Source organism: Psammomys obesus, unplaced genomic scaffold, assembly GCF_907164565.1.
Source record: "Psammomys obesus unplaced genomic scaffold, mPsaObe1.curated_primary_1811, whole genome shotgun sequence".
Taxonomy (NCBI): domain Eukaryota; kingdom Metazoa; phylum Chordata; class Mammalia; order Rodentia; family Muridae; genus Psammomys; species Psammomys obesus.
The window spans coordinates 19,284,792-19,394,829 of record NW_026585797.1 but is presented as its reverse complement, the minus strand read 5'-3'; the positions used below and the strand labels follow the sequence as shown (position 1 = coordinate 19,394,829).

The following is a 110,038-nucleotide window of genomic DNA, read 5'->3' as shown; positions in this document are numbered from 1 at the left end:
GTGTGTGTGTGTGTGTGTGTGTGTGTGTGTGTGTGTGTGTGTGTGTGTGTTAAGAATGTTACTTCTTTGCACTCTCACACTTGTCTACACTGCAGTAGGATTGCATTCACTTCCCTCTGCCTCCTCTACTACCCCTCCCACTCCGGCTCACTGCTTTCTTCTTCCCCTCCTGACTTCCATGGCCCTCAGGTCTTTTGTCAGGCCTCAGGCAGGCAGGGGCCCTGAGTGTGCTATGATTGCAAGGCCTGTGCTGTGTCCTGCACGTGGCCAGGTGGGCTCCTCCAATGCTGGTCCCACGTCCTTCCACCTCATCTTCCACGGTGTCCCTTGACCCTCAGAGGTCAACTTTGACACCAGGAGGTGTCAACTTTGGAGCCAAGATTAGTGAAAAAATTTCAAGGTTAAAAAGAAAAAAAAATCCCTGGTGTGTTGGCTTTCTAAGGTATCTGGGGACACTGGATATAAGCATTTCCCCCTAAAAGCGACATTTCACTACAAGTGAAGGAACTGAGTTAGAGAGGAGGTTCTGCCATGATCTAATCAGTGTCCTGACCATCCAGGACATCCGCCACCATCTGTCTGAGGTTCACATAGTGCTCAGTGGTGAAAACTAATTCTATATGAAGACCTACTGATGAAAAGATTTTTTTTTTCCGTTTTGACCACATCAGTAGATATTAATACATGAACTACTCGTTTACACCTAAGGACAGAATGTACTTGTGAAAATGCTTATGAGCAGAATTCATGGAGTATGGTTGCCTAAAAACCTGCTTATTGGCAATACCTTGTAATTATCGAGTATGGAAACAAAACTGAGGGAACCGTGACGTTTATTCTTCTTAATATTTGTATGCTTTCCCAAGTACTTGAGCCCCTTCACTGACACTGGCAACTGTACTCTGCAAACGCACCTTCCCAGGGCTTCTTTCCTCTGGGCATTGCTCGGCTCCCTCTTTTTCCTTCTTCTCACTGTAGCATTGACCCAAGGCTGGTGGGAGCATTCACTTGCAGCCTGAGAGCTCTACTGCCTAGAACATTCCTCTGACACACAAATAAACCAATCATCGCCCTTGGAAGCTTGCAATGGTGTCTCAGACAAAGCACAGCCATTTTCTTCACCACCGTGCTCTTCAAGCCTTCATTCCCATCTGAAGCTTAATCAGCATAACTTATTGCCCACATTTCTACTGGATTTCCGGCCTCCATCAGAATTGCCTACTCAGACACAGCCATCTTAACTTTCTTTTAACCCATTCCTTCTGGTTTTTCTAATTTGCTTCCATAGCTTTATAGCAAAGTCACCTCCACAACATCAGGCGTGTAGCTATAGTCAACGGTGTCACGTGTAGGCAGCCATTTCTTTTATTATTTAGTACCCCATCCGATATCAAAACGCCTGAGTTGATAATCTTAACAAGGACTGGATGTTAATTTTGGCTCATTATTTTAGAGGTCCTGGTGCATGGCCAGGTGGATCATTGCTTTTGGGTTTATGGCAAGGCAATATACCAAGGGAATGTGAAACAGAGCAAAACTGCTCTCCTCATTAGAGTCAGAACACAAAAATGAGTAATGGTTGGGTCATACCTCAAAGGAAGGAAGGCCTGCTTTGCTGCTCTATGGCAGTACCTCTCACTGGGCCCCACCTCATCAAGGTCATCGTTGCCTCCCAACAGTGCCACATTAAAAAACAAACCTTCAACAATGGTCCTTTAAGGACACCCCAGAGGAAGTGAACATCTGTCGCTCTCTGCTTTCTGACTTCAAATGCAATGTGACCAGTTGCTTCAAGTTCCTCCCACATGGATGGATCAGACCCTTGAACTGTGAATTTTCTTCATGAAGTTGCCTTTTGTCAGAGTATTTTATCACAGCAACGGAAGAGAAACTAGAACAGCACTTATCAAAATACATCCCCCCAAAATCTAATCTCACAGTTTCTTCTACCCAAAGGGCCCAAAGTTCAGTGACACACAGGAACCGGTCACGAAAAGAAACTACATGGCTGTATGGAGGTTGATGGCTCATAAATGGTTCCTCCCCTGAAAAGCTTCCTAACCACTGAACTTCCATTTTGTCATCCATAAAATTAGGCCAATAATAGCTTACCCCTCCAGTTATTTTTGTGTGTGTGAGTTCTAAATTGTATGCAATATATTAAGCATTTAGTAAAATTCCTGGTATATTAAAAGTATTCAATGCATATTAAATTAGTAACAATTTCTATTACTCCAAGTATTCATACTTTGAATATCTGTAATTAAAATAAAGACCAACCATTTCAGTGCTTCAGAGCCAATGCTTCTCAGGTTGAATTCTCCTTGGCACGATAGGTCATGCTGTGGGAAAAGGCACATTAGAAAGTGTTAGTAGCGGCAAAGTGAGTCGAGTCGAGACACATAAACACTCTAGCAGAATAAAGATCTAAACCCCTGCCGAACTCAGAATAGCCCCTCCCTGTGTGTCTTTTATACTTTGGCCCAGGATAAAAAGAAAACGCAGTCACGTTCTGCAACATGAAGCATCATGTAACAGATGCATGATGGTGGTCCTCAGATTGTGACGGACCTGAGAAACTCCTGTGATGAAACACGGTGATGAATGATGTGATGAATCATGTATGATCGTGGTGATTCTGGTGACATTATAGTGATGCCAGTCACTGCACAGTGTAGTACGTACAGGGAGGTATGGTTACATAATCCCATCTCATGACAGTAAACATCTGTGTGCCAGGCTGCATATTTACTATACCGTATAGTTAACTTGTCATAAACATCCGGCTGACAACAGCGCCCTCCCTTTTGTTTGTGAAGTCTGAGCTGCGTCAAGAGGCCGCATTCACTGATGAGTCTGGGGTTGTGTAAATCCACTCTTTGACGTCCACACAAGGATTCAATGGCCTAGTGACTCTTTTTTTTTTTTTCCAGCGCATGTTATCACTGCTAAGGGACTAACAGGAACTGCAAGTGACACACAGAAATATTTAATCTTCTTGAACATCAGATTTTTTTTTTCACACCTACAAAACAACAGTGTCTTCACCCCCTCACAGTACCGCTGCCTAGTATAGAGCAGACACCCGAGCAGTCCCGCCATCCTGTTGCGGTAATTAGGCTGTTACAGTCTTTATTATTGTCTCCAATCCTCCATCTAGCTTTTGACGCTATACACCGTTTACATTTGGCAGTTTGTGGCACCTTTGTGGCTCTGATTCTGAGGCTGCCCTCGTTTGTACCCACACGTGCCACGGGCTGTGTGTCCTTGTCTGCTAGTACTCATAGTTTCTCCTCAAGGTTTTTTTATTTTTTATTTTTAGATTATTCTAAATTTGGGGAAGCACACTTTTTCTCCCCCCCCCCACTCCGCTGTCTTCTATCTCCCAAGAGTACGTTGAGCACGGGAGCGTGATAGAAACTCCGTGTGTGAAGGGATCCTGGAAAGAAAAACAGTGATTGTGAGAGACAATCAGCACCCGAAACCCCTCGTGTCACAGCTGAAGAGGAGGGCCTGCAAAGAAATACTCTTTATGGCCTTGTGTTATAAAGCAGGCACTCCTTGTGAAAAGGAACAAATATAAATTCTACGTTCATTCTGCAAGTTCCCGGTCGAGGTAGCAAAATCCTAAGGGAATAGAATGCACACATCAGTGCTAACATCCCAACCCTAAGCGGCCCCCAGAAAGTTGTAGGGTGAGCAGACTCTAGAGCAGTTGGCAATAAATGGAACCCATTTCATGCTAAGCCCTAGCTAAGCTCATGACATGGAGAAGAAGCCTTACGTATCTGGCCGCTTGTGGTTCCACAGTTCTACTTCCTGTAACTATTCAGATGGCAAAAGCGAGTCTCAGAAGGCCATATTATGTAAGTAAATTTATGCCGAATTAAACTTTATCAGTCCCTCTCTTTATTTTAGAAAGTTTAAAAAACACACAAGAAAACTGACCATAAAATTATATTTCTTTTGAGAAAAAAAAAATGAAATTGAAATGTGGCTTTGGACAAATCTTTGTAAAAAAATCGGCCTGAGAAATACATTTAGCCAGGGTGTGGTTGCTTTATTACTCACTCTACCCCCAGGGTGAGGGCTTTATCTTTTAACCCAACAAGGGTCTTCCAAACACATTTAAAGCACTTAAAAAGAGTAACAGTTTTCACTCACTCACCTACCTGTGTCTTGAGAGCGGCCATATCTGAATTGTAGCAGACAGATAACGTTATGTGGAGTTTCTACTTATTAATTAATTAATATGCGATGACACCAATGAGATTTCGTTCATCCCCATATCTGCTAAGCATCTGGTGAAGATGGAAAAATTGTATCTAACAGCATACTTCCCAGGTAGGAACTGATGCTATGCTTGGGAGGTTTTGTTAGTTTGCTTCCCAAATAAGAGCCACTTATAATGTTATTATTTTGAAGTGATTCCACTAATGTCCCAAAGACACTAGAAGAAAACATAGGTCCAAAGACAACAATTTTGTCATAGGGTTTCTATTGCCATGATGAAACACCATGATCAAAAAGTAGGCTGGGGAGAAAAAGATTTATTTGGCTAACACTTCCACATTGCTGTTCATCATCTAATGGACATCAGGACAGGAGCCCAAAAAGAGCTGGAAACTTCAGACAGGAGCTGATGCAGAGGCCATGAAGGGGTGGTGCTTACTGGCTTGGTCCTCATGGCTTGCTCAGCCTACTTTCTTATAGAACCCAGGACCACCAGCCCAGGGATGGCTCCACCCACAATGGGTTGGTCCCTCTCCCATTAATCACCAATTAAGAAAGTGGCAGGCTTACCTGCAGCCCCATCTCATGGAGGCATTTTCTTATTTGAGGTTCCCTCTTCTAAAATGACTTTTAGCTTATGTCAAGTGACATAAAACTAGCCACTGTAGGTTTGCACAAGATTTCTTTTTAAAGCCTATAATAAGATAAGTGTATGGTTTCTCTTATGAAAGACCTAAAGTCATATCACTGAGGGGTTGGAGACAGAGGATCCAGGTCAACCTTGGCTACATTGCCAGTTTGATTGAGGAAATGAAATGATAGATAGATAGACAGATAGGTGATAGACAGATAAATGGATGGATAGATAGACAAATAGACGATAGATAGATAGATAGATAGATAGATAGATAGATAGATGATAGATAGCTTGAGTCAGTTGTTCATATTGCATTCCAATGTATAGTGAAACTTCCCAGATCCTTTCTTATGTTTTAAAGATGTACAGTACATTATCTTAAACCATCTTATTTTTCAATCACACACAAGAAATCCTTGCTCCTTCTTTTTCTACATTCTACTACCGTTTGATCTAGTCTTCCCTAACTAAAGTCAGGATTGATTGCACTAATTCGTCATTCTCTTTGCAAAGTAATATATCTACCACAAGAGGGCACTGTGCTCACTCCTCATTCAAAAAACGAACCTAAATTCTCACTAGTTTAGAGCCATCTTGGATCATTCCAGAAAGCGCCAGAAGTTGGAAAAACAAAACCAAAAAGAAAGCAAGCAAACAAACAAACAAAAAAAAAAAAAAAACACCTCTTGCACCTGTCTCTTGTGCTGGGCTGAGCTGAAACTGTAGAATTCACGTTGGGCTAGCTCGGGCGTTCTGAACGCTAGAATACAAACGGGAGGGTCGGCCGACAGAGTCATTTTTCGTCTGTGCCGCAAGGTGGTGCCTGTTCCTCAATTACAGCTGCGCTCCTGCAAAGAGCCAGCGATCTTTTTTTTTTTTCTTTTTCTTTTATTTTTTCCTCCAAACTCTCATTTTGAAAACAGATATTTCTCCAAAGAAGATGCTTCTTGACTGGGCTAGGGTTTTTATTGCTTCCAGGAAACACTATGGCCAAAAAGCAAGTTGAGAGTTGGGTGGGGAGAGTTTTATTCGGCTGCACTTCCAGATCAGAGGCAGGAGCTGGTGCAGAGGCCACCTGAGGGTGCTACTTATAGGCTGACTCAGCCTGCTTTCTTATAGAACCACGGATCACCAGTCCAGGCATGGCACTATCCACCATGAGCTGGGCACTCCATCACTGATCACTAATTAAGAAATTCCTTACACCTGGATGGCATGGAGGCATTTCCTCAACCGAGGCTCCTTCCTCTCTGATGACTCTAGCTGTGTCAAATTGACACACAAAACCAGCCAGTAGACTTTTTAAGGACACCTTGCAACTTTTAGTTTTGTTTATTTTCTGAACTCATTAAAAAGATCTGTTACTTCTAGAGAACATTCTCTCTAGAAATGAGCAAATGTTAAACAATGAAATGAAATAGGAAAGTTTTATCATTTTAACTTTGTATTCTTCACCAGGTCCTGTGTAGCAGTGTTGATTTCCACACTATCATTAGTCTCCTGTGTATGTTTAACACTCTTAACAAAAGTGAAAATCCTTTAGGCCACAATTCATCCATACAACCATGAAAAAAGATGATTTTTGTTCTTTAAAACAGTGGTTCCACAGGCCATAATAGTCCCTTCCTTTAATCCCAGTACTCTGGAGGCAGAGGCAAGTGAATCTCTGTGAGTTCAAGGCCAGCCAGTTCTACATAGTGACTTCCAGGACAGCCAGAGCTACATAGTTAGAATCTGTCTCATAAAAACAAACAAACAAATAAACAAAAAGTGGTTCCATTATTGCAATTTCAGTCCTGCCAAAGCAGCTGGGGAAATTTTCAAGTCCTAAGACTTGCTTTTGGTTTTCAGTTATGACTTTCCATAGTCTATTGTTAAAATTCCTAAGTTTGAGGTATTTCTGGGTCCCAGGACTTTGAGACGTGGCCCTTCGTTGTCACATGAAGGTCGCCATGTGCCAGGCCAATACAAAGAATCAATGAAATGAAGAGTTGGTTCTTTTAGAAAAGTCAATAAGCCTAACAAACCCTTAGCCAAATAAACTAAAGAGGTGTGTGTGGGGGGGAGATACACACAGATTAAATTAATAAAGTTAGAGGTGAAAGGGGGAATATCAGTTGTTATTAGAGAAGCATGATCCAGCAACTGAGAGTAGCTGATGCAGAGACCCACAACCAAACACTAGGCAAAGCCAGGGGAACCAAGAAGAAGAGGAGGAGGAGAAGAAAAGATTCTAGGAGCCAGAGGGGTCAAGGACACCACCAGAACACCTGTCCACAGAATCAGCTAAGCAGGGCTCATGGGGGCTCAAAGAGACTGAACGGAAAATCATGGAGCCTGGAGCGGTCTGACCCATGTCCTCTGCATGTATGTAAAGCTTGGTGTTCTTGTGGGACACCTAGCAGCAGGAGACAGGGCTATCTCTAAATCTTTAGCCCATATTTGGGACCCTTCTCCTCCTGCTGGGTAACCTCATCCAGCTTTGAGGTGAGGGCATATGCCTATTTAATTGTAATTTGTTATGTCATGTTTGGTTGATATCCCTGGAAGTGGATACAGGGAAGAGGGAAGTGGGAAGGTGGTAAAGGATGTAGAGGTAGCTGAAACTACAGTCAGGATTTATGTTTGTAAATAATAATAATAAAAAGTAAAAGAAAAGGGAGAAATAACATCAAACAGAAAAATCCAAAGAATCATAAACACATGCTTTTAAATTCTGTGCTCCACAGGCTCTAAGAGCAACAATCAATAAATAGGACCTCATGAAACTGAAAAGCTTCTATAAATCAAAGGACACCGTCATCAAAACAAAGTGACTGCCTACAGATTGGGAAAGAATCTTCACCAACCCTCTATCTGACAGAGGACTAATATCCAGTATATATAAAGAATTAAAGAAGCTGAAAAACAGCAAACCAAGTAATCCAATTAAAAAATGGGGAACAGAGCTAAGCAGAGAATTCTCTGTAGAGGAATATTGAATGGCAGAGAAACACTTAAAGAAATGCTCAACCTCATTAGCCAATATGGAAATGCAAATCAAAACGACCCTGAGATTTCACCTTACACCCATCAGAATGGCCAAGATCAAAAACTCAAGTGACAACGCATGCTGGAGAGGTTGTGGAGAAAGGAGAACCCTCCTCCACTGCCAGTGGGAATGTAAACTTGCACAACCACTCTGGAAATCAATTTGGCACTTTCTCAGACAACTAGGAATAGCGCTTCCTCAATATCCAGCCATACCACTCCTAGGCATCTATCCAAAAGGGGCTCAAGTACACAATAAGGACATTTGCTCAACCATGTTTGTAGCAGCTTTATTTGTAATAGCCAGAAGCTGGAAACAGCCCAAATGCCCCTCAACTGAAGAATGGATGCAGAAATTGTGGTACATCTACACAATGGAGTATTACTCAGCAATGAAAAATAAGGAAATCATGAAATTTGCAGGTAAATGGTGGGATCATCCTGAGTGAGCTGTCCCAGAAGCAGAAAGACACACATGGTATATACTCACTCATATAGACATATAACATAGGATAAACCTACTAAAAACTGTACATCTAAAGAAACTAAGCAAGAGAGAGGACCCTAACTAAAACATTCAATCCCCATCCGGAAAAGCAAAGAGGTTGGATATCAGAAGAAGAAAACAGGAAACAACCTAGGAACCTGCCACAGAGGGCCTCTGAAAGCCTCTGCCCTGCAGACTATCAAAGCAGACGCTGAGACTTATGGCCAATTGTTGGGCAGAGTGCATGGAATCTTATGTAAGAAGTGGGAAATAATAAGAGCTGGAGAGGACAGGAACCACACAAGGAGAGCAACAGAACCAAAAAATTTGAACACAGGGAACTTCCCAGAGACTCATACTCCAACCAAGGACTATTCATGGAGATAACCTAGAACCCCTGCACAGATGTAGCACATGACAGTTCAGTGTCCAAGTGGGTTACATAGTAATGGGAAGAGGGACTGCCTCTGACATAATCTGATTGGCCTGCTCTTTGATCACCTCCCCCTGAGGGGGGAGGAGCCTTATCAGGCCACAGAAGATAACAATGCAGCCAATCCTGATGAGATCTGATAGACTAAGATCAGAAGGAAGGAGAAGAGGACCTCCCCTATCAGTGGACTTGGGGAGGGGCATGCATGATGAAGAGGGAGGGAGGGTGGGATCAGGAGGGGAGAAGAGAGGGGCTTATGGGGGAATACCAAGTGAATAAAGTGTAATTAATAAAAAAATTCTGTGCTCCATCAAATAGAAAAATCTTTTAAAAATGGATCAATTTCTTGAAATATACAACCTACCAAAGTTAAATCAGGATCAGATAATTACCTTAGACATACCCATAAACACTGGTGAAATAGAAACAAAACAAAACAAAAACAAACAAACAAACCCAGGGTCAGATGGATTCTGCACAAAATTCTACCAAGCCCTTGAGGAACAATTAACAATAGTAATCCCCAAATTATACCATAAAATAGAAGAAACATTGCCTAAATCTTTTTATGAGGCCACAATTTCCCTAATACCTAAACCACACAAAGACCCAGAAGAGAAAAGTGCATCCCATTTATCAATATGGATGCAAAAATTTTCAATAAAATACCTGCAAACTGAACCCAAGAACACATCAAAAAGATAATCCACCATGATCAAGAAGACATCATTCCAAAGATGCAGAAATGGTCCAAACACATAAATCAATAAATATAATCCACCATATAAACAAACTGAAAGACCCCCCCCCAAAAAATGATCATCTCATTAGATGCAGAAAAGGCTTGTGACAAAATCTAAAATCCCTTCATGATATAAGTCCTGGAGAGACTAGAGATTTCAGGCACATACTTCAACATTGTAAAGACAGTTTACAATCAAGCCTACAGCTGACATTAACCTAAAAAGAAAGAAATTTAAACCATTTCCACTAAAAGAAGGAATAAGACAAAGTACACCCATTCTCTCCATACCTTATCTGGTTAGTACTTCTAAGTTTTAGCTAGAGCAATAAAACAATGTATCTTTATTTGTAGACTGTATTAATTTTTACACAAATGACCCTAAGAACTCCACCAGGCAACTTCTATAATTGATGATCGCTTTCAACAAAGTAGCTGGATACAAAATTAACACATAGAAATTAACAGTCTTTTTATACACAAATGACAAATGGGTCAAGAAAGAAATCATGAAAACAACACCCTTCACAATATCCTCTAAAAAAAAAAATCTTGGGCTAACTCTAAACAAGCAAGTGAAATATTGTATGATTAAAAAAAAAAAAACCTTTAAGACATTGAAGAAAGAAATTGAAGAAGATATCAGATGATGGAAAGATCTCCCATGCTCATGAATCCATAGAATTAATATAGTAAAAATGGCCATCCTACCAAAAGCAATCTACAGATTCAACACAATAGCCATCAAAATCCAACACAATTCTTCAGAGAAAATGAAGGGACAATTTTCTGCTTCAACACACACACACACACACACACACACACACACACACACTCGATAAACAATTCTGAATAATAAAAGAACCACTGGAGATATCAACATCCTAGTTCTGTTTGTGCAACAAAGCTATAGTAATACAAACCTCATGGTATTGCATAAAAACAGACACGTTAATCAGTGACATTTAGTTGAAATCCCAGATGTTAGTCCAGACACCTATGGATTCCTGATTAATGATCAAGAAGCTAGAAATACATTCTGGACAAAAAGACAGCATTGTTAGTAAATGGTGGATGTCTGCATGTAGAAGAATACAAATAGATTCATATCTGTCACCCTGCACAAAACTCAACTTCAAATGAATGAAGGATCTCAACATAAGGCCAGATATACTGAATCTAATAGAAGAGAAAGTGGGAAATAGCCTTAAACTCCGTGGCACAGGAAAAGATCTTCTGAGTAGAACACCAATAACACAGGCACCTAGAACAATTAATAACCTCGTGAAATTTAATGCTTTGCATATCAAAGAACACCATTATTTGTACAGGGCAACAGGCTAAAGAATGGGGAAAGATCTTTACAGATTACACATCTGACAGATAGTTAATATATAAAATATATAAAGAACTAAAAATCAAGAAAACAACCTGATTTTAAAAAAGGGGTACAGAACTAAACAAAGTTCTCAAATCATGAAACATAAATAGTTAAGAAACACTTAAAGAAATTTCAACATCCCTTAGTCTTTAGGGAAATTCAAATTAAAACTACTTTGAGATTCATCTTACACCAGTCGGCATGGTGAAGATCAAGGAAATGAGACCAGCTCATGCTGGTACGGCTATGGGTTAAGGGAAACACTCACCAATTCTTGGTAGGACAACAGACTAGCACAGCCACTGTGGAAATCAGTGGAGGAGTTCCCCAGGAAGCTGGGAATTGATCTACCTCAAGACCCAGCTAGCTGTATCACTCTTGGACATATACCCAAAGGACTACAAGGATACTTTCTCAACAACCCATTGCTGTTCTGTTCATAATAGCCATATTGGAAACAGCCTCCATGGCCATCAATGGAAGAAAGGATCAGGAAAATGTGGTACATTTTAATCATGTCATATTATTCACCTGTTTAGAAAAACAACAACAACAAAAATTTCTGGGAATGGATATAATTAGAAAAAAAAAATCATCCCAAGTAAGGTGACCTTGAACAACAAAGTCACATATTGTTTGTATTTTCTTGTATGTGGATGCCAGCTTTTAAGTGTTTGATATGGATGCTGCTATTATACATTATACCTAACCACAGAGGTTAGGTATAATGTAAAGAACTAGGGCAGGAAGGATGGATTTCTCAAGGAAGGGGGATATAGAATGTATAGTTAGAGAGAAAGGGGGAGTGGAGACTGAAATGGGAAGATTAAAGGTAAATGGGGAGGATGGGAAGAAGAGGGGAAGGGAGGACATATGGGGAGGAGGTGCTAACACTGGGGGGTTATTTTGAGGAACCATATGGAAACTGCTACAGTAGACCCTTTTTAAACTACGTTTGTATACGAAAGAAATCTAAGTGAAACCATCAAATACCAGGGAGACAAAGCCCCAACCAGACATCTCTCACCACCTAGGGAAACTTCCAGTGCTGGGAATGAATTACATCTAATTGAGTTGTTGGCCAAAGGACCCCATGGAAGCCCCTCAGATGACTCAAACTATCGCCAAGGCTATTGTTTGCCTTCCATAAACGGATGGCAAAGTGCTGTTGCTGAAGACAACAGTTACAGATCTCATTGAGCATAGAGGAGTTGTCCTGGGGCCGAATACAGCCTTCTTCCTTACTGATGAGTGTCCATGTAATTGGAGGGTACCCCACATACTACCAAAGGAGAAAGGTATTAACCCTGCTAAAAACCCTTGGATCTACAATGGCAATTGCCTGCATGATGCGCTGGTGGAATAGTGGTACCAAGTTGTGGACACAACCGACCACTATCTGATTGGCTTATGGATTACGCATGAGATGGAATACATGCCTCACATTGCTAGGGTGGCCAAAAATCTGAGACTAAATTGGTTGTGAACCTAGGGGAAAACTAAATACTATTCTTCTGTGAAGTGAAAGCTTCTGGTTCCTTTGGAAACTAAGTTGTGCCATGTGAATTTTGTTGTTGTTGTTTTGGTTTCGAGGCGCTTGGTTTTTGCCAGCTGGAATCCTTATGTGGACCCTGAGTAGGGATGAATAGAGGCTCCCAGACAGTGAGACAATGCTTTTTGCATCATTACGCTTTGAAACAGTTAGCATTGCTTTGCTGGTTTTTGCAGAGAGAAATGCTCCGAAGGACTTTTCATGCTGCTTGGGTGGAGTCTTGTCCCTTCTCCTGAGTGCTACCACCTCTGTTGCTGTTTGCTGCTGCTGCTGCTGTGGCTTGATACTTCACTGACTGGACTGCTGGTATCCTGGCCACTGAGATTACTATATCCTCAAAGAACCCAATGACCCTAATCAGCAGGAAGTACCTAAAAGAGGTCTACATCTCCTTTCCCTACTAATCTTCTGCCTAAGGTTGGAGCATGGGAAGAGAGGTAGAGGCATTTAAGGACATTAAATAAAGTAGGTGTTTGAAAAATCTAAACCTACAGTTCTGCTAAAGCAATAAAATGACTTCTGACAACATTCTGCTAAATCCACCGATCAGTGTCTCCATCAGCCATCATCAGGGAAGTTTTCTCCTACCAGAGATGGGAACTAATACAGAAACCCACAACTGGACAGAGTGAAGTGAGTGGGACCTTGGAACAGTCAGTCCTAAATAGGATGTCTCCTTGAAGCCCCTCCCTCCACAGGACCCAGGGAGCTATCTGGAGGAGAAGGCAGAGCGATTATAAGAGGGGGCGGGTGATACCAATAAAACAATGTCTTTAAGACACAGCAGGACCAATGCACATATGAACTCACAGACACTATGGCAACATGCACGGTGCCTGCACATGTCCAAACCAGATGGTGTCCCTGGGCTGACACGGGGAAGTAGCCATGTGTTCCAGTCCTCAGCCAAGAATATATCTCTAATTAACAACCTCTTGCAAAAGAGTAATTGGTTTCTCCAATGGAATTTCACTAAGTATACAAACCGCACTCAAGGCTAGATCCCATGTCCAGGAGCATGGGACATGAAATATAACCTGCTCCCTCTGTATAATGTTACTTGCATGTCATTTCAGTTGATCCAGAGTTGAGTCCTTGCCATCTTTTCCTGTATACTTTGGCATATCTACTGTTGTTGTCCTTGTTCAGCTCATGTTTGGGTAGTCATGTTGATAAAGCTTCATTGGTGTAGCTTCTGAAATTACTAAGAGACACGCTCTCACAGAAAACTCCCTGATCCTCTAGCTCTTACTATCTTTCTACCTTATCTGCCCTGCAGTGTTCTCTGAACCTTAGATGTGGGGGTTGTTTGTAGATGTATCCATTTGGACTTGCAAAGCTTCATACGTCTGCATTTAATTGGCTGTGGTTCTCTGTAATAGTCTGTAATAGTGATAGTCTCTGAAATAGTCTCAATCTGTTGCAAAGGGAAGTTGAAGGGTGAGAACTACACTTATTTGTGGGTATAAGAACAAATATTTAGAAAGCAGTTATGGATTATGCTGGTTTAGTAAAGTCATCATTGTAGATTCTTCTCCATGACTTCCATAGCCCTGAGTAGTTGGATAGGCTTCCAATACCAGACTTGTTTTTCCTCTTGTTGAGTAGATCTTAAACCACTTAGAGAACTCTTGGTTGTTGCCAAGATATGTGTGTGCTATTACATCCCTACTTTTCTTGCCCAGCTGGTCATTGTTGTGATCTTCCTTTAATGTAACTAACTACTCTCTCCTCATCTTGCTTGCCTGGTATCTTTCCATATTTTTAGCTATCAGACTTTTAGTTATCTTCCATTTAACTCAGGAAGATTATTTGGAAATATCTGTTTTTCTAGGTAGAGCCTAATTATTGAAGCAAACTTATGAAGCAGTCAAAATTATGAGTAAGGGCATCAATCAAATATGCAAGAGAAAAAAGATTTAAAATGTAAAGCAATCTCCGTGAAAAATAAATCATTCAGAAGACAAAGTAACTCTCAGGTTTTATTAGCGTCAATAAAAGCAGACTCTTTACAGGAGAGTAAAGAGAGCAAAAGGTACTCTGTTTATTCTTCTCAGAAGCATAAGATGTAAGCTGTGAAGAGCCAGTCATTAAATACTCCTTAGAAAGTGTTGTCCAATTCCCTTGGACCTGATATTTATGGTTGTCATTGGCTCTGCAATTTTTCACTTAGCTTCTTTACCCATAGGTTGTAAAAGGATTAGAACTTGAGCCTCCTTTCGTCATTGCAGCTCAGCATGCCGTATGCTGAGTTTTCCTGAAGAGAAACACTCATTTAGAAAAGCAGCCTTAATGTTAAACGAGAAGCAATGAAAAATAACTTTGCAAATTCTAAACTATTATACACAGGCATGCTCCTCCGGTGGCAGTGTTCAATGAGCAGCTGGGGAACGTGGGATAGTTCACGCTTGTTCCCTCTGTAGAGTATCCTTTCCAGTATTGAACTCCTTTCCCAATATCTCTTTATTTTCATATTACATCAACCCTTCTTCAAATCTTGGCGAAACTGGGAAACAAATGATTTCATTAAACGAATCATAGGCAGAGACCACAAAGTCCTCTGAGTATTGTTAATCAAAAGACAAGTAGGGGAATCCTAAGCAAACAATTGTCGCCAATGGCTACAGCATGGCTTCCTTGTGGTGAACTGACTCAGCTACCTGTTACCAAATGAACCACTGGGAACCCTTTTCCCTAAGTGATAGAAGGCTGATAAAAATGACAAAAGGGAGAACAGGTGGAAGAGTTGCTTCAGATAGATCTCCTGGGATTCCTTTCTTCCACTGTTGAGGAATAATGCATACTTTTAAACTACAACTTTCTCTTGGGGACACAGACTACTCAGTGGGTGGAAGTAGTCTTTACAGTGCTGAAACTTTCCAAGCATCTTTAGCCACATTTGTCAATATTTCTTTGGTTTTTGTTGTTGTTGTTCTGTTTGTTTGTTTGTTTGTTTGTTTGTTGAGACAGGGCTTCTCTGTGTATTGGCTACTCTGGGCCCACTTTATAGACTGTGAAGGAAACTCACAAATATCTGCCTGCCCCTGCCTCCCCAAGTGCTGGGATTACAGGCGTGTGCACCAAACCCGGCTTGTCAACATTTCTTAATATCCCATTCATACCATGTAACTCATGCCAAAGTATATCCTTTTTAAAACATATTCTTTGTTATTTTCACACATCTACACAATGTATTTAGAGCATATTTAGATCAGATCATATCAAATCTGCCTCCAGTTTGACCCTGTGACAATTTAACAAAATAATACTAGTAGGTTCTCCCTTCGGGACCAGGAGTGACCCAGTCACAGGTTCTCAAGAAGAGCATCCTGTAGCCAGTTCCATCTTTTGTAATAGACCATAAATCTCTACATGCTGGTATCCCTGTGACATTCTTTGTTAATCCTAGCACTTAGGAGGCAGAGGCACATGTGAGTTTGAGGCTGGGCTGTTCTACAAAGTGAGCCCAGGACAGACAAGACTACACAGAGAAACTATCTGGAAAAAAAAAAAGTAAAGTCCTTTCTCCTTATAAATTGTACCACTCTAGCTTTAAAACAATAGGTTATTTAATAATTTGATAAAACAGAGTGGTAAAGAATCAGTGAGCACAAACAGAAGAGTTATGTTGACTAGACTAGAACTTGTACTTTCCCAGGAAGTTTGGAAGTACCTAAACATTTGTTATAGAAATATAGATATGCTCTGCTCAAAAAGTTGTATCCCAGACCATGTTCCTTGACAAATGTTGTCTCTTGACCATTGGTCCAGTGGCCAGTGAGTCTGGGAGACCTTTCATGGTACGCAAATTCTCAAGGACTTGGAAGGCATAATCAGATACTCAGAAATTCTATAGTTGGCATGGTGTATTTTGTAATAATTTTCACCCTACTCCTTTTCCACAGAGCATAGCTCTCATGTGAGCAGTAACAGATTCTTCCCTGAGTCGATTTGCTTAAGGATTGCCTGCTCATTGGGCATCAATTTGACTCTGTTGGGATTTGGACTGCCAATCAAGATCACAACGATCACAATCAGTTTAGTGATTCAAAGCATCTTTGGGAAAATTAATGATGAAGAAGGTTGTTCCTAAAGCTTTTTTCATTCAATTTAAAGGATTCACATCTGTTCCAAATCTACCCATTTTCAAAAATAACCTTTTGATGATAAGTTTCGATTCACTAAGTTATGAGCTTCATTACAAGGCTCTTGTCATCGTGGTGCAGACACTGCCTAATTTTGTTCAGTTTTTTATATCAACACTCATTGAGAGTCTACAGCTAAGTAGGCAGTTAACACAATTAACAATAAAAACTATTTGTTTGGATTCTATTTTGCAAAATATAGAATTGATATAGTGTGGTGGTTCTTCCTAGAACTCAAAAACCTTTGAATCGCCAGACTTGATAAAAATCAATTTTTTTGCTAGCACATATGCTTCATCCAGGATGTCTTTCCATCTTGGAATCATCACTGTCTAGGTACCAGAGACTATATTCCCAGTCTTTACATTTGAATGAGGACACATGACTAATTTTAATGACTAGAGCGCAAGTGAGATGACGTATGGCCCTTCTTTGTAGTCTTTCTCCAGTATCAGCTAGATGCAGAGTATCCTTGGGTGCTAAGGATGATGAAAGCATAGAACTCTTGGGTCCTTGGCTCTCTACAGGAAGGAAAGGGACTCACAAAATGGGCCAGGCCCTTTAAACTATTAAGTACAAAATAACCTTTCTGCAACTAAAACAGTAATATTTTTAATTTGCTCCAAATTTTAATGTTTCCTAGCATTTCTATCAACTTCTAAATATGTACCTTCATGGACATATACTAGAAGCATGCACATCTGAAAATTATACATTTTCTCGGATTCACCATATTTTCTATTTTTTTCCTTAGTGTATCAACACTGCCACACATTAGGTTTATAACCAGAGGGAAGCCTCTGTGTGTTTATTTTGTAATGATTCCCAACTGTAATTCTTCCTTGATTTTTTGTTTTTGGAATTATTTCTCTTTCCTGATTATTTGCCCTAACTCTCCCTTTTTAGATGTTGAAACAGGTAACTCATTCATTTAGTGACAAGTGGAAAACCTGGAAGCCAGTCATCTCTCCTACTTGCTTGTACATCTAGCACAAAGGCCAGAAACAGCGCTGAGTCTGACTCAGCACACTGCATAACCTCTTCCTTTGTTACCCCCAATGGTAGGGACACTTTAGAGGGCAGAGGCCCACTTCCCTGTGTGTGCCTTGGTTGAGTCAACATTGCTGTGCTGCTCTCTAATTTGTATTTGGAACTTCTCATTCTGAAATACTTCCAAACAAAAACAATTGCAAGAATAATACAATGAACCCTTGAACCCTTAATCCTAGCACTACAACTGTTATTCTTTTATCACACTTAAAACATTTGTCCTCTCTGTAAATAAATAGTTAGATGTCAAAAATCCTTGAGGAAAAGTTAAGAACAACTACAGATATTCACCAAAATTCATAGAAATGCACACAATTATTCCCCTAATTCCTTTTATATTGAATCAGTTGTAGAGAGATACCCAGAGGTATGAGAATTTTTTATAAGAAAGTTAGATGACGGCCACCACATAGAAAAGCAGAAATAGCCTTTATGCACTGTATGACATGATTATTTCTGCTCCAAATGTTCTTCAGTTGGTCTCTGCAGCCATTAGCATTAGGGGCAGGTCAGTGCTGCTCAGTCTATTTGCCCCAGCTGAGTCCAGCAGTCTTATTATTGCTGGGATCCCACCTACACTTTTCCAGAAAAGTCTGACCATTCAAGGTCCCCTCCACCACGATGAATTCTGATCTTCATGTCTCCCCCACATGCACTGCAGCTCAAGATCAAAACAGAGGTCGCCTCATCTGTTTGGCTTCCTACAACCTTAGGAAGCAGCTTGTGTTGGCTTAGCCCAAGGCAGCATCATGAAGACCACGGAAAAGAAGCGAGGACAGTTTAAGGAGGACTACTTAGCACCAAATCAAACAGCTTAGAACATAGTAAGTACTGTGTGGAATTCTCACTACCTGATCTCCCCAGTCCCAGCATACATATGATTCCTCAAAGCCGTGTATAGGCATAGGAAACCCGAGGGGAATGTCAGGTCCAACCTGGTGCCCAGCAACGCCAGCGGAAAGAGGTCTCGTAAGCTGACTCCTCACATGCTTCCCTTGTGGTTGCTGTGCTCACCTTCCCCGCTAAGCAAGAACAATGGCAATGGATATAGTACTGACTCGTTTCCAATGCAAACCATTTGGTTTTGATACCTCAGGCCCAGAAATCCTGAAGTAAAAGTGAACATGATATTTCAGACAGGAGGTATCTGGGTGATCATATTTCTCATGCAAAAATTCTAATGAAAAAAAATATCATAGAATCTAATATAAACCATTCACACGAATGAAAGTGAGTAAAATGAACCACAAGATACATCACTATTTTCTCAAATGTAAAAATTCTTTGAGTCAAGGAGCAAACAATCTAAAATATATTTATTTAAATGACAATATGACGTTTATAAGACAGAAAGGGCTTAAAGTGGAAAAAGCAGTTTTCCAGCTGATTTTATTGATAGCAGTATACAACGCCTTGATTCTCTCATGGACCATATAAGATACTACACAAAAAGTTTACTTTTTAAAAAAAAATTTTGACACATGCTTTTATTATATGTAAGTTTGGGACATACATTGTATTTCAGACAGCATGAAGTATTTCATTTTAGTCGTCCACTTGCCAACTTATTTATTCACCAGTGTTATTTGTTTCCTTTCATAACTTAGTGCCAAGTAAGGTTCTAGGATACATCCAGCTTAATGGACGAACACAGGACGTTTAACAAGATTTAACTAGGTAATACGAAGAGGACCAAAAGATGATAAGATCTTCAATTGGCGGCAACTTTATATTTTTTATTAACTAATACAAAAATAAATCTATCGTAGGAAATATGACTCAGATTGAGCCGATGTGAAACGCCCAGTGGTGAGGAAGCTCGCAGGCCCCATTGCCTCCTGCCAGCTCACACTCTCCTCCCTGCTTTGGAATCTCATCTCCTCTAGAAGCCCTCAGGGAAAGAGGTTTGCAGCTGTCTGAACTTCCTTCTTAGTCTGCAACCAACCACCACCATCTCCACACTTACCGAAATCTCATTCTTTTAGAAGAGTTACAGAGATTAAGAAAAAGACTCAGCAGAGCAGGGCTGCAGAGACGAGGAGGTACTTTGATGTGGGTTTGGGTATCAACAGACTCAGACAATCAGGAAAACAAAAGAGGGACCACTGCAAAGCACTGAGGTCAGAGGGCCATGAAGAAGTCATAGAAAACACAGGGACTGGAAAATGTAAAAAAAAAAAAAAAAAAAAAAAAAAGATTGTGCTCACACTTGCACTTGACACCTTGAAAGGAAGGTGAGTAGACTAGAGCGAGAGTAATTCCTTTGGTGTTGTTAAAGTACACTTCTTTGTGAAGAGAAGGATGGGGTCGGGTTGAACAATAATAACATGGAATGTAAAAACAAATTAAAGATTCTTCTTTACTGAACTTTCAGAGTGGTTACATTAGGTCCCTTTTATTCTCCTATTCCTATGCACAGAGCATTGACTTTTATGAGGAAACTCCGGAGAGCCCAGTGGCATCGCTCAGGCAGCCTGGAGAGGAAAATGGAAGGAGTGTGCTAAATCCAAGTGTCCAGGCTCCTCACACTCATCTTTTCAGGCCCAATGTGAACACGGTCTTCAACCTGGGTTTAAAGGACAGTGTCAGATTCCAGACTCCAGGGTCACCATGGACAGCAGTCACCAGCCCTGGGTGCTCAGCACGCTTCCAAGAAGTAGAGAGCACGCCAGCAACCTGAGAGAGGAAATGCCAAGCAGGGGAGAGGCAGCTGGTATCCTGCACACCAGAGGTTCTGCTTTGTAAGGCCTTAGGATATCAGGAGGCAGCGCTGTCATCCCTTGAATCTGAAAAAGAAAAAGGCAGTTCTTGTGAGCAGCTGTTTAAGAACAAGGCTGTGGCCTAGCTCACTTCAGTGGTTTGAATTAGAATGACCCCCATAGCTCATACACTTGAATACTTGGTCTCCAGCTGATGGAACTATTTAGGAAGGATTAGAAGGTGTGGCTTTGCTGGAGCATGTGTGTCACTGGGAGCAGATTTTTGAGGTCTGTTAGTGCTCTCTCTCTCTCTTTCTCTCTCTGCTTCCTACTCCTGATACGAATGTTGGCTCTCAGCTACTGCTCCTGCTCCATGTCTGCCTGCTGCCAGGTTCCCCACCACGATGGTCATGGAGCCACCCTCTGAAACAGTAAGACCCCAATAAGCTCTTCCTTCTGCATCAGTGCTTCTCAACCTTCTACTGCTGCGACCCTTCAATACAGTTCCTCAAGTTGTGGTGACCCCCACCATAAAATTATGCCGTTGCTACTTCATAACTGACATTTTGATACTGTCATGAATCATAACGTCAAGATCTGATATGCAGGACATCCAAAGGGACCTCGACCCACGGGGTTGAGAACCGCTGCTCTGGGTTGACGTCATCCCAGTGTCTTAACACAGCAATAAACCAGCTAAGACATTGCCTAGCCACCTCTGCCTCTGCTGGAGACAGGGGTGTAGGCTGCACTTGGTGAAGAGGCTGAGCATCGGAGGAGGCAGAAACGCTAGCCCTGGCAGAGAGGAGTGGAGTAAACGGACTAGGCATGCCTCGGAGAAAGCTCTAAGTAGGTCCCCGTGGTTTCGAAAGCCACCCTATGAATCACCACTTCACCATTTTCAGAATAAATTTCTTTCTTCAAGGAGAGTTCTCAGGGATCAGGGGTTGTCCGTCATCTCAAATGATCACCGAACAAATTCCCCAATCAAACATGGAAGGACACCGGCACCACTGACACACGGATGGCTGCCCGAAGCTTAGACTTCGCTCTCTGCAATCAAGGGGAATGGTGAGAGGCAGGTTCCCAGAGGCGAACAAGCTGCACTCACCGACCACTCTGCGTTGTCTGTCTTGGAACATCTCACGTTCACGGGTAGGCTAAGGACCAGCTTGTTGAAGGAGAGCCCTTCTTTCTTAGTCCATTTAAACTTGTTCATTGCATCCATGAAAGAGAGGTTTCTATACTGCTTAGGGCTTTTGATAATGAAAGGCCATGTCCTGAAATTAAGTAATCACATTATTGCATTCAGTACATTACATTACAGTACATTTCCTGTAATTTTCATCATTTTTAACATAGACTTCATGCTTGCTCATTTTTTACATATAAAAATAATCCCACACAAAACATCCAGAGACACAGTTGTTACTAGAAAGCCACTCCAAATAAAGAATATTTTTTTTTCTTTTACATTTATTTGTTTTATGTGTATGAGTGTTTTGGCTTCATATATGTAGGTGAGCCACATGCATGCCTCATGTCAAGGGAGGTCAGAAGTCAGGGTCGAATTCCTTAGAACTGGGGAGTCATGGATGAGCGGCCATTTGGGTGCTGAGAAGTGAGCCTGGGCTCTCTGAAAGAACAAGTGCTCTTAAGAGCTGAATGGTCTCTCCAGCGAACAAATAAGGAAGCTTTTAAAATAGTGATTCATCTGATTTAGATGGAAATGGGTATTACTTTTTACTGTTTTAGGTGCTATCATAGATCATTTTTATTTATATTTTTCAGTTCCACACATTGATCCAATTTTGTTGCTATGTTTTGTTTTCAGAGTGATTCTTTTTGCTCAAGTTCTCTTTATTCTTGAGGATTTCACACACATGTACAACAAAATATTATCATATATGTGCCATTTTGCCTCTCCACCCCGCCCAACACAGCACCTCCGGACTTCCTGCCTTTTTCTTTCCTTTTTTTTAACTTTTTTATTTTTTATTAATTACACTTTATTCATTTTGTATCCCCCCCATAAGCCCCTCCCTCCTCCCCTCCCGATCCCATCCTTCCTCCCCTTTCTGCATGCATGCCCCTCCCCAAGTCCACTGATAGGGGAGGTCCTCCTCTCCTTCTTTCTGATCTTAGTCTATCAGATCTCATCAGGAGTGGCTGCATTGTCCTCTTCTGTGGCCTGGTAAGGCTGCTCCCCCCTCAGGGGGAGGTGATCAACGAGCAGGCCAATCAGCTCATGTCAGAGGCCGTCTGACCCACTAAGTCCGTGCAGGGGTGGGGTGCATCCACCAGAGCAAAGGAATCAATCCTGAAAGTGGTTATCAACTCTTAGGCAAATTATTTTGCTTCAGAATGCTTTCCCAGGGTTAGGGAATTTCAGTTAACATTATAACATAACTGGTGAGTATTAATGTCTGAACAGGACAACACCATTAATGGTAGGTTCTTGAAAGTTACTGTACCAGGTATAAAATTTAGAGTGCCCAGTGGCAATGCCTCCCCAGCAAGCTGTCCTGCTCTGGTTGCTTGAGAGAACAAACACTAAAGATTTCGTTCTGAATCAGTGGCTTAAAGTTTGCACTGACACCGTATGTGGAGGCCTCTGACTATAACCCTAGCACCCAACAGACAGGCAGGTGCAGACAATGTTCAGGGCCAACCTTCACTACACAGTGCATTCAAGACTAGCCTGGGCTACATGGGACCCTGTCTCAAAAACATGTACTGAGAAAATTATACTTCACACCCAATATACTCTGCTTTCATGGGTACCCTGAAAAGAAAAAGCTGGAAAGACATATGTCTAAATGCCGAAGGAAGAAGAGGATGATACACAGAGGATCTGAGCCAGCTTGAAAGGCTCCTTTCAATGCTGTACATTACTGATTTCTAGAAAAGGAGGAGTATAAACTATTTACAAATCCAAAGCTTTACATTAACCAATCCACTGCTGTTACACGGGTGGCCAAGGGTGTCAGACTCTGACCGCCCCAAAGGATGCTGGGTGGCCACCAGTAATCGCAGACAGTGGCCCCCAGACACTGAACCCACAGTTCACATACTGCGTCCTGACCCCATGCTCTTTTTTTTATCGCCACTTTCTGTCTCAGCTCAGCAGCCCTCTCAGGCACATGGGTTGTTATCTTTATAAACAAGACAGACAAAATTTCTGAATCTGAGAGGAAGGGTTATGAAAGTCATATTTTCATGTCAAAATTGAAAATTGTTTTTTTTTCTCTATCTTTCTAAGTGAGAAAATGAGAAAAGTGGGAAATATTTGAACGGGCTTTTATTCCTCAGCCCTCACCCCCACCCTGGTTAAAGTCAATATATCTGTGTGCAGTCTTAAACGCATTATGTCACACAGTCTTTAAAGTTAAGTACTGTAACTTGGAAGCAATCTGCATCACATTACATTAAGTATATCATGTAGCTTCCTAAAATCAATAGCACTTTCTAACCAAATTGTGGTGACATATGTCCCAGAATTGCTGTAGAGCAAACTTTGACTGGAAAGACCCCTATTAAATTTGCATATTCTGCCATTTAAAAGTTGTTGCTAGTTTTGTTGCATGTAATATATACTTATATTTGATATTAAAATAACATTTGATCTTAAATAGATAAGGTGTCCATATTGAAAAAAGAAAAATATACTTTGTAAATGGAAATACAGTAGGTACATAGATGGGCCATGGGAAGTATCTGCCTGCAATCCCAGAAACTCCCACAAGGGGGCGCCTGAACACTTACTAAGGTATTGGTGTGATTAATGTGGTAAATGTGCTGCTTTGCTGGCCAAAGTGAACACTGCAAGCATTCTGCAGAGATGACTCCAGAAGCTTTGATTCTATAATAAGCCATTAATTAATATTTATGGAGATTTCACAGCAAAAAAGGTGAAAGCTGTAACTTTATGAGTTGGCAAGGCAGGGAGACAAGCAAACAGAACGGCTCACAGATTGGAGAATTTGCCTGAACACTGGGAACTAAAACTACAGTCTCTCTCCTCTCTCCTCCTCTCTCTTTCCCACTCTCTCTCCCCCCACCTCTCTCTCTCTCTCTCTCTCTCTGCCTCTTTGCCTTATACTTTGTCTCTTTCTAGAGCTGGTAATAAACTTCCTTTTGTCACCCTAGCCTTTCCAGCTTCTCTAAGACCGCAGATCAAATTATCCCCTGGAGGCCTAAGGAGAGAAGCCTTGCAAAAGCAAATATGCTAATTATTGATTTGAAAAAGACTAAGCTTTCCACCAGAAACAGACAACCTTAAAGGAACAAGTACAAGCCAGGCTTGGTGGCTCACGCTTATAATCCCAGCACTTGGGAGGCAGAGGTAGGAGGAGCTCTGTGTTCCTGGCCAGTCTGGTCTACAGTGCAAGCCAGGGCTACACAAAGAACCCCCATCTTGAAACAGAAAACAAACAAACACAGCAAAAAACAAAAAAAGTAATGAGTGCCCCTACTAACTGGGGGGGGGGGGAGGGGGGTCCAGTTTGAAGAATTGAGAGAATTACAGAAACTAAATAGTACATTTCCACACATCTGGCCACTGGGTGTGTCTACCCAGACATACACGAAAACAAACAAACAAAAAAGATAATCTCAATAATCACTGTAGTTGATCTGAACAAACTGTATTAATATTATATTTAAATACTGATGAAAAATTTTTCTGCGCAAATCCAATTTAAACTCTGAGATACACTTTTCCTATAAGAGCAAAATTTACTGCAACACACAATGATAGAGTATATTTTAATTTCCTCTGCAAAAAGAAACAATTTTGTTTGTAAATTCAGCTCATTCGGTGAAGCATTTAAAAGGTAATGGCTTTAGACACGCCTCTCCTGCTCCGTATAATGTAAACCAGATGGCAGAGAACAACCTGTCTCTATAAGTCGTTAGACTTCTTATTTTCATGGAACCGCGCTGCTGTTTCAAGGGTCTCACCGCTAGAGTCACTCTCGGGAGCAGGAGGAGGTGGGGGAAAGGAAGGAAAGCGGTTACCCCAGGCCACGAAGCGGTGCCAGGGCCGTACAGCCGAATGAATAGCACTACAGATCCCACCGCACACACAGACGTAGGGTCAAAAATTAGGAAAGCAAACACCATGCTCATTAATGGACTCTCACCCCTGGCCACGAGGAGTAACTGACGCCGACTTACTGTGAAACACGCCAGCGCTCATGAACAGAGCTGCACAGAGGGTTAGGAGACTGGAAGATAGGCAGGAGAAAACTCTGGCCCCGAAGGAAACGAACACGTGTCCTATTTGAACACCGTGCTCGGCCCGGAGCTCTGCCTGTCGGCGCCCCTTAGATAACAGCGCAAAAGGAGAATTCCCAAGCAATACAATCACAATCTCAATGAATTCAAGAGAAAAAAAAAATCAGAGTTAGGGGAGTGTGAGACACTAGGAGTTGCAAAGCAGAATACTGCAGGGGGCGGTTCACGAGAGCTCCCTATGCCTGTGGTAGGGGAAACTAAGGATGTGCCTGAGTGATGAGCCAACTAGACTAAGGATGAGATCGCACAGGGATGGGCCAAGAGTAACTGGGGAACTCTTTGAAAACAAACAATTCCGAGAGCTCACAGAGATTACCATCTCTTTTCGTGTCCCAGCTAGCCGGAGTGGAGCGTCTTTGCCGATCGCACAGGTATTGGGCATCGTCCCAGTGATCCAGCTCAGAGACCTGTGAATGGTCTTAACAGGCACACTTAATTGTAAATTATGCCTCAAGCAACTGACCTAAAGGGTCAACACAACTGCCGATAGCAGGTCACCAAGAAGAAAACAAAGCCAAGATGGACACCATGCAGTGACCTTCACAACCCGATTCTTAATGAAGGAAGGTGGGAAAACTGCCTCCGTGAGGTCTCCTAATCCGGTTCACACCCCGCTAAATGACTGGAAGGAACACAGCCCAGATGGGATCTCTCAGACAGACAGAAGGCTACAGAGTGGCAAGAGACTGGACAACCCTGCCCAGAGCTGACACGGTCTTCCCTGAAAGTAATATAACCCACCAGAGAGAAGTCAAGCAGGAACAGGTCACATATTCAAGCAGGGGGCATCCAGTCCCACCCTGCAACTTCTCAAAATATGAAAACATGTGTGCAGAAAATGAGTCACCTGATCCCCAGATGTGATGTGTCAAGAAGAAAGCCTAGGTTCAAATATATCTGATGAGGTTTTGGAAAGATGCCCTCAGCATAAGCAAGAAATGAGATGGGAGTCTCATGAAACCACATGGGTAAAGAGAATCACGTAGTCTGGGAAAGAGGGTTGGAGAGATCACTCAGTGGTTGAGGATAATATATTGCTCTTCCAGAGGACCCCAGTTCAAGTCCCAGTATCCAAGTCTAACAGGTCATAACCAGCTGAAACCCCAGCTCCAAGGGACATCTGAAACCTCTGGCCTGTGTGACCATCTCACTCCTGTGCACATAACCTCCCCCCATACATAATTTAAAATAATTAAAACAAATCTTCAAATAAAATACAGGAAAACTGAGCTTAGAAGAAAGTAGGAAGAAAGGAAGAAAACTCTCAGCATCTCCTGTAGCATATCCTTGGCATGAGGCCACGCCTCTGTCCCAAGACCACTCACTGAACTCATGTTCCTCTTTCTCCTCCCTCAGATGTGCTCAGCCGAAGGGCCATTCAGGGGCTCTTTTCCCAGAGACATCTGAACGAAAAACCACTTCCCTTGTCAAAATTGGCGCCACTACCCAGGCCCACCGTGCTCGTGGCTTTCAGTGGACAATCACAGTAAATTCCTGACTTACTGTTTTCCCCCGTCTGATCCCCCTGCAGTCCTTCTTGGTCACCCTGGCCCAGGGGTTATCAACTTGTAGGTCGCGACCCCTTTGGGTTGCATATCAGATATCCTGCTTATCAGATATTTACGTCACAATCCAGACAAGTAGCAAAGTTACAGTAATGATGCAGCAATGAAATAACTTTATGGTTGGGCTCACCACAACATGAGGAACCATATTAAAGGGTCGCAACATTAGGAAAGTCGAGCACCTCTGCCGGCTTAGCCAAATGGTTTTTGCTCCTGTCCCACGGTAGCTTCGTTTTGTACTATTCTAGGATGGTCTCTGTGGCCCAGTCTCCTTCTGACCCCACCTCTTCATAGTCTCTGCCATTCTTCACTCTAGCCTAGCCAAACCCAGCAGGCTCGTCACACACACACACACACACACACACACACACACACACACACACACACACGGTTCTCTTTTCTCTCTGCCTACAATCCCTTTGCCTATCTTCCCATTGCTGGCTTCTCAGACTGCAAGTCCCTGCTCAAATAATCACCTTCTCAGAAAGGTGACACTTCTGCTAGCAAGTGATAATCCTGCCCTTCTTTCTTTTCACTGTTTTATAACATTGGCTACTATTTCAATGTTATATAGGTCCATATATTTGTCTGTTATATCACTCAAAGCTCTAGGACATAACCTTAAGAGGAAAAGAGTAATCTCCATATCTAATCATACTCATTTCTGTGATACGCAGCCATACAGTGTTTACAGGGCAGGCTTGAATCAGCTGCCTTTATGACCAGTCACCTTCTTCTTCCCTGCCCATGAAAGCACACAACCAGAATCCTAGCACCTGGGAGTCAGAGACAGGAGGATCACAGATTTGAGGGCAACACACACCCTACAGAAAGGCCACACCCAAGGCAAAAAAGGCTACCTACATGGTTGAATTCTGGCTACTGGCTGGAAACTTAAAATGGGTAGCAGTATCCTAGACTGCTATAAAACTTTCTCTAAATGATCAGAAGGCTCAGCCTGCCCGGGCACTACAGTTGATGTGCCCTGTGCTGACTTACCACTTGCTTTGTGTCGTCAAGTTTGTAACCTGGGCATGCCCTATGCAGGCAGCAACACAGAAGCAACCCCAGTAAAATGTCTGGCACAGCTGTTCTACAGAGCTTCTCCAGGAGAGCTGCCTTCAGGGACATCAGCGCAACTGGTTGTATGTTCCATGTGGCTTCCCAGAGAGGCCTCTGGGAGCTTGGGTGCTCTGAAGGTTGCCTGTTCCTTTGTCTGTTTCCTTTTGTATCTTTTTCTTGCAATAACTTCACCCACAAGAACAGTTATGGGCTGAATGCTATAGGTCTCCCTAGAAATCACTGATCCCAAGGGTGTTTTGGAGGATCTTGGACACAGCAACCAAGATTACTTGGTCTCCCGAGTTCCAAGCAACCAGCAGCACATGAAGTCACCCAAAATAAGATGACTGCCTCAGTGTGAAGACAACACCTGCTCCTGGGAGCCTACTCACGTGACAGGTCTGTAGATCTCCTTCACCCCAATGAACTGCAGCTGCTCCATGATGTCCGGGATGCTGGCACACCGAGTCAGGTTGATCCTCGGGTAATAGAGAAGGTACGAGAGACACATTTCGTTCCTGGTGCTCAGTCCTCCCTGAAAACGGAGATGGGTTATTTTGCAAAGTTCTGCCAGCTCTCACACACAGAACACAAGGGCAAGCGTGTCATGCAGATCTGCCCAATTCTGAAACACATTTGATCTTTTTCATGTGCAAGTAACGGCTTGTTATCATTATCTCCTTGGTAATGAGGGTCAAATCCCTGCCCTGGGGTTGCTGGAGGAACCACTACCACCACTCTCTTGACTGAGCTTGTTTTTAAACAGTTTTAATACCGGCTCTCACTAAGTCCCTGGGGTTGCCCTTGAACTCACAATTCTTTCGCCTCTGCCTCCTAAGTAGCTGGCTTGAAATTTATTAATTTAAAGGACTCTTCACCTTCAAAAAATACACTGAAACATCGAGTTAAGTTTATTTCTATCTCTTTAAACGATACCTTTCTGAGATAACCCACTGCAGCCCTTTATGCGTTCTGCTGATATGGTATGAGCGTGTGCCACGGTAGACATTCCGGAGGTTCCTGGAGATGTTTGCATGTCACAAATCACTTTAACGGAAATATTCAGGGTTGTGAGGGAGAGAGAGGCTCTTACGGAGACCAAACTGTTTTTGAATTTCTTACCCTCTCGCCTCTGCCTCCCACATACTGCCGGAGTGTTTTCTTAGCTGATCCGAGATTTTTATGATATTATCTTTATATATAAGTGTCAGCAGCTGTGTGCCGCAGTGGCGAAAGGCAACACATTTTAGAAAGAAGCAGGCGATATTCCACCATATTTTAATCAAAGCTTCAACTCTGAATTATCTGGAGTTGCTCCAACATTTTCCATTGACCAGTTTTCAACCAAAATTTATTACAGAAACAGTGAACTATGATTTCTACTCAAGGAAAAGAAGCCAATGGTTACAAATCACGAGAAGATACAGATGTTAGGTTTAGCAAAGGCTGCAAAAGTCAAGTAATTAAAGACAAATACGATCAAAATGAGAGAAGAGTTCAGATGCGACACTAGAGAGAGAAAACCCAGACAGAGGGGATGTTACATCCTGAACATGCAAAATGGAGTAAGAAGTGCACAAGAAAAATTCAACAACACATAGCTTCCCTGCTATGACCTAGGGAAGAATTAATGGATTTAAAAACTGGTTCAGAAATAATCTAAACAACAGATAGCAAAAAATCTTATAAAAAGTCACATTTGGGCTGGAGAGATGGCTCAGTGGTTAAGAGCACAGGCTGCTCTTCCAGGGGTCCTGAGTTCAATTCCCAGTAACCACAGGGTGGCTCACACCCATTCATAATGAGAACTGGTGCCCTCTTCTGGCATGCAGGCACACATGCAGGCAGAACATTATCCATGATAAATACACGTTTATATTTTTCTTATTATGGGCAGTTGATCATGCCAGCACCCTTAAATCAAAAAACCCACAATGCCTCACTTACCCGAATGCCCTGTCAATCCTCAACCAGATTTCAAGATGTAGGGTTTGTAGTTCTGTGGCAGGGATCCTAACTGTGGACCCAAACCACCCAGGCTCTGAAATAAGGCTTGCTTTAGCTCACTTCCCATAGGACTCTCTTCAGTATCTGATTCTTGACCCTTCACTCTTCCAAGTATATGTCTGTGGCATGTAAACACTAAAACAGCAAAAGCTCTCACAAAAAATGAAGGAAGAGGAGAAAATCTTAGTGATGGCTAGGTTTATTATTTATTATTTATTATTTATTATTTATTATTTATTAAAGCATTAATTATTAATAATTAAGAAGTGACCAAAACACTAAATTGTGAAGTTGCTTTAATTTTTTTTTTTTTTTTTTTTTACTAGAATCACATAAATTATAGACCACCTTAAATAGAAGGTTTTCTTCCTTTTACTTAGTTTTTCCTTTTGGGGTTTTATTGCTATTTTAAAATTTTTTATTGCTGTACATTCAACTGTATGTGTTACTGGATTTAATAAGGTTATTTAATGAGGTTATTTTCATATAAATGTGTACTTTGAGCATAGGATACATGAACACGACATCTCTTAATTTCTTTAGCTATTATTTATTGTCTCATGCAAATACTTATATTTTTATCTACAACATTCACCATATCCAATGTTGGATTTTATTTCTACATAACTTATTTTCAATTATTTAACCAAAAGATTGTTTTCTGACATTAAAATGCAATTACTCTTAAGTAGAAGTTGTGGGGAGGTTTGGATGTGTTTTACTCGCTCACCTTTTCTTCCTTGATATTTATAATTTTTATTTCAATCTTTCCCAAGAAGGCACAATGAAATTTTGGCCCAACAGCCAACAGAGCCAGTACTAATAAATGTTCCTGCCTGCTTTACAACTGTGAACAAAGATTTTTAACATCTGATATAACACTGGCTATAGCTAACTTCGACCTGGGTAAGGCAGTTCCCTGGTATTCCTGGCTACTGCCTTTTTCTTTGCCTTGTAATAGGCTTAAGTTTTAGGATGTTTTTTTTTTCTCTCCCTCTCTTACAGAAATCATCTCTTTTTTTCCTTCAACCTCATAACATGGAATAGCAGGCTACATTTTCTGACTTAATTCAATTTTATATTCTTTACCTAAACCCAAACCAGGTATAACAGTAGATTACTATATAAAATGGGATGCAGTGTTTTAATATTTTTCCAAAGGTGAATATTGGCCTGGTTCATGCTTTAGAGTGAAGAGTGTATTCTCTTCAAAAGATGAGCTGGTGGGAGATGACCTCCACTCGTGTTCCTGGAAGAGACTGAGCAAAGTGTGAAGCATCTATTTCTTGCAAGTTTGGTGGAAAAGTCTCCAATAAATCTGCTGGGACCAGATTTCTCTTTGGGTCAGAAGCTCTGAGTTCATGTACTTTATTCTTCCCTTTGAAGTCTGGATTTATCTAAGCAAACACCCAAGTAGACCCAAGTAATGTAGAGATGAGTTAATGCTTGGTCTATTTGGTGAGGACAAAGTGAGAGATAAGGGAAATGTTGCTTTTCCACAGAACCAATAAATTACACCATAGTTATTACCAAAGTGCCATCAGAGGTTTGAAGTCTGATAAAAACTAACACGGCACCCTTTACGATGCTTCATGCACAAGTATTTCAGAGTTTTGTTGCAAGATAGGGACTCTGCTTTTTATTTTTCTTCTTTACAATATGAGGTTATTTCTCCCTCTCTTTCCATGAACTGGAAGAATAACATTTTCTTACCCAAGTCATCCCGGCCCTGTCCTTGGTGTTGTACCGGCATTCAGTAATCAGGTTATCTCCCTGCAACAAAAGCAAGAGCCTTCAGGTGACAGTTACCTAATGCACCATTAGACCAACAGTCTGTGTTTCCTGCCTGAGGGAATGCGTCGAGCAGATTGACTCAGAAGACTGATTTGTTTTAACTCCAGTTTGTCACTGTAATGAAAAGCAAGCAGACCAAGTGGGCTCTCCAAGTTCAGGCCAGACTCTACAATAGTCTAACCGGACAGCTAGGGTTAAAAAAAAAAAAAAAAAAAAAAAAAAAAAAAAAGAACTAAACAATCTGGACACGATGTGTTCATCTGAGCATAGTGAGTAAAAATAGCACTTCGTTTACACAGCTCTTATGAGAACATCTGATGACATAATTAGTATTTAGTCCTCAGTAGAGATGAATTATTTAGTGAAATACTAGGTAAGATATGACTCGCTTGCTTATTTGCCTGTTATCATCCTTAAAGCTTTTTAGTTATATTGTTATTTCCTTGGATATTAATAGAAATTTATTGTTTTGGTGCTATCCAACTTTTTGAACATTAAAACACACATAAAAACGATATTTTTATAGCTTTTCCACCATGTAGATAAGATATTTCTGCTGGTGTCATTTCACAAGTTATGTAAGAATAACAAGTTTGAAAGCAGATTTAAAGGGCCAGTGAGATGGCTCAGTGGATAAAAGTTCTTGCTCTCAAACATGACAGGCTGAGTTGATCCCTCGGGCAAACATGATAGGAGAAAAATAAGCCCCTTGTTAAGTGCAGGGAACAAGTATTCATGGGCGGAGGCAGGCATCTCTGACACTGGCCCCTGGGTGTTCCTCATGGAAGATCAGCACCTCAGTTTGCCTATGCCCTGAAGGAAGCCCCTCTTAGAAAGTGGGTGCTCTGGAACAGCCAGCGAGACCAACACAAGGAGAGAAAGAGCAGTACAGAAAAACCACAACAAATGACTCTTTCTCAAAACATCTTACATCTGTTGAGGTATAGAAAGATTTCCAAAAGGAAGCATGAGGCAGAGTTATGAGTAAAGTACAATCATAAAAAAAAAAAAAAAAGAAAAAAGAAAAGAAAAAAAGAAAAGAAAAAAGACAGGTCAAAAAAACTTTAAAAAAAATTGGTGGCAACGGTGGCACACATGGTTAATCCCAGCACTTGGGAGGCAGAGGCAGGCGGATCTCTGTGAGTTCCAGGCCAGCCTGGTCTACAGAGCAAGTCCAGCAAGTTGAGAAAGCCTGTCTCAAAACAAAACAATAAACTTTGATGGGCCTAGAAGGGAGACAGTGCATCATAAAATTAAAGAAAAGGTTTCACTATTGGAAGACATACAATTCTCTTCTTCCACCCTTGCTACAAAGTGGCTCACAAAGCAAAGAGTAATTAACTGTCTGATATCTTTTCTTAGGGTGTGTGTTATGGTGTGTGTGTGTGTGTGTGTGTGTGTGTGTGTGTGCAGGTACATACACATATGCTTCCGGTCACTGATCCTCCCATCTCTGTCCTCCAACATGCTAGTCATAGGCATACAGGGTTATGCACAGTTTCTACAAAGCTGCTGAGGATTTGAACTCAAGCCCCCATGATTGCACACCAAGCACTCTTACCCTCTGAGCCACTTCTCCAGCCCTGCTCTTCTGGTGGAAGAATTACCCTAGGTTCATTTTCCACTCAAACGAAACTAATAAAATGTGTCCCCTCTTTAAGATGACTTAGCGTAACATGCAATTTTGCTATTATCATAATTGCAACCTAAAGAATCAGTGATCTGAATCTGAGCTCTTCTGCTGTTTTGTTTTGTTTTGTTTTTTCTTTCTTCCCTTCTTTAATCAAGAACTGGGATTGCCCCAGGGGGAATGGTGGGAAAAGTGAGTTTCTAGTTTGGGAAGCAGATCAAACATATTCTGAACTCTGATGTTTGCAACACCCACAGTGGGTGGCTTTAAGACAATGAAGGCGGTGAGCAGTTCTCTTGGCTGGCAGGATCCTGCTGCATCTTAGGGGCTAAACCTCATGACACGTGCTCTGGGGAAGGGTGCGCATGCTTACTGGCAAGATTGTTTGTTCTTCCTTCAGATACTGAAACTCCTGGAAATTGAAGTCGAAATCCTCGTCGTAAGCCAGCGACTGCATTTCCTCCCCTTTGCGGAAATGACGCAGCCTGATGCCTCTGCCCGCCAGGTGAGCGTGAAGGAGAACCGCGAACACGTGGATTCCGCTGGGCCTCTCAGCCCCCAAGGCCTGCGGAATAGCCAGGAGGACTCCATTAGCCCAGTGAGTTGGCATGCTCAGACAGCTCAGCCTTATTGAGACATAGAGCCGACAGAAAAGAAGAAGCGATTTCAGGGAAAGCCTGAGCTGCCTAACACTCTAAATTTTGATTGTCGCCTGTTCTCTTTGTGATCAGCATTTGCCAGGATGAGGAAGGGAAAGGTAGCAGGTCCCGCGGAAATTAGCTTTCTCCTCCCTTCCTCTGGGAGATGGAAAGACAGACAAGGGCCTCTGTGAAAAGTGTACAGCAGCAGGTCAACAACTGGAAAATGCAGATTCTCAAACGGAGGAGCTGTTCCCATTTTCCCAGATAAAAGAGGGCATCTTTCCCAGTGGAATTACATAATTCACCCTGGGCCTGCAGCTGAGGCGTGTTGTCATGGTAATCTGAGTCGGGGTCTCCATGACTCGGCAGAGCATGTTCTTTCCACTCCACCACGGTCAGAGGATCCCGTATTTCATAAATAATACGATCCATATTGAAACACTTCAAGAGAAAAACTGTTAATGGGGTTGGTGGCTGAAACCCTACAGCTTACAGCTTGCCTTGCTTATTTCACACTGCTCGTTCTTACTAGGTGAAGGAAGCTATACAGCAGAGAAGAGAAAAAAACAAAGTGAATCATGGAAATGACAGGTGAAATGGAGAAAGAAAAAAAAGAAACTGTGCAAAGGAAGAAAAGTCATAGAATGCCCAAAGGAAGTAGGAACAAAACTGGTCCGGGAAGGAAGAAAACACCTCACAGGTCATTCTGCCCTCCATGACTCTTCTCTTCCAGCCTTGGAGATTTACAACAGGCAGGCAAGGGCCCTACGGAAGATACAGCAATGGCCTTGCAGGTAGCCATCATTGAACTCAGTGAACATGCAAGGGAGCCTTCAGAGCGGTATGTGTGAGAACATGAGCTAGTGTGCTTACCTCCTCTAGACACTCCAGAGTGCAGTGACCCTCAGAGCGGAACTCAGGCATCCCGGGAGGGACTGTGTGGAAGAGGCTCACCCAGAGCCCAGCCTCAATCACTCCTGCATCATATTTCCTTATATCCGTGGTATGGAAAAACCTCAGCCCAGAACTGTCTATTAAACCTGTAACAAGAGCACGTAACAAAGAGTGCATTTGAACACCTTTAAGAAGTTTTCACATTCATTTGAGATAGATCATTCACTTCTGTTAGAAAAATCTCACGAGGAAAGGAGGACAAGCAGAAATGAGTACAAGATGAGAATTAGCTTTGTGAACAGAAATTAGAACACAAATCACCACCGTGACTATAAGCACGCAACATGCTACGGAGGACGTGCTTGCGTCATCTAGCGTGTTTCACAGTTACCTAACACACAACAGCACAAAAGCTTTAAAGCCATTCACTGTAACATTCGGTAACCCTGGTTTTACTTTATATTGTTGCGGGTGACTTCAAGTCTTCCTGAATGGTATAGACTGCTCAGCTACTGACAAGAAAACAACTCAAGGTTAGCTCTGCACAGTTTATTCACATTCCCTTAATCCTTAACAAACTCATCAGGCAGTTATATAGAGTGGGTATGTCGTGGACCGTGTAAGGTTCTTTGCTGTGACACGTGACTAACGGGAGGGAGAATATGTGATCCAGAATCTATAAACCTGCAATTAATTTTAATTAATTGAAACCTTTCCCACAGGTACCTCGATATGTATCTATGAAGAGTCGGTCTTTACAGGGAACCCTTTATAAACGACCACCCCATCCTCCTGGCTTAGTTAGGTCGGCAATTAAGTCCCCTCACACTGTATCAGCTGGCAGAAACACGTGGTTTTATTTGAATTGTTTCTGTTTCCTGCTGGACTCTTAACTTTTTGTATGTTTCCTTTTGTTTTGTTTTGAGTCAGTTTCTCAGTATGTAGACCACGCTGGCAATCCTTTGCTTTTAGGGCCCACGTGTTGGGATTACACACATTCACCATTATACACGGCTATGACTATCACTTCCATGGGTGAACGGGTATCTTTTTCACTCATATTATCTTCAGGCACAGAACCAACACCTACCTGATGTTTAATGTTTACTGAAAAATTATGGAGTAAAATAATCAAGACTGTTTTCATTGATGATTTCACATTGAATCTATGATTTTCTTTCTTTGCTTTGGAAAATGCTATGAGTAAGTTCAGAAATCAAATGAACATCCTCACATCTACCTCTTATCATACAGTTCTTTACCAGAGATATTTCTTGAGTACCGTTGCTGAGGGTCTATCAAACAACAAATTGCCAGTAGCTTTTAGTGTGATGGATGGTGGCTTTTTCATAAGTGTAGTTAGAAAGAAAAATGTTTGAGGCTGGAAAGATGGTTCAGCTGAGAAAGTGCATGATCGGTAAGCATGAGGACCTGAGTTCAATTCCCAGCATGCCTCTAATACCAGCACTGAGGAAGGAAAGACAGAAGGATCCCCTGGGCTTTCTGATAAGCCACTCTGGTAAATCCAGTGTGGTCCAGGTTAGTGAGAGATAATTACTTTTGTGTCTTAATGACTTTTCCATGGCTATGAGGAGACATCATGACCAAGGCAGCTTATAAAAGAAAGAGTTTACTGGGGGCTGGCTTACAGCTCCAGAGGGTTGGTCCTTGATCATCATGGTGGGAAGCATGGTGACAGGGGATATGACCCTGGCGAACAGTAGCTGAGAGTTTTACGTGTTGAAACAACAACCACAAGAGAAAGAACTAACTGGGCCTGGCTGCTGTGGGCTTCTGAAACCTCAAGGCCCACTTCTAATGACACAAATCCTCCACTAAGACAACCTCCAAACCTTTTCAAACAGTTGCAGCAACTGGGGATCAAGAATTCAAATATGAGCCTATAGGAGCTGTTCTCATTCAAACTCCCACATCCTGTCTCAAAAAATGAGATGGAGGGCAATTGAGGAAGATAGCCAGTGCGCACGCACACACACACACACACACACACACACACACACACACACACACGAGAGAGAGAGAGAGAGAGAGAGAGAGAGAGAGAAAGAGAGAGAGAGAGAGAGAGAGAGTTTTTTTAAACACATGTATTTGGAACTAATTTACATCATGAAGGGAACTGTCTACCCCCATACCTCTTGGTGGGGAACATGAGAGTGTATTCTTAGGATTTGTGATCACATATGCCTGTGTGCCCGGAGGCTGCTGGTTAATGGCTGTCATCCCAGTGTCAGTCTGTTTTGCTTTTTAAGGCATTTTGATTTAGATGGTCAATGTACACGTTAACACTTTCTAATATAAAACTTCCCACTTCACTTCAACTAAGTTACAGACAATAGTTACATGACCTTTTAAAACTGATAGGTAACACAAAGGAAGGGCTTACCTTTCTTGTGTGAGGGATTATCATAATGGACTTCTAAGAGCACATAATGAGGATCCAGTGGCGTGCCAAGGGATAATCCAACATGAGGTGGATAGGTAAAGCCCTAAATATGGAAAAAAAATTACACAAGACAGTGACCTGTGGAAGTCTCTTAGAGGTCTGGTCCCCAAGCCCAACCATTCCCCCAAGACATTTCAGCTTAAGAAACAACACCATTCATAAAGCATAGATCAAATACAACCATTTAAGGGAAGAATTCTTTCCTACTAAAACAGACACATAAGTAAACCTTTATGTATATTTTGTGTGAGACCAGTGTATTTCTGCTAGAACCACACATGCAGGAGAAGCACAATTAAATGACTGTCTATGGGCTGGTCATCACTATTAGCCTCACCTCTCCACCAATGGCCCAGGCAAAAATCACAGTTTCGCAGGTGAGGAAGGCGTCAGGCATATTTGGATGGTAGCACTCATGTCCGTAGTCCAGAACGCTGTCGTTAAAAGTGCTGCTGCATTGGTAGAGCAGGATGTGGTGGACCAAGCTCTCATGGCCTCTCTCTATTACTGGCTCAACCTACACAAATACAAATGACAGTGACGCTGTCATAAATGACAGGGCCTTATCATCCCACAGTGAGCACAGAAACAGCAGCAGTGATGGTTCAGTCTCCAACGGAACATCCCTCTCTGTTACATAAAGGACACTGACACCCTGAGGTTTTCCTGAGGTTGGAGATGATGGTGGGTGGTAACAATGAAGATGAGGCAGGTATTTACTTCGAGAGTTGCAGAACGTCAGCCATTTTCTCTTTTTATGTTTAGCCCATGTCTACTTCCCTTATTCATTCTGCAATACTCCTTGCTCTCTTCCAGGCTCTCACGTTGTATTGTTATTATTCCCGTTTATTTTCCCTACACATAGAAAATAGACATCAAGTCTACTGATACAAATTCTCTGACTCCCTCTTTTCCACATCAAAATATTATTCTTACCTTACTAGAGATGACAGATCATGTCTTAGTCTTTTATATATATGTGTGGGATGGACACGAAGAAAGGCTAAATGATAGATATTTTAATTTTAACAATAAAGGTCGCATCCTAATGACAATTTGGGTGGCTGGAATTTGGGAGTCAATAAGTGGACTTCTGTGACACTTCTTGAATCGTGGAGGGGACATGAAGCTAGTTAAAATGGAAAAGGCAATTGGCACTGACAGTCCATGTAAACCTACTCGTTTCTATCGGATTATTGTGAGTGTCCTCCATAGCAGCTGTCTGTTTCAGCCAGGAACATACAAACCACCCAGAATGAGCTAAGTCACCCTTCCAGACATCTCCACACCCGGGTGAAATGGCAGTCTGGGCTGAGGGTGTGAGCCTCCGCTACAGGCATCCTTGCGATGCCGCTGCAGTCCCGGCATCCTCCTTGTTTTCTCTGTACTTCAAACTACAGATTCAGGTGACGCATCTTTAGCCATTTTCTCCTACGACATTGCATCTGTTTTTCTGCAGGTTTTTTGTTTTTTGTTTTTTGTTTTTTGTTTTTTTTTTTGTAGGAAAATCCAAGCAGTTGAAGGGGCACCAGGATAGAGTGAGTAGCGGTCTGAAGTAGGCTGCTAGGAGATTCAGCTTTTTAAATTAGATCCTGTTTGCTCTTATCCACTTGTGTATTTCCGACTCCCACTTACGGAAATAAGGTAGCACATGGCTTTGTTTGTGCTCATCTTGAAAAGGTTACAAGCCCTGATGGTGGAGACTGTATTTCCTTTGCTTAAACAACAGTGATGGTTCAAACAGGATTATAAAATTAGCCATGATGGCACAGAAATCTAGTTCAGAACTTCTACCAAAATTTTGCTTCCATATTGAGTTTGAACTGACCTGTGATACTAATAGACTTATTTGGATGCTTCTCCTCACCCACAAAGACAAGACAAAACAAAGATCTCAACAGCCAGATACTCAAATCCATGTGAGGTTTTTGTTATATGCCTTGGAAAAGTTCTAAGTCTGCACTGAGTTCTGCAAAACAGAACTCAGAAAGGAGCCATGAGAACAAGGTCAAGACAGCTTCATCAAGGCATAGTGAGACAGAGCTAAGGGCATATGGCGCAGCGTGATAGTTGAGTTTTAGTTTCAAATGACACTTAAAAAAAGAGCAAATTGTTGTGAGAAACATTGAAAGGAGTATCAAGCCTCTATGCAGTATCAAGCCAGTATGCAATGCATTCTGGGAATAATGGTATCTATCCTTTATCCGGCATCTCCCATGTACCAGCCTCAGGATTAGTCTTTGTTCCTGCATCTGGTCTACATACTTAATATTAACTGCATAGCTATAAACTAAGGTTACTGTCTCCATCCTATAAACTGAGAGTCACAGAGATTAGGCAATGGGCCACAGATACTTATGGAAGACAGAGATGAGAAATGAGACTGCTCGGACGCCGAAGCCTCTTCTGACGGGAATGCGCTGTGGCGGGAAGGTGTATTGGAAAGCCACCAGTGCTACAAGTCACTACCAGTGGGAGGAAGGATGAAAGGTACCGCAAGCCGAGCTGGAGGCAGCTGGAACGTATGAGAGAAAGGGCAGCAGGAGCTTCTTCAGGGAGCCACAGGCATACAAAGCTGCCGTCAGAGAAGTAGTATCAGGCCGGCAGTCATGTGCTGGGGTCTACCCATCTTACTACCCCGGCCCCTTGGTCTGTTAATATGTCATTTTCTTAAACAGAACAAAAGAAGACAGTGTGTCTCCAGTAAATCTGCCAGAGGCTCAGGGAGAATCTGAGTATGACTCCATTTACAAATTACAAACTAAGGGCAAAACCCTAAAGGAAAACAAAAAAAAATTTCTCTTTTGGAGGAGTAAACTACTTACAAAACAGAAAGGAAACTTGCTGCAGACCTGGGTACAGGCTGTGAGAAGAAATGAAGAGCCGTTTTGGAAGAAGGAGCGACCTTCGACACATAAAAGGAGCAGGATAGAGAAGGGGGAACAGGAGGCGGTGGTTTAGCCCTGCCTTTGCCTCGGGCTAGGATAACATGTCTTTGTGGTTCCAAGATGTCCTGCTCGCAACTATTTATTAGAGGATCTTAGAGAGCTGCTGCATCACCTGTTCTGAATTTTGGACCATGAATTAACAATGTTCAGCTCTGTACATTTATATGGAGGTCATGACTGCCCCGGCAATTGTTTGGAACAGAGAAAACACACGGACGCATGTGTCCCCTTGTGGTTAATGTTATCTTTATCTAAGACTGAAGCTTCGTGTGTTTTGCTTTAGTTTTAATGCGGCAGTAAAGAGGGGAGAGGTACCTTTCTCGTTCTATCCAACTGGGGTAAGCACAGCCACGGGGCACTGGTGACGGGAGCTCTTTGGAGCAATTTCCATTTTCGCCTTCTTCCAAGTTACTCGCCTAAGATGTGGTGCCTTGCTTGTTGGAACATGAGGAGCGGAGTGGGGCTCTCCAAAAACAACTTGCAATTGAATAAATTAAAATTTAAAACAAAAGGGAGAGGCGATGGGAGGAATCTGGGATGAACTGGAATTTTTGTAAACTCCCATCACTTTTCTTCCTGTGGGTTCTTGCTCCTAGCACACTGCCTCATGACCCTATCCGCACTCCGCTCCCCCAACCCAGGTTAGTGTCCATAGGAAAGTCCACAAATTCTAACAGAGGGCACCCAGAGGTCTGCTGGCTCTTAATGCTGCCTCTGGGATCTCAAGGCAGAGACAGCACTGCAGGTAGGTCTCTGCAGAATCCATCAGCAAGTTCATGGGGAGATGGCGGGAGAAACATCTGCCCCCACCTGCCCTGGCCTTACCCTCATCTCTGAAGTGGATGACATGAGCATAACAATACATTCAATTGGGCTGAGCATGAATGGAGTCTTCATCCCACAAATATTCCGCCCCAAGAACAGGATCAAAGCAGAGCATGACTAGATGTGGCTTCTAAAGACCAACAAGAATGAACTTGGCAGCTAAAGGAGGTGACAACAGGAGGTCAAACTGGGGTGAAATGAAAAAGCATGAAGAAACAGAAGTGGGGAGGGGAAAATTCTGGGAAATCATTCACTCTTTACTGCAGTCCAGAATTCTCAAACCATCTTCTGCAGACCACAGTCGACCAGCTCAGGGATGGTTGTGCAGCCCATCAAGCTGTCCTCGGGTTTCTTCAACTATAAAAAATAGTCTGCTCCCCTAAAAGACTAGAGCAGGAGGTCACAGAAGCCACAAGTGATGTGTTTCTGCATGTGGGAAGACGACCCAGCACAGTGGTTACCACAAAGACAGCACAGAAAGAGCCGGAGAAAAGACAGACCACAGAAGCTTTACTGTTCCTTCTCACCAATCTGAGACTAGTCAATCTTTCCTAAGTTAACACATTCCTTTTCCTCCCAAGCTGGTTCATCCTGTTTTGTTTGGTTGTTTGGTTTGGTTTGGTTTGGTTTGGTTTTCTTTGGTGATTTTTTGCAATCAAAAACTTTGAAAACACAAATACAGGTCACCAGTTCATCCATGTTTCCTACTCACACACACCACCTGACGTTGCCTTTTTTTCTTTTCTTAGAAACATTGCCACCTAAAGTTGTTCCTAATTACTATTTTAACTGGATCTGGGAAAGTTATTATCAGTTGTTTCAGTAAATTCCCTGTCAGAGCCATAAGAGAGAGAATACAAAACACCGCCTCTAGCGTGCACAAGCTCTAGCATTCAAGCTGCCCGATTAGACGAACATGCAACCCCCCTTAAGAAAGGCAACACGTTACAACAAATAGACATTGATATCTGAAGTGAACTGAAGACATTATTTAGAAATTGAAAATTGAGAACATGCCGAGAGACATCCTCAGAAGGTCTTTCGTGTTACACTCCAGACATACAATTATCCTAGCGCACACTTTCCATGCCCACACACCAGGAAGGCGCGGCTGCAAGTTCAGGGAGCAGCAGTTATTAATGCCAAAGTCTCTTTTTTTTTTTTCAGATAAAACTTTGCTGTATTGACGGTATGTGCCTTGGAGGTTTGCTGTGGCATTTCGTTTGATGTGTACGACACTAGCCAAACCCAGAGATCGGGCAGCGTCCCCCATTATTGTGCTGTTTGAACCCATCAGATGGCAACCCTCCAGACCTTCCCTTTAGTGCCTTTATTTTAGACTTCTCACAGTACAGAATGAGAAGCCAATGTCTGTTCTTCATAATTTCCAGTGTCTAAAGTGTTTTGTTACGGCAGCTGAAGCAATCTGAGGAGGATGTTCAGACACTTGCCTCCTGACAGCATTCCAGGTACCAGCCACTGTCTCCAAGACGGTGCTTTGTACACTGGCAATCTGACCAGTAATGCTGAGCCAGCATGGCAGCTCAACAAATCAACACTCTCTCTGACATTCACGGCCTTCTCGACCCACACAGTCCCACTGACATGCGTTCTCAGGCACTGAGACCCCAGTTCCTTCTTACATACACGTATCTTCTTACCACCGTCATTTCATTCATTCATTTCTGCCTCCCAGCGGTCTCCTTCACTCAAGCTTATGTATGAACAGCTCACTGCTGCTGGAGCCAATTTCTTTGGATGTGTCCTCTCATTCTGGCTCACATTTGTCTCCAAGTTTCCCTGAGGATGTTGTACCGTTTGCACAGGCTGATGGCAAAGACTGGGTTTTGAATCCTAACTCTGCCACTCACCAACTTTGTAACCTGATGCCAATTTCTTCACCTTGGCAAAACTCCGTCTACTTGTTTATGAGTGGAACTCCAAATCAAAATTCAGTATATCATAAAAATTAAAGGAGAAGCACATCCAGTACATAACTTAGAGCAAATACTATACTAAGTTTAGTCCAACATGCTACATATTTACATTTTTCTGATTGCAATTATTTCCCTTGTGCATTTCCCTACTTAGAGAAGCAACTCATCGTTTTTCTCATGCTGCCAATTCATTACCTGGAGCAAAGGTTTTGCTCAGAATCTTTTCATGTGTACGTGTGTGCATGTGTGTAGGGCATGCAGATTTGCAAGAGAGAGTTAACAAAATATGACACAGAGACAACCCCCCCACACACATATGCACATCCACACTAACAAGTATGTACAACACACGGACACACAGGCACACAAATCATGCTGGATATTCTCCGACAAGGTCTTGCTTTTGTCCTGATGAATATGCATTGTTTTTGCAAGACAGATTGTTCTGTACATTTCGAATTTGGAGAATTTATAGAGCCAAGTGTACATACAGTTCATATATATATATATATATATATATATATATATATATATATATATTCCATGCTATAAAAAAATGTTTTAGAGAACATTCAGGCAGTTTTTTATCCATATGTGGTTTTTGGTACAGCAATACATCAAAAAATGAAGGTAGCTATATTTGTGACAGATGTACCCTGGATCTACGTGTTATATGGGTAATGGCCACTGCAGAAACAGGGACTTTAAGCACGCATCACAGAGCGACAGGGAGGACAGAGCTATGCAGCGAAAGGCACCAACTTCATTTATGTGTCCCGCTCCCCCATCCCGGAGAAGAAAACTAAACGCAACACAAGAAAGAGCTGGAAGCAGCCGTCAACTGGGTGAAGAAAAGTGAATGTTAAAGTGCGAAAATAATGGACGATCTTATTTGCAAATTTGCAGCAAACAGAGGATGATTCCCTTAGTATAAAATTATGACCAGCCAGAGACACAACAGTGAAAATGGACAGTGTTCATGAACTGAAAAGAGATCTCTGTGATTACAGATAAAACAAGGTCAACACTCATTCATGATTAACTATATGCAAATGAAGACAAATTAACATATTCATTTACCTATGAGACTGGCAACACTTAGCTCTGTTAACTGGTGATGTTGGCTCAAAAGAATGTAATGGGAAGAACCTGGAAATCACTTCAGGTAGTAAATTCAACTACAGTAAATTCAGATAACTGATACACTCATAATAATGAGCTAAATCTCTGGTTTAGAATGCAACAGTTTAGGAGGTTCTTTTAAATTTAAAAGGCAAGTATCAAACATTCTGTCAGAGTCTGTGTCAGCCAAACTGTCCGTGGCTACTACAAAACCGCTGAGGAAAGTACTTCAGCGAGGAGGAATTGATATTCACAGGAGGTTTCAGTCAGCAGTGAGCTTCTGCCATGTTCCCAGACCTGAGCTGAGTGTCTCCTGGCAGAAGGGTGTGCTCTGGAGAGCCTCAAGACTCCTGACAGACAGGAGGAGAACAGAGTCAAAGGAAGGGGCAAATGACAGGATGTGACCTTTAAAGGCTATTCAAATCGTCATTAGGTCAGGGCTCTCCTGGCCTAAGCAGCTGGGGATTGGGATGGGGGAGGGGGAAGGGACAGGGGACAGGACCCCACAGACACATCCTAAATGAGACTGCATGGGTACCTCAGCCCAGTCAAGCTGATAATCAGGATGAAGTAAAGTCTAAAGACCAAGAAAAAAATATGTGTATATATACAGTCGGAGAAAGATACATAAAACAGATGGATTTTATATAGATAAAATATATTACATGCATACTATATATAACATTATATTATGTACATAATACATTGACATGATTGATAGGAATATATATTTCTGAAGGTTTGTACAAACTTCTCCTACTTAACTTTGATAGCCTATAATAAATGTCATTTTGATTTTTCAAAAAATAACAAGTTACAGCCAGAAATATAAGTATTTATATTCGGTTGATGCTCTCTGCTGTGGGAGAGACAGCATGAAGACATCATGTCTTCATGATCATATAATAGATAAATAAAATATATATAATATGACATTATTATTTTATTATATAAAATATATAAACACATAGAAATGAATTTTTAGAAAAATATAAGACATTAGTGATGCTTTGTGAAAAGCCTGGACAGTAGAATTCGGGGCGCTTTGCTATTCACTTTAACAATTCTGTGTGCTGAGTTTGTTTTGCTGTGAAGAAAATATTAATCCACAGTACATACTTAAAATTCTGATGTTACCACTAATTGGCCTATGACAAGTTAATTAACGTCATTACCCTCATTTCTTAGTTTGTAAGGTGATCGTGAGGAATGCTGCTTTAGACCCCCAGAGGGGAGAGCATCAACCCAAATGTCCATTTTTCTGTCCATAATTTGTTATTTCTTTGAAAAGTTAAATTATATTTATTATGGGCTATCACAGTTAATTAGGAAAAGTATGCACAAACCTCCCAAAATATTTCCTTCTCTCAGTCAACTCTTCGAATGCTAATTTACAGTTAGATAGAAGCACATTTTAGCATGTGATAGCCAACAGAAACACTATAGGAAATATGCATTGTATTTCTCAAGAACTTAGTAGGAAAGATTTAAAATGTTCTCAGCATAAAGAAATGAACAATGTTTGAGGAGACAGGCATATGTGTCTTGATGTAAACATGACTCAAACATGTACATACGTACTGAGTCATTACATGCTATTCATGTATACACAGTTTCTACGTTGTAAAATACCAGGGAAACTTTTGAATTTAAATGTTATGGGTAGTTACTTTCCAAATGCTGAGTTAATACAACACAATTAATCTCCTTTTTCATTTTTATTTAAAATTTCACATTTAGAATAGAAATTAACTATGATAGGTTTAGAAATAGGTTTCATCAAACAATGTATATATTCTGTTTAAAAACTCAAGTATGACCCCCGAGGCTTTCATCTCCATAACCAACATGGTTTTATTACTCTAACCTGCTGTAAAACCTTCCCAGCCCAAATGTTCAGATTCCTTGACAGCTTCCTGCCCCCGTGGGAGGATGGCAGCACGTATACCACAGTCTCTTGTGGTGGATTCTGCACCAAGTGTTTTTCATTTTCCAAGCTGTTGCTGACTTCCAGGTCTCCTGGAGATCTGCGTGCTGGGTTTCATCTTGTTTCTCATTTCTGGGGGGGGCTATTTTTATTATTTTTACATTTTTGAGTTCAGGATCTTAATGACAACATGACAAGACAGAACTTAATTGCCAACAAATGGCTCCATAATGAAATGTCACAGCCCCAAATTAGAAGTGGAAAAAGTTTTCATTTAATCCAATATAACTTGAAAACGAAACCAAGTTGAACTTATCAGTTCAATTCTTCATATTCTTAAATCTGACTTCCTTGTGAAAAAAATATAGAAATACTTTTCATTCTCAAACTTCTATTGCCTATATTAAATATAATTTATCATAATAATAATTTGGCAGCTTTAAATAAAGTATACTGTTTTTGTATATACTTGTCCTAATTTAAAGATTTATTTGATAGAGGATTTCAACAGATGGGGTGGCTTGTTTTTTTTCTTCTGAGAGCAGGGAAATAATACAAGGGCGGTTGTCATTCCTTCAGACACAATCTAGAGATTAGATCTAATTGCATACAGTACAAATTAGCAACATTGCTTCTTGGGAAAGTCTGTGCTGGAGTTTTTGCGGAAGACTCCATGGCTGTCTTAAAGGTCTGCAAAGTAAATTCGAAAGAAGAACACGATGGTGTTGTTTTTCTCTAAGGTCCTAAATAAACTTTCTTTGGCCCCAATAACCGTTGGCTCACTCTCAAGTAATAGTTCACTCTCCTGACTTTGGTTCCACTTGTGAAGCCTCAGCAAACAATGCCACCGAGCTCATCGGCCCAGCCCTACAGTTCAACAGGCTCCTCAGATACAGGTCACCCTTTTAAAGTGCACCCATCCTAGAGAGAAAACAGGTGTGCCGAACACGGTTACAGTTCACATCTGGATTCGAGTCATTGATTCCACGAAGATTTACTGAGCTCTCGGGACCTGTGCCAGTGCTGAAGATTAAGGATAGCATGGTACACCCGTGCGGGGACTTAAAGCTAAGACAGAGATGCTAGATTGCAGCGGTGGCCATCACGTGTGCATCTGCTACACACACACACACCACTCCATGTACATTACGTGTATTGTCACATTTAGTTTCACATAATCTTTACTATTTACCTGATAAACACTTCATTTTCACTTTATAAGCAAAGACACTGAGGACCAGTGATAAGACCAGTGAGAGCATTCACACAGCTTCTGGTAGGGAGCCTGAATCTGCACTCAGAGCTCACTGGCTTCAGTCTCATGGTGAGGGGGACACTTTGTGGCAATTGTGCTACCCTGTTCAGGCTGCAGGGAAACTGCAGAGCTCGGGCTGGGGTCAGGAAGGAATCAGGATGAGACCCAAATTAATTTCATATTACAGCATTGATTTAGAAAGTTCTTTTATTTTATGGAGTATTTCTTTCCGACAGAAAAGGGGAAATGCTTTTAATTAGAAAGGCTATCTTGAGCCAGGCGTGGTGGCACAAGCCTTTACTCCCAGCCCTCAGGAGGCAGAAGCAGATGGATCTCAGTGAGTTCGAGGCCAGCCTGGTGTACAAATAGAATCCAAGACAGCCAGGGCTGTTACACAGAGAAACCCTGTCTGGAAAGAAAAAAGAGATACTATCCTTTTTATTAAGTTGTGATTTATCATTCCTACACTGGAGGCTCCCAGCCTAGGATCGGGAAGAGGCTCAGTGGGTAAAAGGCTCGCTGCACATGCATGAGGAGCTAGGTTTGGATGCCCAGCATGCAGATAAAACTACGTACAGTGGCATGTGTCTCCAACTCCAGCTCTGGGGCTGTGAGGAGAAAAAGATCCCGGGAGCCTGCTGGCCGTGACGAGCTCCAGGCGCCCTGAAAGATTCCTTCTCAGAAAGTGAGGTGGAAAGCAATTGAGGAAAACGCCTGATGTCGATGCCTGAACTCTACACCTGCTCATGCGCTCATCTGTGCAGACGCGTGCTCACACACACACAGACAAATGAGGAAAGGAAATGTGATCGTTTAGGCTTTATAAAACTTAGACAAATTGATAGACTTTTGTTGTTATGCCTTTTTTTTTTCTTGTCCTCTATGTGTTTAAATAGAAGGTAACAATGTTTAAAAATCACCATTCATAGGAAAATTATGTAAAAATAAGAAAGCAACCTCAGCTCTATCAGGTCCTGACTGGGTTAAATGCTGGTGCTTCTGTCTGTGGGTGACTCTCCTCTCTGGATAGGTAGCTAACTCCTGCTCTGGTAAGTTCTTCTGTCTTCATAAATAGGCCCACACTGACGTTGCCTTCTCAAAGCAGTTTAAGGCTCCTGCTGCCTTCCAGATGTGTGAATAAGTTAGTCCTCTCCCATACTCGTCGATGTTCTGAGAGCACAGCAAATGTTTTCTTAGTCTTTGCATTTGTTTGAATGCATTTTATTTTATAAATTAATGCACAGAGAAGATATTTTAACATTCTTCATGGAGCAACCATCCCAAGTGAATTCATCCTTTGTAATGTTTATTTTGTCACTCATGTTAACCCTCACTGAATCAAGCAAGGTTTTGCATTCCCTCCAAGTACTCCAGATGATAAAATGAATAAATAAACTCAGGTACAAACGTGCGGTCTTTAGTCTCAATAGATCTAATCCGGTTTTGTTTTTGTTTTGTTATTTTTCCCCTAAACATGTCACCTCCGTTTTAACAAAACAAATGCAATGGTTTTGCTATAATTTAAATATTCTCAGGTTGTGAGTCATAGAAATTACGTTGAAAAATGGATCTACTTAGAAATGAAACACAAAACACATGGGTGATTTATTCTGTATTTGGGTATTTTCCCAGGCACATAAAAGCCAAACTCCACTTAAACTGTGTAATTCCCTCTCCTTAGGTACTCAAACAAAAAGTTGACAGTCTTAGAAATGTGATCCATCTCTTCTCCTGGCAGACGAAGAAGAGATCCGAAGAGCAGGCAGACCCAGTTATCTTGGTTCGAAGATAGAAGTTACCATCCCCTCTCCCCTTTGAACCATCACTCCTTCCCCGGTGTTTCCTACAATCCCAGCGCCTACCATCAGATGATCTGACACACCAGCTCCTTCTGCATCAGCTCTCATGGGCCTCTTTCCTCCTTGCCAAGGCTGCTTCTTTCCTGGCAACAACCACCCCTCCTCTGACCTGACCCTCTTCTAATATCTCCGACTAACTCCTAGCTCAAGTAATCAGAATTCTAAGCGCTACAGCAAATGATCCCATCTCTCCAAGCACAGAAGTTTTGGCTACAGAGACGATGCAGTGGGGGACATGCATGTCTCCCAAGGATGAGGACCCAAGCTTGATACTCGGTACCCAAGCAGCATAGTCCCAGGCCTGGGAAGGCAAGCAAGAGGATTCTCACCCAGGCCCAGCAGCCTGGACAAAACAGTGCATTCGAGGTTCAGTGGGAGACCCGGGTAGAAAAACAATGGACATCCCTCGCTCAACTCGCCTTCTGCATTCACGTGTGTGTGCTCACATCTGGTGTACAAACAAAACCCAACTCTTTTCTGGGACTGGGCAGATGTCTCTGTGAGTAAATGTGCTTTTCCTGCAAGCATAAGGGCTTGAATTTGGATCCCACTACCCCTATAAAAAGCCAGACACGGCTGGGTGTGCCTAGAACGTCAGTGTGGAGGTTAGTGACGGGCAGATACTGTCGGCTTCCTGGCCAGCCAAGCCAAAATGGTGGAGTTTCGGCCTCGGTGAGAGACCCTTGTCTCCCAGCAACAAGGCAGATGACTATAGAGGAAGACGTCCAGTGTCATGCTTTGTCCTCTACATGTATGCAGAGGGATGCAACAGCCACACATCTGCATTCACCACATAAACATGAACAGGGAAGGGGAGAGAAACACACACACACACTTTAAAAACTACAGGCTTTATTTTATAGCCTACCATGCACAATCTTCTGGTCCTTACACAAGCCCTTTCAGATACTCCAGGACTATCTTTTTCTCCAAGGTTTTTGGTCATGCCCTCCTAACACCCAAAGCTGACAAAATAAAGCAGGACCCCTCAGTACTTGAACTTCTGACAGTAGGACAACAAGGCCTTCTGATCGTCCTTGCAGCCACCATGCTTGTGGCCATCTGTTGGCAATGACCAACATACCTAGTGCTGAGAAGACACTGAAGGTAATCACACATCACCATGGTGATGGGAGAGATGTCTTTGGAAACTAACCTGGTACGCATATGAAAATGCACAAGGCCTAACCCCTTGACACAATGCACAGTCCAACCTACAGAAATGGAGCCATCAATACTTAATGTTATGCTTGTAACAGCAAAAAACAAACAAACAAAAAAACAAGTCACTTTGAATGTTCATCAGTGGGAGATGGCTGTAAAAACACAGCTTATACAAAACAGACGATTAAGTTAGGAAAGTATGGTCATTTGATAAATGAATTTCAAAGTAACCTTAAAAAGGAGAATTAAATAAAAACTTACGTAATATTATAATTATTTCTTTGAACAGAAAATTATAAAGGATATAGATATATGTTATCATTGGTCAACTCAGAAAAGGGCATCTCTAATTTTCTTAAAATGCTTCTCACTCTTGTTTTCACAAGTAAGTACACTTTGGGGCTTGTTAATTTTGGTGTGCAATTTTTTTTTAATTTTCAAGTTTTTTTTAATAATGAAATTAAAGTATAAACATGAAAACATTTGAGGAATTGAAATAAAAGCAAGCATCATTATACTGGAAATGAAGCAGGTACACACAGGGCGAATTCTTATGCTGGAAAGTAGAGTATTGTCTGAAGAGACAGCATTGAGGACACTCTCCTTCACCCCCAGAGGGTAGGGATAAAGAAGGCAGCGGCTGTGACTTCTGGTCAAGTCCTCCAAAGACCAGTGCAGAGCGTGGCGTAACACAGGGATTTCCTACGATTATTAACTCAAGCTAAAAACATAATTACTTCATAATGCTAACTTTTAGCACTTCAATAAATAGTATTTGAAAATGTGTGGTCACAGCAAGAAACTGTTGGAATTTTTGTGTTGTTGGTTTTTATTTTTATTTATTTATTTATTTATTTATTTATTTATTTATTTATTTATTTATTTATTTATTGGATACAGGGTTTTTCTGTGTAGCCCCGGCTGTCCTGGACAAAATCAAAGTGAATTTCCAACTGCTTTGAATTATTATATAATTGTATCCAAGTAATTAGAGCTTTCTCAGAGGCTCTGGAACTTCTTTAATTATATATTATGAAAAGAGGATCCAGTAGAAAAGACTATAAATATTATATATAAATAAATATATACATATATATATAATCTAGAAATTCTTTTTCAATTTCAAATGTTAAAAGGGAACATTTAAAATAACAGATAAATAACAGCAATTTATGACTTAAATTTAAATCCAAGTTTAATAACACGTTAATAAAGAGATGGTTTTGTTTTTTTTTTTTTTTTAGTAGACTTCATTTTTTTAAACCACCATGAAATAAAATGTTGACAAAATCAAATAGCTAGTTCAGACTACCAGAGAAGAAAGGTGACAGCAAGGTGTTGCATCTATCAGCCTCAAGTGCTCTGTAAGAATTTTCAAATAAGTTCCAGGGTCATTTTGTAAGCAGGTATGATACCTGTTTTTTCAATATAGAAACCAAGAGTCAAAGAAGTCAAGGGTAGGGGGAGTGTTTTCAAGCTTTTCTGTGAACTGAAGACAAGGCCTTCAGCCTCAGCTGAACTAAACAGAATTAAATCGACTCTGTTCTTGTGGTCCACTGTGCTCATGTGACCAATGTATTCAGCAGTCATGGAGACCAGGGTGTCAGGCTGGCATGGGCCTCCTCCCCCACCTCTGGCTCTGTGGCTTTGCAGAAGAAGATGCCTATCATTTCTGAGCCCTGGTTAGCTCTTCTGGAAAATGGCATGACTGTTAAGTAAAGCAGTGTCTGAGATACGAAGAGCAATCTGTGTGTGTTGTCCGAAATGTGACCTTTCTGAAGCATTTGCATTTACAGATGGATATACTAATACCAAGATCATGGCAGTGAAAGGAAAGTCAAAGAGACTTCCTTGCAGCCACAGGTCGGGGGCATGGAAGAAGGGGGTTGAGGAACTTTCTTTAAACTTTCCTCCAAAGGGATGAATTTTACCTCGGAGTCATGAGGTCAAAAACCAACCACTGTGGATGTAATAACTGGTTTCATAGTGGAAGTGATTATAGAAAAAAGCCAATGGGGACTGGGGATATGGCTCAGCACTTGAAGCACTCTATGAAAGCAAGATAACCCAAGTTCAGACCCCAAGAATCCACATAAATGCAGGGTGAGCATGGAGCTTCCTTTGTAATTCTAGCCCAGGAAGGCAGAGACAGGGAGTCCCAACGGTAAGCTGGCCTGTGAGCTCAGCTATCCTAACTCAAAGAATAAGGAGGAAGAGTGTCAGGGTGACTCCTGACATAAACCAAGAGCACTCTCACCCACGTGGAAACACACATGCACGTGCGTACATATACCCCACGGTTATACACACATGAAACGACGAAAATACATAAAGAGTTTACTATTTAAGAGAACCAAAGATATGTTTTAGGTAGGTGACCTTAGGTGCTGAATTTTCTTTTTCGGTTTTGAAGCAGAATTTTGCTACACTATCAAGGCTGCCTTCAAATCCTCTAGCTCTCACCTACAGAGTACTCAGGTTATATATGTCTTCCAGCAAGCCTGCTAAAAACAGTATTTTTTTTTCTTAAGCATTAGACAATAGGCAAATAAATAATCTTGACATCATTTTGGGTTTGTACTTTGTCTCAGTCAGGGTTTCTATTGCTGCCGGAAAACAGCATGACCAGAAAAAGAAAGCAAGTTGTGGAGGACAGGCTTTATTCAGCTTACACTTCCATGTTAGAGTCTACCACTGACAGGAGTCAGAACAGGAACGCACACAGGGCACGAACCCAGAGGCAGGAACTCATGCAGGAGCCATGGAGGAGTGCTGCTTACTGACCTGCTTCACATGGCTTACTCCAGCCCAGGGATGGCACCACCTACCATGGGCTGGGCCCTCCCCATAATTGAGAAAATGCCTTACAGCCGGATCTCATGGAGGCATTTCCTCAACTGAGGCTCCTTCCTCTCTGATGACTCTAGCTTGTGTCAAGATGACACACAAAGCCAGCCAGCACATATATCAAAAAAAAAAAAAAAAAAATGGATAGCTAAATTATACAAACATCTCCAAAGAAGCCCACGTGTATTATGCATGCTAAAACTATTAAGAAAGAACAAACAAAATTGATATGGGAACAGACATTACTCCATTATTTTATACACTCAAGCTACAGTCCCTAAACATCTTCATTGCCTCGAGAACTGAAAAGCCATTACCCGGATTGTAGAATCAGTCAGAGTTTCCCTTGTGAGACTCATGTGCATGCAGTTAGGAGGTAGCCTTCCTTTCTGTTTCAGAGAGTATGATTTGTCAAAGTCTTAACACCGAAGGAAGCTGTTAAACCCACACAATGATATCATTCAAGACAAAAAACTGTAACCCCATTTAGGTATGTAAGGCTACAGTCTGCAGTCCCTTTCAGTATTTCACGCTAGCAGTCTCATGGCTAGGGCATTCGGTGATTTAAAAAAATAAAATAAAATAAATGGTTTACATGGCAAAAAGTCAGTGTGCATTCAGATTTGACATGTTTAGACTAAGCACCTGAAACTGAGCCAGCAGCTACTTGCTCCTTGGCTCTGGTACAAGCAGATGTTGGTTATAATCAATTGTTCTTTGAGACACTCAGAACCAAATGAAGCTTCTTCCATATTGATGTGTAATGTTTCCAAATGGTAAAGACAAAGAGCGATGGATGCTGCTTTCTACAGATACAAAAGTCCCATGTAAGGCTAAAGCACCCACGGTGCTATTCATACTTACTCTTACCAAAGACCGTCTTCCTCAAGGGAAAGGCGGACAAGAGAATGATCCACCAAAGACCGTCTTCCTCAAGGGAAATGCGGACAAGAGAATGATCCACCACAGACAATCACTTAAGCTGTTGGGTTTCAGTTTCCCACCTGTGGGATGAAGATGGCCATACTGCCTCCTTTGTGGGTTTTGATGTGAGGGTCCACAGAGCTCTCAGTGAGCCTTGGGTCTTATGGTGTTATGTTAGTGCCAAGTATCTTCCGGAGAGCTTGCTTCTAGTTGTCCTCAGCACGTCATTTCTTCTCTGCTGAAATCTATCTTAATAGTATTGTCCCCAAATTGCTGTTTCCATAGGACATGGAACTGTACCCCAAATCTACTGCTTTCTCTCTTTTCTTCTGTTACTGCCTTTGCTTTGGGGCTGGGCATAAAGGTCCACTGGCTAGTTGTGTGGACTCTCTTCACTTCTGCACATGAATATTTTCTCCTTATGGAGGTGATGAGTTCCTCCAGTGGATGATGGCTATTTGATGCATTGCTTTTGTGTGATAAAAGACAGCACTGAATACTATCAGAAGCAGGCACTCCACAGACACTCACTTATCCTTTGCAATCCAAAGGCATAGAGATGAAAGGATGCTTCCGGGCAGGTAAGATACGTAGTGGGCATAGAGAGCCCGTATCTTGATTGTACTCCTACCTAGCACTGAATGTATTTTCAGGACTTTCTCAGGCTGAGAAGCAAAAGGTACTGTGTGCATGCTAAAAGTTATTTACACAGTCTTGCTTTTTACTTGACATTTAAAATACAGATACATTAATTCAGAGAGAACTTGGTTTCACTATGATTTGATGACAAAATGATTTAAAGAAATTCACCTTTTAAAAGCCAGGAAGGTGGCCTTCCGTATTGTTTCCTAAGTGTCCTTCCATTATAAACATTAATATGTTTATAATGTTAATATGGAGTTAATAGACATAACTCCGGTGCATCAGTTTCACTAGAACATAAATCCCTACATGAAGAGAGTTTCCTCTCACTATGCAGTGGTTCGGGTTTTCTAACAGAAGGCAGCTGTGGCTCTGGGAAACAGCTGAGTTTTCAGCTTCTCTTTTTCCACAAATAAGTACACAAGGCATCAACGAGTAACTGATGTCAATGCCATAACCTGTTGAGTTATAAAGAAAGATTTGCTATGTGTATGCCTGCGCCGGCCTGAGTTCATGTATACTGCAACCCACGTCTGTAGCATCTGTAGAGGCCAGACCAAAGGACTGGATCCCATGGAGCTGCTGTTCCATGGCATTGTGAGCCACATACGAGTACTGGAAATCAAACCTGGGTTCTCTCCATCATCAGCAATAGCACTTAACCACTAGGCTGTTTCTCCAGCAATCCGGGTTCTCAGGAAGACTACCACATTCTGATAGTAGACTCTTAGTGTGTGTTCCACCTCCCAATATGTGTTGAGTAAAATAATTTGTTTGCTACAAAATGTAGTATTGATGTTACCATGAAGAGTGTTTTACTGTGTGCTATAAAATATTAACATCACAACAAGTGCCATCTGGGAATTTTAAGTAGGGACAAAAACAGTGGTTCTCAAGCAATAGGTTGGCATCAGGGTTAGGTGGAGAACTTTTCCAAAGAAAATCAGCAACCACCCCTTCACACAAGAGTTAGCACCATCCCTAAAGTTCTAACTTGGATGATGTTTAAACTGTGCCCTAAGGATATGAACCAAGCAGAACAATTTTGGCTCAACGGAGCAAGACAAATACCTAATGTTTTTAAGTTTGGTATAATTTCCCCTTGATAAAATAGTTGTATTGTTAAGCTTTTATTCTTAATTTTTGATGATAAATAGTTCAACAGTGTGTGAATTTAGCGTTGAGAATATAAACTACAAAGATGTAAAATATATTCAATTCAATGAGTTATACAAACTTAAGTTTTAAGTATCTCATTTGTTAAGAGTCAGCTTTCAATTCAAACAGGAAGGAAGTTCCAGTCATAAAAGCGATAATAATTTGTTTTGCATCATTTGTGTAATGTCATCCTGGTTGTATACTAATATGGCTTTTTACACACACACACAAAATTATAACTCAATTTTCTTTAGGAATATACAAAAGGTATCTGCATTATTTTTGTAATTTTAAGATAATTTTGTATTATAACTTAATTTGCTAATGAATGCAATGAAGCATATTTATGAGTTTATAAATGTCCAGATTTCCCAATCCCAATATTAGTAAATGAAAGAACAGCATTCTTAAGGATCAATGAACACATGAAACCACCTCTCAGCTTCACAGATCTCCAGAATTTAACCTTCTGGAGGCACGGTGGTTGTAGCGCTCAGGCAGCCAGAGGCTGCGTGGGAGTAGGCTCGGGCTCCCAGTAGGTCTTCAGCAGAGCTGAGAGGCCAGTTTTTCTAGCTTTCTCCCACTGCGTCTTTTGTTGTTTTGTGACACTGCAGGCATCTCGTCACAGATTTAAGTCCAACCAAACACGTTAGTGTTTCTTCACATGGGTCCCTCTCTATAGACCCTTGTTAGGATGGGGACAAAATGGCCCATTACCGTTATTTCAATTTCCAAGAAAGATTTTCTTTTTTTAACTAAGTAAAAAAGCTGTGGCCTATTTCCCAAGATTCTTATGCTACAGCACATGCTCAATAAGATTGGAGTCCATTACACTCACATTATTGTTAGTTCCTTTCTCCCTGGCATCATCTCAGATTCAACATTCCACCCCTTTCTATAGCCATATGCATAACTTTTAGCCTACACATCTTAACCCTCACCTTAAATAGTTCCCTCAGTCACTCATGAAGCTTTATAGATATTATACATCATAGGTGTCATTGGTGAGTGTTTTTGGTTGTTTGTTTGGTTGGTTGTTGGTTTTTGTTTTTTGTTTTTAATACAGAACATTGAAACTGCAGGCTTTTGTCTACTCAGATGCCACACAAAGACTGTCAGCTTCCAGGGTTTTTAACACAAATTCCCTAAAGGTCCTGGTGGGGTCACCTTATGTAGCCCAAGAGATATGCTCACATTCTATGACACTTAAAAGCCACTTTGCCAAATATGGTTCTGTATTCATCAAAGTTTGTTAAAATGGTACAACCCCTGTTAAGCGTTCTTATTACAATAAAAAGAAAGAAACGTTAGGAAAATCTGGGAGGTGGTACAAATGTCTTTTACCTTGGCTTGGCAATAAGGTTAGGGGTTTTTACATGTGTTCAAATTTGCCAAATGGTACACATTAAACATTGTACAGTTCTTTGTATATACAAAATGTCTCAGTAAAGCTGTCAACAACAAAACTAAAGGAGCCAGAGCTCCAAGAAGTCTACTGAAAAGACTCAGGGCTGAAAGTGTGCTATTGAACATTTCCCACACCATTTTTTTTAACCACAAATAGCTTTGTTGGGGGTGGAGTAGGGTCAAAAGGCTTGAGTTAGTAAGACTGTATAGTGAAAGGTCTGCTAGGTTTTCTCAGATGATCTATGCTCAGATCTGGGCCCTGCTTCAAATGCATCACATGGTGCTGATCAGTTACTTTGCTGGACCTTGTCTGCCTCCAGCAAACTGTGGAAAGTCAGTTTATCTTGTAGGAAAAGATGACATCCTGAGAAGATGATACATCCAAGTACCAAAAAGAAACAGCGGTTTTATTTGGATACTTCCCTGTGCACAAAATAAAGACCGTCACATCTCAGTGTGGCCATATCTACTCATCCGAGTGTACCATCCACGCCTAAAATCTGATATAAGTATTTTTGGGTTCTTTCAGTATAAGTGATGATTAATTCACTTGCCAATTTTACAGCCATTAACTCCCATTATTTGTGCTAACGCCTTATCAAGTTCTCACCCAACCTTTCGCACTACTAGATGGGAGGGGGTTAGGGCTGGGTGGTAGAAGGAATGCTGAGGAAAATACATATCCAGTATCTGCTGAAAATTATTTACAGCCACCAAAAGCAAGATGAGTGGGAGCACTAGGAATGTCCAGGAATGTCCCAGGGGAGCGTCACCAGCTGGCCTTTGTCCTTTCTTAGACAAGAGCAGGGGGAAAGAGGCTTACATTTCAGTTGGTTTAGAGTAATGGAAGCAAGCAATGAAATCTAACTCCTAAAGAATCCTTCTTTCAAAATGAAATAGTGACTTATTGCCTACCATGGCCTCTGTGAAACCTATAAGAAAAGCCTGTACGAGAAGCCTATGCGAGAAAATAGAAGTTTTAGTCATCCGTCGCTGTAATCCCCTCTAAGGGAAGAAAACAAGCAATTACGAGCCTGTTATGCAACAGGTGTTTTCACTTGTCTTCATTTAATCTTCACTGAGAATTACTTTTCCTACTTTACGATGGAAGAGAAAAGCTCCCAGAGCTGACTTTGCCCAAGGGTACTTAGCTAATGAAAAGCAGAACTCAGGACACACCAAGTTCTGTTCCAGCCTATTTCAGCAAAGCCTTGCCTCCGTCTTATCCTAAGATTTAGGAGGTTTGAAAACCATGGTAAATTGGTAACATGGCTTAGTCCTTATTAAGCCGGTATATGCTAACCATGTAAACACTCATTTGATAATAATAGCTAATAATTAAAACAAGTACTTTTATTGGTCCTGTTTACAAATGGTAGCCTAAAACTTAAAGAAGTGAAGAACTCAGCTGGGATCAACAACTACTGGCTAAGAAGCCAAGATCTGAATCACTGCGCCTGACACCATGGGCTATGCTTGAGCTCCTACACGGTAGAGACTGTGAGCACGTGTGGCTTTGTTGTTTGGCTTAATGTAAATTCTCTATATGTTTATAAGAAATTGTTATAGGAATAGAATAGTTATAGAATAATAACAGCAACAAGCTCAGTAAATTGTGGGTCTAGGGATGAAAAGGTTTCTAGCCCAGACGTAATAACTCTCCTGGTCTCCCTTTAGAACTGAGTCTTTCTGTTAATACCCTGAGCTGCCACAATTGTGTCTGGACTTCCCAGGTTCTCCGGGTGGCATGCCCTAGAGAGAGTTGAGATGCATTAAAATCTACGCTAAAAGGAGCCTTTTAACTTGGGCAGGTAGGTGGGGGCCAGGGGTAAATTCACCCTGACTGCTGTAGGGCTAGAAGAGCCCACATATGGGAAACTTAGACCCCAGGACATGTTTTCTCCAACAGTGTTCAGTTTTAATTTCCAGCAAGTCACAGATATCTAGAGGCAGAAAGAGCCGATTGAGTGCATCTGGTCATATCTCTTGATCTGACTGGGAAGGAATTTGAGGAGCAGGCAAGGTTAAGTGCTGTCTCTGGGGTCGGGAAGCTAATTAGCAGCAGAGCAATAAATCTTGTTCATGAATAGACACGCTTTCAGAGTGAACTCAATCACTTGTAGTCTATGTGACTACAAAGAACACCCAGGTAGCCAGACAAATCCCTGACATATCTGACATTGATGTAGCCCAGGAGGACACAGGGCAAAGTTTTCAAGATTGAACACCCTGTACCAGCAGCAATCTTTAAAAAAATGCATATCTGAGTCACATCATCACCAGTAAGGCTTATGTGCCTATTGACATCTTTGCATCCAAAGTTTTAGGTTTAGCCACTGCAAATACTCTAGTCTTTTCATATGTATATGTATATGTATATGTATATATATATTTGTGTGTATATAAAATCAGACTAATTAAATATAAGGGATATAGCTATTTGACACACTGATAACCTATGTAACACAACTGCCAAAATGTGGATTGTTGAAATTTTATACTTACAGCATTAATGTTGGCTAGAATAGTGAGTTTTTAAAAGTGGAAAGTGTTTTCACGTGAAGGCTTACTGTGAAAGTTCATTTGTCTGAACTTGTTAAACAGATCCATCTAAAGATCCAGAGATTTGCCTCCAGGGAATATGGTAAGAGAGCCACGGATGAAAGGGACCCAGCAGCAGTGAACAAAAGCCATTCCACATGATTCGAGCAAAGCCGGGAAGAGAACAAACAACCACTGAGCCACGGGTCCATCGCAACCATCTAGTTCCTACATGATGAAAATGAAACAGAAGGTGAACACATGAGAAAGAGTGGAAGCACGGGGACATGTCCTGATAACAAGACCAGAAACCATTTTCACAAGGAAGAAAGCCAGGCTCAGTTAAGATAGCATTTTGGGGGGTGGGGGTGGGGCAAACAGAAACAAGATATACGATGAGAGAAAAGCTAATTCTGATCCTCAGAAGATCATGTAGTTTTATAACAGTCAGGCTCCAAGTGTTCCCCTATTTTTAAAAATAATAACTATTTGCACATTTGATGTTTTTTATTTGCTTTAATGATGAAGTTCTCCATTCAACAATGTCCTTTCATTCTAGGAAAGAAGTAAGCACAACAGGGTAACTGGTCAGCCAAATATATTTAACATAAAATATGATGACAGATGGTTTTGCTTTATGCCTTCAGCAGGGAATCCAGTTTCTAGTAACTATTTTATGATTATACAGTAATCAAGTTTCAAGGACCCTTCATGCCTATTTAATGGTAGTTATTCTTGGGTTTTCCTAGGAAGCATTCTCCGCAATTCATCATTGAGATTGAGAAGCAATAATATCTGAACAGTCCAAAGTATATCTGATCTCCTGGAAGGAAATACATTTTGTTCAGGGACATACATAAAGCATAGCACTCCCTTGCATTGTTTATTAAAGATGGCAACATTCTGTTTTACTTTTTTTTTTTTTTATTGCATTCACTAAAGCACATATTTTTCAAGGTAATCTCCCTTAATGAAGTACTGATAATCTAGCGGTTCAATGTTGTGTGGTATATGTGCTCGTGTAGAGGTCAGGTAGAGGTCAACATTGGGTGTTTTACCCCATGGCTCTCCACTTTATTTATTTATTTAAAGACAAGATCTCTTATGGAACCTGAAGTTCAAATACAGTTAGACTGTCTAGCCATCAAGGCCCAGGGAACCTCCTGTCTTGCATGCCCAGAACTGAAACTACAGGCATTTTACATGGGTGCTGGAGATCAAGCTCATTTTCTCATAACTACTCAGCAAGTGCCTTACTGTCTGAGTTATCTCCCCAGCCCAATAATGCGGGCTTTATTTAAATCCCTAAATGTCTAGAAAGGCTGATGGGAAATCCCTACGCAACTCAGACACCTAACAAGATGATCAGCTGCCATGTGTTACAAATAATCTATTTGATAAACTATGTGTCAGTTTGGGCATTGCCCTAAGAATTACACGCTTTTGAGTCACACTTTAGTGGTAGAAACACCTATGCTGTTAAGCACTTTATGGAAGTTAGGTAAGATCCACTCCCCAGTTTCTAGGGGGAAAATCAGCAGAGAAAGGGAAACAATTTTACAAGTAGTCAAAGCAACCCTAACTTGGACCTCAGCTCTGGTTACACATGTATCATGTAACTTTGTCCTTTCCCAGGCTTTCAGTACATGTAGTTTTCAGACAGAAGCCATCCCAAGAGAAGCGAAAGAAAATTAAACTGCCCAACAACAGCACTCAGGTTGATAAAGAGTTTCTGTGTCTGGTGCTGTGCTGAGAAAAAGAGAAGACAAAACGAAATGAAATCAACAGACAAATAAAGAACACCCCACCTCCATTTCAACCCTTAGTCTAAAAACTCCTGAGGGAGGTGTTCTGCCCACTCAATAAAGACTGGGCTACGGAATGGCCAACAACTTTCCCACAGACGTGTTGAGCAAACGGCTTAAAAGGGTTCAAGTTCAGGGGGGCGTGCTGCTCCCTGGAGGAAACCAGGAAAGTGACATCCTGAGGACTTGCAGAGACCATGATTACACTGGGCTACATGATGGGTCTTTTCTTCTCTAACAAAGCCAGCTATCTACAAATACTTGTTAGTTAAAAGGTATATCTTGTTTGAACAGATGAATTCATGGTGTGGGTTTTCTGCGGAGAGAATTCTCTGAGGAGAAATTCTCTGAAAAGAAACTGTGCTAAACTAAGTTACAGCTCCAACTTCCAACACAGCGTGTTAAAGTGTCAATTAGTCATTACAATTCCATCACTGTGGAGCACACCAGCTGAAGGAATCATCTATCAGTATAATAAACTCTGAGCATGAGAAAGTTCGGTAAAGCATGCTGGCCTGTGGTGAGGTGGGCTGGAGCGAAGACTGCCGGGATGCAAGCAGATGATCCAAACAGAAGATCCCGGGTGAAGAGTCGGTTGAATAGAAATTACCAAGAACTTTCTACAGTTTACACACTCTTTGAAAGAATGAACTGTTGTCATCTAACACACGCATTTTCAAAGTCACAGTATTTTCTTTCAGTGTCTCACAAGTGGTGCAGGCTGGCCTTGAGGTGATAATCCTCCAGCCTTAGCTTCCCGAGTGCTTGGAAAACAGGAAAACCACTATTTCTGCCTTCCAAATAGAAATCTATACATTAGAGTCACGAGAGAATTTGAACAACAAATGACTTTTATTATAATCTTTCTCCAGGAGATCAACGATACAAGGCACATACCTGAACATAGTAAAGACAATATACAGTAAGCCTGTAGCCAGCATGAAACTAAATGGAGAGAAATTTAAAGCAATCCCACTGAAATCAGGGACAAGGCAAGGCTGCCCACTCTCTCCATATCTCTTCAACATAGTTCTTGAAGTCCTTACCAGAGCAATAACACAATTAAAGGAGATCAAGGGGATACAAATTGGAAAAGAAGTCAAAGTATCACTATTTGCAGATGATATGATAGTATACACGAGTGACCCCAAAAATTCTACCAGAGAGTTCCTACAGCTGATGAACACCTTCAGCCAAATGGCTGGATACAAAACCAATTAAAAAAAAATCAGTAGCTGTCCTATATACAAAAGACAAAAGGACTGAGAAAGAAATTAGGGAAACAACACCCTTCACAATAGCCACAAAGGGTATAAAGTAACTTGATGTGACCCTAACCAAGCAAGTCAAAGACTTGTATGGAAAATATTTTCAGTCTCTGAAGATAGAATTAGAAGAAGATATCAGAAGATGGAAAGATCTCCCATGCTCATGGCTTGCCAGGATTAACATAGTAAAAATGGCCATCTTATCAAAAGCAATCTACAGATTCAATGCAATTCCCATCAAAATACCAACACAATTCTTTACAGAACTTGAAAGAAAAATTCTCAACTTCATATGGAATAACAAGAAACCCAGAATTGCTAAAATAATCCTCTACAATAAAAGATCTTCTGGAAATATCTCCATCCCTGATCTCAAGCTGTACTATAGAGCAACAATACTAAAAACTGCATAGTACTGGCATAGAAACCGACTGGTGGATCAATGGAATCGAATAGAAGACCCTGAAATAAACCTACACACTTATGGACACCTGATCTTTGATGAAGATGGAAAAACCATACAATGGAAAAAAGATAGCATCTTCAACAAATGGTGCTGGTCTAACTGGATGTCTACATGCAGAAAAAAATGAAAATAGATCCCTATTTATCATGCTGCACAAAACTAAAGTCCAAGTGGATCAAAGACCTCAATATAAAACCAGACACACTAAATCTGTTAGAAGAAAAAGTGAGGAAGAGCTTGGAACTCATTGGCACAGGAGACAACTTCCTGAAGAGAACACCAACAGCAAAAGCTCTAAGAGCAACAATCAATAAATGGGACCTCATGAAACTGAAAAGCAAAGGACACTGTCATCAGAACAAAATGACAGCCTACAGCCTGGGAAATGATCTTCACCAACCCTATATCTGACAGAGAGCTAATATCCAGAATATATAAAGAACTCAAGTTAAACAGCAACAGATCAAGTAATCCAATTATAAAATGGGGTACAGAGCTAAACAGAGAATTCTCAATAGAAGAATATTGAATGGTGGAAAAAACACTTAAAAGAAATGCTCAACGTCCTTAGTCATCAGGGAAATGCAAATTAAAACGTCCCTGAGATTCCACCTTACACACATCAGAATGGCTAAGATCAAAAACTCAAGTGACAACACATGCTGGAGAGGATGTAGAGAAAGGGGAACCCTACTCCACTGCTGGTGGGAACGTAAACTTGTACAATCACTTTGGAAATCAATCTGGCGCTTTCTCAGACAATTAACAATAGCGCTTTCTCAATATCCAGCTATACCACTCCTAGGCATATATCCAAAATATGCTCAAATATGTAACAAGGACATTTGCTCAACCACGTTTGTAGCAGCTTTATTTGTATTAGCCAGAAGCTGGAAACAACCCAGATGCCCCTCAACTGAGAAATGGATACAGAAATTGTGGTACATCTACAAAATGGAATATTACTCAGCAATAAAAAAAAACAAAAACAAAAAAATCATGAAATCTGCAGGTAAATGGTGGGAACTGGAAAAGATCATCCTGAGTGAGGTGTCCCAGAAGCAGAAAGACACACAGGGTATACTCACTCATAAGTTGATATTAGACATACAATATAGGATAAACCTACTAAAATCTGTACACCTAAAGAAACAAATCAAGAAGGACGACTCTGGCTAAAATGCTTAATCCCCATTCAGAAAGGCAAAGAGGATGAACATCAGAAGAAGGAGAAAACAGGGAACAGGATAGGAGCCTCCACAGAAGGCCTCTGAAAGTCTCAACCCTGCAGGATATCAAAGCAGATGCTAGACTTATGACCAACCTTTGGGCAGAGTGCAGGGAATCTTATGAAAGAAGTCGGAAATAGTAAGACCTGGAGAAGACAGGAGCTCCACAAGTCGACAACAACAGAACCAAAAAATTTGGGTCCAGGGGTCTTTTCTGAGACTGATACTCCAACCAAGGACCATTCATGGAGATAACCTAGAACCCCTGCACAGATGTAGCCCATGGTAGCTCAGGGTCCAAGTGGGTTCCATAGTAATGGGAACAGCCTCTGCCATGAACTGATTGGCCTGCTCTTTAATCACCTCCCCCTAATGGGGGTGTAGTCTTACCAGGCCACAGAGGAAGACAATGCAGCCACTCCTGATGAGACCTCATAGGCTAGGATCAGAAGGAAGGAAAGGAAGACCTCCCCGATCAGCGGACTTGGGGAGGGGTATGGGTGGAGAAGATGGAAGGAGGGGAGGATTGGGAGGGGAGGAGGGAGGGAGCTACAGGGGGGATACAAAGTGAATAATTTGTGATTAGTAAAAATGAAAATTATTTAAAAAATAATCTTTCTCTAGATAAATTATTTATTTGGTAATTTTAGTAATTTTCAACATTATTTACCTCATCACTTCATAAGCCCTATAATAAAAAATTTTACATGAATAAAATTAAAACTTAAGAGTGAACTAATGTCATTAACTTTAATTATTCCATGACTAGATGACTCATACATTTTATCTGTTTAGTTTTGTTATTGCTTACAGCCATAAAATATACAGCCTCAATGTTTGTGCCACAACTAGAAACTCTATTTGAATTATAGTTTAGTTTCCATCGTATAAAAATCAATCTATAGTCAATAGCTTTAAAACTCATTGTAAATCACATACTTGATAATTTAAAAACAATCTTCAGTAAAAGGACTTTGTGTCAGAGGACTAATTTTTTTTTAATATATTCATCTGTTCAGTGTGTTTTGGGAGGTGTGTGCAGGCACCGCAGAGGTATGCATAAGTCATGTAGAGAGGTCAAAGGAAAACCTGGGGGAATCGGCTCTCTCCTTTCACCCTGTGTTTCATGTTGTCAAGCTTCCCAGCCAATGCCCTTACCTGAAGAGCCAGGTTCCCAGCCTGGTGGAGCCCTTTTAACGCCATTTAATATTGTTGGGCAAGTAGCTAGAAAACGCAAGAAACACCTCCCTCATGTTTCAAACTGCCAGTCTTTGTTTCTATGAGAAGATCGCACATTGCCCATAAAGGAATGGAGAGTGTCTCTGCTAGGACAAAGAGCCTGGAAACCAGATGAAAGAACCAGGAAGGCTGTAGATCTATAAATTCTACCTTAGACACTTACTAGAATTTTGCTATAACATTCACAAAAAAAAAAAAAAAACCCAAACCAAACCAAAACAAACAAACAAACAAAAAACACCTTTTGAAAGAAGGGCTCAAAACGACTTGTACAGCACAAACGTTTCAACCCTGTTCCCAGTAGGGCTTGCTTCTCTTACGTGGAGGACCCGGTTTCATAATATTAAGTGAGCTTTACTTTGGGGCCTGAGAGATAAGAGCAGAAATCTATGAGTGATATTTTAAACTAAACGATAGAAGGCACCAAAACTCTCTCCCAGTCAAAAACTTGGTGACCCTCCTTCAAGTCCTGTCTTACTCAACATAAAGAGCTCCTGGGCTTTGGTAGAACTGCAAATACTGCAAGAAGTAAAGTCATTCAAGCCACTGATTCTTCTTGATACAATCATGTAGTAAAGACATCAACAGTTTCCAAAGTACGTATCTGAGGGCCTTTTGTATGTGTTATTATGACATGCTTGTGAAAAATGTGCTTGCTAAGAATTCTTGGTGAGGTGTCAAGCAAATGAAAGCCACACAGCTAGCCACATAGTGGACACAATTATAAATTTTATCACCTATCAAGGTTTAAAATAAACAAAGGGCCTACTTAGTGAAACGTGTGTTCTCATTTCAGAACCTAGTTTTGCATCTGTTTCTTAAGCCGGAAGCTTGTAAATGTATTGAAAATGACACGTGGTGTTCATGAATGTTCTGTTTTCTGAGAAAGACTTCACTGACATGAGCGAAGAACTCTGGCCCGGCGTTAAGTACATAGGTTTGAATTCACCTTCCCCTCACATATGCATGCAGGAAAAACAGCTTTTTGGCGAGGTAAGCAATGCACTCACAGCCGTATGGTCACTGTCACATGTGTTGACAAATATATGCTGTAGATGTTTGGCATCTATCAACTCAGACATTCCCTGTACCCTACGCAGATGTGAAACGTCCTGGGAACAAAGGCAGATCTGGACAACTGGGTGAATACATTAGAAATCAACATATTCAAGTCACTCTAACATACGAGCATTTCCAGCTGAACTTAAATGCTCTGCGCTTGGAAGGGAGAGTGTCGTGACAGAGACTGTTAATGCCAGAAAAACAACAACAACAACAACAACAACTGTGGTTTCAGCATTATTCAAGGTCCTTCACCTGAGAGCAGAATGCGGATGAAAGGAATAGCCAGTAATTCAGACCCACCTGCTGTCCAGATGCCAGAATCTCACCCTTAGCTCCTCCCTCACATCCACACTATTTCATAATGTACCTTGGGCACCAACAGGAAGATGGCAACCTCAGGCGCCCTAAGGGTTCACATTATTCATCTGGCAATAGTTATATGTATCTTATTCGACAACAGCCCTGTGAGATTTTGGAGCACATACAGCATCATTATCAATCTCTTTGGAACTGTCAATAACTATCAGAGCCAGGGGTCTGTTCATTCATTAATTAGACGTAAGAGTTTTGGGAGATTCAGTCCCAGGGAACGAGAAGGGAGAACAGCATGTCCAGGGCAATTTGAGCTTATCCACTTTCTGAGCTTGTCCAATTTTTATTCTCATCAATTTGGCATAGATTCACCAATTATTTTTTTCTATCTTCAAAAAACAACAAAATAGTCTTCTTAATGACAACATCAAGTATTTTCAATGAAACAGATATTCTCAAACAATGCAAGTGAGAAATGTCACCTTTCTGCATATAATTTATCAATATGCAATATACTGTTTAAAATAGAAATTCCTATTATAGAAACATTTCCCATTCACTTTAAATGTGTAAAATTAGAACATAAATGAAATACTACCCATAATCCAAGTTTTCAGTCTCTGAAAACAGTGTGTGAATCAGATAAAAGTTTCCTCTCTCTCGATAACTTTCATATACTTAGAAATCATTTCTATGTTTTTTACTATTTTCATTTTAAGAAAAACTTTTTTTTTCTTTATTCACATCAATAAAGTTTGGCCCACGTGAAAGTCACATACCTTTATTACATGATGCTTTTCCTGGAATGCAGGGATCTTAAACATTTGGCACCAGTATGTTGTGCCTTTGTTTGGAATGGGTACCTGTCTTAAGAAAAAGCAAGGAGGGAGTCACATTTGGTTGACATGACATTAAATTCAATAATATAAGCAAACGGTCTCTTATACACTTTCAGTTAACCCATCTTTTTATTTAAAAACAGAAAAAGAAAGAAAGAGGAAACTTACGTTTTGATTTACCAGATCAAAGTATGGTGAGGCTGTGGGCAACACACTGGCTTTCTCGAGGTTCAGTAACCGCAGACTCCTTGTGCCCCGATTTGAGTCATGGTACTTGGGACCAGATTCTCCAGGATCTTCAGGGTGGTAGGCCCAGATGACTCTCACAGTGCTATCCTGGTAATCAGACATGATACATTATGTCTTATAACAGCACTTTCCTTGCCAATAACTTGTATTTAAAGAATTCTACTTAAAGTAGCATATAAAAATGAAGAAATGAAAATAAAATATTGAGTATCAAAAGAGTTGATTCTAGACAACCTCCTCCCAAAAAGCACCAAAACCAAAATTGAGCAAATACTAGCCAGATTAACCAAAATAAAGAGCAACAATACTCGGATTAATAAAATTGAAGACTAAAAGGGGATGTTATAAAATACAATCTAGAAACTCATTAGAGAACCCCTTGAAAACTGATATTAAAAAAGTGGAAAATTTAGAAAAAGTAGTAAATTCCTAGACATACATGTGTTGTAAAGCAATTTCCTCTAAAATAAAATCTTCCATCTTTGAAGGATACTCAGTAAAGACAGGGTAGTCTAAGTGAGGTCAGGAAGTAAACAATTCAACAGCTTCAGGAAGTCCCTGAAACTAACCAGATACTCTAGGCCCCTCCTTCTCTAAGTATATAAGCACTAAGGACTTCGGAAAGGTACAGTGAGACAAATGGAGCCTCTGAGAATAATTTCTGACCAGCTAAGCTCCTTAAAAGACTTAGACAACCTGAGCTGTCTAGAAGAGGCTCAGACTCCATCTGCCAATACACCTGAAAAAGGCAGAGAGCCCCTGAACTGCTTAGAAGAAAGAGTCCAACCTGTTGAGCTGCCTGCAACTCATACAGTGGGCTCCAGGTTTCCAGCTTTGTGAGCTGTGAGCCACACTGAGATGAGCCTTTAGAAATACAGCTGCCTGAGTAATACTCCATTGTGTAAATATGCCACAACTTCTGTATCAATTTCTCAGTTGAGGGACATCTGAGTTGTTTCCACATTCTGGCTGGTATGAACGTGTCCTTGTTGTGTACTTGAGCATATTTGGGATATATGCCTAGGAGTGCTATAGCTGGATCTTGAGGTAGCACTATTCCTAATTGTCTTAGAAAGCGCCAGATTGATTTCCAAAGTGGTTGTACAAGTTTACATTCCCACCAGCAATGGAGTAGCTACTTAGCAATTAAAAACAAGGAAATCATGAAAATTTCAGGCAAATGGTGGGAACTAGAAAAGATCAGCCTGAGTGAGCTATCCGAGAAGCAGAGAGGGACACATGGTATATACTCTCTTATAAGTGGATATTCGACATATAACACAGGATGAACATATTAAAATCTGTACACTTGAAGCTAAGCAAGAAGGAGGACCCTGGGTAAGATGATCCATCCTCACTCAGAAAAGCAAATGGGATGGACATTGGAAGAGGGAAAAAACAGGGAACAGGACAGGAGCCTACCACAGAGAGCCTTTGAAAGACTCTATCCAGCAGGCTATCAAAGGAGATGCTGGACTCATAGCCAAACTTTGGGCAGAGTACAGGGAATCTTATGAAAGAATGGAAAGATAGAGAGACCTGGAGAGGATAGGAAAGGATAGGAGCTCCACAAGGAGAGCAATAGAACCAAAAAATCTGGACACAGGGGTCTTTTCTGAGACTAATATTCCAACCAAGGACCATGCATGGAGATAACCTAGAATCTCTGCACAGATGTAGCCCTGTGTCCATGGCTGCTCAGTGTCCAAGTGAGTTCCCTAGTAAGGGGAAAAGGGACTGTCTCTGACATGAACTCAGTGGCTAGCTCTTTGATCACCTCACCCTGAGGGGGAGCAGCCTTTCCAGGCCACAGAAGAAGACAATGCAGCCAGTCCTGATGAGACCTGATAGGCTAGGGTCAGATGGAAGGGGAGGAGAACCACCCCATCAGTGGACTTGGGGAAGGGCATGGGAGGAGATGAGGGAGGGAAGATGGGATTGGGAGGGGATGAGGGAGGAGGCTATAGCTGGGATACAAAGTGAATAAACCATCATTTATTTAAAAATTAATTAAAAAAAAGAAATGCAGCTGCCCAAGTAATTTTGCTCCTGTAAGTAACTACTCTTTCACCCATAGTCTTGGTAGTAATCCCAATAATAACCATTTGTTAGCCAAGATTGACTTTGGAACTATCTTTACTTTAATCTGTTGTTAGTTTCTTATCAGGTGACATATTTGTTTGTGTCTACCCATGAATAGTGTCACAAAAAACATAATCTACCCAGATGAAACTTAAGAGTATATAAACTTGAAGAGATGTATAAAAAGCAGCAAGATTTGAATAGTAATACAAAATCTCACAACAAAAGGACACTCAATGACTAGATGGATTCATTGCCAAATTCTACCAAACCATTTTCCTTATGAACACCTAGGCAAAAGTTCTCATTAGAATATTAGCAAACCAAATTCAAGAACATATTAAAAATATCATACACACCCCATTTAATTAAGTTTACTCATTTTAGGGTTCTGAGGTTGGTTCAGTATACACAAATCAGTAAATATAATTCAGTACATAAACTGAAGAACAGAAATCTTCTAAATGGATGCCAATTCAGAATAGGCCTTCTATAAAATTCAATGTCAATTCATGATAAAAAAAAAAAAGCCCCAAAGAAACCAGGAATGGAAGGAACCTATCTCAATAAAATAAAGGCCATCTATGACAACACTGCAACCAACACAATACATAAAGGAAAACCGAGAACATGTTCTCTAAAGTCTACAATGAGATACAGGTAGCCTACTCGCTCAGCCTCTCTTCACTGTAATGGGCAAAGTCTTAGAGCACTAAGAAGAGAAGGAAATAAACTTATACAAATAAAAGAGAAATAAGCCAAATTATTGCTGTTTGCTGATGACATGGTTCTATATTTTTAAAGACCCTAAAGATTCCACCAGGAAATTCTTACGCTTGTTAACACATGGGGCAAAATGGTGGGTTACAAAATTCAGATATAAAAATCAGTAGTTTTTCGATACATGAAGAATAAACTTGTGAGAAGGAAATTAGGAAAGATTGCTTGCAATGCCTTCAAATATATAAAACACCTAGGTGTAAAGCCAAGCAAGAAGGTGAAAGACCCCTACAATCAAAACTTTAAGACACTGAAGAAAAGCATTGAGGACATCCTGGAAGACAGGAAGACTTCCCATACTCACGGGTTGGCAGAATTGACATTCAGCAGTTATGTAGGTCAACAGAGTACAGTAGAGGACTTAGAAATAGATCCACAAAGCTACTGATACCTACTTTTTTCAATGATGTCCTCAAAGCACACATTGCAAAAGAGGCAACACCCTTAACAAACAATCTGGAGAAGCTGAATTTCCACAGGAAGAAAAAGGAAATTAATATTTCACCCTGAACAACAAAAGAAATTGATCTAGAATGGATCACATAAAGGCCTAACATAAGACCTGAAACTTTGAAACAGCTAGGGGGAAACACAAATAAGACACTTCAAGATGCTTGGGTAAATGCTGTTTTAAAATAGAACTGGAAATCACTTCAAGAATTGAAAAACAGGATGACATGAAATCAGGCATCACCTATTCATCAAAAGAAACACCCGCCAGGGTAAAGAGGAAGGCTTACTACACAATGGGAAAAGTCATTACCCAACGAACGGTAAATAGAAAGGGGACTAGGGTCTCTGGTACATAAAGAACTACAAATATTAATTACCAAAATGCCAAATCCGCCGAACAACAAATGGGCATTGGACAGAATAGTCTATATTCAGAATGAATACAACTGGCAAGGAAACGCTTGAAACAGGTGTTTTAAATTCCTTGCCATTAGAGAATTTCAAACTAAACTGAGATCTTTGGGGATTTCCTTTGTGACACGTTGGCCAGCGAATCCATTACATGCGATCCAGCTCTGGCAACGGAAGAAGGTTTTACTTATTGGCATGTCTATTGGAGCTTTCTCTCCTCCGCTATTTGTTGGTTCCATTTACATTCCTGTCATATAGGTATATATTTTAGAAGCTCCTACAGTAGTAGGTTTTCATATGCCTCTTCATGCTAATTTTTCCTCCCCGAATTCCTTCAACTAGCCCTCTCTCCTTTCCCTTCTAGTCTTGGGATTCCATTTGTCTGCAGTCAGAATAGCTATCACCAAGAAAATAAATGACAGCAAATGCCGGTCAGTGACTGTGTGAGAACACTGAGAACTTAATTCACTGCTGATGACAGTGTAAACCTGTAGCTACTGTGAAAGTCAGAATGGTGTTTTCTCAAAAAGTGAAAAACAGAACCGTATAGCCCAGCTATTCCACTCCTGGCCATATCCCAGAGGACTCTATGTCCCACTGTGGAGGCATTTGTCTATACATGCTCATTTCTAGTCTATTCAAAAATAACTGGAAATGGAATCAGCTTAGATGTCATCAGCTGATAAACTGATAATGAAGATGTAGCTCATAAATACAATGTAATATTAGATAGCTGTTTATAAAATAAGTTTGCCATATTTTTAGGTAAATTGATGGGACTGAAGACTCACCATGTTAAACAAAATAATCCAGACTCAGAAAGCATCTATATGTTTTCTTTAGTAGGTGAAGCTAGAGTTTAAATTATATGCATGTGTGTGTTTATGAATGCGTGTGTTTATAGGCCATGAAACTAGAATGGGTAACATGGTAGAGCTGGAAGAGATCATCAAGATAATGGAAAGACAGTAACAAAACAGAAAAAAAAAAACTATCAAAAGAAAGAAAGACAGTAGCCAGAAAGAGGCACAGAAGGGGGCAGTGGAGGAAGAAAACGGGTGCCGGCAAAGCAGAATGACATACTTGTGTGAAAATGCTATAATAAAATCCACTAAGTGGGGTGTGAACTTGAAAATAGTTTTAAAATTTAAAAAAAAATGTTTTTAAGACTGTTTTTTTTCACAATAGCTTTTCCTCCAGGCACTTGCTCAATCATGGATTTACAGAAAGTGCAAATACAGAAGAAGGCAGTCCCGTGTCTGGGCTTGTTGATTTTACAGCTCACATCTGTACTCAGTATATGCATCCCGGGAATTTCCAAGGGGAAGCGAGTGAAACTGGCTTAGACTGCCTGTGACTGAGCCACAGAGAGAGAGAGAGAGAGAGAGAGAGAGAGAGAGAGAGAGAGACTGCCTGAGGGACTGAGGGATGGGGAAGGTTTGAAGGAGTACAGAAAAGTGACTGAATCCTTCCACAGATAGAAGAAGTGTTTTGCCAGCTCCTTGAAATGAGAACTCCGGGAATAAATAATAAAGAAGAGACTTCTTGTTTTAAGCGTTCCTTTTGTTCTGTTGTTCATAAGTCTGATGATATAGAAGTATTCCAACTGAATTAGAGTTGCGCTGTGGGCTCCGTGAAAAGTGAGGCCGGTCTGCTTGTGTGTGTTCGTCTTCCTCCTTGACTCCTCAGGCTGAAGGATAATCAGAATTATCTCACATTTCTCACATTCTCATTTTTGAAGCTTTAGTGGATTGAATTTAAGAAAGAAAGAAAGAAAGAAAGAAAGAAAGAAAGAAAGAAAGAAAGAGAAAGTTCTATTGGCCTGTCGAAATGAACCGGCACAAGCAATCCATGCAAAGTGCCACAGGAGTGCATGGCCTCCAATTTGCATATTCATGACGATGACTCTGTGTGAAACCTGAAAATAAGAAACCTCATAGAACGAGCCAATAGGTGGTGATAGTCTGCCTACTACTCATCGGGAGTTTAGAAACCTGCAAAGCCAGATTGGTCCGCAATCAGGTGAACCGCACTCTCATGTTCAGCCTCGCGGTTCTCCTGTGTAACCATCAAACCTTTATTATCTAGTTTCAAATTTTTATGGGGAAAAAGCCGACGTGTATTTATTTTTCTTAAATCAACAGACTCAAAAGACATCTTCAAAAATGTTACATCTGCATAAAAAAATGCCTTGAGTGAAATTCACGGTTTTAAAACTGTGGGAGTTTGTGTGATTTGTAAAGAGTTCAAAACTTCCCTGAGGAAACATTCCTGAGGACCGTGTGACTTTGCTGGCGGTGCAGCCTTTTTGCCAGGAGCTCCTCCTTCGATGCTATCGGATCTTCACAGGTGTAAGCACACCTCACCAGGAGCCTTCCCTCTCACGCTCCTTACCGTGACGGTCTTGTCATGCTCGTCACACGTGTGCAGTTCTCTGGTAAACTCGATCACTGTGTGGGTGCTGTTTTCCATGGCGTATTCGAGGTGGTAATCCTGCTGGGCGTCTTTTTCCAATTCTTTATTTGCATTCGTGAAATAGTCCTGTGGAAAACAGGAAAAGAAAAAAAAAAAGAGATCAGGATATTTTAAATATATATTGTTAAGTATGCAGATAACTTAGGAGAATTTAGGGGACTTTTCCAAGCCCATTCTTGGTTTGTTTATGATTATCTGAAGCCATGTTATGAATCCTGGGACTTCCCTATGGACTTGATTATTACAAATCAAGAGTTGGTTATCTAGGAAACTGGTTTATGTTTAAACAACTGGCCCTTTCATGGAAAGGCAGTAAAGATCCATGCTACCCAAAGAGCGTCAGAAATGAATGACTATTTGAAGTCACTGTGTGGGTGGGGTTTTTTTGTTTTTTGTTTTTTGTTTTTTTTTTCTAGTGTACAAATGGAAAGGCGAAGGCCAGCACCATGTAACGGCTTATCCCCACAAGACAGTGTCAGCAGCGAAGCCAGAAGCAGCCTCGAGAGCATCTCTCTCTGTTCTTAAACCTCCCACAGCATCCCGCCATTCATAATGTGAAACAGAGCGCTGAGGGGTTGCCAGTAATTTCAAAACAAACTTTAATGGCACATCTTTTTTTTACAATGAAATGCAAAATATGCAGAGAAAAAAATTACTAAATTACTATATATTGGCCAACTGAGAAAAAAATATGGTTTTGTGAATCATTTCTGAGAGGCAGACAATAGCAGGGAAGGGAGCATGAACTTCAGGCAAGATCACTGGAATCCAAACCCCAGCTGTCCTAGTCAATGGCTTTGTAGGATATTAGAAGACCTTTTGATTGAACACTAGCAAAAATAGGGATAGCATGTATTTCCTTTGTAGATTTTTGAAATAATATATAGTGTACAACACTAAAAAGGATCAAAATAAAGGTTTTTATTATTTACAAAATACAGTTTTCTATATAATTTAATTATGTTTTAAATATCTAACGTATTTTGTTTTTGAAAAAGCCCGCTGTGTTAGAGTATACCTACCAAAATATAACTATAATTACTATAACTAACATCAATTATATCTGAAGAATCGGTTGCTGTGCTAGGCTCTAAATATAACACAAGAAAAGCCTTTAACCATGCATGAGAGCAGCACTTGAGAGACATTTAGCAATTTTATTCTTAGTACACTTTAACATGATCACCAAATGCATAGAAATTTGACATGCAAAGTCTAGGTACTTTTAATACAAGAGAGCCTCAGAATACGGACAGCACAGAGTGTAAGCAGACGTCCTTCGCCCTGAAAACAACTGCATCTATGTGCACAATAAACCCCTGGCACTGCTGCAACGTGATTCATGTATTCACTCATTCTCCACTATGTCAAATCGATGAGATGGAACCGTTTTCCCATTTGCAAACAACAGCACTGAAGCAATATGCACAGGATAGTCCACTTGGAAATGGTAACAGCAGCACTCAGATGCTGTCAGCCAGAGCTGACCGTCCGTGTCCTTCCTCTTCACTGTAGTGACCACTGCTGGAGTGTGATGGGTTTGTTTATTTTATTCTCCCTGCCTGTACAGACTCATTCCATTAGTTTTCACATAAAATATTCCCTATGTGTGCTAAGCATGAGGGCTGACCATTTATCCTGAGAACTAGGCTATAAATGTGAAAGCAGATTAAAGGGCATTTCCTGTGATGATGCCTGTGTGCCTGCTGGTTCCGATCACGTAGATGTGAATCCGTTGGAGATATCCCAGTTTCCATGGGGAGGAGGGGTTGGGATCAGTTGTGCCTTTTTACCCAGCTCATGATTTGTTACATTCTTCGTACAACTAACTTTCCAAACAAAATGAATACAACACGAATAGCAAACAGTTCAAAGAGTAGAATAATTATCCTGATCGTTCAAACGTTTCCCAAACCCATAGTTGCATAAAATATCCATCTTGCCTGCCAAGTTTCTGTCCACTGTATTCCTGCTCACCAGCACGAATTCCTACCGTCTACTTTCCTCTGGCTTCTCAGAGGACTGAGCTATGAGAAAGTGGGAGAAGTCTCACTTAGCTGCTACTCTAGATCTCTTGATTCAGTCATAACTAAATCAACAATAGCTATTTGAGTGTGCATGTAGGTATGATGGATTTTATGGTGCCACATGCTAGGCAAGCACTCTTCTCTGGAGGTATGTCTCCAGTCCTCTTTTTCTTTTCTTTTCTTTTCTTTTCTTTTCTTTTCTTTTCTTTTCTTTTCTTTTCTTTTTCTCTTGCAACAGAGTTTTGCTAAGTTGCCAAAGCTGGCTTTGAATTGATTTTGTAGCCTAGGATGGTGTTGAATCTGATTTTGTAATCCTCTTGCCTCAGCTTCCCAATTAGCTACAAATATAGGTCTATGCAGCCCTTAATGGTTGGAAAAGTCTGGAGTGGACTTTGCTGTGGCAGCATTCATCTGTGGGGCCCACAGGAAGAAGGATGAAACAGGAGGATTCTTTAGGCGGTTCAGGACCCGAGTAACACTATCCAAAAGAAGCTCGTAATCTCAATATAAGTGAACCAAAATTTGGCTGAATATTATTAAAAATTAAGTTGATCTGTAAAATAATGTAACCACATGATGATTCTCCCCCCCCTCCATTTTACCATTTTTAGGCTTACTTGGAGATATCTTTATATCTTAGCTATCCCAATGGTGTTATTGTTATATATTTAGCTCAGATCAATGATTGAAGACCTATATACCTCCAGGCTTCCCAACAAGTGCACGTTTACAAGAGGCCAATGTTTCCCCACCCTTACCCTCTGCGTCTTCATTTACTTAGTGAGAATTTCAGCTGTGATTCTTAAGGACGCTTTTCCTATTTTATCTCTATTCTAGAAAATACCAACTCTATTAAATCATAAAATGTACTACATCTAAAAGAAACGCATAAGGCAGGTGGGATAAGAACACAAATGTAAATAAAATATGGGGGAAAGGTCACATCAGAGTGTGAAGACATTCAAATTTTAGGACATCATGCACTTCTTAGTGGAAAAAATGAAATAATTTAGGCAAAAAATAATAAAATGACTTTTAGCCAATAAAAGTCACTCAGGGGAACATAGACAATCAAAGTGATCTCATAGGTGAAATACCTTCTACAAAGGCAATTCTAGGCCAGAATGGGTTCACTTGAAATTTTTTTTCAGATATTTTAAGAAAATGTTAATCCCAATCCCTTCTAACCTTTTCTAGAAAAGAAAAAGGACACTTTTTAACCAGACTTTTAAATCTCTAGCATGATACCAATGTGAAAGACATTGTAAAAAATGCAAATTAATATCTCTCAGAGAACTAGGTGTTATTTTCTTAAAAATACAGAAACAAATAGAAAATCGTGGCTGAAATATAAAAATAGTATATCATGGATATGTAGACTTGAGTCAACGATAGAAAAGCAGTCATCTAAATTTCCTAAAGATGTCTAACCAAGAAAATTCGTATTTCAACAAATGCCTTCTGGCTACTAGAAGAGATTATGTACAGCCAGACCTTTCAATAATCATGCTGTAGATGGATATTGCTTTCAACTCTCAATTGTAAAAAGGTCACCAGGGAAGGGTCCACAGACATCTTTATAGTTAGTGATGAGGGGCTGAATTATCCTCCTGCCCAAGGTGGAGAATAAGTCTTGGAAGCAAGGGAAAGAAACACACACACACACACACACACACACACACACACACACACACACACTTTCTCTCTCTCTCTCTCTCTCTCTCTCAGGATATTGACAGTCCCACTGTTAGAGGACCAGTCTATCTCCCATTGTTCTCTGGCCCTATTGAGTCCTCCCCTACTCCCAAGGAATGGCTTCAGATTGCCATCTGTCGTCAGTATCGCCAAAGCCCATCTGACTGGCAAGGTTTGCTGCCACTTCAAATGCAGTGAATCCAACTTTGTATTTCCACCCCGACCTGTGCATATGTTTTCCAGATAGTCTTTAATGATTCACTCGGCTAGTCTAACGCAAAGCTGTCATCTTGTTTAACTTTTCCCCTGTGACTCCTCTCTGAACAGATAGCTCCTGCTCCTACCTTGTTCTATCTCATCTCAACAACTCATTTCAGACCCCAGCAACTTAACAGCTCTGTCGAGGTTTTCTTGGAGATGTCATAGCACTTCTTTCAGTATGTTATAATGTACTACGATGTACTAAATCAAGAGTGCGGGTTCTTTGTTCCCTAAAACTTAGCCTCGCATGGCTTCCCACGGTTGCTGTGATTATTATTAGTATATGGTCGATGTGTATTGCTTCCTTCAAATGTTTAGCTTTTCCTCAGCATTCATCTTTCCTTTCTCTCACTGTAACTGAGATACTCTCTCTCTCTCCACTCTTTCACCCATGGAAGTCCTTTTTTTCCTTCAAAACTCATGATGCCATTTCCTGGTTACATTCTTCACCCGCCACCCATCCCGGCAGGAAGTAGTCAGTGCTGTTCTGAATCTTTATTCCTCCACTTGCATTCCTGCGTAACAAGTGACACTTTCTAGAAATTACAAAACCATCTCGAGGCGGAGGCCACTGCCAAGAAATGGACAACTAATCCTCTTAATCTAATTATATAGTTCCACATTTAAAATGGTCAATTATACTGCAGACGGAACCACCCCAAGATGATCTAATAGATTGTGTTAATACATGCTCTCCATACATTGTTAAGATCTGGTGTGGAAGATCCTGGAACGGACTGGGGTCTGCATGAGCCATCGCGGAGCCCAGCTTTCTGTGACACCCTGAAATGCTGCCATGATATTTTAGACTTTACATAAAAGTGTCCTGAGAGGCTGAACTCATGAATTAGAGGGGGGAAAGGAGAGGGTCATGAGGTGACCACTTTGCACAATGAGGACATTTTAAATAAGAAATGGAAAGATGCATCTGGTGTCTGCGGGACACAAGGAGGTGTGTGGACAGCGCCACGCACAGCCTGTGTGTCAGGGCTGCACAGGGAAAGGGGCACCCTGGAAAACCTTCAAGTGCAATTAAGGGAGGGAATGGGAAAAAGGACAAAAACATCTCAAGTTCACACCCTTCGAACATTCTCTGGAGGAAAAAACAAATGGAAAAAGAAGAAAACAAAGATCAGCATTGAGAGCTAGATTCATTAAGCCTTTTAAAAAAAGTTTAATGAGTTTGTTTCCTGTCATTTAAGAACAGACAAATTGTTGTTCAGGAGCCTAATCAAAGAGTATTGGTTTTTTGTTTGTTTGTTTTGTTTTGTTTTTGTCCTCTCAGGGAAAGAAAATGACACTGAAATGCTAAAACATTAACCAATTGAGAATTCAAATATTGATAAAGTGACTTAGACATTGATATTGACAAAATGATACTGTTTAATGCTTAAATTTCCCGGTTCATTTTTGCTGAATCTTGTTCCTATCTTAAAAATTGAGCCAAATGCTGCCCTGGCCACTCACTGATCTACATAGCAAATGGAAGCACACATCTGCACTGGACAAGCAAGAAGTCATGACTCAGCCACCTTCCTGCGGAGCAAGGGAGTCTGGGACTTAAGATGGAAATGTGGCTCACGGTGCTTAGGCCCGGCAGAGACTGGAGCCAGGCGTTTTAAAACCTTAACTGTACCATCTATGCAGTAAATGCATTCGTTATAAATGTCCCACAAAATGGTGATAGATAAAAGTCCAGTTAAGGCTAATGAGGAGTGAGTGTTGGAGACGTGGCTCAGTAAGTCCTCACCTGCATGCAAGCGTGAGGACCTGAGTTGGGATCCCCAGCGCCCGTGAAGACAGCCAGGTGTGGTAGTGTACAACTACAACTCCCCCCACACACACACCACCACAGTGAGATAAGCAGATCCCTGAAGGCTGTGGGCCAGCTGGGCCCCATCAGGAGCCTTCACACTTACGTTCAGTGAGAGACTCTGAAAAACAGTGGAGAGGAATCAAGACAAGACACCTGACACCAGCTTCTGACCTCTACAAGAACCCATACACACACACACACACACACACACACACACACACACACACACACACTCACACACTTTTCTTTAGTTTGTTAAAATTGTCTCTTATAACGGGGGAGCTATCTAGGATAGAGGAAACCCTAACTTCACAGAAGCTGTAAGAGCTTAGGAATACAATCTTGCTTCCTTTATGTGGGTCTCCATTGGTTCTGTCGCCGACGCTCAGCCCAGCTTCCACGTGGACTGTCTTTGTTTTTATTGTGAACTATTTTATTGATCATATTCTGACCTTGATTATTTCCCTAATAAAATATCACCCAGTACCTTCAAAGGTGAGTTAATAAGCCCCAACAATGAAGATATTTCTTAGCCGTGTCCCAGAAAGCGTGCCTGCTGATGCATGTTCTCACAAGATATTTTTCTCCCTGGAATGCTTTGCACTTGGAAAAAAAAAAATAACATGAAGTATGTAACAGGTTTTTAACTGCTGTGCGACAACAGTAAAGTAAGTCACCCTACCAGCAGTCGGCAGGGAGTTGATCGTCACTATTTCATGTCACCATGAGCACTGCCTGCCACTTCTGAGCGTACCAAGAAGCCAGCTTTGCTAATTGGCAGTCTCTTGCCCAGCAGCACGCTCACACAGATGCTCAGCTGCTTCTTGCTCCGTCTCCTTCTGTCTCCTCCTCTCTGAAATGAAATCTCTGCTACAGAACAGAGCTTTGATGGGCGCGGTGAGGAAGCAAAGCCTCTGGTGGGTGTAACAAAAGATCTGAATAGACTTTGGGATGTAAGCACAGCTGCACGCAGATCCTGAGGAAAATGTTTCCATCTTTCATCACATCCCTCGACAGGTGCCTGCAGCTCCCTTTCTGTTTCTTGTGCTCAAAAGCCTGCCGAGCCGCACATTTCTGTCTATGAGGTTAACTTCAGTGTTAGAGTCATTTCATAATATTGACAGTATAATAAATATTGTTGAGTTAAAGCAGCATCCTTGATCCTAAGCAGTCAGGAGGCCGTAGAAAGCTGTATTGGAAGACTATACAAACCAAACCTTGACATTTCAACAAATTTCAAAAGGAATTTCATCACTTAGAAATCAAAATGGAGTTTCAAAGTAGAAGTTAACTGCACTCAGGGAACAATGTCAGACCAACTGCTGTCTTGGTCTCCTAGGGGTCATGAAATAGCCATGTGAATTACAAAGTATGTACTCATGCTTCGTTAAGGGGCCACCCAAGGTTGTGCTTTTCTGTCAGTGCTACACTCGGACACACACGAGGTCAGTAACACCTGTCCGTCTCACTTCGGCATCCATGTAAGGTAATCTATAGAATGATGAGACATATAGAATAAAGTTAATTGTTTAAGCCTGCATTCCTAACCCATGCTTTGGCAGAAAAAAATCTGTTTTAAATATTATTTTACTTCCTTCCTAACCCATCTTCTAAGTTAAAATATATATATATATATATAGATGACTTCTCTTAAGAGCTCAGGTCCATTTTATCCAAGAAGTAATAATGATCTTTAGAGAAACACATTTATTCTGTCTTTCTCTTCTTTCCTTTTCTCCCCCATTCTTCCCTCCTTGCTTCCTTTCATGCAAGTCTGTGTATGTGTGCATTTATGAATAAAGTATTTACAGATTACAATGCATACTGTGTGGAGAATGGAGAGGTGTATGCATAGGAATGGTGGCCAAGAGATGCGGAAATCTCTCAGTAATCCCACTGGCTTTACTTCAGTGGAAGAGAACTGAGTAGATTTTAGATGCTGTAGGAAAGACAACAGACCCTGAAGACATGGTTAGATAATTGATAAAGGAAAGAGAAGAAGGAAAGTTTGCTCCTAATTTTCAGCTGGAGCCAACAAAAGCTCTCACTCACTGAGACAGGGAAGGCCAGCAAGAAGACAGGTGGGAAAATGAGTGGCGCTCAGTTTGAGCAGTATATCTGAATATTGTGGTGGACAGGGCAGGAGGCAGAAAATGTTTCACTAAGGGTCAAAGCAATGAGCCGGTGAAAGCAGGCCTCGGAGACTAAACAAATTCCTGTTGGCCTTTGCTCTTGAGGCGCTCCAAACACTGCTTTTCAGAGATAAATATTCTTCTTTCTATTTTTTTTTTTCAGATTTAAAACTGAACACACCCACTATACATACTGACGTTTATGAACGGCCTAGAGATGAGATGCCGTCATGACACTGGAACAGCTCCGTACATAACTATCATGCATACATAAGACACAAGGAAAAATGTCATTTTAAAAGCAGCGTGGGGCTTTCTACTACTCATTTCTTGGATTATCTGAGAGCCCGTGTGTGGAGCGAAGAGACCTTCGGCATCAGGCTGTAGCTGGAAGCTAGTTCCGAGGCAAACCTAATCCAGCTGGCACCAAGCACACTTTCTCCCCAAAGCTTTGCTCTCACACGTGTTTACGCATGCCTCGGGGTGGGGCCCACGTGTTTCGCTGCCCTCCCTCGGGTGCCATCCGCTCCCGAAGCTCTCCGGTGAGACTCGGTTGGCTGCCACAGCACCCCTCCAGCCACCACCTCCACAGCCTTGTTTGCTTCCGGAGATCCAAACTCCAGTCGTTACCGAATCCATCTGTGTCTCCATCTTCTCGGAAACGTCTCGCAGGGAGAACCACACAGCGCCAACCACGTGGGGCACAAAGTTCAGCATCTCACAACCTCGTTATTAAATCCTTTGATATGAACAGCTCAGATCACTAGCGAACACAACCTCCACAACAGGGAACTGGAAGGCACCTCCAAAATTAACTGAGCCAAAACCACATGAACCCAATTGAGTACAATTTTTACAAAGTTGTTCATACATAGTTAGGTTTTTTTTCCCCACTAAATTGTTGTTTACTTGTATTCGTAACAAATTTTTAGCCTTCAGTTTCCTTGCATTGTTTTAGTGTTCCCATCTGTAACCTAAGGCAGACACTTTGATATCATGTTTGGGTATGGATATTAAATATTTATATTTATGACTAATTCAAGATTTTAATCTATTTTCTAGAAGGATAGAATGAGAAACTCTGCTAACTGCTTTACTGTATCACTCAGATACCATTTGCTTAAGACCCTACTCTGCAAGAGCGATGCATCAAGTGAGAGAGAAAATGCAGTTGCATCCTAGAAATTCTACCTGTGGAAATAAGCTGGCCTCTGGTCACTAATGGTTGCAACAATCACCGTCCAACTGCTCAAAGTTTGTACTGACTTCCTCACAATTCACTTCTTAAGCCCCCTACCTGTATATTTAGTGAAGGCCTTTTCAAAAGCTGGGGTACTTGTCTCTGTGTGGTCTTCTAACTGTTCCCCAAATTCACTACTGACTCACTATAATCATATCTCTCATTTATAAAGTTTTGCATGGTAGCACACTCTGCGAAGAGCTTTAATGCCTATGTTGTTTAATCCTCACAAAGCCCGTGAGCTAAAGAACAGGATCTCTCCCTTCTGCACAAAAGGAAACTGACACTTAGAGAGGGTTTAGGGTTTACCAGGGGCCACACAAGAAATAAGCAGCAAGCGTTGCTGAGGCCCATACCCAGTCTAGAAGACTCCCCAATCTTATCTGCACCGGTTACTCAGCCATCTTTCTTGAGATGTTGCCAAGCACGTGGAATTGTTCCTGGTACCTCGGGGAGGTTTGGCAGCACTGACACAGTCATCAACCTACAGTGTTCCATGCATGCCCTAATAAGATACTAATTATCCACCACTCCTATACCTCTTCTTCCTCGCCCTCTGCAAGGATAGCTTGGGGGCATTTTCACAGCTTATTAGCAGTCTCCCAGAATGGAGGAGGGAGGAAAAGGGTATCTATTTATGTAATGAACAACTCTAGAGAATATTTTCAGATAGAAAAGAAAGCATTGCTGTTAACACTGATCAAAAGTTTTCCAATTAGAACCCCTCTCCTGGTGAGATTATAGACTGGGGATAGACCTTCAGTTAATAATGAAAGAAATAAGGTAGCCTGTGGCAACACATATCTGATACATTTTACACTGTGTGGGCTAGATACTCCTGTTGCTTAGAAATACAGAAAGTAGTACAAGCCAAAATAAGGTGTGTAGTTATAAAGAGGGCTATGGGGGGTGGTGGTGGAGGAAGACTCCTTGCTATGCATACTTTAAAACACACTTATACTCAAAGGGTAAAAACTGCTTCTCTTGTTGCAGCTAAAGAATTTGGGGAGATGCTTAGAACTGTATACAAATTCACTAAATACAACTCAGACATGTTCCCATGCTAAGAACAACCACCCTTGCTTCCATTTTAAAACACCATGTTGAACAGCCAAGCAGGTATTAGCCCATCAAATGGTGATGGTGAGATGGCTTTATATGAACTTTTCTGCCCGGATCCTTCTAAGCTACTGCAGGCTGAGTGCCATACTTTCTACCAGAGCCACAGACAACCAGTAACTAGCAGACTTGCCTTCCTACCTCAGAAATCTAAAATATGGCTCCGCAGTATCCATGTATGATCTACCTCAGTGAGTGGCGGGTAGAGGGAGGTATTGAGATGTGGGAAATTATGGCGGGGGTGTCTTTTCGAGTATGTGCACATGTGACTAGAGGCCAGAGGGAGGCCTCAATTGTCATTCCTCAGGGGTAACTACCTCATTTCTGAGACAAGATCTCATGCTGAGAGCCTGTGCTCATGGATGAGGCTAAGCTGACTGGCCAGAATATGTTGAGGATCATCCTATGTCTCCAGAGCAGGGATTACGAGTTGCCACAATGACTGGCCTTTTCACATGGATTCCAAGGAACAGACTCAAGTCCTCATGCTAGGAAAGCAAATGCTTTCCTGATGACTCCCAGGCACTGTGAACATATTTATTTTTATATAGGATCAAATCACTTAATTTTTGATGTGGAACTAGCTGATATCCTTCCCAATTCTCAATTGTCTGCCATCTTATCCCAGCTCTATAGTCAACCATAACATGAATCCCTCTCTGTTCTGGGCCATCATGGCACCCAGCATCTGCAGCATGGAGATAGGAAGTTTGAAAGGAAGCTATCAAACTCTGAATTCCTAAAGGACAATGATTAAATATACAAACCACCAACATCTCACCTGCAGAAGCGGTAGAAAGACCTCATAACTCTTAGGCTCATTGGGTGAGGAAATAATACCTTCTTAATTTTATTTATACAGCAGTCAAATTGATGATTCCAGGAGTATAGTCAATAAAGTTGTGCTTTTTGTTACCTTTTTTCTTGGGGAGGAGGAGAGGTGCGTGTTTATACTTGACATGTGTATGCCAGAATGTAATTTTTGGGAGTTCTTTCCATCATGTGGTTCCAGATCTTGAACTCAGGTCATCGGGCTGGACAGCACAATTGTGTAGAGAGCCAGGCACCCTGCAATTACTTTTGTAGCAGCCTTTGCTTTATATGCTTGTTTTATGTTGTGTGCTGTCCTTCAAACAGATGTTTTACTCTAGAATTTAACAAGTTAAAAAAAAAAAAGATACAAATTTGAAGCTGGGTGTGGTACCCCAAGCCTTTAATCCCAGCACTTGAAAGGCAGAGGCAGGCAGATCTCTGTGAGTTCAAAGCCAGCCTGGTCTACATAATGAATTCCAGCACAGTCAGGGATACATAGAGAGACTCTGTCTAAAAATAAAACAAAACAAACAGAAAAATTCTGGATGAGAAAGAAATTAAGCTTTCTGTGTTACTTTCTTTAGTCATGTTACAACATATTCTGTGATTTATTTCTCCCAGGGGTGGAACAAAGCACAAACACACACACACACACACACACACACACACACACACACACACACACACACACAGAGAGAGAGAGAGAGAGAGAGAGAGAGAGAGGGACAGACAGAAAAAGAGAGACAGAAGAGGAGAGAGAGGTACATTTTGAATAAGCTTTCTTAAATTATATTTTTCCTACCTGAAGGTTCTTTTTATTTGAAAGTTCTTTAATTGTGATTGATTTTTATTATGCATAGCATTGTGAGTCATCTGTGTGCACAGTTTTTTTTTTTTTATTGTTGTTTTTACTACATACGGATTGAACACTTCCAGAAAAACAGTAGTGTGTAATGGATTCGTCTCTTTGGTGAGTAACTTGAACAGCACCCTTTTACAAACTACGAATCAGTCAACCACCATTCATTTTCTTTGAAGTGGACTCTGGCTTCTCCTTCCAAGATTCCCAAATTCTGCCTTTGGTAGCCCAAAGCCTTGAACTGTTTGTCAATTCAGGTGTGTTGTTTCCTTGGCTGTGAGGCCGGCTCGTTTCCCCAGGCTAATTATGAAACCTTCTATTCTTGCCAAGAGAAGCACATAGCTTACAACTGAGGACCATGATCTTGTATTTGAACAGAGGGACGTGTGCCCTTGTTTAGTAATGCCCAGAGCAAGATTATTGGAAAGGTCCCTTCCTCATCTGGTAGTTGGGGGGCATCGTCCCGAGATTTATAAACATCTCTTAATGAAGCTGCAGCTGAGCGGTGTCAGGCCCGCATGCTCTCAGTTTGCTTTGCCAATGTTGCTTTGTTGCAGTTGGCTGGGGTGAGCTTAGAAAGAAGCACATCGTTAGCCACAGTGAATGCTGACTGTTCTCTGTGATTTCGGATCACTCGCAGGAACTTCCTCAGCAAGGGGCCCGGCAGCAATTACCCAGATGCTCAAGACAGTGCTCTGCACAGAAAGCCTTCAGTCTCTGAATGGGCCAACAAGCAAGGCTATCACAAACGATGACATATGTGTCGGGCTCCATTCACGGGCAATGTCTACCCCCGTAGGAAGGGTGAATCCATTTTTGTGCAAATCAAGAGCACATCCGACAATGATGCTCTCTTCTCTCACTCACACAAACTGGGCATTCATCAACGGGATTACTTGCCTCGAATGGGCACTCACAGTTGCTAAATGGTTTGGATGGGGGTGGGGTTGTTGTGTCAAAGGGGCAGAGAAGAAGGGAAGGACAGGAATCCATCAGGGAAATGAGAGTTGGACTGATTCAGTGAGACAAAATACTGTGGTTCTGAGAAGCCAGCTGGAAAGGACAGAATGTTTCCCACCCAGCCCAGCTACTGCTGTGAAAGACAGAATGGAAAGTGACCTGCCCACCGCCCTGAGAAGCCTCGGGGTCTAGATGTTGTTCGTTCACATGACTCTTCTGGAAAGGTAGCTCATTATGTGTTCCAGGCTAGGTTCAACTGTGGGATCCTCCTGCCTCAACAGGTGTATGCCACTATGCTGAGCCCCAGGTATATTTTTAATAGTTAATTAAGCCGGTTGCCTTGCTCACCCATACATACATACATACATACACACATACTTACATACATACGTATATACATATATATGTGTCTCTTAGTTATGGAAGTTCACTTTGCCCATTTTGTGCCTTTCTGAGCCTCTGGGGAGGTAACATCATTTATAACCAACCAGCTACAATCAGAATGGGAGGAAAAGAGGGAGGGATTGCTGTGAAAGGAATGGGAAATCTACAGGATGTATGTCTAACTACTTATGTCTCTGCTCGCGTCCTTGGATGCATGAATGAATGCTGTTTCTTTCTCCTGCCGCCAGCTGCCTGAGCTAAGGGTTCGCCTCTAGGCTTTCTGGATTTGGCATAATAAATTCAAACGTAACTTTAAAAGTTGTTTTATATTGTTCTTCTGCTGTATTGCTGACTCTGGAAACAGGTTATTGCTCATCCTCTCTCAGACCCACGCATGTTTTCAAGGTCCAGGGTCAAAAACAGGATATGGTTAAATCTCATAATCAGGATTCATAGTTAAAAGCTTGTGCTTAGAAAATATTAAACCATGTGACCTGATTCCAAAGATACTTTTAAGTTGGCATATATTAGTAAGAGACATGCAATTGTTTACAAAGTTAGAACTGGGTTATTATGCTGTTTCTCACTCTCAAAAGGTTAAAAATCACTGCCCTAGAAATATGTTTAGCCTTGTGTTTGCTAATGCTACTAATCTATAATATGGCATTAGATTTCTATGAACTACATATTTTTTATAAACTAAATCATCAACTGTTATGTTCGATGGTAGTACACCATAAAAGGTCAAAAAGTTCCCAGTCTCTTTAAGGACTATGTTTAGATATTTAAGGCTCCATCCAACTTAACAAGGATGAAATCTAAAGTCCTAGTGTTTAACGATAGTCAGTCATCTTATAAATGATCAAATCCTTTAACGTGTCCAGAAATACATTTGTAGTTATGCTAAGAACTAATGTGACTGATTACAGGATTAAGCTTTATTTAGGCTCCTGTACATGTTTTCAAAATTAAACAAAAAAAAGGAACTAGAAACAAGCAAAGCTGGTCCATTTAGATCTACTTGAGATAGATGTGGTCCCCCTCAACACTTATCTGCAGATTATGGCATAATAACAGATCATAACATTCTGTTTAATGTTTGCAAGGTATAGCTTAGAGGAGATACCTAAAGATAGACAAAGATTGCTGAACTCAAGTATGAGCCTTCAAGCCTGCTGAATATGGCTTTTAACATGTGTATGCTTGTTATGACAGACAGAAACTCCTAATCCTAACAGTAACTCCCAAGGCCTCCGAGGAGACAAGGGCAAGACAGGTGACTTCACCCCTGGATTGTGGTATGCCAACAACTAGGCAGACTGCCCAATGCCTTGCCTGCTGCTAGGGCCAGGCCTGAACTGTGGACAAACTGGACACATGGAGAGTTATTGTCTCATGTTGCTGAAAAGATGGTGAAGTCGGTCTCTCCCATGTTCTTCCTCCACAGAAAAAGCCTCTCATCTTCTGTGCCTGATGGCCAGACTGCCTCTGACCATATAACCATGGAGACTCCAGGAACTGGGACAACTGTCTAGGTAGTGGACTATGGACTGACTAGTCTCTGTCATTTTGACTGATACATAGATTCATTTAGGTTACAATTTATCCTTCTCGGGTCCCTGATCACATTGGCTAAGCTAATGGTAGCTTGGCAGTTAGAGAACAGGCAGTTAGTTCCTTATCCCAAGATAACCCACATGTTAGTTTACTAGTCAATTCAATTTACTAGCCATTAGCTAGTTAAAACTACTAAGTACTAGATCTCTTATTTAAAAGGCAAACAGGTTTGCCTTGCTCACGGACCTCAAGTTAAAGGCTCCACAGGCTTCAGATATATACTCAGTCTTCCTGGAGGTGCTGCCACTAGATTTAGATACAGCCTTCGTTGGTACCAGACTCAAAAACAGGTCTCAGATGTAACTTTTTACTATTGCTTTAGCTAAGGGACAGTGACTGCTCCCACAGTGTCACCTGTGTCTCATGGGAAAAAACTGGATAGGAAGAAAGATATAAAGCTTACATAAGGCCTAAAGACACAGAAGCTTAAGTTATGATGTCCCAAGAAAGTATTTTTAGGGTCTAAGAAGGTGTTTTAAGGTTAACAAATACAAATGAAAACCTACATGGTTATAAGACAGTGATTCACCCAAAAAGAATGGAAAATGCTGCAGATTTCTTCCTGTTGCTATGGTACTGTGGTATTAAGAATGTTCAGAGCTTTGACGTTAATCACTGGAGTCCTGATTTATTAATCTAACTCTGGAAAACAACAACAACAACAACAAAAAGAAACCATTCCACTATATGATACACTTTCATGGTTCCAAGTTCAAGATTTTAAAATTCCTTTGGTTTTTCTTTTAAATATAGACTGAAATGCTTCTTGTGGTGCTAGATTTATATACATCCAGTCTTGGGGGTAAAGGGAAAAAGCCCCTCCTTCATGATGTATAGTCATACTGAAATCAAGATCAACTGAGTTTTGCCCTTTCTACCCTACAGAGGGCTTCTTTCTGTCTTCCCTCATCTCACCTTAAAGAATGTTCATGCTGTTAACACAAAATAATTTCCTAAGCCTCTGCTCTGCTATAACACAAAGATGTGTGTCTGTGTGTCGGCTGCCTTTTCCTGCAGTGTGCATTTCAACAATGGTGATGCTAACGTTTTCAAAACTTATCTTCTTTGTAAACTTAAAGAAAGGATTCTGGTAAGCTACAGGAAATCCACCTGAATCCACCTCTCAGGTCAGATGGACTTTAGATTAATACTGCCAATCAATAAGTTTTCCATCTACTGCCTATTTCAGAGGGTGGGATTTTCTCCCCCTCTCCCTAGTTTTGGGACTCCCCTCCCCCAACTACCAAAATCATGGGTCTAAAAGTTTCAAATGCACTCCTAAAAGAGAATTTTCTCTCTACCCTCCTTAATTTTGTCTTCTGCCCATATATATGTTCCAGTATTCTGTCAAGTCCAGGTGTTTCCTACATCCAGGACATCGACAAAGCAGCTACCCACAGGTGCTCCGATCTAGCCTCACAGATTGTGTTAGCTTGACCTACATTTTCCTTCCTAGCTGAAGATGTCCTCACAGATCCTGAACAGCAGTAAAACAGGAGGTTTTCCTAGGACTTCACCAGCTTTCCCCCATTCTCTTAGGGTCCCCAAAGATGCCATCACCCTCAAGTCAGCAGGAAGCAGCCTTTTTGAACACAAAGTCTGCATTCCCACCTCATTACCGCTTCCTAAGTTTGTAATTTTTTAATTAATCAAAAAAAGGGAGGAATTTAGCATACAGGCAGTCCAACTAGCTTCATGAAGGCCTAGCAACCTCTGATCCGATCACCTGATGCCGCCGATGCCAGGTGTGTGCTGGATAAGATGGAACTGCCACACGGGATCTGTGCTCTTTTATTCCTTCTCTTTCTGTTTCTGTCTTGAACATCCTCGTCCCCTCCACCTACCCCGCCTTTCCCACAATAAACCTCCTCTATACCAAATATGATGGGGTGGCATATTATTAACAATAGGTGTGGTAGAATTAATTCTACAAAAATGGCCACACTAATACATCCCATTATCAAGATAGGCTCTCTTTTGACTCTAAGATCCTATGGCAACAAGTACACCGATGGCTGACTCCAAGGCAAGGTCAAAAAGTCATAAAAGGCTACATTGAGTTTCTACTTTGGCCTCTAGGGATGTTCAGCCTGAGACCAGCCACTATGCTGTGAGGAAGCTAAGCAGCCACGTGAAGAGGCCACAGTCACACCACAGAACTGGCTGAGTGAGGCCCCAGCCCATAGTCAACCTCAATCCCAGACAGACGTTAGGTGAGTAAGCCCTCAGAGACTTCCAGCCACCCACCTTAGAGTTGACACAGCGTGGAGAACAGCAGTAGGTCCCACCAAGCCCTGCCCAAATTACATACTTTTGAACAAAATGATGGTGATTGTTTGTTTTGGGGTAGTTTTTTTTTTTTTTACATGCGAGTCAATAGCTCAAATAATGGCCAAGACACCCCCCCCCATATTGAAATCATTTCCTGGCACAGAACTAACACTTTGAACAGAAATTGGGCTTCCCTTTCTCCCTTCCATGGATTTTCATAATTTGTGTTGATAATTTATTCAACTTAGTTTTTTTTCCTTCTTGGTCCAAGATTACATCATCTGTAAGATATATTCCAGTTCAAAGTGCTCATGTATGCACGCTTTGTCCACAGTGCTGTGTGCAAACTTAATTGGATAACACGCACACACACACACGCACACACACACACACTGAATTTCTGTCTTCTCTCTAAGAACAAGACAGACAAGCAAAATGTCTGGCAACACTGGATCTGAACTCCCCAGAAAAAGTAACTCAACAGAAAACTCTTGTCTTTCTTGCCTATTCTCCTCAAGCCCACACTACACTGAGACCGCCCTCTTGCTGTCTCCAAGTATTTTGGTTTGAGGCATCTATTCAAAACTTCTCTGCCTGGTTGGTTGGGAATTACTCTTAGTCATGCAGGAGTCGACTCATTCCCAACGAAGACTTTATAGATGATTTTTAAAAATAAAAGTCAGAAGGTTAAGAAATTGAAAATTCAAGTCTAAAATTAAGTTGGGAAGGACGGAAGCATAAGGGAAAAGCCACAGACTGGATGACTGTGGTGCCAACAGTCATCATGATGGGTTTCATCACATAGCCTGGTGCTGCTGTGCAGCTATTTGTGCGAAGCTATGCTTACACCGATGCCCCGGGCAACCAAAGGTTTTTGTGTCATTGCTCCATGCGAAGTCAGTTCTCACTGGGCGCAGAACTGCATACAACCCAAAGTCTAGTGGTAAAATCACAGACACTTTGTTAAAGAAGCCTACTTTGGTTTGGGTAGAGTTAATTAAGGCACAATTGTCATACCACTGTGTGAAAAAAAAAATTCCAGATAAGTATTTAAGGAGAGGAGCTTATTTTAAGTATTAGAAAAATGAAATCTCCCACCGTGGATTACTGGCTATAATCAAAATGTTTCTTTTTATTAAAACTGTTAATCTTTTACCTTATTAAGGAGGTTTTAAAGAGGCTCTCTTTCCATCTAATCTGTGCCCTGAAGTCAGCAGAATCTCTAAAGAAGTGAAGTGCTAAAGGATGCCAGACAAATAAGAAACTGAGTAGGTCTTATATATGCAAACAAGGAATGCATTTCTGGAGCAACAGAAAGTAGAAAAATGCTATTTCTTGTTCGCTACATATAGTGACCGTTTTAATGTATCTCAAAGTAGTATGTGCCCTCTGCTTTAAGAAAATTTCAGAGTTTCAAAATCAATCTGAAGAACACTTAATTCTTACATAATCTCAGGAATAACCTCCCACAAGATGGAAATAGTATGTGGTTTAGCAAGATGTTTGTGATGGACCCATTATGGCAAGTTGTATCAGGATTTTTTCCCTCTGACTTTCATTTGATATCTAATTGTGTGGGCTTTTCTAGAAATGCTGCTCTTTTGGCAAAAGTAGTTAACTTTTAACGCATGTCCTATTGCTGTAACCACTGCAAGATGCCTCATGCCCACTTCTACATGCTGTGCAAAGGTCATGATACTCTCCAAAAACGGCTTGAGAAAAGCAACTTGGTTGCAACAGTTATTAAAGTAAGGTAGCAACCTACCTCAGATCAAGGGAGAGTAAGACAGTTGGCTAGTGAGGCCTGTGCCTGAGGTCAAATCCTCAGCCAACAAATTTCATTGCGGAGATGATGTAGCGACTTAAAACTTACACGTGGGGGAAGTCAGCAGAGTGGGCCTCAACGGGCCTTTTCCTCTCAGAGTTGCACAGTACAAACATGGAGAGGAAATGATGAATCTGGGAGAAACGAGCACGTAAGAAGAGTGGCTTGGAAATCTGAATTGCTGTCAATTTATTCCTAGCCAAGTATTTCCGGGTCAGAACTGAAGCTAAAATGGAATGACACCTCAATCGGGATGCTCTGAAAATCTAAGTTAGAAGTCAGGAGAAATTACCTAGACATTCACGCTGCCCAGGGGGAGACAATCTCAGAAAAGCAGGTTTGCGTGAGGCTTCTGCAAAGGGCAGTGTTCTCGGACGGAAGCTGGCCCCTGAGAAAGTGCGTCTATCCACTGTGGCCCAGATGTTGTTCAATATCAAATAAATATCCCAGAAACCGAATCACGGAATCATTCCGGCCGCTTCCCTACACATAAAAACGCCTGTATCAGACAGCATCGACCACCGCTCCCTGGAACAAACGGGGCAGCATGGGCAGCAAGAGAAGAAGCGAGCTTTGTTGCCCTTCAAAATGAAAAAACCCTCCCTGCATAGAGGGTTCCTTAAACCTGGCTTCCTCGACAGCTGTAAGAAACAAAGCGTCCTTTAAAGCAACTCTTCGGGGCCTTCCGTTCATCCCCTGTATGATACAGCAAAGGTTAACCTGCTCCGGGTGTTCACCAAACCAACCACTAGAGACTGCCTGCTATCCCCAGCCCTAGACAACCAAGTGCACCCAGCCCTTCCACGCAGGTTAGGTCTCCAAAGCTGTGGTCCTTTTTTGGGGGGTGGGGTGGGGTGGGGGGTGGAAGTGAAAATGTGGCCAGAGCGAGATGGTTTGTTAAGCGGCGCACAGGATGAAAGAGCTTCCCCGAGCAGAAAAACATCCCGGGATGAAGACTGCCAATGACTTAGGCGGGGACCCCAGGATGGACTCCGGGGACCCTGGGGCGAAAGGTGGCAGCGAAGGCAACAGGAACTCTGCTGAGCAGAGGGAGGCTGTGTCAGCCTCCCCCTTGCGTGGACTCCACTGCCTACCCGCTCCAGCACCGCGTTCCCGGGGTGAGCCTGGGCTATCCCGGAGCAAGGAGCTCCCCGAAGGGACGGGAGCTTACCTGGAGGTAGGGCCGCCCGTGAGCCACGCCGCCCACCACGATGTCTGCGGCGGCCATGGTCCCCGTGGGCGAGAAGCCGAAGCCCACGTAGCCTGTGGTGCGCACCTCCAGGCGGAAGGCCAGCCGCCCACCCTGCCGGCCCCAGCGCAGCCAGTACTTGCCCTCGGGGTCGAGGACCGTGCCGTGCGGGAACCCGCGGCCCGGGCTCCCCACAGCCGTCGCGGAGAGCAGCGCCCACAGCACCAGCAGCGGCCAGCCGCACATCCTCCCGTCCCGCCGCACCTGGGCTGCTGCCACTTGGGGGCGAAGACCCGCACCGCGGCCGGAGCCCAGCTTGGGACCGCCCCCGGGGCTGGCCTGGTCCTCCCGCTGTCCCCGCCCCCGCGGGCGCCGGGTTGGGGAGACTCCCCAGCCTCTTCCCAGGCATCCACCTGCTGCTGCCACCCGGCACCCTATCATGTCCCTGAAGTCTGGCTTAAGAAGGCAGGAACGCGAGGAACCTCCCGGAAGAAACAGAGGAAATGGGACCTGGCCAGATGGATGGTAGGAAGAAGAGAGAGAAAAGGAGTTGAAGTTAAGACTGGGAAGGAAAGACTCGAAGGGCTTCCCACTCGGGACCACAGGAAGGAAGAGACAGCTGGGAGAGTCTGGGGTGCAGTGGAGAGAAAGCGAAAGCACCGCACCTCCAGATGGTGACCACGCGTCCCTGGCTTTCCTCAGCCAGGGCACCTAAGGATGCCTGCTCCTCAAGGAGGGCACAACTCACCCCCACCCCCATCGCCCTTCCTTCAGTCAAATTTCCTCTTGAGGTGATGGGTGTGTGTGTGTGTGCAAATCTTAGTCCTCTGCTGATTTAGGAGCTTTTCTTTGGGATTTGATTTCATTTAGTTTGGTTGTGAAGGGGATCAGGTCAAGGTCAACTTTCTTTCCAAACCCGATGGTTTAAGTTGTGGCCATGAGCCTGTTAATCAGAAGTCTTGTTTGCTTTGACTTTGAACACACCACTCATGTCCTCCAGATGCTCAGTACTCGTATTAAGAGTAAATTAGATTCCTCATTAGTTTATGTACATCTTACCATGCTTCAAAAGCAGAGTCTAGGCTGACTTAAAAAAATTACAAGTGAGAAACCAAATAAGGGGATATCAGACCAAAATACGGATAAGAAAAGAGATGCACGCTCTGTCCTTCTAGGGTCACCTGTGGTTCGTATTTGGTCCACGTGTGTATAGATGTCAAACTAGGGTATGTGCATGCGTGTGTGTGCACGTCTGTGTGTGTGTGTATGTGTGTGTGAGAGAGAAACACCATGGCCAAAAGCAAACTGGGGAGAAAAAAAATGTATTGGGCTTATACTTCCACATTGGCACTGAAATAAGTCAGGACAGGAACTCAAGCAGAGCAAAAACCTGGAGGCAGGAGCTGGGGTAGAGGCCATGGAGTACTGCATACTGGCCTGCTCCTCCAGGCTTGCTCTCTTCCAGAACCCAGGACCACCAGCCTGGAAGTGGTACCACCTATAGCTCGCTGGGCCCTCTGCCATCAATCACTAATTAAGAAAATGCCCTACAGGCCAGCCTACAACCCAATCTATGGCAGCATTTTCTTAACTGAGGTTCCCTCCTCTCAGATGACTTTACCTCATGTCAAGTTGTCAAAACTATCCAGCACAGTGTGTGTGTGTGTCTGTGTGTGTGTGTGTGTGTGTGTGTGTAATGTGTAAAACCTGTACATCTTTAAACCTGTTAGAAGGAATCAAGCATATTTCTTTTTGAAAACCAAATTATACTTATATAAAGCTAATTGTCTATCGTGGAGCTTAAGATGTAGAAATTTTCAAAATATTGAAATTATAACTTTGATTTAAAGTTGAAATAAAATCTTACATCATGGGAAATAACCATATTCACATTTCACTCCTCTATACCTGTACTGACTGGAGTTATTTCAAAACCTTAGCACCATTTCTCAAATATGCCCTAAATTTGCCACTGTGTTCATCTTGAGCTTAGTTGAACACATAGAAAACTGTCAGCATGATTCCTACTCAAGAGACTCACTCTACTTTGGCTTGAAATAGCCTTGTGCTTTAAGACAAAATAGAAAACTATGTCATGTTCCCTTTGTAAGCGCCTGAGTTCCCTAGATCAAAAGCGTCTTGTCAGTTGATTTGGAAATTGGTTGCTTTATTAATGCCTGTCTTAAATGTATAAGGAAATCAGAAGGCCTGGGGTGCAGTTCAGTGGCTACTTTGTGTGGGTAAGCAGATCCAAACCTTAGCAATGCCAAAAAAAGAAAAGAGTTAAGGAAAGAAGTAGGAAAGTCCATTAAAGCTTGGGGTATAGCAGGAAAGAGAATGACATCAAGGGTAAAGAAGGTTCAAGTTCATCTTTTATGATATTGGTTTTGTAAAAATGAAATGTGCCTTTTAGAAAGAAAATAGTCAGCAAACTCTGAAAAACATAATTAAGAAAGTAAACTCAGAAAAAAAAAAAAGAAATTTCCTGAAAGTCTGTACTCCAAACATAACCCTGTGTGCCTTTCTGGACCTTGTCCCCAGGACATCGTTGGAACATCCTGCAGGGCTGACGCTGAAACATCCCAGGAACAGCCTGCTGTGCGAGAATGTACCAAGAGACCGTGGAGTTAATAACTAATAACAGAGTGACTGGAAACCTGGGATGGGGCTTATTTCTTTTTCCCTTGTCTCCTCGGAATACATGAATAGATTGGGGTGGGGAAAAAGATAAAAGAAAAGAAAGAAGAAAGGGAGGAAGGAAGAAAAGAAAAAGAGAGAAAGGAAGGAAGACAAAGAAAGGACGGAAGGAAGCTGGAAATTATGTGAGATCTTACATCCGGCTGGATTACCCTTTCTTAAAATGAATTATTCCTTACCCTTTTCATTCATGAACTCAAAGTTTGATTTTTATGTTGATGGCCCTCCTGTGAACTTGACGCAGCTTGACATCAGCTGGTGTGGCCTTACCCAAGCTGAGCTTCCTCTCTTCCACCCCAACCCTCTATTGCTAAAGTTTATTTATATTGCTACATTAGTCAACTACACAGGGCCATTTGTGGGGTGGAGAATCAGGAAAGCCAGCATCAGGCAGGTGGGGGCAAGCCAAGGCAGAGCCATTTGGTGTGCACTAGGGGCTCTGAAACAGCTCCCTTCTTGGGAGGATCACAAGTTTCCTGTCTCCTTGTACCTAAGGTGTAACAATAACACTAAATATTTATAAGTTCCTGTCTTCTAGGGAGCTCAAAGAAGAATATTTATCTAAGTGTTCAGCAGTTCTTCAGCTCTAGAACAGGAAATTTGAAGCATTCCTTCACTTCATAACCAAGCTCCATTTGTGGGTGGGTGTTCAAACACATCCTGCAAGCCAGTGGCGGAAAAGACTGAAATAGAAGTGTGACATCCCTCTGACTACCTACCTTTTCTAGATCTCATTTTATCTCCAATAAAAAATAATAGTAAAATTTAAAGCCACCAGGTCCTTACGTTGGAGCATTCAGTAGGGCTGATACTTCCTGAGAGCTAGGAGGCGCTGTGAGCCCTGCCATGGGGCGATGGAGTACTCCTCATGTCAGTCAGTGCTGCTGTGACTGACTGTAGAGACATGTAGGGAAAAGGAAGAGGATGGAGTGGCCTTGCTTCTGCTACCCTTGACTCTACAATGGATGCCACTTGGCAACGAAAATCACTCTTAGGCTCTTATTTGCAATCACTGCAAGCAAACCTCTTCAGGCAAAAACATACACTTTACTGTTACTGATGAACTAAGCTCTGAAAGTCAGCTGCTTTGACTTTAAAAGGCTAGGGATGGTGGGGAGGGAGCAAAAGTTTTATTCCTAATGCTACCTAGGAGAATTTCTCTTTACAAGGAAGCACAGTGACATCAGCAATGTGTTCCTAGCACCCAGCTGTGGTAACATGGAGCCCTGTCTGGGCCTAGGGGCCTAGGCCTCACAAGAAGGACCCTCAACATCGAAGAAAGGTCCATCTTCTTGTGTCTCGTTAGATCTCACTTCTGAGGGGACTAGACAACCAGAGCTGACTGCAGGAGGAGAGGTGAAAGGACTGAGTTACTTACCGACTGTCAGCTTTGCAAAAGACCACAGAACTTTTTTTCCCCCATTCTCTTATCTTGCACATAAAGGAAATGAGTCCTGTGGAAAAGCAGTTGTTCCAGTTTTAAAAGTAAATAAGTAGGAAAAGTGTTGTCCAACACAAGCAGCAATGCCTGCTCCACATCTTGAGGCTGTCCAGTCCACCATGGGCAGTGGTTTACCAGCTTGGGGGAGCCCAGCAGAAGAGAGCAGAGAGGAAGAGGATGCGGTCTAAGCATCATTCTCCTCACCCAGGCCTATCACTCCCGACATATCACCCTTTCTGCTAGACTTGGCACTTAAATGTTTTGACGCTTTTATACTTCTGTAGCCATCAACTTAAAAAAAAAAAAAAAAAAAAAAGCATGTGTTCTTTCAAAATGGGATAATGACTTCAATTCAAAGCTCAATGCAAATTTAACCCCTCCCTCAGGGTGACAGGAGGTTCAGAGTAAGTAACTCGCTTGATTCCAAACTTCCAAATGCGGTTTTGGAAAATTTACTGAAATCTATACTACACTGAAATAATATACTACAAACTGTACAGTAATAAAAGAACACAAAGGCCAGAAATACAAAACTAAATTTTAATAGCCAAAAAGCTTAAAATCATTATGGCCATTACCAAGAATAACAAACAGCGAGTAAAGTTTCCTCTGAAGAGGAAACACCAGAGTTAAGTGTTTATCCTCATATGGAAAATGACAGCTTTAGGGCATAGTTGAGCAATGAGGGATAAGGCTTTGAAGCACTCCAGTCACCATGAGGAGAAAGAAGAAAACTCTGTGTGTCCATTTCATATGCTGCAAGATTTTATTCTGTCACTAAATCTAATCTCTAGTCTCAATAGTTTTAGAAATTTCTACCTTTTAAGGTCCAATCTATATAACTGGCTTCATATAAATATAGATTGGTTTTTAGAAAGAATAATTTTCCTTTGAGAATTATAAAATAACTCTTTAAATAATCAGATTCAACATCACTATTGCAACAGGCTGTGCTGGTTGTTTTCATTAAGTTGACATGAAGCTAGATATATCTGAGAACAGGGAGCCACAGGTGAGAAAACCCTCCATTGATAGGCCTATAGGCAAGCCCATGGGACTCTTCCTTTCTTCCTTCCTTTTTAATTTAGTAATGGATGTAGGGGCAGTGTCCAGCCCAGTTTGGGTGGTGCCACTCCTGGACAGGTGGTCCTCGACTGTAAGAAAGCTGACTGAGCAAGCCATGGATAGCAAGACAGACAGCAGCCTTCCTCCATGGCCTCAGCTTCAGTTCCTTCCCCCCTGTTCCTGCCTTGACTTCCTGCCCTGACTTCCTTTAGTGAAGGGCTGTGATGTGGAAGTATAAACCAAATAACACTTTTTTTTTTCCCCAAGTTGCTTTTGGTCGTGGTGTTTTATAGAAACCTTATCTAAGGCACGGGAAGGATAATAACTTTCACTTTTCTTAAAGTAGCATTTGCCCAGATTTGGGGGTGGGGGTGTCTATCCAGACCCCATACTCTTTCATGATGACCTTGAACAGCAAAACAACCAATGGAGCCTCATCAATGGAACAGAGCCTGAGGAGTCTAGGTTTGGGGGAAACTCACTGCACATTTCTTTATTCCTCCTCTTTCTTTCTCTTCTAAAGCATTTATGGGAAGTTAATACACAGCCAGGACAATCCAACACTTGCCTGAGACACCAGAAGCATGAAGAACAATTGCTAAGAGGCGGTGGGAGGAGCCACCTACAGTTAATATTTAGAGTAGGACAACAGTAATTCAGAGCCCTTGGGTGTAATGCACAGATTTCATGGAAACCATTTGGAAGCAACTGAAGAAGGAACTATCGTCCAAGTTTCCTAAAAGCAAAGACGGGGGATTGTCTCTCTAGAAAGAGGTTTCCTACAATGTTGGTTACTAGACTCTCAACTGTTATCTCTTTTAAAACGGTTTCATGTCTCTCATCAAATAACTATATGGAAACCATTTTTGTTAGGCACAGATAAGTACATAACAGAAGACCAATTTGCTACACATGGTTGGAGCTATTCTTGTCCTAAGTTTCTAGAACTTTATGTGATTACTGAACTCCTAGAGGAGTGGCTATATAAAGGAATTAATCATATGGCAGTGGAAATTTAAAAAAATCAATGTGAAAAAAGACAATGGAGAAAGTGAATAGCAGAAATGAGTGAATGAAGCTGAAAAGAGCCTCCTCTCTCTCTTTCTCTTTCTGTCCTTGTTTTTTCCTCCCTCCTTTCCTCCCTAAACACACACACACAAAGAAAGTAGTAACTAATTGAGTTATTCTTTTTAAGGGGCATGCTACTATTGAATCTATTTTCTTTTAGCTGTTAGGAATGAATGGGTGAGTTGAAAATTCAAACTTTGTTTACCAAAGACTGAGAGAGGATTGTCTTGTAAGATACAACTTTAAAACCAAAAGTAATCCAGCTCTCCTTTTCAAGTATATAATCACTGCTTAGAATTCACAGCAGCAAAACATTATGGAGAAAATTGCCAGGATCAAACGTTTTTAATTATGTGTTTATCTTGTGACCTGCAGTGACAGCAGAAGGCAGAGGCATTTCGACCATAACTGCAGATATAGCTTAACCCATCATTGGCTACAGTGCAATTTGAAATTCTATTGTGTTATAATTGCCTGATCATAGAGCTCAGTGGGTTTCTCTGTGGTATTGTCTTACATGCTCGTGCCCTACTTTAACCATACACAACCCATACCCACTTCTCTTTTCTCCTCCTTCCCTACTTTATCATCTTTTTCCTTTAGATGCATGTCTTGTTTGAACATTTAAACAGAAAAAAAAAATACTATTCGTTTTAATGGACCTGATGGATAAGATTTTATCATTAACATGTCTTATGTCAGGACTAATAAGAAGAAAAATCCCCTGAGGTACAGTCCAGGAAATCCATGTTACTTTTATATCTTCATTACTACTAAAGAGCTTCTTTGTTTCCCTAGAAGAACCAAGACTTTGATTTGAAAAAAAAAAAGCAGTCGACTTTTGTGAGAGTTATTCATATAAAGAACATTGGATACGAAAATATTCAAGGAAAGGTCTTTGAGATGATGTTTTGGAACTGCTCTTTCTGCTTCCAAATGGAAGCCATTTGATGGACACAGTTAAAACAGCTCCTGCTCTCATCCTCCTGTCTTCTTCAAAACATGATCATGAAGAAATTTGTACATTAGGTCCTGTGGAAATAGCAAGTAATTTAGAGAAAAGAACATTAACCTTAAGTTTTTAACACATGGTGAACGAGAAATTAGCACGTGAGCTGCATGCTACTTCAGGATGACAAAGTTAGGAAAATGATTAGTGTTATGGAAATATATATAGTAACAGATGGAGAAGGTGGGATTTTTAATATGGAGAGAATAGTAGAAACAGAGCTCTTTGCTGCCTAAGGACAAGAAAAGAATGGACTAGAAAGTAGGAGGTAAAATTCCTCTGAGCAGGTCAGAAGACAAATACAAAAACAAAAGGGGCGAGGGTGACAATAGAATTTCAGAGTCATCAGGCCCTATGAGCTCTACCTCCCATGGCACCCATTTCAAGGTAACTCTTCACTGCCATCACTTCCCTTCTCGGCCATTCTGTAAGATTTTGCCATTGACCTAATGAGTAAGTAGAGCAAAGCTGGTGGTTCCAGCAGAAGGTATGGCTCACCTTGGGTGTGTTTCCCAAGATATCTCTGTCAACGTGGCAAACACGCAGGAGTGGGGACACCATGGTGCAGCCTTAAAAGAAAATGTAAAGAGCAAATTGAAAATGAACACGCATGTGTGTAAAATCTCATCTGGGGTTCCCATTGTAAGACCAGCCCCTTCTAAAGACACCAGTTGCAGGAATACCCAAACCTTAAAATCAGAAAGTCAGAGAAAATTGGGGTGTGTGTGTGTGTGTGTGTGTTGGTGGGTGTGGGTGGAAAGGAAAATTTTAAATTAAGAAGGATCATAAAAAATGTTGTCAGCCTGGTTAAGATGATCAGATGATCAATCCTCACTCAGAAAGGCAAATGAGACAGACATTGGAAGAAGGAGAAAACAGAAAACAGGACAGGAACCTACCACAGGGGGCTTCTGAAAGACTCTACCCAGCAGAGTATCAAAGCAGATGCTGAGAGTCATGGCCAAACTTTGGGCAGAGTGCAGGTAATCTTATGAAAGAAGGGGAAGATAAAAGACCTGGAGGGGACTGGAACTCCACAAAGAGACCAACAGAACCAGAAAAACATAGACATTCAGTAATAAAAAAGATTATTTTTAAAAATAAATACTTTAAAGCAAAACTTTCCAAAGCTCTGTAAAAGGACATTTCCTTGATTCACTGAAACTGATTCTTTTATGTTTTATTTGCTTAAAAACCCATGTAATTTTTACCTTTTGCATCAGTGAGCAAAGTCATTGATTCACACCTCTGAGATACTGCCATGTTTTTGTAAGTTTTTAGACACTTGAGACATAGCGCTGAGCCAACCTACCTTGTCGCTACGTGGATCTTGCATTCTAGTCCTTAGCTGACTTAGAAAATATTGGAGAAAATAAACCATAGCTGGTCACAAGCCTGACAACCCCCTCCCTTTAAATTAAAGATGTTTCTTTAATATTAAATAATTTAAAATGTTAGTCATTTATAGGCAGGATGCATTTGGGAGATATGAGCAGGAGGATATGGTGCTCAAGGCCAGGTTTAAAGACACGAAATCTCTCTCTCTCCTTTTCCATCCTTGTCCTTCTTCCCTTTCTCCTTGCCTCCCTCCCTTCTTCCCTAGCTCCCTCTACCTGCTGTGCATCTCTCTGTCTACCTGCCCATCATCCATCTATTTACCTAGATTTCTACTTGTCTTCTATTACCCGGTTTACTCTCTTTATTTTGAGCTCTACAAAACAAAAGTACAAAATGAGGCTTCCATGCTCCAAAATAAAGTGTTGAATTGTTTTTTTGGCCATGTGGTAAGAATTATCAGAACTAAAACAAAACAAAAACTGTGGGGAAATATTTACGGAACATAAAACGGCATCAAGATACTCTTCATGGAGCCAAGACACAAAGTTTCAACCAGCAAAACATCATGCGCCCAGGCTCTAAAGACACAAACACAAAAGTGTCATTATGAGTAAGGCTTTAGTTCACCAAAGTCAATAATATCCATGTTCTTTTCTTTTTATATGTTACCCCAAAACACAACTCTTTATCAAGTTAATGCATCAGGAAGCAAATTTGTCGGGGCAATTGGTTGTTTGAGTATGTGTGACTCTCTTAGCTGTTAGCTATTGCGGAAATAAAAATAGTCTCAGCTTCTCTCCTGTGTTTACTTGAGTGGAGGCTTACCCTCATTCTGTAAGGTGCACCACTCCAGCTCCACTCCTAGCCTTACTTCCTGTGCAGCCTACATCACACTTCAGACTGCGAGGCAGCACACAGACGATGGGTTGTACAGAACAGCTGGATCTCCCTGGAAACACACACACACACATCTACAGCATCGGGCTAAAATCAATTTAGTCCATTTTTGCAAGAGTAAAAGCTCAGTCATTCAGTCTGTGTTTTGAATCAGAAACCTATATGTAGGAAAACTGCTGAAACTTAAACTTTTCCTTCTAAGTTTTGATCAATATGTATTGATCACAAATACAATATATATGATGACACAGACTAATCATTGTCCCTTAAGATTTTTTCTTCTCTCCCCTTACATTCTACTTCTATTCTTTTTCTCCCTGTTTTCCTTTGCCCTCCTTCTCCTATTCTTTTCTTTTTTTCTTTTCCCTTGCCTTCTTTCCCTTGGTAAACCTGTCAGTGACAATATAACTTCAGCTTCAAATTTTAGGGCAGGTAGAACATGAATTTTGAGACAGGGGAGTGAATTCATAAAATTGATCCTCAGCCCTGCAACCCACAGTTTCTGCAAAGTCAATTAAGTTACTTAATTTATCTGGGCTTCATTTTCATCTTTTGTAAAATTTGGGTGAAGGTGACAAATATCTCAGGGACTGTCAGGAAAAAGTAAACTCACCTACAAAATCCTTAGAGTCTAGGAAATAATATGCAAGCATGTAGTTAATAAAATTAATGAATAACACTAAAGACAAAATTCATCTTCACTCTTGGAAATAGTTTCCCTAGAACAGAGCCATGGAAAGTTTGGGAAGACACCAGATTTTTCCATTGACCCATCCATATTACTCTTCTTTTTGCACAACAAATACATTGTTTCAAGAAGCTGAAGCTGTTTCTTTTTACCTACTGAGATGGCATTTGTACATACAAGTTCCATAACGGGCCTGCTGCTACCACTAGGTAGATCCTTAGTGAGAGGCAAGAGTTCTGAAGTTAGACAGAGTTAGAAGCTAGTGCAGCAGAAGTGCCTAAAAAATGCAAGGCAGAAAAGCAAGAAAAAAAATATTTACAAGTGCTATAATTAAAAGCACTTAGTGAGCCCTGTTAACCTTGACAGCCTCCTATCACATGGCTAGGAAAGAAGTGGGCCCTTTCCTGTGTCATTAGCCATAAATACACGGAGGAAGAGTTGTAGAGTGAATACCATCAAAAGGGAAGGGAAAGTGTAATGGGCCAAAGGGCTCCACCTATTCCTCCTGGACCAGATAGATTGTCCAGTGTACTAACCAAATCTTCAAATCTTCAGCTTTGATGCTAAGTATGAATTTTTCACTAGACCTGCCACATGAGCATGCAAAGAGCTTTAAAAAAGAAGGAGGAGGAGGAGGAGAAGAAGAAGAAGAACTGCCAGGGACCAACTCAGAAATCCTTGAAGTTAGGCACCAGATGTCTCATGAGCCATGAGACTGCTGTGTAGGATCTTTGAATAAGGCCCCCTCAGACTGGCAGCCTCCCCTGAGGGCTTTGACATCACTCACAGAACACTTATCCTCTATGAGCTGCATCAAGGTGACCTTTGACCAAACTGAAAGATCTAGTTCCTGAGAGTTCTGAGATAGCCATTCATTCGTGAGGAAGTGAAAACATAAGGCCTAGGAAGTCGTCTGGAAGCAGTCAGCAATCCTGAAAGTCTAATGCGTGTATTGTGTATCTGAATTTATAAGCCACTATTCAGTATCTCATACTTTGAAAAACAAATAAGCAATGGGAATAGTCATGTGAAGACGTAGGGTAAGATGCGTGTTTTTATTTTATATTTGCCAGTATAAAACATTGGTTTTCAGTAACAGAAGAAGCATAATCTTTCTGTATGACAGAAAGTGCCTCTATGGGGAGATACTGTTGACTGAGTCATGTTTTAACAACCAACATGACCACTGAGCTCACTCTGACTTTATCTGTTTCTAAGCATGGGAGTTTCCAATGAACTGGTTGAAATGACAGAAACTTTCTCCATGTGAGAAGATGCAGTGCACATAATCTCTGAGTGGAAGAGGCAGGTTGAGTCACCTCTGGGGTTGCTGTTCACCTTGAAGAGCCTGAAACCCAAGAAGTAAAATAGAAAGGCAGGAAAGATCAGCAAGATCTGGACAACCTCGATGCATGACCAGTGTTCCCTTGCTCACCAAATCTGGGGAACGATCCCAACCAGGAGAAGGATGACATCTTAAATCAATCACATACTCTCCAAAAGATGCTTCAGCATCAGGAATTACTGGCAGTTTTTCAAGAGATGGTGAGTGGAAAGAACCATCAATATAGGTCCGAGAAAACTTAGGGAAAAATCAAGCAAAGCTTTGCACCATTCCACTCAACTGTGCCTATACACCCTATTTCAGCTCCAAACTGAAAGGCCATTCTTCAGAAAAGGTGACAACGAAAACTCATGGGTCCAGAGGCAGCTATGAGGGAAGGAGGCATGGGAGGGAAGAGGAGAATAAGTGAGGTGTTGCATGTCATAGATTTGTAAGAGTGGACTTGAATAGGAGATAGAAGATTATTCACCAGAGGAACCACTCAGCCTGAAAACTAAATATAGGGCTCCTCATTAAAACACCCAGCTAAGACCTCTCCAGCATGACAACTCTTGCAAAATTCCTACTAGATCCCAGGGATTCCCATTTCCACCACCCAGCCCTCCCACCCCGCTTTTGTCCCCACCCAACTCTCAGTGTTGCTAAAGTCACACCAAGATATTGGAGGAGATCCATTTACTCCAAATAAAAGCCGAAGAGCAAAACAACAGCAAAGCCAACAAAAGGAGACTGAGGATAAATGATTGTTTTACTTATTGATAGAGCCTCCAATACAGTGTTGAATAAAATAACACAGTGGCTTTCCTTGCCCTGGAAGTGATTTTCACGACGAAAGGCCCAGTCATTCACAGTCATTCATTACACGCTACTTAGATATTTTCACAGGTACTCATTGTCTCTCCCAGACGTCTCCTCTTATCTCTGTCTCGTTGGGGTATTTTTATCGTAAGTGAGTACCAGCCTTGTCAAATGCTTTTCTACAGTTACTGAAACGACCAGATGTTTTGTACAGTTTCATGGAGAAAGAATTTATTTCTTCACTCCCAAATGCTATGGGTAGAGTATTTCCCACTAGGAGAGAATATTGATTATATTGCTTATTACTCATACTTTGTCTGTTCATGATCTTTCTTTTTTCAAAACTGAGTGATCTTTTTTATATGTGTTTATTTCCTTTTTTCCTTTTACTATTATTCCTCTTACTATTCCTTTTTACTATTGCTTGTATGACATTGTTTTAATATATTAATTCCAATTTTCTGATGTTTGAGTCTCTTTTTATTAATGCTATAATTCCCACTCTGAATGCCTTATTTTTTTGGTGTGTTTTATAATTTTGAGACTTGCTCTCAGGTTTAGTATGTAAAGGCTGCGTAGGAATCATGGAAGCCACAACTTAAAGACTTGCTCCTTGTGGTTTGGGTGAGAAGTGAGCCCTATGAGCTCATGTATTTGATCACTGAGTCCCCAGATAGTGGTATCTTTTGGGAAGGTTCAGGAAGTCAGTCTTTCCGGAGAAAGGGCAACATTGTTGGGGAGTGCTGAGACTTTATAGCCTTACTCCACTTCTAAGTCAGTTTCTCTGCTTCGTGCTTATGGTTAATGATGCAACCTCTCAGGTTCCTGCCACCGTAATAGATTCCACCCTCAGGAATCATCACCAAAGTAAACTCTCTCTTCCAGTTGTTGCTTTTACTCGTGGCGTTTTATCACAGCAACAGAAATGGTTTGAATACACTCCTTCAAAGCTACAATTGACGCTTCTGTGTATCTCAAAGCTACCAACACTGTATGGGTTCTTTTAGTATTGGGGTTTTTGGATCCTTCAGGAAGTGTAATTACAAACCCAGAGTCCTGTGAAAGTCTAACTATGAGGACAAGCCCTTAGGAACCATTTCCTCCTACCAGTAAGGTGACACTTTACTGTGATCTTTTCATGTCCTTTTCCTTTCTTGGTTACTGTGTGTTTCTAGTCCTCATTGTTCTATGGATTCAGCATTTTGGGGTTCTCCTCACACTTTGTCTTGTTCCAAATTATTGTCTTTTGGGGACTATTAATAAGTGCTGTTATCTTTAAGTTCAGTGATATGCTACCTATGCTTTAGACCCAAGATATGGTCCCATGTTATTTCTACAAAGGCCTTTTTTTTTCTCTAGGATTTCCTTATTTCTCAAGTGTACACCTATCTAGGTACCATTATTGTATCTGGTTTTGAAGAGAGTCTTTAATGTTCTTTTCCTGTTGGTACTCAGATCTTGTGCTGCTCCCTGCTCTTCAAATGGCTGCCCCTGGGACCATTTGTGTTATGTGGAAATGACAGCCTGATTTCCAAGTTACATCATCTTACAGCTTTGGTTTTGCCTGGCTCTTGTGCTTCTGTTTCTAAAGTTTCCATTTTTCTTTTCCCTTACCCTTCTTTTCTGATCCCTCTCACAGGTGCTTAAAACCATTAAAGATACAATAGCTTTTACTTGTCTATATTTTACTAGGACATATAAATTACAGAGACACGGGTTCTGGTCTGATAAATCTACTGCTATGTTTTGTAATGTAAAAATGGTGCCTGGAAAATGGTAAGTATCCATTAAGTGTGCCTAGAATGAGAAAGGGAACTGGAGAGATTTTTAACATGAACCTCATTCAGGTTATTTTTGGTATGTCTCTCCCCTGAGAAATCTGGTCTATCCCCAAAGATTCTCAGAAAGATCAAGTGTGAAGCCTCTGGTCTTCAAATTCATATTCATATTTGTTTCTGCTCCTCTCAATGCCTGTAATACTCATTTGGTTCTCAGTCACGAAAACATTCAGCTATTCACTTTTTCTGAGTTTCCTGTTTTATTTTGGTTTGTTTGATAATATCTTCAGTGCTTCTTAGATCTTGTTTATCTGTAACAGTCACTCCATATTGAGATTAACCCTTTCAGATCACTGCACTGGGAAAAGGGGGCAACTCACTCACTTAACTTTTATCAGGTTCAGCATTTCTTCCATAAACTTTCCCAAAATTTAAATGTAGACAATGTGAACCACGCTGTTCAAGATATTCAATTTTTTAAACATCTATGCAAAATAATAATAGAGAATTCCAGAGAGGGGAATGAATATAAATAATTTTAAGAATTTTATTGCTCCTTGCACTCTGGACCAAGATGATCTTTTTGTTTTGGCATAAATACAACAAAAAAGTATATTTATTTGGTTGTTCTTCATACACACACACAAGAAGGAAAGAAAGAAAGAAAGAAAGAAAGAAAGAAGAAAGAAAGAAAGAAAGAAAGAAAGAAAGAAAGAAAGAAAGAAAGAAAGAA

General features: G+C 41.4%; 1 protein-coding gene across 1 annotated transcript; it reads right to left on the bottom strand.

Annotated features, from left to right (window-relative positions):
* Window positions 1-19,033: 19,033 nt before the first annotated feature.
* Window positions 19,034-95,427, bottom strand: Moxd1 (monooxygenase DBH like 1). The gene is made up of 12 exons (XM_055599391.1): window positions 95,164-95,427; window positions 74,893-75,039; window positions 68,692-68,859; window positions 68,464-68,547; window positions 38,082-38,261; window positions 37,685-37,787; window positions 35,260-35,426; window positions 34,119-34,310; window positions 32,035-32,094; window positions 28,707-28,849; window positions 21,501-21,669; window positions 19,034-20,476 (listed from the first exon to the last, which is right to left on the bottom strand). The coding sequence occupies exons 1-12, from the start codon at window positions 95,425-95,427 to the stop codon at window positions 20,312-20,314; spliced, it is 1,842 nt and encodes a 613-aa protein (XP_055455366.1). The 3' UTR covers window positions 19,034-20,311.
* Between the last annotated feature and the right edge of the window lie 14,611 nt (window positions 95,428-110,038).

Excerpts from the sequence above, each read along its gene's own strand:
- Moxd1 (XM_055599391.1), bottom strand. The coding sequence starts at position 95,427 with ATGTGCGGCTGGCCGCTGCTGGTGCTGTGGGCGCTGCTCTCCGCGACG. Across the intron at positions 75,040-95,163 it reads ACGGGCGGCCCTACCTCCAG|GACTATTTCACGAATGCAAA; the intron begins GTAAGCTCCCGT and ends TGTTTTCCACAG. Across the intron at positions 37,788-38,081 it reads CCTGGGCCATTGGTGGAGAG|GGCTTTACCTATCCACCTCA; the intron begins GTGAGGCTAATA and ends TTCCATATTTAG.